At 39.9% G+C, this 138,221-nt stretch overlaps 2 protein-coding genes and 1 pseudogene across 4 annotated transcripts; 2 read left to right on the plus strand and 1 right to left on the minus strand.

Annotated features, from left to right (window-relative positions):
- The first annotated feature begins 774 nt into the window (after window positions 1–774).
- Window positions 775–19,112, plus strand: CBLL1 (Cbl proto-oncogene like 1). Of its 3 annotated transcripts, none has more exons than XM_030825925.1 (6): window positions 775–866; window positions 5,573–5,740; window positions 10,147–10,247; window positions 10,619–10,702; window positions 12,162–12,235; window positions 14,869–19,112. In XM_030825925.1, exons 1-6 carry the CDS (start codon window positions 854–856, stop codon window positions 15,902–15,904), a joined length of 1,476 nt encoding a protein of 491 aa, XP_030681785.1. In that variant the 5' UTR covers window positions 775–853; the 3' UTR covers window positions 15,905–19,112. The 3 variants fall into 3 exon arrangements, with proteins under 3 accessions (XP_030681785.1, XP_030681786.1, XP_030681787.1); XM_030825926.1 differs by having other exon boundaries at window positions 816–866; window positions 5,631–5,740; XM_030825927.1 differs by lacking the exon at window positions 775–866 and adding an exon at window positions 1,491–1,516.
- A 2,958-nt stretch (window positions 19,113–22,070) lies between these two features.
- SLC26A3 (solute carrier family 26 member 3) lies at window positions 22,071–60,348 on the minus strand. The gene is made up of 21 exons (XM_003268135.3): window positions 60,239–60,348; window positions 51,163–51,381; window positions 50,526–50,665; window positions 48,621–48,731; window positions 47,867–48,039; window positions 46,351–46,515; window positions 44,214–44,366; window positions 43,684–43,766; window positions 40,102–40,249; window positions 39,877–39,990; window positions 39,694–39,771; window positions 36,555–36,650; window positions 35,053–35,159; window positions 33,510–33,579; window positions 33,324–33,416; window positions 31,650–31,745; window positions 30,791–31,024; window positions 28,943–28,997; window positions 24,364–24,506; window positions 24,173–24,238; window positions 22,071–22,481 (listed from the first exon to the last, which is right to left on the minus strand). The coding sequence occupies exons 2-21, from the start codon at window positions 51,291–51,293 to the stop codon at window positions 22,458–22,460; spliced, it is 2,280 nt and encodes a 759-aa protein (XP_003268183.1). The 5' UTR covers window positions 51,294–51,381; window positions 60,239–60,348; the 3' UTR covers window positions 22,071–22,457.
- On the plus strand, window positions 52,401–66,678 carry LOC100596325 (annotated as a pseudogene).
- Window positions 66,679–138,221: the final 71,543 nt, after the last annotated feature.

The raw sequence follows: 138,221 nt of genomic DNA on the forward strand, positions 1-138,221 counted from the left end.
CCGCACTAGCTCTCCACCCTCCATCCGGCCCTGGCGCCCAGTCCTCAGGTGTTTTGAGATGTTCGTAGCGTCAGAAGCGCTCTCCGTAGAAAGTGAGTGGCAGTCAAGCATTATAAATGTGTTTCAACTGTTTAGAGACTTAAGAGATGGGAACCGGGGCATACACCAAGTCAGCTCTGCGTGGGTCTAGGTAGCTCGTCACGACAAAGCAAAATTTAGACAATAAGCGTTGAGACTTTCCTTCTAGCTCCGAGTTTCACAGCTCCGCCATCCCCTGAGCAACCTCCCACTGGAGGACGCCTTCCGGAGCGCGCGTGTTTACACTTTTCCTACACCAGGCGGAGGAAACAAGCGCTCGCTGACCCCGGGGGATTCCAAACCGTTACTCCGCCCGCCGGGGTGGGGCCAGCGCAACGGCCGAGCCTGCGCAGCCGACCGGCTCCGGGGCCCCCGCGCACTACAAGTTCCAGAAGGCAGCTCTCCGCGGGGGCGGGCGGGCAGTCGCCTTATCTACCTCAGGCTCATTTTTACCACCGCTCTCCCCTTCCCCAGCCCCCCTGGCGTCCTTTCCACAGTTAAAGTCTACTTTCTCTTGAAGCACATGAGGAGAAGCCTTAGCAACCTCGATACCGAAGTTCGTCGCGCGCTCGCTCTTTCTGCCTCTGCCCGAACTATGCCTGAGTCCCTCACTGGAGTTGGGTAGTGGAGGCGAGAAAAGGAAGTCTTTGCAGGCCAAAACTGGGACAACCTGCTCGGACTTCCGCCTCCCGGCCTCCGGAAGGCAGTGCGCACGCGCTCGCTGCGACTCCGGCGCGGTTGACTTCCGCTCCCACTGTGCTCTGCGAGCCGAATCATGGATCACACTGGTAAGGAGGCGGAGGCAGTGGGGGTCCCGGTTCCATGCCCCCTTGGCCGGCCTGGGGCTAGTCGCCCAGCAGGCAAAAGGGATTACGCTCGCCCCACAACACTAGGGTGTGGCAGTGAGAAGAAATCTCACAGATGCCTTCCTGTGCCTGGCAGGGGCCTGCCGTTTCCTGGCCTACCCTCTGGTCTGGTACCTATCTCCTCCGTGCCGGCAACAACCGCTCCTTCTCTGGTTCTGCGGAGCTCCGAGCCCGGACCGGTGGGCGATGTAGGCCTTTGGGAAGGGAGAGCGCCGGCTCTGTTTTATTTAGCCCAGCTGCTCTGGCCTACGTTATGGAGACTGGCGGGTAGATTGCGGTTTCCGAGTCGCGGAATCCTCTTTACGCTGGGAATGGACGGGCGAGAATGGGTTGGAGACTTCCTGCTGTCTCAGTCAGCTTTGGGCGGGTGCTGCAGTGTCGTCTCTCCGATCCTTTATGGACTAGAGAGTTGAAAGAAGGAAGTCTGATAGAGTTTTTGGAATCAAACTCGGAGCAGCTTTTCTACCTAAACCAAAAGCATGCCCCGCGCTTCGGCTGAGGTCCTTACTCATCATTTGAGGGTATTTACAAAGAGGAGCTTAAAATCAAGGCATTTTCATACTTTTCTCCAAGTAAGAGTAGCTCCACCCTTTGTTATGTATTTTCTGGCTTTTGCTTCTTTGTGGTTCTTGGATATTGAATGAGTGCTCTTGGAGTTAACATGTGCCCCATACATTTATAGCGACCATATCACAAATAGAGAAAAAAAGGCTTTTTCTTGAGTATTGAGTTGTCCTCACTCATCAGATATCTACTTGATTTATAATTAGGTGTGTATGTTTATTTATGTAGGTGTGTATGTTTATTTATGCCAGATATATACAGATATCTGTAGGTCGGGAGATGGAGGATGGAATGGTAAACGAGATGGACCAAGTCCGTGATAGAACTTCTGTTTTATGGAGGAACACAGACAAACGTTCTTTTTTTTTAAAATTTATTTTTATTTTTTTAATGTTTGCGAATTATAAGTATCTTGAAGAAAATAAACGAGTGCTGTGGAGAGATTCATAGGACGAAATTTCAGAGAGCGTTGTTAGGAATGGTCTTTGTGGAAGCTAAGATCTGATGGATGAGAAGAACCCAGCCCTGGAAAAAAAGCAAGAGGAAGAGCATTGTCCAGCAAGTGCAAAGGCACTGAGGTAGGAAGATATAGTGAAGTCAGCTGCAGCCTAGTAATAGCCAGAGGGTAAGAGTCCTGAAGTGAGATTGGAAAGGAGGGTGGCAGACACATCATTCAGGTCGTTGAAAGCCATGGTAAACGTTTGAATTTTAATTTAAGTGAATATGAAGCCATTGAACAGAAGTAGAGGAGGAACACAATCTCTTTAAAAAAATATAATAGGCTGTTCTATGGAGAATGGTGTAAGAGAGGGAGGTAAGAATGATGGAAAATAGCTGATTGCAGTAGACGGGAAGGGAAGGTTGGTTTGGTGAAAATGAAGGAGAATAGGCAGCTTCAGTAAATACTTTGGTGGTGTTTGAAGGAATGTGAGAGAAAGGAGAAATGCCTAGGTTTTTGGTTTGAGCAATTAGGTAGTGTCCATTATTCAGTTGAGGAAAACTTGGGGCAGAGAACAATCTTTTTTTTGTAGAGGTGAGACGGGAATTTGGGAACAAGTGTTTGGTCTTGGACTGCTAGTGTGAGATAACTATTGAGACACGGGAGAGATGCCAAGTGGAGATGAGAGGAAAGATCTGCACTGAAAATACGTATTTGGAAGTTAGTACCTTTATCTATAGCTGGTATTTTAAAGCATGAGGACAGATGAGACCATTTAAGAAGGGTGTGTTCAGAAGAAAAGCCGGCCTAGAACCAGGCTGTAAAGAATTCCAGTGTTTGGGAATTTATAGAGTTGAAACTGGGATTTTGATGTTAGAATAGCAAACATTCAACTTTAGGAAAATAATTCTTATTTGAGCCCACTACTGGAATTGTGAGTCAAGTTCCTGCCATAGTTTGGAGGCTGTTATGTTAGGAAATCATAATAGGGGTGGGTGTAAAGAGTGTTTATTATCTTAATTCTTGAAGTGTAGAGATGGCCTGAGGAAGTAAAACTCATCGTAACATGAAAATACTCACGAATGAGCTGACCACTTAAAAAATTAGTTCCCGCTCAGATGTCCCTTCTGCTTAACACTAGCTTCTTACGTATTTTATTTTTTTAATGAATCAATCTCTTTGATATTTAGTATCAGAAGACAGTATCAAATACTGTGTATTGATTGTGAAATAAAATTATAAACCTTGCAGAAGATTCTGGTTTTCATGAAATTCATAAACATGAATTTGATAATTGTTTAAATCACAGAGCCTTTGACAAAGAGGAAATGCCACTTAGCTAGATAATTGAAGAAACAGGATAGGCATCTCAAAAGAATAATTTCAATATTAAAGGATTAAGAGGTCCTTGGGGAAATTGATGAAACCCTTGAACATTATGCAAAAATGACCCATTTTATGATCATACTGAAACATTCAAATGTAAAAATGAAGGTGTTCTAATAGAACCTTGCCAGAAAAATTACTCCAAGCGGCTTCCAATTAACACTAGATTTATTCTTTGGTCATTCTAAGCATTAGCACTTCTGTAACTGTATCCCAGATTTTGTTGAAGATCCCAGATTTTGTAAAATATTTGTTGGTTCCTTTTATTCAAGATAAAAATCCCCAATCTTTTTTAAACTATATAATATGGAAGTGTTGTGCCTTTTTAAAGTGAATTTATCTTAAGTGGCCAGTAGTCCTTAGTCACTTTCTATGTAATATCTAAGAAATTTTTGTTGTTAAGGACTTTATAATTTATTACTGTATTCAAAAGGAAATAGTGCTTTATGTTCTGATTCTTAATTTAAAAACAACAAAAAGCAAAAAATTCCCAAAGAAACCCAGAATGTTACCACTATTAAATGCTGTACCTCATGAACTTGAATCTGAAGCAAAGTGGGAAGGGCCAGCCAGCTCTTGAAGGTGGTAGACTATGCAAGCAACAGTAGAGACCTCAAGTGTTCAGGATGGTGTGAAAAGGACTTGTAATGAAGTGTTGGTATTTTCATTATTCACAAAGGTAAAACGATTAAGCCATTTTGATATTTGAATATTTAATATTTGAGGGACAGCATTGAACTGATTATATGTCTACAACGACTTGCTTTTTAGTTCATTGGAATGTCAGGAATACTTTTTGAGCAAGGAAAAAAGTCATTCATATTTTGGCCAGTGCATTGCTTATAAGTACTTTTACATACATAAGCAACTACAATGAAAACAGATCAAATACATTAATCAGCTTGTGAGTCTATTTAATGGTGTTGAAAGCTGATCAAGTTGGGTTTACCCTAACTCAAGATTCTAGCTAACCATGTAATTCCGCCCCCACTTGTTTTAGGATTAGCTGTTATAAGAGTAGAAAGTAGACTGAAAGATAATTAAAATAATCGTTAAGGACCCATTTTTAATTTTGTTTGATATATTATTCAGAAAAACTGCAAATGAATGTGAACTTAGTGTGTGTCTGTAATCCTAGTAGCCTTGGAGGCCATCGGTACTAGCTTACTACTTCCAAATTTGGCTTTGCTGAATTTAATGTGGATGGTTTGGCTATCAATCTTGACTGTAATATTTTCTGCAGGGGCAGTTATACAACCTTGTTCAATAACTTGTCATGTTTAAAACACTACAGATTTAAAAATACGTTATTTGTATTTCCTATTTTAAATATTTTCCTTTTTGTCTTTAGTAGGTCAAGTTAAGTATTTTCTGTATTATATCTTTTCATCTACTTGAAAAAAGGTAACTCTTAAGCTTTAGATGGAGTCAGTTCTATGAAATAATAATACTGTTACTCATGGGACAAGAATTAATTTATTCTATAGACAATAACAAGCAAAGACTCCAGGGACTAGAAAGTGACAGTTGTTTAGACCTAGTTGTAGTACAGGAACTTTGCATCCTCTTAAATTATAATTTTCCATTGCAGTGCCGACTAAGAACTCAGTCACATGTTACAGCACAAATACATTATTGCATGTTTTTACTACTAAATGGTATAATGATTTTTACTATATTTCTGAATGATTTTTAGAATACTTATTTTACACTTAAGGAATAATCACATTTCTAAACTTCATTTTCAAATGCATTATTTAATTTTGCCTTCATCAGTGTTAGTAAGTTCAGTTTACTAAATTTATTTTCTGCTTTGCATGCTTGACGATCAGACATGGAGATAGGGATGGTTTTCTTTCTTTTTCTCCTTCTTACTCTTTTTCTTTCAAAAAATTCTATTGTAGTTCAAGACAGTGGTTCTTGGGTTCGTGAATGGTTTCATGTTTCTGTAAACTTCTCTGGAATTATATGAAAAATTTTATTCATTTTTCTAGGGAGAGGTCCTATAACTTTTATCAATTTCTTAAAGGATTCCATATCTCAAAAAGGGTTAAAAAGCATTGCCTTAAGTGTTGATCCAAAATAAATAAAATTAGCAGTTAAACTTAATGTAATATTGAAAATCAGAACCCAGATCTTTAACCTTGATGATGTTAGGTATGTTGTTTTAATACCTGTGGCAGAATAATCTTTAAAAAGAAAAACTAAAAGAAATTACAACTTTTTTTTCCTAACATAGACAATGAGTTACAAGGCACTAATAGTTCTGGATCCTTGGGTGGTCTTGATGTTCGCAGACGAATTCCTATAAAGCTCATCTCCAAACAAGCAAACAAAGCGAAACCTGCACCGCGAACTCAAAGGACTATAAGCAGGATGCCTGCAAAGGCTCCACCTGGTGATGAAGGTAATTTGTTTAACTAATAGGTCCAACACTCTCTGTTTTATCTGATTGCTCCGGACAGTCTGTGTGATCTTATAGCTACCTCTTTTTATCTTACATATTCTATTCATTCTTCAACCTTCTTGTTTGACTTCTCATTGTAGCACATTGTATTTTTATTTTCTTTTATAAATATTTTTGATTTGGTTCTTTTGTTGTTGAAAGCAATACTGCCCATTGTTCAATAATCTCAACAGTATTGCAGAAAGCATAACATTAAAAGTAAAATCCTTCTATCCAAAGATTATCCCTGTTGACTTTTTTTATATAGAAGTATTAATTTTTTATGTGTAGTTGCCATTTTTTCATGTAATATGCATTTTAGATTTTTTTCTTACCAGTACATACAGATGTACCTCATTAAAAAAATAGGTTTGGGTATTTATAGATATACCATAATTTATTTAACAGTTTCTCCAGATTTTTCTGTTACAAAAAACGTTGCACCAAATATTCTTGGGCATACAGTTTAGTATGTACACTTTGTAGAATTTGTTCTTTGCACAGATTTGGCCTTTTTTTTTTTTAATTCCAAAGACTTTAAAACTACAAATTTGGATATTTTAAAACTTGATAGATACTGTGGATTTTAGAGTTTGACAAATACTGTCAAATTGCTCTTCAAAAAAGGTATGTTAGTTTTTACTGCCATACACAAATAGTGAGTACTGGAAATCTTTTAAAATTTTTGTTTTGATGTAAATTTATTTTAATTATGAAAGAGCGTATATTTTTTCATAGTATTGGTCATTCTTGTTTAGATCCTTTCTTCTGAGTTCTTTGTAAATTAATAGAATTTTTGTTATATGTTATGTATGTGCGTGTGTGTATATTTAAATATTTTTTGTTTGTTTTTGTTTTTTTTTGAGACTGGGTCTTACTCTGTTGCCCGGGCTGGAGTGCAGTGGTGGCATCATGGCTCGATATTCCAGGCTCAAGTGATCTTTCTCCTCAGTCTCCTGAGTAGCTGGGTCTACAGGTGCATCCCACCTGCCTGGCTAATTTTTTATATTTAATTTTTGTAGTGATGGCGTCTTGCTATGTTGCCCAGGCTGGTTTTGAACTCCTGGGCTCAATAGTCCTTCTCCTTAGCCTCCCAAGGTGCTGGGATTACAGGCGTGAGCCACTGTGCCTGGTCTATATTGTATATATTCTTCATTTGTCTTTTGAATTTTGTATACAAAATATTTATTGGAGGGAATCTTTTTTTTGTTTGTTTGTTTGTTTTTTGTTTTGAGATGGAGTCTTGCACTGTCGCCCAGGCTGGAATGCAGTGGTGTGATCTCGGCTCACTGCAAGCTCTACCTCCCGGGTTCACGCCATTCTTCGGCCTCAGCCTCCTGAGTAGCTGGGACTATAGACGCCCGTCACCACGCCCGGCTAATTTTTGTATTTTTAGTAGAGACGGGGTTTCACTGTGTTAGCCAGGATGGTCTCGATCTCCTGACCTCACGATCTGCCCGCCTCGGCCCCCCAAAGTCTGGGATTACAGTTATTGCAGAAAATCTTGAAGATTCTATGTAGTCAGATATCCAGTTTTTGCTTTTATGACTTCTGGGTTTTGTGACATTATTTGAAAGGCCTTCCCCTATTTCACTAGTATAAAAGAGTTTTTCCATGTTACCCTTGATTACAGGTTAGCAAACTATGTCTGTGGGCCAAATTTAGCCCTGTTTTTGTAAACAATTTTATTGGAACACAGCTATGCTCATTCGTTTAAGTATTATCTATGGGGGCTTTCACACTATAATGGTAGAGTTGAGTAATTGTGATTGAGACCATATGGTCCACAAAGCCTAAATATTTACTATTTAGCCTTTCACAGAAAAAGTTCACTGATACTGCTTTAGAACATTTATGGATATGTATTTGGTTATTAAGGGGAAAAAAGGTGGGGTCTGGCTTTTTTTTTCCCCCTGAAACATTGTTGCAACTCTTTTCCTTGCTGAATAGGAATTTTACTGTTATCATATATATGTTAAAGCAGCAGTCCCCAATCTTTCTGGCACCAGGACTGGTTTCGTGGAAGACAGTTTTTCCACAGATGGAGAGTGACGGCAGGGTGCGGGGAGTGGTTTCGGGATGCAACTGTTACGTTAGTTAGATTCTGGTAAGGAGCACCAACCTAGATCCCTCTCTTGCATGGTTCACAATAGGGTTTGTGTTCCTATGAGAATCTAATGCAGCTGCTGATCTGACTGGAGGCAGAAGGAGAGGTCAAGTGGTAATGCTCCCTAGCCCTCCCCTCACCTCCTGCTGTGTGGCCGAGTTCCTAACAGGCCAAGGGTACTGGTCCAAGGCCTGGGAGTTGGGGACCCCTGTATTAAAAGTATTTTTTTGTATTTCTAGACTTTCTATTCTATTCCAGAACTAGAATATTCTATTCTAGTTATTGATATTGATAAATGCATTCTGTTCTATTGTCTGTATTTATTTTGTGGAATCAAACTGCTTTAGTTACAACATACATTATGGTTTATTTTATTGTAGGGTTCCTCTCCCATCTAAACAAGCATATTTGAAGTCAAAATGTTAGAAATCGTGTTAGTAATAACCTAGGGCCGCTGTTGCAGTACCTCTAATTTAGGGTCACTCCTGCTTTGGCTTTTTTTAAAAAAATAGTTTTTTAAAACAACACGGTAGTGTACAAATACATTCTTTAATAGTTCAAACAATGCAGAAAAGCCAAAATCCTTTTCTCCCCTTTCCCTCTCGGATTTTGGAGTAAAATAAATTTGTTTTTGATTGTTATTTTCCTAGGCATCAATCAAAATATATATAGTTTAATGATGGGAGTACAGGTGGAACTACTCTGAAAAATGATAATGTGCTCCTAATTTCCTTGGCTGTTATCTCAATAATTTTCTGGTTTGAAAAATTGAATTTCTGCCGGGCGTGGTGGCTCACGCCTGTAATCCCAGCACTTTGGGAGGCCGAGACAGGCGGATCATGAGGTCAGGAGATCGAGACCATCCTGGCTAACACGGTGAAACCTCGTCTCTACTAAAAATACAAAAAATTAGCTGGACGTGGTGGCGGGCGCCTGTAGTCCCAGCTACTCGGGAGGCTGAGGCAGGAGAATCGCTTGAACCTGGGAAGCGGAGCTTGCAGTGAGTGGAGATTGCGCCACTGCACTCCAACCTGGGCGACAGAGTGAGACTCTGTCTCAAAAAAAAAAAAAAAGAAAAATTGAGTTTCCTTATTTTGAATTTTATATCACACCATCTTTTCTAAGGTGTAAATGGGTGATATAGGAGCCTAGGAACACTCAGGTGTAACTTAAAAGAGCATTCTGACTTTGGATTATGCATTCGTATTGGCAGTAATTAAATAGTACACTGAAGTGTCTATCAGCTTCAAAAACTTCTTGCATCATTATTTGTGTGTTAATGTGAATGTGTCTCTGTGTGTGTGTGTGTCTATGTCTGTCTATAGGTGCTGTAATTTAGTCATGTGGGTAAAGTTAAAACTTGTGTGCTTGGCTACTCTGTTTACCAGTTCTAGGGCCAAAAGAGTCGTGAGAAGCCTGGCTCCTTGGAGGGATATATTTGTCTGCTCAGCTTTACTTTAGGTAATTGGATTCTACCTAGAATTCCCATCAGACTGTTGATTGGTTTTGTGTTCTTTTGTAGGAAATGAGAAGATTGCCATCAACTTTTTAATTAGGCCAGAGAAATTGAGCCCCTTTCATCTTCATATATCTTAAGTTTATTGATATTGATAAATGCATTGTAGGAAAGGATACATAAGATATGATATGGCTCCTGTTGTTTGGGTAATTAATCAGGGAGTGGTTTTAATTGACAGGATGAAATATGAATATGTTAAAGTGTCTAAATCACTCATTTGAGGGCTAAAGAAGAGGATAACTTGTTGGCGAATAAAATCCATAGAATGCTTTATGTTTTCATTATACTATTGGCAATAAAATCAGTCTCTTAGCATACCATTTTTGTAGCTAGACTAGAATAAATGGTGATCAATATCTTAAAAATTTGTGCAACAAGCATGATAATCAGTAAAGTTTTACATTAGAAATAGTTTCATGAATTGATAAGAGCATTTGAATGGGAGTCAAGAGTTCTGAGGTCTGTTCCTGGCTTTGCCACTTATCTTCTATATGTTGAGTTATTATGGGTCTCCATACAGTAATATTCTCAATAATGAAGTAAAAGAGTTGGACTAGATCACCAAGATCACTTCTAACTGATGTTTTTAACTAATCTTGATTGTCTTATTCTTAGAAAAGCTTTGAAAGGCATCACATGGGCTTTTTAGTGATGAAAAGGTCTATTTTGCCATGTATATGTGCTTCCAAAATGAAATTTGAGATTTGGAAAGTTAATGGGCAATACTTTTTTTTTTCTCAGAAGGATTTGATTATAATGAAGAAGAACGGTATGACTGTAAAGGGGGTGAGCTGTTTGGAAATCAGCGAAGATTTCCTGGACACCTTTTTTGGGACTTTCAGGTATAATTAAAAATGAAAAATTGTATTATAATAATAAAACATTTTAAGTATTAAATACTTAAAATGTTTTATTGGAGTAATGCACAATACATAAAGAATGTTATGAACTTGTTATAACTATGATTTTCAGCACATACAAATCATTTAATACTCCATTTGAAGTAATTTTCAGTAAAATCAATAGCTATTAACACTAAGAAGAAAAACTAATGGTATCACAGCTAATGGTGGGGAATAAATGGAGATTATACCAAGAAGCTTCTATTTCTAATTGTTTTTAACAACTTTTATAAAATATTGACCAATTCATTGTGTAGATACAATCTTTAGAATTGTGTAAGAAGGTAATTTTAATTATATCATTTCAACAGATAAACATCTTAGGTGAAAAGGATGATACACCGGTTCATTTCTGTGACAAGTGTGGATTGCCTATTAAAATCTATGGGAGAATGGTAAGTATAATTAAATATTGTTTTTGTAAGTAAGCATTTGCATAGAGGTGGGGTTCTGAAATTTAACTAGATAGGTTTATCACTGTTTAATGACTAAGTTTGCGAAATTTTAAATAAGTATGAAATAACTGAGGGAAGTATTGGAATACTATGAATTTAATATGATTATCTTGACAAATCGTTGAATTCTTGTAAAATATTAAATAAAACTGAAAATTAGAATAATTTCTGAAAACTAATTTCTTTGGAGTGTTTGATACCAGTTAGTTTACAGTTATTCTAGTTTATTAAGGAAAATTTTTTTTCTTAATAAATAGAACAAGACTGCTTATTTTTGAAGGCCACAATTTTTTCCATAAAACTGCATTAATAGTATTTATAATTTCTCTTTTTTTCCTGAGGCTCAGAGAGGTTTAATAGTAATTATTATTTCTGAAAATTGAATTCTAATCATTAAAAAATTTTACAATCCTAACTGTAATTTTATAGTAATTTTCACATTTCTTCCCTCCAAAAAAGATAGTTTTGCATTTGCCTTTAGAAAAAAAATTTGAATTCAGTAACATACCTGTGATGGTAGATGGCGTGGATTATGCAGTTGCTTTGCTCTACATCATAGTAAAGAAATAGTAACAGGCTGTGAATTTAAAAATGTGGTTCTAACATCATTTAATGTATCCTTCTGATTGATTTTTAGATTTTTATTAGTCAGTTAACTTAAAACTACCAGAGGAAGATGCTGCTTATGTTAAATATAGGACATACTTGTCCTATAATATTTTACTGCGTTGGAATAGTTTCAGGAGAAACAAGATTAAAAAAAAACACACACACATAATTAAAGTATTCTTCAGGAGCTTTTGACCTGCAGGGGGCTGGGTATGGTGGCTCACACCTATAATCCCAGGGCTTTGGGAGGCTCAGGTGGGAGGATTGCCAGAGGCCGGGAGTTTGGGACCAGCCTGGACAACTTAGCAAGACCCTGTCTCTACAATAAAATAAAATAATTAGCCTTGTGTGGTGGCACACACCTGTGTTCCTAGCTATTCTGGAGGCTGAGGTGGGAACATCAGCCAGGAGTTTGAGGTTACAGTGAGCTGTGATCACACCACTGGACTCCAGCCTGGGCAACAGAGCAAGATCTGTTTCTTAAAAAAAAAAAAAAAAAGGAAAAAAACGTGTGGGGACCATAGGTGAGATTTATAGGGTTTACACTTCCAGAAAGTATAAGCAAATGCGTATGTGTACATTTATTGGGAAAAGAGCCATAGTTTTTGTCATGTTCTCAAAAGGCTTTGTGATTGAAAAAGGTTATTATAATTAGTACTTAATAAATGTTCATTTTAACAGGTATTCTCAAGTGTCTTCTAAGCCTTATGTATAGGTCACTATATATATATTTTTTAAAAAAATATTTTAAGTTCTTATATGCTTAACTGTAATATGTCTTTGTTTACAGATTCCATGCAAGCATGTTTTTTGCTATGACTGTGCTATTTTACATGAAAAAAAGGGAGATAAGATGTGTCCAGGGTAAGAAAAGATTATCATTACCTTTTTTAAATAATAAAGTTTTAGTGCAATGATTTGTAAGTTGGATTGAAGGTTAGGGAGTGATATAAATCAGGCAGGAGATCAAACATACAGACATGGCTAATCTTTTTCTGTGAGCCCAGCTTGCTTTAAGTTTCTCTTTAATATAGGGCAAGGTAGCCACTGTCAGTCAACTCAGTTGGTCAAAATGAAATCTGTTTGCCATTATAGAAGTATTACTATAAACAAATAGTTACTTTTTTTGGTGGGACATTAAAGAAGTATTAAGATATATTGAGAGCAAAGACTCCAGAATTAGAATTCCTGGGTTCGAATCCTTGTTCTGCTATTTATTAGCTGTTCTACTGTCATAGGCTATTCTTTATTGATAAAATGAGCCTGATAATAGTACCTACCTCCTTGAGGTATTTTTAGGATTAAATGAGGTTATATATATATATATCATATGTACACACATACACACATCTAGTAGCTGGCATATAGTAAGCACTGTATATATAAGCTCTTGTTACTTTCAAATCTGATTATTTGGAGTATATCTTAGAACACCATCATTACATAGTCTCAAACAAGTTATAAAAAGCTAGATCCATTTTGGGATGGTCTTGAAGAAAACAGAATAAGAATTTTTATATCAGTTCAGAACCCTTGATAAGGAAGGCTTAAGAAAGAATGAGAGATACTTGCTTGGGTTAGCCATAGGCTTCTTAGATCACTTATAACCTGTGCTTAAAGCTACACCAAGATTTGTGGTATTGATTGATAACAAAGCTGTGGACACTTGTCAGCAATGATTCCCTTTTATGATGTAGGAAAATTTGACGTCACCAGGAGAGAAAGGGGTGATTTATTGACAGCTCAGTGACAACTAATTCGCTTGGCATGTTTTTATTAGCATTTTGAAGTAACAGATTATAACATTTGTTCTATGAGTTTAAAAAATATTTCGTTTATAGAATTATAATTCAGGAGAGTTAAGACATTAGAAATATATATCACTTGTTTTTTGGGTGTTTTCTCTCAGGTCTAATTTTTCAACATGGTATACATTCATTTTAAGTTACATAGTAAATTTGATTGCTTCATCGGGATAAAAGATTTCAGATGTGATAAAATATTATTTAGAGGACTTTTAAAGGTTTCCTCTTTTGTATAAGTATTAAAAGGAAATTAAAAGGTACTTATTGTTTAAAGAAATTAGTTCTCAAGGTACTAAATGTAACTAATGTACTGAATATGCTAATCCTTACTAATGGACTAAATGTAACAAAGTACTAAATGTCACACCTCACTTACATGGTCCTCAGTAGCAATTTTAGGACAGAGGCCTATCTGGATTAACAGACCCAGATCAGGAAGTGAAGAAATGGCAATCAGAGTTAAACAGTATATATTACTGTTTTTAAGCACCACCCAAGAGAAAGTGCTTCACATCTTGTTAAGGTGGAGACAGTTCGGTGTTTACAGTGAACTAGCAGCAAGAAGTGTGCCAGATGGCCACTAAAGGGAAGCATAATAACATCAGTAAGGAGTGCCAGCCTTATAGTAAGGATGGAAAGATAGACACAACTCAAAATCAAGAGTATAGAGCCATTTAATATAGTGTCAAATGATCTGACACACATATTCAATGATAATTGCTTATATATATATACACACACATTTTTATATAGTGCTTAATTGGGGATTAAATACTGTCACTCTCGTTTCATTTGATATTAAGAATATTCTTTTAAGTAATATGAAATAGATATAAAAACATTGTGAAGTAGGTAGATACTTTAACCTCATTGTACAAATGAAGAAACAAACTCAGAAATGGTTCAATGACTTCAAATTACTGAGCCAATACCAGATCCAAGATCTTCAGATTCCTATTTCAGTCCTCTTTCCCCACTGTGTCAAGAAAGCTGTAATGGCAAGTATGGATTAAATATGGTAAATGAAAAATAGTTATAATTTTTACCCTGAGTTTTTAAGAAAATGTTAAGTTAAATTTAGTGCTCACAAATTAGAAAGTTAGGAAAGTGTAAATTTGTCTGACGGTTCAGAAAAAACCCTTCTTTAAAGGACTTTTAATAGTCAAGGCTTGGATTGAAATTGTTTATGTTTAATGTTAAGAACCCTAATGATGAGGCTGATGTTACTTGTTGTAGTCCTTGCAATGTCTTCTACTTACTGTTTTCCACTTAGTATTATTTACTCAACAAACAGTTATCACTCAATAATACCATACAAGTTTGAATTCCGTGATTGTAAGTAATCAACCCGTTGGTTTTTTTCTTGCTGGTTTTTTTGGCAAATGGATGCAAAAAGTACAATTGTTTGAGAAAATTGGATAAATTCTAGGCCTTGGGAAGAATGAGGTCTCTTCTTGAAACATACTGTTTGATATTAGGAGTTCTGAAGTTGACAGAAATGCCTATGCTTAATGGCTAATAGATAACAAAGTAGGGAAGATTAAAGGTTCACATAGAATAACTAACTTCTAATTGTGGACTTTTGCTATGTTTATGTAACAGTCAAATTTTAAAAACAGGCATATTTTTGAAAATTACATACTTTTTTATATTCTCTTTTAGTAAATCACGTTTTTCTCCCTTCTAATTTAGCTGTAGTGATCCTGTGCAGCGAATTGAGCAGTGTACACGAGGTTCTCTCTTCATGTGTAGCATTGTTCAAGGGTGCAAGAGAACATATTTGTCTCAGAGAGACTTACAGGCTCATATCAACCATCGCCATATGAGAGCTGGAAAACCTGTTACCCGTGCTTCACTTGAAAATGTTCATCCTCCTATTGCCCCACCACCAACAGAAATCCCTGAGCGTTTTATAATGCCACCAGACAAGCACCATATGAGCCATATTCCGCCAAAGCAGCACATCATGATGCCACCACCTCCTTTGCAACATGTGCCACATGAGCACTATAATCAGCCACATGAGGATATTCGTGCTCCTCCAGCAGAATTGTCCATGGCTCCACCTCCACCTCGATCGGTCAGTCAGGAAACCTTTCGTATTTCAACAAGAAAACACAGCAATTTAATAACCGTCCCTATTCAGGATGACTCAAATTCAGGTGCTAGAGAACCACCACCTCCTGCCCCAGCACCTGCTCACCATCATCCTGAATATCAGGGTCAACCAGTGGTATCGCACCCTCATCATATTATGCCTCCACAGCAACATTATGCACCACCCCCACCTCCTCCACCACCAATAAGCCATCCAATGCCACATCCTCCCCAGGCTGCAGGTACTCCTCACTTGGTATATAGCCAAGCTCCACCTCCACCAATGACCTCTGCTCCACCACCAATAACCCCTCCCCCTGGACATATTATTGCCCAGATGCCACCTTATATGAATCATCCTCCTCCAGGACCTCCCCCACCTCAACATGGTGGTCCACCTGTAACTGCACCCCCTCCTCACCATTATAATCCTAACTCATTACCCCAGTTCACTGAAGATCAAGGAACTCTGAGCCCTCCATTTACACAACCAGGGGGAATGAGTCCTGGTATATGGCCTGCACCAAGAGGGCCACCTCCTCCTCCACGATTGCAGGGTCCGCCTTCTCAAACCCCACTTCCTGGACCACATCATCCAGATCAGACGAGATATAGACCGTATTACCAATGATAATAGTATTTTGAACTGAAGATATGAGGAGGAAAAAAACTTATATATAGTCAATCTTTTAATTAAGCTTTGACTGTTTTGGGAAGGAAAAGTACCTCTTACTGAGGTAGTATAAAACAATTAGGGTCTTGTTTCTTAAAATGGTTTTAAATCTTGACCTTAAGATTGATTTCAAGTACCATACTGTAGTACAGATAAGTGGCTCAGTTGAGCACAGCTATATTTTAACATCTCTTTGTTCCCCTAGTTTAGTAAATTGACCCAGAGGTGACCATTTGTAAAAAATTCGAAAAAATTTTTCATTGTTTTACTTCAAAAGTATTGTTTTGTTAAACCCAATGTTTAGTTTTTCTTGTGATACATTTTGTTAACCTGTGTAAAAGGATTAAATTTCAATATGGTTGTAAAAATGCGATTTTTATGTGAATTTAAGTGCAGCCACATACTGTTTTTTAAACCATATGTTTTACCACTAATTTCCCAAAGTTATAATAAAATCCTAAAAGTAAAAATCTACTAGAATTTGCTGTAAGGCAGACTGTTAAATGATAGAGAATTATTTCACATTTTAGGCACTGAAATATTGAGGTTTTGAGGTATAGTAAGTATACAATGCACTTCACTTGGATGCCTTTTCATTTTTAGGCAGCCTCAGGAGCACCAAAATACATGGGAATTCTAGTACTAAGATATATTTGTAATGTTAAAAGACATTACTAATTATTTGGAAAGAGATGGCCAAAGTAATCAACTCTACAGGCTTCAAGCTGGGGGGGAATGCTGTTACTCATTAATGCTTTTTTACTGAATGGTCGGAATCACATATGCACCACACATACTGATCTTAAGTAACATTATTTTATAGAACTGTTTAAATGGTGTTATTTAGATGAAATGTGGTCTGTTCATTGTATTAAACTGAATAGGGCTGAATAGGCTTTATGTAATTCTTCATTTCATGGTAGAGTTTGATGCTGTGTTTAAGTGGGTTCTTGTTTATAGGATTTTCAACTACAGTTTGAATGCCATGGAGGAATTTGAATAATGTATTAATGAAGGACATATTCTTGTAATCACAAATTTGCATTTGCTCAGGTTTCATTGCTGTGTGATAGGATTTTTCCTCTAACTTGAAATTTAAACACTTTTATTTCCTACTCCTTTTGTCGGTAAAGCAGTCTGAATTTGGAACATTTTAGCATGGAGTCAACAGTGAAGACTACCAGATAATTTTGTATTGGAGAAGAGGAAATAACAGCTAAATTGTGGATTTCAGTGCTTTACATGGTGCCTTTAGAGTCAGCTTTTACATTATAGGGGCTTGTTATAGTTCAGCTAGGATGACCACTTAACAATTTATACAGAACTCATACGTATAAATCAACATTCTTAGGATATTATTTATATCCTTTGAATAAATCCCTGTGAAGTTTTTCCTCCCCACTAAAATGGTGCATAATAAAACATGAAATGTGTAGTATGCAGATATCATTTATTAGATAGTTTGTAGTGTATACATTTAGAACATACTTCTTTTGACAAAGGGTGATCTGTGCTAATTTACCATTTTATTCTGTCAGGTACAGGTGAAACAGATTCTCATCTTGAATGATCAGATGCAAAATCATTTCTGAACCCTAGAGCAGAAGTTAGAAATAACAAAATGGCCGTTTCAAGCTTGACTGGCCAAAAATAAGTAATAAACTTTCTTGTTTTAAGTCAGGCAAGTGATTTTCTACACTTAGCAGTTTGAAAGTCCAGTGTTAATGCAATATTTCTAGTGAGAAATGCTTGTTATTAAAAGCATGGGAGTGAAATAGTGTGAAATGTTGGTGGTGAGTGCTTCTATCATATTACTGTAGGTACTTGGACTGGTGCAAACTTGATTCCTTTTCATGCCCCTGTTTAGGAGCTATTAAAATATTACTGTTAAAAATCCAAACCATTTGTTCCATATAATAAGAAAATAGCCAAGATCACATTAGAGCTTCTCAACTATTTATGAAGAGCTGTCCTGCTTTTATTGAAAGTCACTAGAGTTGAATGTGGTAAGAAACCACTTAGGCTATGTATTGGATGAGAAAATCAGTATCACGATAAAATTTTGAATTGAGAGAACTCTTGTAGAGTTTTAAAAAAATGATTTATTTTCAATTAGGTTTAAGAAATCTATGTTATGCAGGGAGGCATATCAGATGAATGTTGTAGCAGACAAGTTTTAAATCGTGTTAGACTTGAATTCATCAATTGTTTGAATGAGGGTGGGTGGGTAGAAGGATAACAAAATTACTGTTAGTGTTTCTTTCCTTACGGAAAAAGATGTGAATCCCAGCCTTATTTCAGGGAAGCCTTTGAAGCTATGATGGACATAAGTCTAAATTAAATGTATGTATGTTTCATTATATTGCTCTTAAGACTACTGAGGTGGCAGTTTAATTCTTAAAAACAATAAAATGGAAGCATAAATACTATTTTGCCTAGATGAATTTTTATGTATTGGCACATTTGGGAGAATGCAGAATTTTCCATGTTGATACAACTTACTACAGTAAAATTAAGTTCACTTCTAAAAGATTAAAACCATCAAGTTGAACGTTACATTTCTTCAGTGGCATGTTTATTCAGAGTATAATACAGTATTTTGGGAAATATCTGTTGCAAAGACTGTAAGAAACTATATTCATTTTGCCCTGTAAAAACTACTTGCTCAAAATTATCGTGTAAATACTAGTTAGATACCACTGAAATGTAAATAGAAGAGATATTTGAACATATCTTTAAACTCAGTAAGAGGCTGTATGAAGTATACAGAACTGCCAAAGGCTTTGTTCTGACTAATGTATTGGAAGAGTATCTTTTGTAATCTTTTTGGGAAGACTCTACAGTTCCGTCTTCCATTTTTTGAAAATGCCCCATATTATGAGTACATGAAAAAAGTGCATGAGTACTCAAAGATAGTTCTTCATTAGATTAGCCGTCAAATTAGTATGTGGTGTTAAACATATACTATATTCTGATTGAAGTGTACTTACTCTTCTTCACTGGTTTGTAATTTGCTACATTATGGCCTGGAAACCAATCAGTTTGCTTAATACAGTATATGTGTAATCAAAGCAATATCAGATATACTAGGCTTAACAAGAAGTGGAGATAAGCCAGGTAAAATACTTGGGTGTGATGCTAATAAAACCTAATTTGGATTTTTAAACATCTTGTTTTGATTCATGTCCCTTCAGTTTTCCATCACTGAGGGAAAAAGTTTTAAAGCAGAATTTTTAACACTTTAGTGCTTAATTTTCCCACATCCCCATCTTTAAAAATTTTGAATTTTTTGGCACTGTAGAAGCACAGGGTTGAAACGAACAATAATAAGTCATGGGTTTAGTTCTCACAATTGTGTAGGACTTCTTTAAAAAAATCTGTTCACTTAAAAATGTTAAAACTTTTTTTTTTTGTTTTTTTTGGTAAAAGGATTATTCTGGCTGTGTGATAAGACGAAGGAGTCTAAGATGGAATCGGAGGGACCAGTCAGAAGGGTGTTTTAATAATTTACACAGGAGATGATGGTGGTAACATTACAGGTATCAAGAAGTGGGAAGTGGGTGACTTGTGGAAGGATATACATAAAGATACATATATATGAATTATTTATAAAGTTAAATATCTATTATATATGTTAGATGTGGGTGTATGATAATGAACAAAATAGATGGTCTCTGCCCTTTAGGAGCTTACATTCTAACTTACCCAGGAATTGTTCTTGATAGTCGTCCTTAAATTTTCTTCAGAAATTTTCCTTATATTCAAAGTATTGTGGCCAGGACATAAATCTTAATGTTTAAAAATACATTACCAGAATACATACAAAACCATGAGAGAAAATGTATTTAATTCTGAACATTAGTATTTCCTAGCAGCTTTTCTGGATGTAATTGTACAATGCTAAATTAGTGACTTTGGAACAAATCTGTGGAATGCACCTATAATTATTCCTGAGTTTAGTCCTGTCTTGTAATCAGTTTTTAGTTAGGTTTTAATTTCTTTTGAGAAGTGATGTTTTCTAATATTTAAAAGCCTGGGTTGTGTAGAGTTAGACTGTCCAGACAGATTTCTGGCTTTACCACCTGTGACTATCTAATTTAGACTAGTTACTTGCTCTTTGAGTCTTCATTTACTTTGCTTTTTTAAAAATAGGGGAAATCATAGTACCGACATTATTGGGGCTGTTTTGACAGTTAAATGACTATATTTTAAAAGGAGAGTCAGTAGGATTTCCTGGTGGATTTTTTGGCTTGATCAGCTTAAGAAAAATGGAGTTGTCATTAACTGAGGTAGAAAAAATGCTGTTAGAGCAGATGAAGGGAAGATCAGATCAGCCTTGACATGTTGAAATCCAGATGAAGATGCTAGAAACATGAATTAAATATCCCTCTTTTATATTCTTGTTCATGCAGTGTAGGGTCAGCCATTTAAAAAATTTCATTTACATTTCTAAGTGGTAAGTTCCTGTGTGTAGACAAAAATATGTATCAAGTGCTTAAATAACTTATAAAATAATTTTAAAGATAAACTGCTCAACATGTATTACTTTCACACTTTCTGAATTTCTGTAATGTATTTGTCTCTTCACAAGTTGTTCTGTCTCCCAGTTGCATCCTCTCCCCTCCAATCTTGTTCTGGTTTATATAAGTTTATTTTTATCTTCCAACATGGTCTCTTGACTTCTTCCTAAATTAGGGATCAGATTTTGGTACTAGTCAATTTCCAATATGTGCTCTGAGGCAGGTAAGTAGAGGCTCAGCCCCATGTATTCCCATTACTAGAAGCATACCCAACCTTAGAGGCCTACAAGAAAAAAACATTTAAGGATAAGGATAAGTAAACCTCTAAGGTGTTAAGGTTGAATGTACTGTGATGTGGGCACAAGAGTTGGAGTGCTTGTGCTTGTTCCTTGAGTTTTTGTTTTTGTTTTTGTTTGGTTTGGTTGGCAAGAAGAGTGCAGAGGGCACCTTTGCTTAGGAAGATGGAGACCTCAGCGACAATCCTATATATAAGGCATTTGCCTCAACTTCAAACCAAATGATTGAGTAAATAGGCTCCTGTTTTCAATTTCGACTTCCTGCCCTCTTTAGAGAAGTTCTTAACTCAAGATTTGTGAGGCATTTTATATGTAAATTGTGTGTGTGTGTGTGTGTGTGTTTCCCCCAAAGTCCATAGGGTGTATGAGACTCTATAAGGAGTCCATGACTCAAAAAGTTAAACACTGTTATAAAGAGTGCTGTGGCCAGGCACAATGGCTCACCCCTGTAATCCCAATACTTTGGGAGTCCGAGGCAGGAGGATTGCTTGAGGCCAGGAGTTTGAGACAGCCTGGGCAACATAGATCCTATCTCTACAAAAAAATGGGAAAATTAAAGAGTGCTGATATTCTGCTTTTAAGATTGGCTGTGTAAATAACCTTTATCTTACCTTTGTGTATGTAGTTTTAAGTCCAATAGACAAGCCCTCTCAAAGACACTAACAGAATGTGGAAAGGTACTTTGACAACAATGTTCAGAGGTAAGATCTAAAACAGTTGGGGCAACTTTTCCCATTGACAAAGTTGTTTCATGTTTAATAAAGGGCATTGAATATTTTTCTGTTGGTGCTGATGTTTAATTTCTAACTATTACATAAATACAAATTTGCACCAAGAGCCACGCCAGTGGAAAAAGAGAAACAGGTGTGCTGAATCTCCTCCTCCAGATAAATTGAGCTCTACAGCTGTTATTCTGCCCTGTGAGTTACAAATAATAACCAGCAGTGAAAAAAGAAGAGAGTCGTATTACTTCCTGCCATCTGTTTTTCTTCTTCCCACTGAGACCCGGAAGAATTGGCTACCCATCTTTTCTTTTCACCTTCCTTGCTTTCTCATTTTTTAGCTTGTATAGTTTTCATACTAAATCTATATAGTTACAGATATTATATTAGAAGGATTGTGTTTAAAATCTGGATAGGAGGTTGGATGCTTTAAAAAACTTAATCATAAAATCTGAGCAAAGAAGCCTGATGACAGGGATTCTGTTAGAAGATTCTCATGTAGCAGGTTTCTAGCCAGACCACTATATAACAGGACCCACAGCAAGCATGTTTCAGAAAGCTAACAAATTTAACAAAACAAGACATCCACTGTACAACTGATTTTTTAATGGAAATATATTAGTATGACCTGTATAAATTATGAGATTCAAAACAGTGGCGCCACTATACTGCTAAACCTATGCATGAAGGTAGTGACTAGGATGGAAATCTGTCAGTGCTACAAAAATACGTATGAACAAAATAATTTTCGCCCTTTGATAAATCTACAAGATATAAAATTAGGAATATTTATATAATTTCATACTAGATACGTGAAAAATATGCCATGCTAGAACAATCTTGTTCCAAAGTTTGAAACATATTCTGCCAAAAATACTCTTCATACAATGTATGAACTTATCAATAACTTTCTGGGTATAAAGTTGTTTTTTATGTCATAGTCAGATGAAGATCCTTCTGAATTATATGTTGATTAGAATTTTGTTTCAATTGGCACCTGGAAGAAGACAGAAAGTTCTTGTTTTAAAATACTCATCAAGTTCTGTTACAATAATCACATCTTAGAAGCTAGAATTTACCAGAGTTATCAGGTTTTTTTTTTATCTTGAATTTTAATGATCAAGTACCTTCCATCACTGCTTGTTTAACATAGATCCATGTGATACCACATTGTAATTCAAAGGCCTAATTTAACTTAAAGTAATGGTACAGTGTGTTGTAGCAATATCTTTCTTCACATTTATTCCAAAGGACTATGTGTGTTGGCCTGGTACATTCAGCTTTTACCCCAGTCACCACTGGCGGCCTGTCCACAGCTGGTGATTTACCTTCCTTGAGGCCAAAGAGCTGGTGTTAAATGTTCCTTTTTTTTAATAGGAGGAAGCCAAGGTCCACCACTGTGCTAGTTACATTTGTTAGACAATTGGTTCTAGTGTTTGGGTCAGACGTGAGGTAAATGCTGTTCCTACCCTTTATCCTCCAATACTTGGTGACAATTCTGAATACAGTTACTGAGGAGAGGGTTTCTGGTGCGAGACTTTTCTTATAAGGTACTCAGGCAAGGTGCCAGTTTTATTGGGTTTCTCTGGAATCTAGTCCTGGGAGACACAATCATGGTGCTTATGTACATTCACCTCTTGCCTCAGGTCTATCAAATTTTCTGGAATGGCCTTTTCATCTGACCTTTGTTGCTGCTGTTCCGGATTTATCTTATGCTATACATTTCTTTTTCATTTCAACTAGAAATTCCTTTTTTGAGACCTTTCAACTAAGAGGAATACCACCAGCCGCCTGCCATGCTTGAAGACAATCATTAAATTCTTTCTCTGGTCCCTCAATCCATTAAGTCTTTCACTAGAGGATAGAGATGGTGTACTATAGTGAACAGAAGACAGTTCTTGTCATCAGAAAGATCTTAGTGCAATCCTGTTGGGGTCACTTGGTGTGTGACCTCAAGCAAATTAGTTAAGCTCTCTGAGCCTGTTTCCTATTTTTTTTTTTTCATTTGGAAAATGAAGATGTCTTCTTTGTATATTGTTATGAGGATTGAGATAATGAATGTAATACACCGGCCATCTACCTGGCCTACAGCAGAAACCCATTTTAATTTGTGATTCTACTTTTCCCAAACTAGAAACATTGCTTTAAAGGACTGAATGTTCTAGAAATGAACATCTACAATGAAATGGGACTCTCCAGTTAAATGCTGAATTGGCAACTCACTCTAGTAAGGAAGGATAGAAACTTGTTTCATTGCTTGACTGGGCACTGTGCTAGGGACTTCTCAAGCATCTGGCTATTGGGAGGTGTGTATTAGCTTATCATTTTCATCGCTAATTCACCTGTAAATGGAAAGAGCAATACCTTCCCTGCTACGTGGATTATTACAGGGCCAGAATAAGAGCATTGTTGTAAGTGGTTTGAAAAACAAAAGAAGATATGCTCAATATTGCATTAATGGAGATCTATTATCACTATTTTTTCATCCTGTTTTTGTACGGGTCTGAGTTTCTTTTCCTGAAAACTCCCTGTGAGATTGGTTAGCATTGCTTCAGTTTTCTAGGGATGAGGCACAGAGGCTCAAGCAAGTGCTGGACTTTCTGCCACATGCAGGAAGTGGTCTCACTACTTTGAAGGTTTTTTTTGTTGTGATGTCTGGGTGAAGATAAACCTGTTGAAGAATCTTACCTGATATACCCGATTACGTAATCCTCCATTTGTATTTATGGTAAAATCAATTTTTCCATATTTTTCCTGAGAAAAAGAGAATGGAAATATGGATTAGGGGCTGATTTTTTTTAATGTTGAAAAATAAAGAGAAATTTAAGGAGTGCAGATGGCTACTTATGCAATTGTGAAAGTCACCAAAGAGCTGGTACCTGACTGGGATTAAACTTTGAAGTACTGTAATCTTTCTTCATCAAAATATGCAAAACAGCATCATGGATTGTTAAGAAAAATATTGAGTTTTTCACTTCACCATCAAAAAATTCATACCGGTTAAGCTTCTCAATGAAGTCATCTGAAGAGAAAAAAACAGTAACTTTTAGGAAGAAACAATTGTTTGGCTACCGGTTTCCCCTTGAGGCTAGTAATTTTACCTTCTATTTGCAAATGTGCATTTCATTGACGTTTGGTTAAGTGTTTGTGGATTGCAGTGGTATAATACTGGTCTATCTTTAGTACAATGACTTTTGGAACTAACAAATACCTTTCTAATAAAAAAAAAAAAAAACTTTAATGCCCTCATGTAAAAAGGAGGAAGGCAAAGGAGCAAATGAAAAACAGTAGTTCCTAGAAGAAAATTCATTTAGGCAGGAGCCTAGTAAATTGATCTCCCTGCTTAATGATTAGAGTATCAAGTGTGGCTTCTTATTAAAGTTTGGGATTCTGCCAAAATGAAACATATGTTTATGGACCAGTGATATGCTGTGGTTCTTTATTGTAGCCCATTTTCCCAAAGCTGCTGGGTTTTATGAGAAAACATCTTCCTTACCACTTACCTCTAATCATCTTTGAGAAATCCCATTTTTGTAGGCACTAAACAGCATTCATTTACATAGATTACTCAACCAACTATTACGTTATGTCTGCCATGTACAAAACTCTGGCTGAGTAATAAGAAAGATCAAAAGATAAATTAGACCTGAATCTTTCCCTCAAGGAAGATAGAACATTTATATATTCCTGTGGTACTGACAGAAAACGTGTGGTATAATAATGAGGGAAAGGAGCAATCTAGTTTTTTTCCTTTATTGTTTTCTTAGTTTTAAAATAATTCCCAGCACATAGTATGTCTTCATATTTTTTGTTGAATATACAAGAGAGATAAAGATTATGTACTACGAAAATTCTGAGAAATTTTCCTCTTGGTAGGTATGTGGGAAAACTTGAGCAGATTCCATCTAAAAGTGCCTAGGATTTGGAGAAAAGTGGAGGAAGAGAAGGTACACAATTATGAAGATGGATTCTTCTGTTTACAGGAAGCTTTCAGTGACAGAGGGAGAGGGAATGTAGAGGGCATTGTGGCCACCAGGATCTGGGATGGAGTGAGTGGTGTGCAATGGGAAGGAAGGTGATAATCTTTGATAAAGACTGAAAAGAATGCCAGGCAGCAGAGACAGCAGGAACAGATACTTTCCAAAATATCTGGGATGATGAGGAAAGGGTAAAATTGTTAGTAAATTAAAAGTTTCTGGGATCAAGGGGATATTTTTAATTATAAGGAAGACTTGACAATGGTTGAACTAATTTTCACTCCCACCAACAGTGTATAAGCACAGTGTGGCGATTCCTCAGAGGGCTGAAGACAAAAATACCATTTGACCCAGCAATTCCATTACTGGGTATATACCCAACGGAATATAAATCATTCTGTTATAAAGACGCATGCATGCATACATTGATTGCTGCACTATTCACAATAGCAAAGACACGGACTCAAATGCCCATCAGTGATAGACTGGATAAAGAAAATGTGGTACATATACACCATGGAATACTATAAAAAAAAAACAAAAAAATCCTTTGCAGGTACATGGAGTTGGAGGCCATTATCCTTAGCAAACTAATGCAGGAACAGAAAACCAAATACTGCATATTCTCACTTACAAGTGGGAGCTAAATGATGAGAACATATGGACACATGGAGGGGAACAACCCACATTGGGGCCTATCGGAGGGTGAAGAGTGGGAGGAGGGAAAGGATCAGGAAAAATAACTAATGGGTACTAGGCTTAATATCTGGGTGACGAAATAATCTATACAATAAACCCCCATGACACGAGTTTACCTATGTAACAAACCTGCATGTGTATCCCTGAACTTAGAAGTTTTTTTTTTGTTTGTTTTGTTTTTTTTGTTTTTTTTTTTGAGACGGAGTCTCGCTCTGTCGCCCAGGCTGGAGTGCAGTGGCGCAATCTCGGCTCACTGCAAGCTCCGCCTCCCGGGTTCACGCCATTCTCCTGCCTCAGCCTCTCCGAGTAGCTGGGACTACAGGCGCCCGCCACCATGCCCGGCTAATTTTTTTTTGTATTTTTAGTAGAGATGGGGTTTCACCTTGGTCTCGATCTCCTGACATCGTGATCCGCCCGCCTCGGCCTCCCAAAGTGCTGGGATTACAAGCGTGAGCCACCGCGCCCGGCCTTAGAAGTTTTTTTAAAAAGTCTTGAAACTAGAATATGTCTGTATATTTTAGGGACAGGATCCAGTAGAAAGGGAGAGATTAAGGATGCCAATTTTATACTTTTCGAAGGACCTGTGTACCACTTGTCTCCTCTCCCTAAAAAGCTCCCCCTAAGTACTGTCAAGGTTGACTGCCTCACTTCGTTCTAGTCTCTACTCAAAATGTCATATTGCTAGACATCCCTGATCACCAGTTTTTCTTTCTCCCTCCCTCCCTCCCTCCTTCCTTTCTTTCTTTCTTTCTTTCTTTCTTTCTTTCTTTCTTTCTTTCTTTCTTTCTTTCTTTCTTTCTTTTTCTTTCTTTTCTTTCTTTCTTTCTTTTTCTTTCTTTCCTTTATTTCTTTCTCTTTTTTCTTTCTCTTTCTCTTTCTTTCTTTCTCTTTCCTTTCTTTTTCTTTCTCTTTCTCTCTCTTATTTCGTCTTCTTTCTTCTTTCTCTTTCTTTCTCTCTCTCTTTTCTTTCTTTCTTTTTTTTTTTTTTTTTGATTTGAGACGGGGTCTTGCTCTGTCACCCAGGCTGGTGTGCAGTGGCACGATCACAGCTCACCACAGCCTTGAATCCCCAGGCTCAAGCGATCCTTCCACCTCAACCTCCTGAGTAGCTGGGACTACAGGCACATGCCACCACACCCAGCTAATATTTTTTTTTTTTTTTTTTTTTAGTATACGGGGTTTCACCATGTTGCCCAGGCTAGTCTCAAACTCTGGGGCTTAAGTGATCTGCCTGCCTCAGCTTTCTGGAGTGCTAAGATTACAGGCGTGAGCCACCGCTCCCAGCCTCTGTTTCTTAACTCTGCTTTTTTCTTAGCACTTATCACTACCTGAAATATGCTTTTGTTTGTTTATTATGTGGCTTTCCTATGAGGCTATAAGCTTCATGAGGACAGGGGCTTGTCAGATTCACTGCTGTATTCCCAGCACCCAGAACAGTGCCTAATAAATAGTAGGTATCCAATAAGTCTTTACTGAATGCCCATCATGTCCTAGGATCTAGGGAAGAGACAGGGAGAAGGTAAGCAAGAACAATACCTGCCCTGGAAGAGATATAGTCTAGTAGGGACAGAAACTGAACTGCAAAATTATGTGATATGTGCGTATTCTGTAGATACAAACAGTCTGAAGACCCAGTGCTCTGCCTGGGGAAGCAAGGATGTTTTCAGTTATTGTCGGAAAAATTCTTGAAGAAGACTTCTTTCAGAAAATGGGATGGGAGAGCATTATAGGGATGGACAAGGATATTAGTTAGAAAGTCCTTCTAGAAGGCCTAGTTGAGAAATAAGAAGGGTCTAGATTAAAGTTCTGGAAATTGAGAGGAAGAGACTGATTTAAGAGGAAATATTTATAGGACCCGGTGACTCACTGACTAGAGCGAAGGAGAGGAGAAATTGGTGATGGTTTCAGGGTTTCTATCTGGAAAACTAGGTAAGCAGTGATGCAGTGATGGTGATAGGAAAGAAGTATTTTTGGGAGGGGGAATCATATACGTAGTTTTAAAAATGTGTATCTGAGGTGCCTGGGGGACGTCCACAGTCGAGTCCATTGGTCTGCAGCTCAGAAGAAAGGTCTGGGCTGGAGGTATAGTTTGGGGATTCATTAACAAGTAGATACACATGAAATCATAAACATGTAGGAAATTGACCAGAAAGAGTCTGTGGAATTAGAACTATGGTATAGAGTGTAAGGTTGAAGCTTGGGGGAGACTGAAAGTGGGAGAAGAACCAATGTCAGACCCTGAGGAGATGTTTGAGAGGTAGGAGGTGAATCAGAACTGTCCTGCCAGAGTTAGGGAGGGAGAGAGTTTCAAAGACAAATGCTAGAGAGAGTGCCAGATGCTCGAGTAAGCTGCTGCAGAGGGACCTGAGACGAAGGCAGTTAATCCTGACAATCTGGACATCGCTGATAACCTTGGCAAGGATGGTCTCATCAGCAGGTGAAGCTAAACCAAATTGTTATGGGCTGGAGAGTGCAAGGGAAGGAAGGAAGAGAGACAGAAAACAAGACTACCTTTTCAGGAAGTTTAGAGGGAAAAATAGTTAACATATTCCTCCTTTGTTGCCTATGAAATCAGGATTCAAATTGTAGAATGTATTTAATTACATATCAACATAACTAAAATACAAAGATGCTGTTTCCATAGGGATTTTTATTGGGTTGGCTGCATATTAGATTTTCATCATGATTATATAAAATACTCATTCTCTGGAGAGGCTGTCTAGATTGAGAGTTGGCAGTGAGCCTGAAGTGATTGTCAGAACATAAAAATAAAGCCACTTACCATCAGTTCCAACGATATACACGTCTACCTTGATCCTGATAAATTCTTGCAAAATCTGTTAAAAAGTATATCTTCCTTAGGGAACAGTTTCACTTGTCAGAAATATAAAGAAAACAATCAGAATTATACCTTATGGGTGATATATTGCTTTTAGAAGCTTTAACTTTTTGAAAAGAGATAATAGTGTCAGGAGATACTGAAGTTAAAAACAAGGCTCTATGACAGAAATAATCCCAAATAAAGGAGCCCTTCTCCTCAGTAAGAAGTTAAAAATGATCATTCTTGGAGGAAGTATTATGGGAAAGTGTTCTGTCTCAAATTCATAAGAACAACTCTGATTTAATTTTAAAATAGTGTCTTCTTTGGGATGATCTCAACTAGAGCTTTCTTGCTACATAAAAGTTTTAAAAAAGAACCTATGAACCATGAGTTGCTAATTATTCTTGTCCACAATGAATGGATGTATCTAGCACCAATGAATCTTTATACATTTTTCTGGCCTCTAGGCTAAGAATAAATACCAGTAGTGATATGAGTACAATCATGTAAGGTGAGAAAAGTAGCTTATGTTGTTTGATCAGGTTAGATGATCATTAATATCATTGCCATCATCAGTAAACACTTTCAGAACCTCTTCTAGGCACTTAACTAAGAATTAGAGCCCCTGTCCTTTGTGTTATACTGCTAGAACCAAAAAATAAATGTGTGTGAGAGTGAAAATGCAGAAACAAAAGCTAAAGTAATCAAAAGCTAAAATAAACAAAAACGAAAACCAAAAAAGAAAAGAAAATGCAAGTAGACTTGAGAGTTACATGATGTTAACATTTAAAAAAAATTCTTCCATTTTCTAATTTTGTATCCAGTTCACCCATGCTTAATAGGTCTTATCTTAGGTCAGCTCTCACTTGGGCAGATTTTTGTGAAAACCCAAGAAAAAGAGAGAAAGAGGTAGAATTTCTTAAATTTTCTTTTTATATGTTTCTGCATTTCTGTTAGAAACTAATTTATTTTAGAAATGTGATTAATCTGTGGAAAGAAAACAGACTGCAATCTGATTGTTTCAGTCGTGTTTTGAAATCACATCTGACATTTATTCTTTCATATATCTATTTGGGTTTTAGCCAAGTGAAATTTCATCAGCTTATAATGGATGAGGATAAAACAAAAGGATCCACTCTTACATTTTTTCCCAGGACCTTTCCAGATCTTCTCTGATTTCAGAATAATTTAGATACAATGCCCACAAAGATTTGAAAACACCACAGAATTGAAATTTGAAAGAAATGTGAGCATAGTTGTCCACCAGCAGATTCAGCATACATTAGAACTGTAGATTTGATTCTCTTCAATACAGTACCCAGTCTCATGGAAAATGCCCTTTTCAAGAGTCCACTGAACGCCACCTTTCCCTCCATGGAATAGTCTAAGATTATCGTTTGCTTCTAATGTACGTTACCTAAAGGAGCATCCTTCCACAAATACAGTTTTTTTTGTTGCTGTTTTTGAGACAGAGTCTCACTGTTGCTGGAGTGCAGTGGTGCAATTTCGGCTCACTGCAATTGCCACCTCCCAGGTTCAAGCCGTTCTCCTGCCTCAGCCTCCCGAGTAGCTGGGATTACAGGTGCACGCCACCACACCCAGCTGATTTTTGTATTTTTAGTAGAGACCGGGCTTCACCGTGTTGGCCAGGCTGGTCTCGAAGTCCTGACCTCAGGTGATCCCCCCACCTCGGCCTCCCAAAGTGCTGGGATTACAGGCATGAGCCACTGTGCCCAGCCCACAAATACAATTTTTTTTTTTACCTTTAGTCATTGATTGGTTGTTTCCATTAAGAACAAAAGAAATTACCGATTTAAGGCCCCTCATTGAAGAAACATCAAGAAAGGACACTGCCGAAAAGTCGAGAATGAGGCTGTGGAGGCTGATTTTGGGGACCTCAATGTTGAGAGGAAGATCATCATTCCAGTCAATCTGGAAAGGCAGGTCTGTGGTATTGATTGGCTGGTCTAGTACTTCTATCTGATTGTTGTCCAGCTCTTCATCGGAATCTTTTATGGTGTCAACAGTACATATAAATCCTTTCTGCAAGAGAGGATAACAAGCATGAAAACTGTGACCAAGAAAAACATTGTGTATGTCAGAGATAGCCAGTGAGTTTCAGAAGCACTGATTCTGAGTTGAGCCAAACGATGGGATTGGACTAGGTGTGGTGGCTCATGCCTGTAATCCCAGCACTTTAGGAAACTGAGGTGGGAGGATCGCTTGAGCCCAGGGGTTTGAGACCAGCCAGGGCAACATGGTGAGACTCCATCTCTGCAAAAAATAAAAAAGTTAGCCAGGCGTGGTGGCACATGTGCTTGTAGTTTCAGCTACTTGGGAGGCGGAGGTGGGAGGGTCACTTGAGTCTGGGAGGTCAAGGCTGCAATGAGCTGTGATCGCACCACTGCGCTCCAGCCTAGGCCACAGAGCGAGACACTGTCTCAAAACAACAACAAGATTGTAGACAGTTGTGTTTGGTACTTTTCCCAGGAGAATAAAAATTTTAGGGAGACCCTCAAAAGGATGTCATTTTAAAATTTAACACTCATTGACACATGAAATCCCTTGTTTATCTGGCATTTCATTTAAAGGAATGGAACTAACACCTTGAATCATCCTTTACTAAGCTTTTAGCTATAATGCATAGAAATGTGGTCAAGGAACTTACTGGTGTCACTTGTAGCAAGCCTTGCTTCTGCAGTTTTCGGATTTTCCTCAAAGCTTTGTTGCGTTTGCGTAGAATTCGAAGTGGACTAAAGCCAACCTGAGAAACCCATTGATGTGTTACAAGAGTACTGAATATTCTGTTATTTCTATAGCATAATTCTAACAACTTTAACTGGAGTGATTTGAGGGATTGGGACAGATAATAAAAATATTTGTGACAAAATTTAAAAGTGGTTTAAACAACATCAGCAACAATATTGGGTCAGACCCATGGTCTGCTCCACCTGTATGCAGTTATCAACAGTCAAAAGCTTTTGTATAACACAGTCCAGGATTCATCCATAAATTATCCATGAATGGACATAAACTCTATTTGAATCTGTTTGTGTTTGGAACCTACACAACTCTTAGGGAATTTTATTTTACTTATTTTCTATTTATTGAGTACGAGTGGCACCTACATAAGTATTCTGCTTGTATGTAATTTTTATCTTATTAAAATTTATAATTGTATGTTATTTATTATTGTATAATTTTATTTCATAATTTTAGTATTATATTTGAGGCTAATCTTTGTTTTTTCAACACTAATGAATTCTTATTGCTGTAATATTTAGTTACAGATAAATAAGAGAGGAGGATCAAATTATGTAATAAAAAATCCTTGGCCAGGCGTGGTGGCTCAAGCCTCTAATCCTAGCACTTTGGGAGGCCGAGGTGGGAGGATTGCGTGAGGCCACGAGTTCAAGGCCAGCCTGGGCAACAAAGCAAGCCCTCGTCTCTACAAAAAATTTAAAACTTAGCGGGGTGTAGTGGCACATGTCTGGAGTCTCATCTACTTGGGGGGCTGAGGTAGGGGAATTGCTCAAACCCAGGAGTTTGAGGTTGCAGTGAGCTGTGATCATGCCAGCCTGGGTGATAAAGCGAGACCTTGTCTGAAAGAAAAAAAAAAAAGTCCTTGACAAAAAATGTAGTTAGATGGACGTTTTCTAGAGTAATCGAAAAGGGCAGTACAGAAAACCAAATATACAATATAATCTCATTTTGCAAACAACAACAAAAAACTCGGTAGAAAAATATCTGATGCGTATCAAACTAATAATAATAGTTAAGGTTTAAGGCAGAGGCTCTATGCAAGGTACAGAGTAGACCAAAGGCGTGATTCAAGAGGGAGGACTGAGCTTTTTTTCTTAACTGTCAAGAATGCTTCCTTGTCATCATCTCTCCAGTTTGCCAGGGACACTCAGTATTTATTGTTATTCAGTATTAACTATTCATTTACAACTGTTATACTGAATCTCTTTGAGGATGCGGTCAAATATTAAATGCTCCTTCATCGTTTGTGAAGTTGATACCCAAAGAAAATCTGTAGGATGATACCTACTAAAAGCTAGCAGCCCACAACTTGGTAAATTTCTTTTACTCTACATCAGAATTTGAGAAAAGGATTCTTCTATATTAGATGTCATCTGAAGAGGCTTATTTCCCAACCTATTAACAAACTCCCCATAAGGTAGTTTCATCTGCTCTGGGACATGGGACAAAAAATACTGACACAACCCCACCTCAACATATGTGACACAACCCAGCCTCAACAATGACCTTACAGAACAATGACATTCCCAGATATTCAGTAAGATTACAAGGAAAAAAAATAAATAACCCCAAACCTTACAGCATCGATAAGTTTCTGCCTAAAGAAACCAATGTTTGCAAAGTAGATAGGAGATGGACATCTGAAAATTTTCACTCCTTCTGGCTCATACATCTATAAGGCAGAGAAGCATTTGTTAGGTGGTGCCCATTAGATCCATAGTTAATATCATTTAGCAAGTCAAAGAAAAAAATGAATCTCCCTTACATCGTAATAATCTTTTTTATTCTTATAGATGTTGCTTCTTCCAATATTAGCCAGCGTGCTGCATTTTGGACTGTAGGGAGAAAAACACCGAGTAAATCATTCATGTATGTTTGTTAAGCCTATAAGGCTAACACTGATTTTTTTCCAGCATATCAAAGCAGGCTCACTTTTCAAAATGTAAAAGGTTGGGGAATCATCATGCTGTCAGAGACTCTGGGAGGTGAACACCTTGTTTTACTTATCTTTGTGTCCTCTCACAGCACCTAAAAAGTGCCTCCCATTTGTCATGTTACAGTTTACAAAGCATTCCATATGCTTTTGCCATTTTGATTGTGAATATCACAGTTATTCCATGAGGTAAGGCAGATATGATTACCCAGTTGTATGGATGAGGACATGGAAAAGTAAAATGACTTGCTTATGACCATTCAGTTTGTCTCTGTGTTTGATGGGTTCCCAGTAAAAACTGGAATGAAATATAAATAAATGAAAGAGTTCAGGAGTATTTCAATATGGATGTATTCCATCAGTCAGGGATTGACTTTGTGATAACAATTTCTGTTCTAGAACTCCTTAGTTCCCAAGGAAGCCTCTTTTTCTGTCACACCATGTAATTCAAAATAGGCTCAGCAACCACATGGTAGTGATGTTACATGGCAGAGATTTTTAAAAATCAAGGCTGGTCACCATGGCTCATGACTGTAATCCCAGCACTTTGGCAGGCTAACGCGGGCGGATCACCCAAGGTCAGGAGTTCACGAACCAGCCTGGCCAACACGGTGAAACCCTGTCTCTAGTAAAAATACAAAAATTAGCCAGTGGCAGGCACCTATAGTCAGCTACTTGAGAGGCTGAGGCAGAAGAATTGCTTGAACCCAGGAGGCAGAGGTTGCAGTGAGCCGAGATTGCACCATTGCACTCCGGCCTGGGAGACAAGAGCAAAACTCTGTCTCAAAAACTAATAAATAAATATAAATAAATAAATAAAAATTAAAAAGATGCTTGGACGAATGATTATTAAAAATCAAGAATTCCAAATGGCTTTTGCGGAGTTTTAAGGTAAGAGGGGCCTTTGAGAAGTTCTCTAATCCAGCTCCATATTTTAAAGGTACGAGTGCAATCTAACAACCTATAAAGAGGAAATCCATCCACTAGATGGAAAGAATCTCACAATCTCAGTAACACATTTCCATGTTTAGCAAGTACAAGGCAAAGACATTAAACCTGCTTGGAATAGAATTACTTCTGGTTTATAGCTGGGCGAATAGACTCAGAGATTTATATGATTTATTTGAACTGGAGTCAAAGCCAGAAGCAGACCAACAGCAGGTCTCCTCCCTGGGCTGATGTTCTAAAGCTGGGCCATGCTATTGCCCTTCAGGCCTTGAGATGAGCAACTGGAGGGAGGATAAACTGCCCCATCCTGATAGAAATGCACACCTATCAACCAACTACTGTTCTCTTAGCCAGTGACATTTGTTTTTTCTCTTCTGATTTGGGCAGGTCCAAGCCTGCCAGGATGCAGAGCACTTTGAGCACTCACAATTGGGTCCTGAACACGATGGTTAGCAGTTGAAATGCCACACTAGCTGCCAGGCCTAACCCGAGTCCCAGGACAATGGTGAAGACGAAGGTCACGATCCAAATTAACTGTGAAAAGAAAGCAACACATACACTACAATTTACTTTGATTAAAGTACAATGTCAAGACGGGGTCTTTTAAAAAAACTTTTTTTTTTTTTTTTTTTTTTGGTAGAGACAGTGAGACCTTGTCCCTATTAAAAAAAAATTTAAAAATTTGCCAGACGTGGTGGAAGTTGAAAGTTGTCGTCTTGGGCCAGGGAGCAAAATGCACAGAAGACACTTTTCCCAAGAGGTCATTTCTGCTGACTCAGGTTCTGGGCCACAGAAACACACACAAATATAAGAGGATTCGAAGAAAGTATATTTATTTCTAATCCCATCTCCAACTCATTTAGGAAATGGAATTATCTGTCACAGTGATAATTATAATTGCAAAAACCACAATTACTTTTGCACCAACCTAATAGAACCAGCTGCTGTTCATTAAAATCAGCAAATTAGACTGGGCGTGAAGGCTCACACCTGTAATGCCAGCACTTTGGGAGGCTGAGGTGGGAGGATCACTTGAGGCCAGGAGTTCAAGACTAGCCTGGGCAACATAGTGAGAATCTGTTTCTACAAAAAATAAAAAAAAATAGCTGAGGATGGTGGTGTGCAGCTGTAGTCACAGCTACTCAGGAGGCTGGGGCAGGGGGATTGCCTGAGCCCAGGAGTTTGAGGTTATAGTGAGCTAGGATGGCACCATTGCACTCCAGCCTGGGTGACAGAGGGAGATCCTGTATCTTAAAAAAAAAAATCAGCAAATTACCCGGTAGAGCTTATACTAATGTTTTACTCTTGGTCTGCTGATTTAATTAATGGTTGCTATCTTTGTAAGAATTTTAGCATGCCAAAAGGGTGTTAAAACGCCCCACAAAAGTAAACCAAGTGTAGTTTACTAGTTATGATCTTTAAATACCTAAGGGTATGTTAACAGGCATTTTTACACCACAGACTTTGACCCTGTTAAAATAGCAAAGCATGTGAGAGCAAGGGGGAGCCTTTCCAAATGAGAGTATTTCCAAAAGGAATGTTCAGAAATTAAGTTCTTCACAGATTTGTGGAAACAAACACATTATGTAATGAACAGAAGCCATGTGTACCCTAAATTCAGAGAGTTTCTGTGGTATTTGAGATTACTGCAAGAACTTTTAGAATAGGCCTAAGGAAGTTCTAGACTAGTTTTTCATGGAGTCCATTCTTTTAAATTAAAAGTAGCCCATTTAAAAAAAAGTAAAGTCCCAGAAAATGATCATTAGAGTATGCAATTTAAAAATAGCAAATAAAACAAACTAAGGTTTTTTTGAACGGATATATAGAAACAATATTTCACTTAGTTTACAATATAAACATGTATTTCACATTAGCGTTAAAATGCTATTGTGATTTATCTCTCTTTCAAATACTATTGCCTCTACTTACACAATCATATTTATCCTTTCGCCACAATCTGCATATTTCAGCAAACTGCATCAGCATTCCCTTTAAGTTTCCCAGTGCTAAAGCTGCCAGGACGGACTGTGAAAAACACAAACATCAGATGTACTTTAAGTTAATGAAATAAACCGTATGGAAGCAAAGGTGAAGGCTCTAGATAAGTGTGTGCTTTAAAGGGCCTCAAAGCAAATCAAAGCATTACACCCTTTTCCGGTGTGCGATGCCACGCAAGACACACCAGAACTGGGACTCTGACCTGTTCCTATGAATGACTTTGTCCCCACAACAGTGACAAGGCCTAGGCTGCTCTTGTGATTATGAGATAGATGATCTGATGGCGTTTAGTAGCCTGCACCTTGGGACAGAGAAAGGCAGACCTTCAGACCTATGACAGATAAACACTTGGAATAAATTCCTCCCAAGCAGAGCCAGTCTAATGTGTGTTTGTTTATTGGAGTCAAGGAGATGGGGGTTGCTCTTTGTTAAAAAAAAAAAAAAAAATAGCTTGGGGAGCTTGAGGTCCTGGAATGAGATGACTTGAGAAGGGCTTTCTGGGACAGCATGAAACATACCTATCTAGTTCCTGCTATATCCCCAGAACCTACTATGTTAAATGCATACAGGAGGGGCTTTAAAATTAGTCAGTGAATGAGTGGCTGAGCCAATGAATGAATATTTCCCAGGCCAGTACTAATCCCTATAGCCTCGCTTCAGGCTTCCAATTCTTCCACAGCCAGAATGTGATCTTTTGTCTTGCAGGAATTGTGATAGTTAAGGTGAAAAATGCTGAATAGCTAAGTATATTCTCTTCATTCTTTGGATTTTAACATAACTGTAGGAACATGCCCCTCACCCTCTTGTTCCCCCTGCCAGTTTAAGTTATTTTATTCTGAATGGACTATGGAATTTGTATACTGCTATACCATGAAAACATAGTGTACAAAGAAAAGCCAAACACAGTTTTTATTTTTATATCTTAAGGACAGTTGAACTGATCTGCTTATTTCTCATTTTCACAGGTAATCCTTATAATATCATTTCTAAGCAACTAGTTTTACTAACTGTGAGAATAGAGGTCACAGTTTAGAAGAAATATGGTCTTAAGTGACTTTTAAAAAATTTGGCACACAAGTGAATGCCAGTTAAAAAATGGTGAAAATTGAATAAAGTCTGTAATCTACTTAACATACTATACTGATGTATAGTACTGATGTTGTATGACAGCTATGTAAGATGTCACCATTGTGGTAGCTAGGCGAAGAAGTCAGAGGACTGTACAACAGGCCTCTCCATTTTGCAGGACTTTTAATTCTCTAAGTATAAAATATGTCAAGAGAAACCTGTGCGAAGAGACATTTTTTTTTCACTGGGCATTATTTCCCCCCAGTCAGTATTCTACAGAAAAACAATTTGAAATAATTTACGATGACATACATATACAACAGAGTACTTTTAAAGTAAAGATTACAGAGCATTAAGAAATCATAGAAAGGAAAGGGGGATAATTTCCGCAGGAACCTGGTATCTGTACTGCATTTGATATAAAGGATTAAATGAAGAGAAAATGCTTAGAGCTCTGCTGACATGCAGTGAGCACTCAACAAATATCTATTATGAGCTTTTATTATGGGTTATTTTGCCTTCATATGATAAAAAGAAGCAAAATAGTTATTTGGGTGTTTGAAACAAAGACATTCCTGACCACAATGGCCTAAAAAGAACATATCACAGGACCCTTTATAAAACGGGCTTTGATTAAATCTTAGACAAGATTTGGTAATTATTTCTTTAGTGTCTCCAAATTGATGTGAGCTAGGTAGAACTCAAGTTTACACCTGGGGAGAAGCATGAGAGGGTGGAGTTCTCTCTGTAAGGGTGAGTGTGTGTGCGTTTATTTTTATTGAGATACATTCTTCTATTTCTTTAGTGGTGACTTTTTCATTCCTTTTATGCCACTTATTTTGAAATCAGAAGTATAGCCTATGGAGAATGCATATTTTTGGCAAATTGTTCTCTGCCCTGCTTGAAGATGGATTTGGCCAGTGAGCTTTTTGAGATGACCACACTGGGAGTCCAGAAACCTGGGACCAAAGTCACCGCTCGGCTACCAACCAACAAGGAAAAAAGGCCTAGGTAACAGCCAATAGACATTGGTGGGCTGTATCATATCTCTATGTCCTTTGTAGCCAGGAGTGTAATACAATGTAGAATAACAATAATATTAACAATAATGACTATCATTTATCAAGTATTTATCATATGCCAAACCCTCAGCTAAGTAGTTCACATACATGATCTTATTTATTTTTATAGTCACTCTGTGTAGTGGGTATTATTTCCCTTTCTATTTTACAAATGTGACACTTGAGGTTCAGCAAGGTTAAGTAACTTGCCCCAAATCACACAGATAATAAGTAGCAGAGCCAGGATTAGAAGGAGGTCAACAGGGCTCCATGTACCACCTCAAAATTATATTAAAACCACAAGGAACAATATATTTACTGTCATCTTGTTTCCTAGAGGGCCTTTGCTTTCCAGGGTCTGATGGTACGTTTTATATCTGAGTGCTGCAGCAGTTTACAAAGTATTAAACTAAACCCTCAAGCTTATAGGTGGAGGAGCATGACAGTAGGGCTGGGAGGTCTGTGCTGGCTGTTCACTCCCATCCCACAATCCAACAGTGTTGGTCTTGGAGTTAAACCAAAGTTCTAGAAGCTTCAGGGTGTGTTCCTAAGAACGAGTTGTGTGGCTGGTAGCGCCATTCTCTGAATTAGATAGAGGGCCTAATTACCTTAACCTTTAAGAAAACCTCTACTCAGTCCATGCATGTTGAAGGTGCGGTGCCAGGGTGCCCTCCTATTTCAACATTAATTCTACTTGGGACTATGCACATGCAAAGTGTAGAGGAGATAAGGCAGGTTGGGCATCTGTGTTCCTAACATTCAGAACACGTTGCCAGGGGAAAATAAATATTTCTGGCTCACACAGAGTATTGGCTAAGAAGAGTACTTGAGAGTTTGTCATTACCTCATTTCCCCTAGTTTAGTTTGTGCTTTCAGAATTTAAGAACCAGGGTCCTTGACTTACCACCAAAAGTAGAGATGCTATCCAAAGACAGTGTTACCTTTTGTAGAGGCGCCAGGAGAAATCCAATGGCTAGAATGACAATCAGCACGATGATGGCACCAATAAGCCCAGCAATCTGTGAGGATAAAAAAATTATCATCACCAACTCAACTTTTCCCCTGGCTTGAATTTCCTAGTTACTAACGCTAGGACAGTGCTTGCAGCAAAGATCTTGACATACCTGTGTTTTGCCTCCTGTGCTCTCCTGAACTGCTGATCTGGAGAGGGCAGTACTCCCAGCAAATCCTCTGAAAACTCCACAGACTATGTTACCCAATCCCAAGGCTATTAACTCCTGACAGAAAAACAAGAAGGAACCTTTTTCAGAAGTGGCACCATTGATATTATGTGTGCAAAATGTTATTTAAAGTTGCCCAATGAGACCCAGTGTAGTTTGTGTACTTACCTGATTACCATCAAGTGGATAATCGTATTTGAGGGAATAGACGCTGGCAACTGAAAAGGCCACTGCAAATGCAACCAATGCGATGCCAAAGCAATCTCCTATGGTTTCTTTGAAAATCGTCACGTTAGGTGTAAGAGGGGGCTGAAATCTAAAATTGAAATTAAGCAAGTCTGAATGTCACCAACCAATTTATAAACTGATATAACCATTGGGCAAATCAATGAATGAATGCAATCTAGGCTGAGTTGTGTCTCACTTTGGAGTATGATTAACGAGAATTTAGCTCCACTGACAACTTTGGAATCTGCTTTCTTAATGCTGAAAAGCAACACTGCCTGAATTTGGTAAAAGATTGCAAATTCAATCCAAGGATAGTGGTAAATCAGGTATGATCTTGCCAGTAAAACCACACTATAATGTGTGTGTGTATTCTTATAAGCTTCCAGCAAAATGTCTTCTATTCCACTTGTATTGTTACACTGGGTTGCAAAGCATCACTCATAATGCTCCCAATAGTTATCCATACATGAAGTCCTTTGAGCAAACACAATTGTGAGACAAGGAAAGCAAAAAAGTCTTCTTTCCATTGATGATAATAACCTTTCATGGAAAACTCCTAGCAAATAGATGGGCCTTGGACTCTGCCCTGCACTTCACAGAAATGCTACAGCCAACCATGACCCTAATGGAGAGTGGGTTTCTCTTTAAGGTGATATATGTCAGAGGAACCTTCAACTCACAGGGCATACTTCTGTGCTTAAGCCTCATGAACGTAGACCAGTTCAGTTATATTTACTAATTGTATCATAAAAGGTGCATGTATCTCAAACTCAACATCAATTTACTAAAATGTTCCACTCCTGTAAGCATCTATTTCTGACATCAGACTTATTGGAAGTAGGTTAATTAGGTCCAATCAACTCTTTCTGAATTGCTGTTCCACATTTTTAGTACTAATTTTGAAGAAGTACTATTATACCATAATTTTGAAGAAGTACTATTATATCTGATGCCATTATAAATCCAAAAGTTAGCTTGGAATGTTTTTGTTTTTTAATAACCAGGACCTTATTATTCTTTTGTTCTGGTCTCTGAACACCATAGACAGAGTGACGTGATGAAGATTTACAGTCTAAAGACTTAGGTTCATTTCCTGGCTCTGCCACTTGCCCTTCCCGAGTCACAATTTCCTCATTTGTAGAGCGAGGATAATAACGCTTGTTCTCTGTTTTTTTGAGATGGGGTCTCCTCTTTCCTAGGCTGGAGTGCACAGCTCACTGCAACCTCCACCTTCCAGGCTCCAGAGATCTCCCCACCTCAGCCTCCCAAGTAGCTGGGACTACAGGTGTGTGCCACCACGCCCAGCTAATTTTTGTATTTTTAGTAGAGACAGAGTTTTGCCATGTTGGCCAGGATGGTCTCGAACTCCTGACCGCAAGTGATTCACCCGCCTCGACCTCCCAAAGTGCTGGGATTACAGACGTGAGCCATGGCGCCCGTCCTTGTTCTCTTTTCTTCACAGTTTAGTGGGAGGGTCAAATAATAAATGCAAATACTATTTACACACTGTAAAACACAAAGTGCCTGTTAGCTATTATTATAGGATCCCTCTGGAATCTGAATATACTCCTTGTGTTTCCTTTACTGTTTCAATGAGCACTTTTCTTCAGCCAAATTATTTGTATTTAGTGTATGAGACTTTGCAAAATAACTTCTAAGGTGGCATACTCATGAACAGTAGGTTAGCAATAATTAATAATCACTACCTTCCAGTTATAGTCTATTTGCAATCAACAAAAACTTAAAATACCTACTCAATCGTCACCCAGAAAAAAAATGGAGCGTAAAAAGCTCAAGTGCTTGCTACCTAATTTGGGTGTTAAACTAGTAACAATAGTAGTGTAATTTGAACATTTATTGTAAGTCAGGCACTTAAGCATGTTACATGTATTAACTCACTCAACTCTTAAAAGAATCCTACTTGATAGCTATTATTTTTAGCCTCATTTTTACAGCCAAGAACATTGAGGCACAGTTTTTGGTAATGTGCTCAAGCTCAAAAAGTGAGTCAGAATCAAATCTCAGGTACTTTGCCTCTAGAACACTGGAGCTTACCTACTAGGTTACACTGCCACTCTGTTGAATGTAATGGTTACCCATTGCCACACCCCACACACTGTGGAGAGGTACACTGGCATTGAAAATATACTCACTAAATAAGACCGTTGTTGAGGTATTTAAGGTGTAACTCAGTGATCTTAAGTTTATCTTTTATTTTCCAAGCCCTTCTGACAAGATCCTGTTTGGTTTTGCAAGTATTAATTTTTTCTGTTTGGTTTATGTCTCCCAAGACATTTAAGTAAAGTGAAATCACTTCAAAGTGGCAGAATAGAAGGAAACCCTAAAAACAGTCTTTCAGTTTCAGCCTAATTTCCACTTTAAAACTTTAAAAATTAAAAGTGATGCTTGAGATTCATGAAATGTAACACACGAAGATCTGGTAATAAACAAATTTTTTTTCTTTAAAAAAATAAAAAGTACATAGATTTGCCTTTAAAAGAATTTGGCTGTTTTAAAGTAAAAAAAATACATATAAATGTTGATTTCTCGAATTCTCAAATATTTGTTAAGCATAGAGAGGGAGAGAAGTCTTTTAAAAAAACAAAACAAAGCAAAACAGGAAAACAACTTTTCCTTGGTAAGTTGGAGGAAACTGATGCTGTGGTTAGAAGAAACAACACAAAATGATCTTCCTTCTCAATCCACTGAATGTAATGAAATACATTTTAAAATTCCTGTGCAAACTGGACTTCTCATCCTTTTGCAGTGGGAAAAGTTGCTCTGCCCTTGTTTTGAATCTGATCGGGAGAAAGGACAGAGTGTGCCTATCTGGACTGCTCACGTGGAGTGCCTGTGTTCCTTCAGTGTCTTCTTTGAACTTTCAGAACTTGGCTCCAGTAACTTCAAACAAAGCATTACATATTGTTTATAGTAATTTATGGACAAGGAAATCTGGTTTCACTTGATGTTTCTTTATGAGGAGAAGCAGTTTACTTTGCCTATTTTTCTTTATTGTATTATTTATATAGTTTAAAAGAAACAAGAGATGGGGGTCTTGCTGTGTTGCCCAGACTGGTCTTGAACTCCCGGGCTCAAGTGATCCTCCCACCTTGGCCTCTCAAATTGCTGGGATTTCAGGCAGGAGCCACCGCATCTGGCCTTACTTTGCTTATTTTTATACTTTCACTAGTTTGCTAACTTTTACTTTCATGTGAGTTTCTACTGGTCTGTGTCCCTGCTTGTCTTGTTTGTGAGTTCTTCCACAAGCAGAAGCCTTCTGATATTAAGAACTGCATTCACTGTGGGGAGGCTGAAAAAAAAAAAGAACTGCACACCCTGCCTTTCTTTGTAGCTCCTTCCTAGAAGGAAAGCAGTGAGCCTTCCTTAGGGATGCAGGGTGCAGGGAGGATTCTGATGAAGGTTACCTGCAGGGTGACCTGCAGTTCGGATTGTACCTCTCCTGTCACTACTGCTAACTCTCTGCTTAGTGCATGGTGATGCCATCATCGAAGACACACTTACCCAGGATTCATGTCCCCAACCACAGTCACATTAAACCTGTTTTTAAAGTCAAAGCCATAGGATACACCTGCTGCGATCACGGTCTGCAAAGTTGCAAATGGCCCAAGTTAGAAATGTGAGATGCAAGTAAGAGTCTTGCTTTGAAAAAAAATAAATTGCCAAAACCCACTTCTGTACCTGTTAAGTAAGAACTCCAGCCCAGGCTTTGTTACTTTTTAAGAAATTCGGAGGCAATTCTAACATGCCGCCAGGATTGAGAACCACAGCTAAATTCAAATGGCTCTAACACAACATTTTGTCAAAGGTCTTGCTTTCTGCACTCTCCTTGTCTCACATGGAAAAAATTAACTCAAAATCATAAGAGGAAGTTATTAAATTCTGAATGAAAATAAAACCATGCTAAACATAATGCCCAAAAACTGCAGAGATGGCCTCTGCCCCACTAAAACCTTCTGAGCTACAGATGGTGAAGGACTTACAACATATAAACAGTAGAGTAACTATGACAGAGTCTGAAAATTATCAATTACCATAATGAATTCGATTGGAATAGGCACTGGAAGTTTGTCTTTGAAGCGCTGATTTATTTCTTTAACAATGGATACAACCAAAAGGATAATCAGAGCTGTCACCATGTCTGCAATATTAGTCTTCTCTATTTGTGAGAATACAGACACTAGTACCTACAATTACAAAAACAAAAACCACCAAAACACTATATTAATGCATAATTTGGATACAACACATCTCCAAACAAATAAAAATAAACATGGAAGCAAAAAGACTGATAGAGACTGATAGTGATTTCCTGTTCTGCCCCGGTTTAATCGTGAATGTGAAATTGTAGAGAGTAGCGATGGAGATACGAGAAGAGTAAAGTTAGCATAGTGTAGGTGGCACACTAGTTTAAGAATGCTTCTGGCATTTTTCTGGGAATCTCTTTGGCTAGTGTCAAGTTTTGTTGGATACTTTTCACATTTTTACCACTGGTCTTCTGCCTTTATTAGGTCTCTTTGGTCATCATTTTTTATTTCACAGCCATCACTACACTATCCAGGGAATAACTTCTGATCTTTGATAGTTTTGCTTAGTATGCTCAATTCCTGGCCCTTTTTTGGGGGGCTTATACCCCCTCACATTTCTTAGCTGACTCTCTATGTCACTTTTGGAAAATAGTTTTCTGGTTAACTGTGCACTATGCATGGTCTTACTTCTTGAAGCTAGTTGGGTTCCACATCCACGTACCCCCAAAAGCCCAAGCAGGCCAAAACTGGATCCCAAATTGCTTCTAGAACACTCCACTTCTGGAATGCCTCTGGATGGAAGTGAGAGAGTGTTGGTTCCAATTGGGAGCAAGCTCTGTCTCAACTCCCAAAAACTGTTGAGAGTTGTTAAAAATCAAACACATCTACCATCGAGCTAATGTTAACAACAAAAATTAAGTAACACCTCTCCTATATTTGACTCAAGTATTTTCAAAAAAATAATTTATGTTATTAAAAGCTTTACCATTTTGTCCCAAGTTTTAAAACTAAGAACACTATCTGTTCTGCTTTGCATCCTCTGGAGGAGGGGAGAACTGCTGTCCTATCTACATACTGGTAAATTTTCTTTTGTTTTCTAAACAGGATGCAAAAAGGACCCAAGAACTTCAATTCTAAAAGAATGAGACATGCTTTTCAAGAAACAGGAAAACATCATAACTCAATTAGCAAATTTCTTTCAAAATAAGATTTTAAGAAACATTTTAAAACTTGGAAAAAACTGGTAAAGCTTTTAAAACATAGACTTTTTTTTTTCCTTTTGGAAAATACTTGAGTCAAATCTAAGGTAAGCGTTACTTAATTGTGTTAACATTAGCTGTATGGTAGATGTGGTTGATTTTCAGTATTGTTCCCTTGCTACTTTTTCTTTTCTTTCCTTTCCTTTTTCTTTTCTTTTTCTTTTTCTTTTTTTTTTTTTTTTTGAGACTATGTCTTGCTCTGTTGCCCAGGCTGGAGTGCAGTGGTACAATCACAGCTCACTGCTGCCTCTAACTCTCTGGCTCAAGAGAGCCTCTGCCTCAGCCTTCCAAAAAGCTGGGACTACAGACATGCACCACCATGCCCAGCTAATTATTTTATTTTTTGTAAAGGTGAGGTTTCACTTTGTTGCACAGGCTGGTCTTGAACTCCTGGGTTCAAGTGTCAAGTGATCCTCCTGCCTCAGGCCCCCAAAGTGCTGGGATTACAGGTATGAGCCATCATGCCTGGCTTTACTTTCTTTTTCTTTTCTTTTTTTTTGAGACAGAGTCTCGCTGTGTTGCCCAGGCTGGAGTGCAGTGGCGCAATCTCGACTCACTGCAAGATCCGCCTCCCGGGTTCACACCATTCTACTGCCTCAGCCTCCAGAGTAGCTGGGACTACAGGTGCCCGCCACCATGCCCGCTATTTTTTTTTTTTTAATTTTTAGTAGAGATGGGGTTTCACTGTGTTAGCCAGGATGGTCTCGATCTCCTGACCTCATGATCCACCTGCCTTGGCCTCCCAAAGTGCTGCTTTTTTAATATGAATAAATTTTACAACCTGTAGGTAAACCCCATGGCAAAGGCATTAAAGGAAAGCTCTCTAAAAACACAGTAGTGAGTTTCATGTATTTCAGTATTTTTTAGGTGAAAGAAATACTTACTTTGAAAATTGAAAGTGGATCAGTGTGTGACGGGACTGTCAGCTGAAAAATGAATTTCAGTTGGGAAACCAAAACATGAACAGCAGCAGCAGTAGTGAAGCCACTGATGAGGGACTCAGATAGGTATATCACTACAAATCCAATCCGCAGAATCCCAAAAGCCAACTGGAAAGAGAACAAAAGCCTTTGTCAGCATAGATTAGGAGTATACCTCAGCAAACTCAAGGATCCGCAACTGAAATAATATTACACAAAACGTAAAGGCTTAACCTGTATGTACATGCCTTGAAGAAGCAAATGTCCCTGCCTCCTGGGACACCTCCCATCCAGGGCTCCTCACTCTCCTTCCCTTCCGCCGCATCATCCAGGTGGAACGGTACATGGTATTCACATAGGACATAAGTCTAGTTTGCCCCCAAGAAGTAACAGGCTTATTCGCACTTAATTTATTTTTAAGTGTGCTGTCTTTGGAAGACTCATAGGCCTTTTCTAGTAAAAACTTACCTAGCATCAGCCCTCATACATTTGCTGATGTAATTTTAAGTTGTACTTTCTAGCTGCTGGAGCATGCATGAGCGAGTGTCTATCCTATTTCCTCAAAGTTGCTCAACTTGTGTAAGAAATACATAACTGCATATTGGACATCAGAAGTGCTTGGGGGAAAAGGATGGTTAATTCACCCCTAAAGCATCATTGTTCTGCAATAAAGTGAATTGGATGGATTCTCCTTCCCTTGGATATTTGGCCTGTCTTTCTGCTCATGTCTCCAGAATGCAGCCAGAGCTGTGGCTGCCCAAAGCCCAGTTGGGTTCCATTTCTATACCAGGTTCAGAAATGTATTAGAAATAACTAACCAAATTGTCAATAAGACACATGCTTATGTCCTTGTAGAAATTGACTTTTTCTTTCTTTAAGAAATGGTCTTAACCAATAATATCATTATCCATAAATTTAGGCAACATCTCAAAAAGTCCATGACATTTTCACTATTCGGCAGGGGTGTCAGCATATGGCTTGGGAGCGAGACTTTAGGCTCCACCATAATCCTCTTCGGTTTTCCCCAAAATTGACATGAACAGTTCAAAGCCCCTGTCCCTTCCAACTAGATTATAGTTGCTGAAGAATTAAAGAAAAAAATTCCAAAGCCACCAGTATGATGATTTCTTGTATACAGTTATGTTTCTTGACTCTATCAATTCCCAGATATGCTGTTTCTTGACCCTATTAATTCCCAGATATATGCTGAAGCATTTCACTTGTCACTGTTTGTGCCTCTCCATTCCCCTTCTTCCCTCTGTCTAGACCCACATTCATTTGTTTTTGTACTGTTGACCCACTCCTCTCCCTCTGGTTGTGGTGAGTGACCCTTCTTACAGTATTTCCTATGGGCCATGAGGGAGAGACACAAACCAAAGGGAAGATAGAGGAGGAGTGGCAGGGGGAGGAAAAATAGAGAGATGTGTAACAGTCAAGATGAACAGATTGAGGTGGGCAAGTTACATGAGAAGGTGCTCACCTGGATGATTCCAGAAAGTACTGTGACTGCTACCGCAGCATTCACCCTCTCGTCATCCGGTGATAAAGAATTATCACTCCAGCTGTTAGACGATCCCGAAGTAGTTTCATTGCGAGCTGTGACTGCTCCTGAAACTGCTAGTCCCACCATCATACTCAGAATCGGAAACGGACCTAATTAACAGTGGGTGAATCGTGGTCAGTATCTGCCTCTCTAAAGCATATTGTCTTTCAACCACAGAATAAGAGCATATAAAATGACTGGTGAGGCTGGGCATGGTGGCTCACGCCTGTAATCCCAGCACTTTGGGAGGCCGAGGTGGGCGGATCACCTGAGGTCGGGAGTTTGAGACCAGCCTGACCAACATGGAGAAGCCTTGTCTCTACCAATAATACAAAAATTAATCAGGCGTGATGGCACATGCCTGTAATCCCAGCTACTTGGGAGGCTGAGGCAGGAGAATCACTTGAACATGGGAGGCGGAGGTTGCAGTGAGCCAAGATCGTGCCATTGCACTCCAACCTGGGCCACAAGAGCAAAACTCCGTCTCAAAAAATAAAAATAAATAAATAAATAAATAAAATGGCCACCATCTGTGACCCTGACCTCCTTCTCAAACCCTGGTCCTAATTCTCACAGGAGACCATGACTCTTCTCCTGGATTATGTGAAATTTGGAATTGATACAATGTATGGCTAATAAAATTCATTAAAAAAAACAATGTGAGCATTAATCAGCTCAGTAACTGACTTACCCACGGATATGTGTCTGGAAGTGCCGAAGAAAAAGTAGATTATGGCTGGGAAAAAGGATGCATACAACCCATAGACTGGGGGGATGTCGACCAGCAGAGCAAATGCTAAACCTGTAAACACACAAGCAGCAGAGTCCTTACTTTGTGCAGGAGGAATCAAAGACGTTCTCTGGTTCTTATGGTATTTAGAATTGGATCCCAAAAATAAGTTACCTCATTAATTCAAAATGTATTAAAGATGTAAATGCAAGAACTAAAACTACAAAACTTTTAGAAGAAAGCATAGGTATAAATTTTTGTGACCTGGATTTGTCAATGGTTTCTTAGAAATGACACCTATGGCATAAGCCAGCAGTCCCCAACCTTTTTGGCACCAGAGACTGGTTTTGTGGGAGGTAATTTTTCCACTGGCTAGGGAAGGAGAGATGGTTTGGGGATGACTCAAGTGTATTACATTTTTTGTGCACTTTATTTCTATTATTATTACATTGTAATAGATAATGAAATAATTATACAATTCACCATAATGTAGAATCAGTAGGAGCCCTGAGCTCGTTTTCCTGCAACTAGATGGTTCCCTCTGGGGGTGATGGGAGACCGTGACAGATCATTAGGCATTAGATTCTCATAAGGAGCACGCAACCTAGATCCCTTGCATGCACAGTTCACGATAGGGTTTGCACTCCTATAAGAATATAATGCTGTCGCTGATCTAACAGGAGGTGGAGCTCAGGAGGTAAAGAGAGCAATGAGGAGCGGCTGTAAATACAGATGAGGCTTCATTTGCTCACCTGCCACTCACTTCCTGCTGTGTGGCCCAGTTCTTAACAGGCCACGGACCTGTACTGGTCTGTGGCCCAGGAATTGGGGACCCCTGGCATAAGCAACCAATGAAAAAAACAGATACACTGGACTTAATCACAATTTAAAATGCGTATTTCAAAGGATACTATCAAGAAAGTTAACCAATAATTCACAGAATAAAAAAGTTATTTGCAAATTGTATATCTGACAAGGGTCTGGTATCCAGAATATAGAAACAACCTTTGCAACTCCACGACAAAAAGACAACCCAATTTAAAAATGGGTAAAAAATTTGAATAGACGTTTTTCAAAAGATATACAAATGGCCAATAAACACCTGGAAAAAATATTCAGTATTGTTAGCCATTAGATAAATGCAAATGAAAACCACAATGAGATACCACTTCACACTCACTGGGATAGCTAAAAGAAAAAAGATGGACAATAACAAGTGTTGATGATATGGAGAAATTTGAACCCTCATACACTGCTAGTGGAAATGTAAAATGGTGTAGCTACTTTAGAAAATAAGTTAGCAGTTCCACAAATGATTAAATATAGAGTTACCATGTGATCCAACAATTACAATCCTAGTGATATACCCAAGAAAATTGAAGCATGTTCACACAAATATTTGTACACAAATGTTCAAAATAGCATTACTCATAACTCATAATAGCCCCCAAGTGGAAACAACTCAAATGTTCATCAACCGATGAGCGGATAAAAAAATTGTGATATGTCCATACAATAGAATACTTATTTGTCCATAAAATGGAATGAAGTACTAATACATGCTACAATATGGATCAACCTTGAAAACATTACAGTGAGTGAAAGAAACCAGACACAAAGTGCCATGTATTGTATTATTTCATTCGCATGAAATATCCAGAATAGGCAAATCCATAGAGAAAGGGTAGGGGGGGATGTGAAGTTAATGGGTAAGGAATTTTTAGGGGTTGGTGGTGGTGAAAATGTTCCAGAATTAGATAGTGGTGACAGATGCACAACCTAGTGAATATACGAAAAGCCTCTGAGCTCTACACATTCAAAGGATGAATTTTATGGTGTATAAATTATACTTAAAAAAGATTTTACCTTGTAGTACGGCCACAATCCCTGTGCTGATACCAGAAACAATATCACTGAGCAACCATTCTTTAAGCCGGTATGCTGGCAACCAAGATGCTATGGGGAACAAAGAGAGGACAATTCTCTTGGCCTTTTGTGTGGAACAGCTGAAAATGTGGAAAGCCACAGGTCAGTCAATTAATATCAAATTTTAAGTTTAGTACCTGTCGGTGGGAAATTGGTAAAGATGGTAATATGCTAAAGATTAAACTAGTAATTTCACTCCCAGTAACATTCTTTACCCATAATCAGCTGCCCTCTGGTCACCAACAAAGGATTTTTTAAAATGGTTGCTTTTCTTTAACCATAATAGACCTATTTGTCATCCTCAGCTCGAATCATGCAATATTTCAAATGAGAATTTTCCTCTGTCCCCATCTGTTAGTTGTCTGATTTGGAAAGACCGTGTTGATAAGCCGAGATAGGGTTCGTTTTAGACACTACCTTTCCAACTCTGGCAGGGAGTAGGAGGTTTGGAAACTAAAGAGGAAAGGACTGTAGGCTGTGGACTAGAGCCAGAAAGGAGAGTTGGAAAGTTAGAAAATTTAAGGGAAAGTGCTTCAAAAATGTATTCCTAATGCCAATACCTTAAAAAATATCTTACCTACAACACGCTTTGGCATGATCCAGAAATCCCTTATGATGTCTGTCTCTCTTTTTATGATTTTCCTCAAAAGCATTTGTAGAATACACTGGTCTGGCCACAATATACTGATTCCCAAAGGGTTCAATCATTTTGATTTTTCTGTTGGCTGTGGCAAGTTGAAGACCTTTGGAACTATGTGGTGAACACTTCCTCTTGCCTTTAGCAGGTTGAAAATGCCTGGAACCAAACAGAGCTTGCTTCTTAAATAACTCAGAGATAATGTGACGCAATTTACAGATGAGTGAGCTCCGAACTGAATGTTACCACCTTTTAAGATCAAAAAAGGCAGGATTAAGGGACCTAGATTGTGTTTTGCGACAGCGATATTTTATTCCAGTGAGCTGGACATGGCTGTTTTAGGTAAGTAAACAAGAGCTTTATTTTATTTTTTAATTTGCCAAAAAGTAACAAAATTGATTCAGTTTATGAATTAGTCAATTTTTTTACTTACAAGGCAAGATACTCTCATCAACTTTTTTTCCCAGAAATATTTCCGAAGTTAAGACATTGAAGTGTTGGGACAGATTAGATTTAAAGTTTATTTATTGCCCCTAACTCCAGTCCAGACTGTTCCAATTTACTCAACAGAATTTTAAAATTTGATTTTTTTACCTTGTAAAATTAAAAAATTGTGAAATTCAAAGGTATTGCCTATTTCAGTTATTTCCTTATTGTTTCTGGGAGTTAGAGTTTTACAATTTATAGTTAAGGAAACTATGAAACAAACTAAATATTATTTGTTTACTTCATTTGTGAGTAATAAGGTCTTTTTAAAGGAATGATCCTCAGCAAGTTCCTTAACCTCTCTGAGCCTTGCCTGCATAATGGGGATAAAGATATTCAAATTTCAGGTGATTGTGAAGATTAAATAAGGTTTCCAAAGCATCTAGTTTACATCCAACACACTATAGGCATTTACTAAATGGTAGTTATTATTTTAATTATTAGCATTTTCTACACAAAATGTTTAAGTTTTTAATTCTTATCTCAATCCTGTTTCTATTATGCTTAAAAGATCAATTTTACAAAATGTTTAAATGCACATTATCAAGTTAGCCTTCACAACTCTTTGGGGGCAATTACTCTTATTATTTTATTATTATTATTTTATTCTTACAAATGATAAAATAATCACACACACCCCAAACCCACACTAAAATGGAAATACTTTTTCTTGGGACATACAGCTTGTAAAAATGGCAGAAATGGTACCTGCATTTTGAGACTTCTTTGCTATCTTTTCTATGTCATGGCAGCTTCTCTATTGTTCAATATGAACATAATTGAAGAACATTCCAACTAACTGCTAGCATTTTTTCCCTCTAATCTTGTTCTGTATTACTACTCATAATGCCCAAGTTGTGTTCCTCAACTTCAATCACAGTGATTAATTGAATTATCTCACACTAGATAGTGTCTCGTTACACCGTGCCCTCATATACATAATGAGATTTTCAGCATGTTTACAGAGCTCAAGTTATAACCAGGAATCAGATGCTGGCCTCTATTGCTGGCCCCACTTGACCTCTCTTTGATCACCCATTTTTCTCTCCCACCCCATTTTCTAGTTTCCTCTAAAGTCCTCTGTACTCACTTTTGACCACAATGTACTGCTTTTGCCCCACATCTCTGGTTTGACCTACAGAATTTGAGCTCCTTTGAGCTCAGTTATGACTCCCTTGTTATTATTATTATTATTAGAGACAGGATCTCACTGTCGCTTGAGGTAGAGTTCAGTGGTGCAATCGTAGCTCACTATGGCCTCTTAACTCCTAGGCTCAAGCGGTCCTCCTGTCTCCTGAGTAGCTGGGACTACAGGTGTGGGCCACCATGCCCTGCTAATTTTTAAACTATTTCAGCAGAGGCAGGGATCTTTCATATGTTGCCCAGGCTGGCCTCAAACTCCTAGGCTTAAGCAATCCTTCAGCCTCAGCCTCCCAAGTAGCTGATAGGTGCACCACCAGGGCCTCGGTTATGACATTCAGATCCTCCTTTGCTATTCTTTCTGGGCCTCTCCTCCCCTGCCACTCCCAAGTGCTTGTTTTCTCTTTTGTTTCCATTCCTTCTTCCATCTCTCCACCCACACTTCAGGGGTCAAATCCCACTGACTAGACAGTACTTCCCATTGTCAGAAGAACTTGCTCACAAAGTGGAGGTGACTTGTGCATTGCTGTGCAGAGCATGGATTTTTGTCTTTTTTTTGCTGATTACCAACAACATGGTTGGAGCATTAATAATTAAGATCTAATCCATGGTCAATTACTTCTGACACCTTGGATTTCTCACAAAGTGTATCTGGAATATCTTAAAAGAACAGCTTTAATCCTTTGAAGGAACCAACCTAGACAACCTTAGGATGAAGAAGACTTCGGCACTGGGTATTTGTATTTCTGTCAGATGCTGCTATGGACAGGAAAAAAAAAATGATTCTGCTCTTTGCTTGCTTTACTCATGCTTTCCTCAAGGAGTTCATAGAAATTTATTAGTTATCTTCCCTAAAAAAGATCTTGAAGGTACTTATATTCTTCTGGCTGTTGTATTTGTTTTATTTTTTATTTTATTTTATTTTTTTTGCCGATGACAGTGATGGGAGAAACACAACTTCATTTCTAATCAGCTTCCTTCTCTGAGGATGGCTATGGCTGTCTCTTTAGTGGGCTTTCTTATACCTCCAGCTGGATCAACAGGCTGAACTCTGGCTGTCCTGCCAGTAAAAGCCTCCTCCTCACACCCAAGCACTGCCTGCAAGGGGACTGCTCAGGGTAGGAATGAGGAGAGCTTAAGAAATCTTTCCTGGCCGGGCACGGTGGCTCACACCTGTAATCCCAGCACTTTGGGAGGCCGAGGCAGGTGGATCACGAGGTCAGGAGATCGAGACCATCCTGGCTAATACGGTGAAACCCCGTCTCTACTAAAAATACAAAAAATTAGCCAGGTGAGGTGGCAGGCACCTGTAGTCCCAGCTACCGGGGAGGCTGAGGCAGGAGAATGGCGTGAACCCGGGAAGCAGAGCTTGCAGTGAGCAGAGATCGCGCCACTGCACTCCAACCGGGTGACAGAGAGACTCTGTCTCGAAAAAAAAAAAAAAAAAGAAATATTTCCTGCCAGGCACGGTGGCTCACGCCTATAATCCCAGCACTTTGGGAGGCTGAGGCAGGAGGATCACTTGAGGTCAGGGGTTCAAGACCAACCTGGCCAACACAGTGAAACCTTGTCTCTACTAAGAATACAAAAATTAGCCAGGCGTGGTGGCTAATCCCAGCTACTCGGGAGGCTGAGACAGGAGAATTGCTTGAACTCGGGAAGCAGAGGTTGCAGTGAGCTGAGATCATGCCCCTGCGCTCCAGCCTGGGCGACACAGCAAGACTCCGTCTCAAAAAAAAAAGAAAAGAAATCTTTCCAGACTTTAGAGAGAAATCTTGAGGGCCACATTCCAGCCTTTCTGTTTTCCCCTTGCACCCATCCCTGCTTCCAAAAGCTATGCCTCCATGTGTAACATACAATGTGGGCCTCTAAACCATCTACCCCAATGGTGCCTCTGCTGAAGACATGTTCCAGATAGTCATAAATTAATGACATTCTCCATGTCATCATTTCTGAGATTCTTGACCATGACCTTTTTTTTTTTTTTTTTTTTTGAGATGGAGTCTTGCTCTGTTGCCTAGGCTGTAGTGTAGTGGCGCGATCTCAGCTCATCTTTAATTAGGAATTCAAAAGAGATTTTTTAAACTTTTTTTTCACCTGAACAAGTTACATTTTTGCCAGAAATTCTTGGAAAACACTTTTTTCTGGTTCCTGGAATCACAATTCCAATTTCAAATATTACGCCCATATTAATGTAAAATCCTTTTCATGTTCTATCTTCATGGATCTCTGAGTTCCTTAGGGTGTCAGTGGATTTGGGGATGAAAATTCATTCGCAGAGTCCCTTCCTCTTACTAATTGTAGAATCCCAAGCCTTGTTTGTATATATTTCCACTTTTATTTGCTTCCGTATGATGTGCTTTTTATTATTTTTTTGGCCTTTATGATATATATATTACATACATAGACACACATATGTAGACATTCATATACCTACATATCTTGGTGCTGTGGCTTAGTCATACACATTGTTCTCTGCTTTTTTTTTTTCTTTTTGAGCAGAAATTTAATCCTGGGATTAATTTCTGAAGTTCAGTTTCTCAGTTTAACTATTCCCATGTATTAACAACTTTTTGATGTTTCTAGGGATTGTCATGTACATACCTCCCCACCACTCCAAGTTCCGCCCATTTCCAACCTGCAGATTGGCCTCCAGTTACGAGAACCTCCACTCTGCCTGCCCCGCTCTGCTGAGAAGTGTCTTATGGCCCTGACCTTTCCACTTAGTGTTTATCTATTCTGTGTTTTAGTCTTTCAGAGGTCTGCCCTTTTTGCTGGGAAACAACTAATTTGAACCAAGATGCTGATGAGCGGTCCTAGGATTTGTCTTTAATTAGTGGTCATTTGAAACCAGTAGACAAGCAAGGGTGCAGAACACTTCCTAGCCCCTCTGCAGTCACATTTGATGCCTCCACTCTTGGACAAGGCAGCTCCTAGTAGCATCACCCCTCCATAGCTGTTCAAGCTGAGGAAGGCCTTCAATGGAGACATCACTGAAAATGCCATACTGTGCCTGAAATCTGCTGAAAACACGACTCACCTCATGGATCTCAAAATATCTCTGAGCCAGTCAGTGCAAAACCAGAGGTAAGCCAGCCCTATTTCATGAATTAGTCCTTGGTCAATGGGAAATACAGCAGCGTCCTGATAACTATACTTGGGGGAGTGGGTGAGAGATGGGGGAACGAGCAGAATAATTGCTCCAATGAGCACCTTCAGAGGGATCTCCATCAGCAGCCAGAGGAATCAGAAATCAAGCGCACAAGAAGCTCCACATTCTGGTTAGCGCAAGGCTGGATAGAAGCAGGGAGATGATGGCATCAGAATGGGAGAGGGCTGGAGTGGTGAATGGAGGGGAGGGGTCTCAGCACGGAGGTTGGTTAAGAGAGCTCAGAAGGGGTCAGAGGCTGAGGTGGGCAATAACTGTTACTATTATTTTTCATCAATTCTATTACTACATTGCCCAAGATGCTGAAGAAGGAAGTCAAACCTAATTTAATTGGGAGGTACAACAGAAAATAGTGAGACTTTGGCACCTAAGCACACCAGGTTTCAAATCCTTGCCTTGCCATATCTTAACTATGTTTGCTATGAGCCAGTGATTCAAGCCATCAATTTTCTTTTCTTTTCTTTTTCTTTTTTTTTGTTTTTTTTTTTGAGACAGAGTCTTGCTCTGTCACACAGGCTGGAGGCTGGAGTGCAGTGGCGCGATTTCGGCTCACTGCAAACTCCACCTCCTGGGTTCAAGTGATTCTCCTGCTTCAGCCTCCTGAGTAGCTGAGACTACAGGCACCTGTTACCGTGCCCAGCTAATTTTTTGTATTTTTAGTAGAGATGGAGTTTCGCCATGTTGGCCAGGCTTGTCTCGAACTCCTGGCCTCAAGTGGTCTGCCTGCCTCAGCCTCCCAAAATGCTGGGATTACAGGCGTGAGCATCCGGCCCAAGCCTTCAATTTCCTAATAGCAAAAGGAAGAGACCATTATTTTCCTTCTAGGGCTGTTCTTAAAACTGAAAGCAGGGTATACAAAGGGAGACTTCTTAGCCTTAAGTTCACAGGTAGCAGTCTCAGAAGTGAGTTTAATATTGACTGTTTAGACTGAATTTACAACTGGTCCACATGACAAAAGTCAGCTGGAACCTGTTGGAAAATGCTAGTGCTGCCAACTTTTCTATGACTTTATGTTTACTCTGAGCTTATCTTTAGAAGTAGCAGTTTTCCATTTTTATCCCAGTTTGTTTTAACATAGTTTTAAAATAATCTATCTATCCGAGCTTCCTAGAATGGCATACAAGGTCCTTCATGTTTTGGCTCTGGTCTATCTCACAAGCTTCTTCACTCCTCCTTCACAATTGCAGCAGGTTCCTAACACACTATATTTAACAGTTCCGTATCTTTGTACACATGATTTCCTTTGTGTTTTTCTTCTCCAATACCTGGTAGATTCCAATTCATTCTTAAAAATACTCAGCACAGCTGGGCGCAGTGGCTCATGCCTGTAATCTTGGCATGTTGGGAGACTGAAGTGGGAAGATTGCTTGAGGCCAGGAGTTCAAGACCAGCCTGGCCAATATAAAGACACCCTGTCTCTAAAAAAAAAAAAACAACTCAGCTGACCATTGATTCATTTCTTCATTCCTTCAACAAACATGTATCAGCCTATTATTTGTCAGGAACTCAGTTCCTAACACAGTTGTAGAAGATAAGAAAATGATGTAAAGCCTTCATGGAATCCCTAGATAGAGTTAATAATTTCCTTCTTGTAAGTACCTTGTATATATGTCTATTCCATGTCATACATTATTTGTTTATGTTTTCTTCCCTTTAAGACTGAGTTTCCCAAGGGCAAGGCCCAAATCTTAACCATTTTTCCCTCTTTTGCTAGGTCCTATGATGTAGTAAGTATACAAGAAAGTTCGTTGAAATAAACTGAACTATGAGCAAGAGATATATAAATGATGTAGACCTAAACTCCAAAGTTTACATACACAGGAGAAGTGCCCAAAATAATTGGTGCAGACAATAAATTGGAAGAAGGGATGTAAATGTGGGTTGGAGTTAGGAAGGTTTTGTGAAGGAACTGTGAGTCTTGGGTTAGACTTTAAAGAACAGATAGGTTTGGCAGGGGTGATGACAAAGCAGTGGGCAATAAGCAAATCATGTCAAGGATATTGAGAGTTCCAAACACTGAAACAGAAGGCTTTGTTGGCCCATAGGCTAAACCACTAGAGAAATGTTGGGATGCACCATAGCAAGGGGTTTCATACCCAGTAGGCTCACAGAAGGCGAAAGAGAATCCCTGGCCATTTCTATAAGGCTTTGAGATTTTCTGAGCACTTTCACTTTTCTTCCTTGAGTATTGCTGTGTGATGGAGGCAGACAAAATAGGCTGTATTGTCGCTAATTTACAGATGAAGAAATGGAGATGAGAGAAGATAAATGACTTTCTCAACTTCCCAGGGCCAGGATGAGAAGCCACATCTTGTGAATAACTGATTCTCTCTGCTACATCTTCTTCTCTACTACCTATTGAATGTCAGGGGGCTCAGCCTCTACCCCCAAGAGAGACAAGGCAAAAGAACAAGGTGAGGCACCTTCAGGGTCCTTGCTTTTGAGCATGAAAGCCTCACACTCCTACACTCAATATCCACAACACAAACCATGAGCCTGGTGGCCTGGGAACCAATCTCCTTGAGGTGACTTGTTTTATTCTTCCCCTTGCTTCTCAACAAAGTGACACAGAGGCTAGAGGAGCCTCTTCTTTTCTCTTTGGAGAATCAAAGACCTTTATTGTAGAGAAGAGTTAGACTGTGTTATTATATATTTATTCTTGTAATTGAAAAATACTCATTCTCATTTTCTGAACGATTTTGTTTCTTAGTCGAATATGAGCTGTTTAGGAGGTATTAAACATTTGTTCATTTCTTTATATACTCAGTTATTCCCTTATCCAGAGGGAGAAGGCAAAGTATGTATTGTGTTACTCCATTTTACTTGTTTCTGAAATCAAATTAGTTGCTTCCTAACTTTTCATTAGGAATAATCCTTGGCTGGTAAGGGGTGGCACACGCCTGTAATCCCAGTACTTTGGGAGACTGAGGTGGGTGGATCACCTGAGGTCAGGAGTTCGAGACCAGCCTGGCCAACATGGCGAAACCCCGTCTCTACTAAAAATACAAAAAAAAAAAAAAAAAAAAAAAAGCAGGCACAGTGGAGCATGCCTGTAGTATCAGCTACCTGGGAGGCTGAGGCAGGAGAATCACTTGAACCTGGGAGGCGGAGGTTGCAGTGAGCAGAGATTGTGCCACTGCACTTCAGCCTGGGTGACAGAGTGAGAATCCGTCTCAGAAAAAAAAAAAAAAAAGGAATGTTCTTTATGCAGTTAAATTTCATGACACAGTTTTTCCAAATGACTAACTTACTTCAGAAAAGAGAATTATTTAGTCCAATAATTTGATAAATTGTTCCTCACTTGCATATATAAAGAAAGTTGTGTAATCTTTTCCTGACATTTTAAAGAATAAAATAGATTTTATCTTGATAGAGTTAGTAATGTATGGGATAAGTACCCATACATTACTAATATATTATATTATATTATATTATATTATATTATATTATATTATATTATACTATTTGTGGCATAGGGCATTCTGCTACTTTCCAGTGACCATTTTCTCCCCATCTCTCTTCTCTTGCCATTCTCTATCCTTCTTACTCCCATTGACTTTCCTTCTCTCCCTGTTTCCCTTAGTCTTGGACTTTCTAGGATGTCTAGCAGATAAATCTCTCACTTCTAGACCATATGTCCCCCACCCCCACCTTTTTTTTTAAGAGACAAGGTCTTTCCATATTGCCTAAGCTGACCTCAAACTCTTGGGCTAAGCTATCTTCCTGCCTTAGCCTCTTGACTGGCTAGGACTATAGGTACATACCCCTATGCCTGGCTGGGACCAGATGGCCTTTCTGAATCCTTTCTAGTAAGTGATTCTGTCTCCTGGAGAAACTGTTTCCTTAAAGTTTGCTTTTTTTTTTTTTTTTTGCCAACCCTCAGAGCAGACAATCTATCTATAAAGTCAGATTTGAGTGGAGAATTGAAGGAATTATCTGAATAATTAAAACAAGAACACTAATACCTTTGAAAAGGCTATTTAAGACTTAATGATGCCTACGACCATTTACTTGTTAAATTAAAGTCTACTTAAATATTTATTCCACATTGCTAGTGCTCCAGACATACATGCATAGCTTATTAGTGGATTCATTCAAAATATTCACACACATGGAATAAACTCAAGAACATAATAACTCCTAAACAGGCTTTGATCAGAAAAAATACCATTTTCAAGGAACAGAAAACCCGTTTGAATATATCATAAATTTGGTTCCTACCTGACACATACTCTGTGAGGAGCTTCTGCAACAGTGGTACATTTTCAAGATAAAGTTCTAAGTTCTAGTTCTAAGAGGCAGTGTCCATCCACTCAGGTCTACAGGCCCTGCATGCATCCATATGCATAGGGATGTCTATATATAGGCTATGTAACACAGTGGACAAATTACCTTTCTGTCAGCTTTAATAATTAACTTTCATTAACTTTTACAACAATGAAAAGACTGCAATGTGGTCTTGACCTTTGAGACTTTGATCAGCAGAAGTGATGATGAAAATTGCTTCCTCAAGTTCCTTGTGAGATTAAACCACCCATTGCACTTGTGTGTATGTAATTTCATTGGTTTGCAGAGATTTGCACAGCAGATGCGCACATGGACTTAAAAAAAAAAGAATCTTCTCAAGGGTTATCTCCTTGACATTTTACCAGCCTGTTTAGATGAGAGTTTAGTGGTGGTGTTTTTTGGCTGGATGACTCCATGGAATCTGTCATGAGCTACGAAAGTGTGGTGTATAGGTTAACTCCTGGTATGATAAAGGCCCTCATTAGGAACACTCACCCAACTCTCAGCCACAGGCCATATCTGCATTCCAATTTCTGCCCCCACCACAGCTCTTCCTAAGAGCAATAAACCCTATGTTGCTAAACATAATGAATACTTTCAACTCTCATCTTACTTAAAAGCATTGGCCTTGCTGACTACTCTTTAATGAACTCCTCTTCTTATTTTAAAAATTATTTAACTAATTAGTTAATTTTAGAGATGGGGTATTGCTGTGTTGCCCAAGCTGGTCTCAAACTCCTGGCCTGAAGTGATCCTCCTGCTTTAACCTCCTGAGTAGCCGGGATTACAGGCCTCAGCCATCATACTGGGCTAAAATCTTCTCTTCTTAAAATGCTAAAAAAAAATTTTAACACACTTGTTTTTTACCTCATCCTTTTTGCCAATTTCTCCTTTAACTCTTTCTTTGGCATTTCCTAAGATTCTGTTCTGAATTTCCTTCTCCTCTCTTGCTACCCTCTTGCCCTAAATAAGAGTCCCATGGCTCCCAGCAACATTCAGATTTCTAACCCCAGCTCTCTGGGTCCACATATTTAACTGCCTATTCCACATCTTTGCTTGGATGCCTCACAGGCATCTCAAACATGACACATATCGAGATTAAGACCTCTTGATCTTTCCTCCAAAATGTGCTCCATCTCTAGTCTTCCCCATTTCAGAAAAGAATATTCCCATGTCAGAGACCTGGGAACCATCTCTGACACTTCCTCTTGCAGACCTTCTCCCCACCCGCAGCCAATCCATCCTTAAGCCCTATTGAGCATGCCTCTAAAATACATCCCAAAGCCATCACTTTTCTTCATCTTCACTCTTACCTTTTGCTGCGCTTCTTGCTTCGTCTCGCAGCCCTCCCCGTCTCTTTACCACTCATTAATCAGAATGATCTTTTCACACTAGTCCTCTTTGTGGGGCTGATGATTATATGGAGGAAAACAGGCCTCCAAAGTCTTTGCATGATCTCCCCCTGCACAACTCTCCAACCTCATCTGACTCTGCTCTTACTTTTGTTTTCTCCACTCCCACCATGGTGGCCTCTTGTAGTCCCAAATTTGCCCACTCTTTGCAGACATCATTTTCTCTGCTTAAATGCACTTCTCTCTCTCTCTCTCGGGTTGGCTGTTACTTAGCTTCAACATCACTTTCTCAAAGAGAACCACTTTGACTTCCTAATCTCAATTAGCCCCTCTTGTGGCATTCTCTCAGAGTATTCTTTTTAAGTCCCTTGGTTAATTTGCATGTACTTTTTAAAACATAGAATCATAATTTAAAAATATACAATTATTTACTTGGCTAATGTTTGGCTTTCTCATTAGAATGAAAGTCCCACGCAGGCAGGGACTTTGGTGAATTCACTGCTGTATGCCCAGTACCTAGAATGAATCTACCACAGAATAATGACTCAATAAATAGTGGTTCAATGACAGTTCAACCAATGAATTATGTTTGATATGAAACAATTCCTAAAAGAATGTGGACAGGTCACTAGCATTTGTTAGAAATTAATCTAACCTGTGTTTTTAGATCTGGCTCACACCTGTGCTAACTGCATAATTGAATGAGCTGTGGTGCCACTTATCATGCTTTTATCAATATTAGCTAACTTTAATTAGTGTTTAGTATGGGCTAGGAACTTTGCAATGTGTTTTATTGGGTTTATCCCATTTAATCCTCATAACAACCATCGATAGCTTAGTATTTTTATTCCTATTTTACAAATGAATAGATTGAGATTTCATTTGTGGTGAAATCTCAATTTTTAATTTTTACTGGCTTTTATTGAAGCCAACTAGAATCCAGAAAACCTAACTTTGTTGTGTCTTTAACTACTGTATAATACTGCTTTTTATAATTTTAACAGATGTATGGCACATTTATTCAGAACCACTATACACGGATTAAATTTTGTATTTATGTATGGTTGATGGAAGAACTGGAAAATATTGCACTTAAAGGTAGAGGCTCAGAATTATTGATCAGCACAAAAATGATTTATTTTAGAACAAATAAGAGAGTTTTGCAAGATTGATGGATACAAGCTGAGCAAAGGCAAATTATTACACTATATATATTACATAGTTTATAGCCTTCTTATATACTAATAATATGTAGTAAATGTAATAAAAAGAAAGATATCATTGTTAATAGCAACAAAAGCTACAAAGATTAGTAGAAATAAATCCTTTTTGTTTTTTATTTTGAAGAGACACGGTCTGGCTTTGTGACTGAGGCTGGAGTATAGTGGCTCAATCATAGCTTCCTGAAACCTTGAACTCCTGGGCTCAAGTGATCCTCCTGTCTCAGCCTCCCAAGTAGCTTAGACTACAGGCACAGGCCACCACACCTGGCCAATTTTATTTATTTATTTGTTTTGAGATGGAATCTCACTCTGTCGCCCAGGCTGGGGTGCAGTGGTGCGATCTCAGCTCACTGCAACCTCTGCCTCCCGGGTTCAAGCAATTCTCCTGCCTCAGCCTCCTGAGTAGCTGGGATTACAGGCGCCCACCACCACACCTGGCTAATTTTTGTATTTTTAGTAGAAACGGGGTTTCATCATGTTGGTCAGGCTGGTCTTGAACTCTTGACCTTGTGATCTGCCTGCCTCGGCCTCCCAAAGTGCTGGGATTACAGGAGTAAATTTTTTAATTTTAATTTTATTTTGTAGAGATGGGTTCTTTCTGTGTTGTCTAGGCTGGTCTCCAACACCTGGCCTCAAGCTATCCTGCTACCTCGACCTCCCAAAGTGCTGGGATTACAGGCGCAAGCCACTGTGCCTGGCTGAAGTAAATCTTATGTAAAGCTATATAATGATGAACTTTATAGAGAGAATTACAAAACATTATTAAAGGACAATAACAAAACCTAAGAAAAATATAGCCGGGCGCAGTGGCTCACGCCTGTAGTCCCAGCACTTTGGGAGGACAAGGCAGGCGGATCACAAGGTCAGGAGATCGAGACCATCCTTGCTAACATGGTGAAAGCCCGTTTCTACTAAAAATACAAAAAATTAGCTGGGTGTGGTGGCAGGTGCCTGTAGTCCCAGCTACTCGGGAGGCTGAGGCAGGAGAATGGCGTGAACCTGGGAGGTGGAGCTTGCAGTGAGCTGAGAGAGAGCCGCAGCACTCCAGCCTGGGTGACACAGCGAGACTCCGTCTCAAAAAAAAAAAAAAAAAGAAAAATATAAAGCCATAAATCTTCATGAATGTGAAAGTTCAATATCATATAGATATTTTCTTCAAATTAATCTATTACATAAATGCTATTACAATGAAAAAGCTTTTCTTTTTTTTTCATAGAACTGGACAAACTTGTCCTAAAACTTGTATGGAAGGACAAAAGGCCAAGAAAAGTCAAGACAATTTTTGAAATTGATGCATAATAGTTGTACATATTTATGGGATATATGTGATATTTTGATATATGCATACAATGTGTAATCATCAAATCAGGGTAATAATGATATCTATCACCTCAAACTTTTATCATTTCTCTGTGTTGGGAACATTCCAAATTTTCTCTTCTAGCTATTTTGAACTATACAATAATTTATTGTTAACTATAGCCACCCTACCGTGTTATCAAATACTAGAACTTATTCCTTCTATCTAACTGTACGTTTGTATCCATCAATCAACAGCTCTCCATCCCCCCTCCCTGCTACTTTTCCCAGCCTGTGGGAATTCTACTTTCTCTCTCATTCTACTTTCTCTCTCCATGAGATCCACTTTTTTGGCTCCCACATATTAGTGAGAACATGCAACATTTGTTGACAACTTTGAAGAAGAAAAAATGGGGAAACTTATTTTGCAGATATAAAGCCTTATTATCAAGCTATAGTAATTATGGCAGTTATGTGTTTGTGCTGTGGGAAATAAACATACCAATGGAACAGGACAGAAGGCCTAGAAACATGTATTGAAACTTGATATATAATAGAGGTTACATGGCATTAGAGAAAAGATGGACTATTCAATAAATGGTACTGAGACAACTGGCTATCCATGTGGAACAAATAAAATTTAGATTTCTATTTCACAGCAATCACACACACATTTTTTCAATTGACTAAAGGCCTAAGCAGAAAAGGTAAAATTTTAAACTTTTAGAAGAAAAAGTATGCTGTTATAACCTTGGAATAAAAGTATTTCTTCAACAAGTCACATAAATGTGCATATCATAAAGGAAACGATTGACAAATCCAACTTTATTAAAATTAAAACATGGAAGACACTACAACAAAAGTGAAGACAAGCTCTAGACTGAACAAGGTATTTGCCCAGTTAAGTCTTTAAAAAGATTAATATCCAGAAGATATCAAGAACTACAAATCAATAAAGAAAAGGCAAAATTCACAGAAAACTTGAAGTGACAATTAACATATGAAAATATGTTCAAGTTCACTAGTAATCAGGGAAAAGTAAGTACAACCATATACATTTCACATCCATCATTAGCAGGGCTGTAACTAGCTTCACTGGAGCTTGAAGATTATGCAATCTGTGGATCTCATTTTAAGAAAAAGATTACAAAATTTCACATATAAAATTAACTACAGGGCCTTTGAAGGGGCCCATGCGAATGAAACGTCTTGAAGCCTAAACCTCATTTGCTTTATGGTAAATCTGCTTTTGTCTATCAGATGGTAAAAATGAAATGCCTGAAAATACCCAGTGTCACAGAGGCTGTGGAGCAATAGGAACCCTTATACTATCGTTGTGAGTTGTAAATTGGGGCAGTCATTTCTGATAGCAGCGTGTGACTGTCTTGTCAAATTGAAGATATATATCTTCTAAGACCTGGCAATTCCACTAGTATGTATCCTTAACAAATGTTGACTCATGTTAATGAATATTTCTAGCATATATAAATATGCAATATTTATAATAGCAAAAAAAAAGAAAATAAATATCCTCAATCCACTAGATAGTCTGGTTGATAGTCTACTCACCTTATAAATAGCCTAATATCCTTTATCTGCTATCTACTCTTCATTAATAGGACAGTAGACAGTGCATAAAGAAATCATGCCAACCTGTAACTAACACTAAGGAGGCCAAGTGGCAGAAGGCCTTATGTGAGTGACAGCCCTTCCCTGATAAATATGTGGACCTGAAAGAGCTGTGCTCAGAAATGCCAATATTGGACTGGGGTATTTGAGTTGAGTGTGGTGATCCATCAGCTGGGTGGTGTCTATGTTTTTGTGGTTATCTGATGTTACATGGACAAAGGGTTTCTGGTCTCCCACTGGCCTTCTGGGACTAGCCTGGCTTCTTCACTGACTGCGTATGTTTTATTTGATCTTGATTAGAGGTGAAGGGTGGAAGTAGAGTGGGCATGTCCGGTGGGCTGACTTGAAGAGCCTGTAGTCTTCATTACTTTCATCTATGGCTATTTGCTAGTGTCGAAGACCCTGACAGTCTGTCAGCACTGACACCATCTGTGCTGTGTCAGTCTTCACGCTGTTAGGCCACCTCATCTGCTTTCACTGTGGCACCAATGCTGCCGTTGTATCCATCACATTGTCCTTGAACACGGCCATCATTGCTTCTGTCTGCCTGTCCTCATGCCTTCCCTGGTCCCTGTATGCCTTCATCATGGTGACATTTGCCATCCAAATTTTTGCCCCATGGCCCATGTTACAGGAGAAACTGAAGGCATGTGCTCTCCCCAGCTGTGTGGGTGTCACACTGTTCTTTGAGTTTTCAGCCTTGAGAGGCCTGTGGTCCTATAGCGCTTGGAGTCATCCTCTTCGTCCTTCTCTAGTTTCCATCTTATGTCTCTGTCCTTTCTACCTCATTCACCTGCAGCTTTTTAAAGAAACCAGTCATGGGCCTTAGGATGAAGTTGAAATCAAATTCTTGTCCAGGTGCCTCAGCTAAGTCAAGTACCTCCATTACATTATGAAGGCAAGTTGATGGAGTAGCATCTTAGCTCGTGTAAAAGTTGAAGGCAAAGTTCTATTTTGGAAGCAGCATGCCAATGTGGGTGAGAGAACAGGGATCAAAGGAAAAAATTAACCAAAGGCTTGGGTGCTTATCTTTTCTGTTATTTTGTGGGATGAGAAAGCTTTTTGGATCCCTTTTGAATTATTGTGTCTCATTTATTATTTGCTGTAACAAATGAAGTGATGTGGTTTCTATTAAAAAATAACAGTACAGGCCAGGCGTGGTGGCTCACACCTGTAATCCCAGCACTTTGGGAGGCCAAGGCGGGTGGATTGCTTCAGCACAGGAGTTTGAGACCAGTCCAGTTTGAGACCCCATCTCTACAAAAAATTTTAAAAATTAGCTGGGTGTGGTGGCACATGCCTGTCATCCCAGCCACTCAGGAGGCTGAGGTGGGAGGATGGTTTGAGCCTAAGAGATGGAGGTTGTAATACATTAAAACAAAAACAAAAACAAAACAAAGTTTGAATTCATAAAAACAGAGAATAAAGTGGTGGTTTCCAGAGGCTGGGAGTATAAACTTTCAGTTATAAGATGAATGAATTGTTGTGATCTGTTGTATAGCACAGTGACTGCAGTTAATTATACTGTATTGTATGCTTGAAATTTGCTGAGACAGTAGCTCTTAAGTGTTCTCACCATATATGTACACAGAAAAGGTAACTGTGAGGTGATAGAGGTGTTCATTAGCTTCATTGTGGTAGTTATTTCATAATGTGTACACGTATCAAATCATTGTACCCATACACTTATCAAAAAAAGAAAGAAATGAGGAGTTTCTATTTTTGTTCCAATAAATGAAAAAATAAAAACATGCAAAAATGCTTGATTCATAGGTATATAGCAAATGTATACAAATAAGCAATGGAATGATAGATAAGAAATTAAGGATAGTGGTTACCTCCATGGAGAGAGGGAAGAAGTTTACTGGCAGGACTATGAAAGGGGCTTCAACTGTATCTGTAATATTGTATTTCTTTTTGTTACTCCAGATTTAAACAAACTTTTGAGATATATATTAATTTCCTAGGGTTGCCATAACAAAGTGTCACAAACTGGGTGACTTCAAACAATAGACATTTATTCTATAGTTGCAGAGACTAGAACTCCAAAATCAAGGTGTCGGCAAGGCCACGCCCCCAGCAGACACCGAGTGGAATCCCTGATTGGCTGTTTCTAGTTCCTGGTGATCACTTCTTAGCATTTCTTGCAGCTGCGTCACTTGAGTCTCTGCCCCTGTCATCGCATGGCATTCTCATGGTATATCTTTGTCTTTCCACTTCTAGTAAGGACATTAGTCATTTTGGGTTAAGGGCCTATCCCACTCTCTGGTATAACCTCATCTTTACTAATTATATCTGCAATGACCCTATTTCCAAATAAAGGCTTTCTGAGGTACTGGGGATTAGAACTTCATCATATCTTTTTGGGGAACACAGTTCAATCCATAGCAAGGTATAATTTACATGCAGTGATATATATAGATCTTGAATGTACCTTTTGATGAGTTTTGACAAACGCATATACCTAGGTGTGTTAGTTCTCTATTGATCCTGTAACAAATTATCACAAATGTAATAACTTAAAACATCACAAATTTATTATCTGACACTTCTGTAGGTCAGAAGCTTGATATGGATCTCACTGGACTAAAATCAAGGTGTTGACAGGGCTGTGTTCCTTTCTGGGGGCTCTGAAGGAGAATCTATTTCCTGGTCTCTTCTAATTTCTAGAGACCGCCCACATTCCTTGGCTCATGACCTCTTCCTGCATCTTCAACACCAGCAATATTGTATCTTTTTGCCCTTTTTGTCCGATACCATTCTCTCTGCCCACAGCCAGGGAAAGGTCTGTACTTTTAAGGGCTCATATGGTTAGATTAGACCCACCCAGATAATCTCCCCATCTTAAAGTGCTTAATTTTTTTTTTTTTTTTTGAGACAGAGTCTTGCTCTGTCGCCGAGGCTGGAGTGCAGTGGCACGATCTCGGCTCACTGCAACTTCCACTTCCTGGGTTCAAGCAATTCTTCTGCCTCAGCCTCCCGAGTAGCTAGGACTACAGGCATGCACCACCATGCCTGACTAATTTTTGTATTTTTAGTAGAAACGGGGTTTCACCATATTGGTCAGGCTGGTCTCGAACTCCTGACCTCATGATCTGTCTGCCTCGGCCTCCCAAAGTGCTGGGATTACAGGCGTGAGCCACTGTGCCCGGCGAAGTCCTTAACCTTTATCACATCTGCAAAGTCCTTTTTGCCATATAAGGTATCATATTCTCAGGTTTGGGGTATTAGGATGTGGGCATCTTTGGGAGCCATTATTCTGCCTACCACATCACGTAACACTCACCCTCCCGAAGTGGAGAATGTTCCTCTCTCTGAAAATTCCTTCATGCTTCTTCTCAGTTCATCACAGCCAACTGCCAGAGGCAACTTCTGTTCTGATTTCTATCATCTTTCATTAGTTTGGCCTGTTCTAGAACTTCATACAAATGGGACGTACAGTACATTCTCTTTTGTGCCTGGCTGCTATCTCACAGCACAGTGTTTTTGAGGTGCATCTATATTGTTATGTGTACTAGTTGCCCATTCTTTTTATTGTTGAATAGTATTCCATTAGTATGAATACGACAAACTCTGTTTATACAATCTCTTGTTAATGAACGTTTGGATTGTTTCCAATTTGCAGCTATTATAAACTTTCTTATAAAAGTCTTTTGTGAACATATTTTTATTTCTCTTGGGTCCTGGGAGGATTGCTGAGTCATGGCATAGAAATATGTTTAACTTTATATGAAACTGCTAAATAATTTTTGAAAAGTGCTTTTACCGATTTAAATTCCTACACTCAACATATGAGATTTCCAGTTGCTCCTGTCCTTGCCACCGTTTAGCACTATCAGTCTTTTCAGTTTTAGCCGTTATGATGGGTGTTCATTTTATTTCTTTAAAAAAAAAAAAGCAAAAACTTTTCCTCAAACACCAAAATAAGGAATATCCTTTAAAAGTTTAGCCCAAGTTAAAGCTTTGGTAGTATATGTTACTAAACTATATTTAAAGCCATTGTATTATTATAACTTAGAAGCACACTTAATAATTTAATATTTAAGGCTTAATACAACAAATGTATTGACTTACCCTTATATTCTAGAAAACAGTTCTTTTTTTAGCTTGTCACACTTTATCCCTGTAATTGACATTATACCTTGCATTAAATACTCTTGCTTTCTCACCATTCTCCCACTTCTTGGAGATGGACTGTGTTTATTTATATATCTTTCTGTCCCACGTGCCTAGCATAGTGCTGGGCACATAGCCAGTGCTCAATAAGGTTATTGAGTCAATAAACAAATAAGCAAGCATATTAATTTAAAGCATAAATATGATAGACTAGAATCACCAATCTTTCTTTTAAAAGATTTCAAATTTATACTGAAATCTTAATGTGACCCCATTTACAAATTTGGATTGAGGTAAAAAATCCTGTTTCATTCTGTTCTTCATTTATGGTGGAAGGAAGTGTACTTAATTTTTTCTTCTCCTTTTTTTTTTTTTTTGAGACTGAGTCTTGCTCTGTCACTCAGGCTGGAGTGCAGTGGCGTGATCTCGGCTCACTGCAACCTCTGCCTGCATGGTTCAAGCGATTCTACTGCCTAAGCATCTCCGAGTAGCTAGGATTACAGGCATGTGCCACCATGCCTGGATAATTTTTTGTATTTTCAGTAGAGACAGGGTTTCACCATGTTGGCCAGGCTCGTCCCGAATCCTGACCTCAGATGATCCTCTTGCCTTGGCCTCCCAAAGTACTGGAATTACAGGTGTAAGCCACTGCTCCTAGGCTAATTTTTGTATTTTTAGTGGAGATGGGGTATTGCCGTGTTGGCCAGGCTGGTCTTGAACTCCTGACCTCAGGTAATCTGCCTACCTGGGTTCCCAAAATGCTGGGATTATAGGCGTGAGCCACCATGCCCGGCCTGGACGTGTACTCGATTTAAGAAGAAAATTAGCACTTGTTTAAAAAAAGGGATTTTGGAGGTCCATCCATGTTCTCCCAAGCCATCAAGTTTTCCACCCACAGGGTTGTTCCAGATGTGATAGCACATTACTCATATCACTTTTGAGAGGGATATTTTTATATTTAGTAGTGTGGTATCACCCTACTCTATAGCCTGAAAGGCATGGCCTCTTGGCTGTGCTGAATTTTACTAGAAGAATCTCTGGATAAAATTTTCCTGACTCAAACTCAGTTAAAGGTAACAGAAGTGCCTATCTGGACACCCCCAGGGATATGTGGTTAGAATTCAGGGTATCTATTAAGGCTCTACAAAAGACATGTGTGTGCATGTTTGTGTGTCGGAGGGTGGGGTGGGTATGCTAATGTGAATTTTTCAGGGGAAAGTGTCCATAGTTTTCATCAGACTTGCATATGTGAAGAAATATGAAAAGTTATAAAGTTAAGAGACTTAATATTGTGGCTAGACTGACTGGCCAATTATGACAATTTGTGTGTAACAATTAGTGGACTACATTTAAATAATGAGCTTGGTTTTCCTTCTCCTGAGTTGACCAGTCAGTGTTTGACTGCAGGTGCATCCCCAAACATCATTGACAAAATGGGCAGAAATTACACTGGGAGGCAAATCTCTTGGTCATGGAGGGAACAAAACTTCACCTCCCCTAGACTTACTATTATGCCTTGACTTCAAATCACACTGATTTTTTTAAATAGACTCCAGGCTTCATTTTCAAGGACCCAGTGTGTCCATTCAGAGCATCTCTTTCTGTTTCCCTGAGAAGTTGGAAGTGAGACAGTTATTCTTTTGTTTGTTTGTTTGTTTTTGTTTTGAGACAGAGTCCAGCTCTGTCACCCAGGCTGGAGTGCAATGGAGCCATCTTGGCTCACTGCAACCTCCAACTCTTGGGTTCAAGCGATTCTCTTGCCTCAGCCTCCCGAGTAGCTGGGATTACAGGTGACTGCCATCACACCCGGCTAATTTTTTTGTATTTTTAGTAGAAATGAAGTTTCACCATGTTGGCCAGGCTGGCCTCGAACTCCTGACCTCAGGTGATCCACCTGCCTCGGCCTCCCAAAGTGCTGGAATTACAGGCATGAGCCACTGCACCCCGCCAAGACAGTTATTATTATACACTTCATAAAGATTGACCCCAAAAGGAGTCTAACGCAGCAAATATATAATTCCTAAATTTAATATGAATTTCTACTAATCCCTCTCAGTTTCAAGATGAGTCCAGAGTCAGCCACTATGGTGTGTGCCTGTAGCCCCAACTGTTTGGAAGTTGAGCATCACTTGAGCGCAGAGGGTTTGAAGATGTAGTGCACTATAATTGCACCTTTGAATAGCCACTGCACTCCAGCCTGGGCATCATAGCAAGACCCTATCTCTTAAAAAACTAAAACAGCAGCAGTAACAATACCACCACCACAAAGATGAGTCCAGAGACATCAGATGAAAACTCATATTTCAGAATAGAGAGCAAAAAGTAAAATCAGCGAGTAATCACCAGTCGGAAACAAATTATATTTTCTGATGTCTTTTATCTTGGTCAAACTTGAGTCTTGAGAGTACAAAAGGGAGACAAGAAATAATCCTGTAGAATACAATTATAAGGCATTCTTCTTCCATTGGAAGAGCTTGGATTAGAGTGGCATAGTGGAGTTGAAGTCATCTTCACATATATATGGAGGGTGTGGGTGGTTGAGGAAGGGAGTGGGAGGTGATGCCAAGACACTGGCAGGAAGTACACTTTGCACAGTCTTGACATTAGTCACCTAGGGTTCATGATTCTCATGCCAAGAATAAGTCATGATTTCTTTATTGCTTCTTATTTCAGTTCATTTTATCACGTGTAGCAGTATGAATAGACTTCTTATAGCAATATTGGAATAAAGATTACATTTTATATGTTTGAATATAACACGATAACCTTTATTCTCAACCTTTCAGGCCTCCCATGCATTGCTAGAGTCTTCATTTTAGAGGTGCAACTGCTAGTAAAACAATGGGTGTGCAGGGTACATTGGGATGGGATGGCGAGAATGGTCATTTCAAAACTACCCTCCATTTTATTGCCAGCATTATTTAACATTCTGGAAATGGGCCAACTTCATCTCTGGAAAAATTTAAAGAGCTGGCTGGGTTTCTCGTCGTCATGTTATGGTGGAATTTTCTAATAAATAGTAAAGGTTTCAACCATAGATGTGGCTCACGTGAGTTCCAACATATGGATAATAAAACTGAATAAACCTGTTTTCATTTATCTGACAAAGCAAATAACTTCTTTTTTGGTTATTTTCCTAGTTCTTGATGCGACATGTGACATGTCTCACTTCCTGGACTCTCCTCTTTTGCCTTCTGTAATCTTAAATTTCTTCAAATTTTCCTAGGCCTTATAGTTTCCTTATAGCTGATTCATCTTCCTCTTTCTGTCATCACTTGTCCCCAGAGCTTAGTTTTGTTCCTCTGCTCTTTTCACCGTACACTTACTCTTTTAGAACACTTTAGTTTTTCATGGACATGATTCCAAAATCAACATCTATACTCCTCCTTGTTCATTCAAATGTAGATCCTATACTTCTAACTACCTACAATAAATATATATATATATATTTTTTTTTTCTAATAAAAGTGTGGAGAATCAGGCCCCCCTGTGTTCTGTAGGTATGGCTGTTTGTTAGTATGTTTATTTGGTAATATTTATCAACATTTAAAAGACATTTATTAAAACTTAAAAGAAATTATTTGACCTAGCTCTTCCATTTCTTTTCTTTTTTTTTTTTTGAGCTGGAGTTTCACTCTCATTACCCAGGCTGAAGTACAGCGGCACAATCTTGGCTCACCACAACCTCTGCCTCCTGGGTTCAAGTGATTCTCCTGCCTCAGCCTCCCAAGTAGCTGGGACTACAGGCGTCTGCCACCAAGCCTGGCTAATTTTTTGTATTTTTAGTAGAGACAAGGTTTCATTATGTTGACCAGGCTGCTATCTAGAACTCCTGACCTCGGGGATCTGCCCACCTCGGCCTCCCAAAGTGCTGGGATTACAGGCATGAGCCACCGCACCTGGCCAGCTCTGCCATTAATATGAATTTCTCTTAGAAATACATGTTCATAGGCTAGGCACGGTGGCTCATGCCTGTAATCCCAGCACTTTGGGAGTCCAAGGCGGGCACATCACGAGATCAGGAGTTCGAGACCAGTGTGGCCAACATAGTCAAACCCTGTCTCTACTAAAAATACAAAAAATTAGCCCGGTGTGGTGGTGTGTGTCTGTAATCCCAGCTACTTGGGAGGCTGAGGCAGGAGAATTGCTTGAACCCAGGAGGCAGAGGTTGCAGTGAACTGAGATCGCACCATTGCACTCCAGCCCGGGGGACAGTGGAAGCGAGACTTCATCTCAAAAAAAAAAAAAAAAAAACATGTTCATAAATATGTTTTAAAATTGCATACAATACTACCCAAATAAATTGACAGATTCAGTGCAATCTTGATCAAAATACCAATGACATTCTTCACAGAAATAGAAAAAAAACTTAAAATTTGTATAGAACCCAAAAAGATCCCAAACAGCCAAAGAAATCCTGAGAAAAAAAAAGAACAAACCTGAAGGTGTGACACTACTAGACTTCAAAATATACTACAAACCTATAATAACCAAAACAGCATGGTACTGGCATAAAAACAGACACATAGTCCAATGGAACAGAATAGACAACCTATAAGTGAATCCATACAGCCAACTGATTTTTGATAAAGGCACCAAGAACACTCATTGGAGGAAAGGACAGTCTCTTCAATAAATGGTGCTGGGAAAACTGGATATTCATATGCAGAAGGATGAAACTAAGCCCTCATCTCTCATCATATACAAAAATCAACTAAAAAGGATCAAATGCCTAAATGTAAGAGCTGAAGCCATAAAAATACTAGGAGAAAATACAGGGGAGATGCCTGAGGATATTGGTTTGGGAAAAGATTTTATGAGTAAGACCTCAAAAGCACAGGCAACAAAAGCAAAAATAAACAAATGGGATTATATAAAATGAAAAAGCTTCTGCACAGCAAAGGAAATAATCAACAGAATAAAAAGCCTACAGGATGAGAGAAAATATTTGCAAACTATTCATCAAACATGGGATTAATATGCAAATATACAAGGAGCTCAAACATCTTAACAGCAAAAAACCCAAACAATCTGATTTTTAAATGGTCAAATGATCTGAACGGGCATTTCTCAAAAGAAGACATATAAAAGGCCAACAAATATATGAAAAAATGCTCAACATCACTAATAATCAGAATCAAAACCACAATGATCCATTTAGGATGGCCATTATCAAAAAGACAAAAAATAAATCTTGGTAAGGTTGCAGAGAAATGAGAACACATACATTGTTGGTGGGAATGTAAATTAGCACAGCCACTATGGAGAACAGTATGGAGGTTCTGGAAAAAACTACAAAGAGAACTACCTAAAGATCCAGCAATCCCACTACTGGGCATTTATTTAAAGGAAAGGAAACCAGTATATCAAAGAGCCATCTGCACCCCCAAGTTTATTGCAACACTATTCACAACAGCCAAGATATGAGATCAACATAGGTGGCCCAAAACAGATGAACGAACCGTAAAGAGCCATAAAGAAAATGTTTACATACACAGTTGAATATTATTCAGCCATAAAAAGAAATCCTGTCATTTGCAGCAACATGGATGGAACTGGAGGTCATTATGTTAAGTGAAATAAGGAGGAACAGTGAGGTAAACACTGCATGTTCTCATTCATATGTAGAAGTTAAAAAAGAAGTTGATCTCATAGAAGTAAAAAGTAGAACAGGAGATACTAGAGGCTGTGAAAGGTAGAAGGAAGACGGGTATAGGGAAAGACTTGCTAGAGGATACAAAATTACAGCTAGATAGAATAAGTAAGTTCTTGTGTTCTATGCCACTGTAGAATGGCTATAGTTAACAATAATATACAGTTTCAAACAACTAGAAGGAAGATATTGAATGTTCCCAACACAAAGAAATGATAAATGTTCAAGATGATAGATATGTTAATTACCCTGATCTGATCATTTTACATTATTATTATGTAATCCACCAATATGTAAAATTGTTATATGTCAGTTAAAAATGAAGCTGGGAGAGCGGCACACACATGAAGTCCCAGTACTCAGGAAGCTGAGAAGGGAGGATTGCTTGAACCCAGGAGTTTGAGGCTGTAGGGCACTATAATTGTGCCTGAATAGCCACTACACTCCAACCTGGCAACATAAGGAGAGACCATCTCAAACATAAAAATTAAAATTAAAAAAAGAAAAAGAAAAAATTTCATACAAGAATTTGCATTGTAGCAATGTTTTGTAGTTGTAAGCAATAATAGTGGCAGAAACAACACCACAAACAATCCTACTAAATACAGCCAAAATACTTATCAGTACAGAATTGGTTGAGTATAAATGAGTACAGAAATTGGTTAAGGATAAGTGAGTACAGTGAAAAACTATGCAGCTTTTAAAAAGAATGAGGCATACCTGGAAAGCTCTAGCTTAAAAATATACTATTAATGGCAATGTAAATAAAAGTTGGTAGTGTATGATCATTATTTGTGTAAAAGAAACTTTTAAGGAAGAATACACAAGAAGCAGTGAATAGTCACTAAGATTTGAGAGTGGGAATGGGAAAAGGAAGAAGATTTTTACTTTTCAATGTAAATCATATTGTATTGCTGAATTTTAAAAAATACTTATAGTTTTATTGTTAACATTAGAAAAAAACTACTCCTTTCTTTCCTACAAATTTATCTCCTGGTTTCCCCAATTTCATTCGCATTACTCTTTTAACACCATGGCTTAGGAGTTTGAAATCAGCCTTGATTCCTCTTTCATTTTTGACTTTCTTGTGGAGTCACCAAATCCCCTTCCTCCTCCACAGTGTCTCTTAAGCATCATCCTTCCATCTCCATTAAGGTTGCCTCTGCCCTGATTCTGAACTTATTTGCAGTGAGAACGTGGGTAAGCCACTTAATCACCCTTTAATTTGCTCATATGTAAAATAGGAATAATAACTTCTACATAGTGAAGAGGGGTTATTTTAGGATTAAATTATGTAAGAAAACCAAATTTATGGCATAGAGTGTGTGCTCAATAAACACCATTTTCTACTTTCTCTCTAGGGTTTTTTCCTATTGCTACTATATCCTCTAATTCATACTACATGCTGCTATCAAGTTTAATTTTCTGAAATACTGTTTTCATCATTGAATTCCTTTGCTAACTCCCTTTTGTGCTATGACCCTACTCTGGAATCACAGATTGACAAGATTGGCATCATGACAGCTGGTGAGCTGGTGAGGGTCTTGGAGAATTTCTTCTGAAGGAGAAGAGATGATTGTTGCTGTCACCATGGATCTGGACTAGCAGAGTTAGGGGCTACCCCTGGAACAAGTTTTCCCACAGTCAAACCCCTTAACTTCCATCCTTGAGACCCTTTTGTAAACTCTCCTTGCTGTAATTTGAGTAGAAAGTAACCAGTAAGCAGGGGAAGCCTCAACTGCTCTACTCATTACCCAAGATCTTGCATCAATCAGCTTTACCGTATCTATTTTGTTTTCTTTTCCACTTTTCTTTAATTTGATTCAAGTCAATCCATTTCTCTACGGTCTTTCCCATGCTCATTTTCAAAACAGAAAACATTTTTGGTGCAAAAGTTACACATGGTCATTGTAAAAAAAAGTCTTTTTTTCAGGGTAAAATGGAAAGTTCCCTTCTATCACGCCAATTTTACTTGTTAACAAAAAAGCTAACCGAGAGTTAGTGAAGATAGAAATTTTGGTAGTGTTAGTACGCTTAGATGAGAAGAGAAACTGTAATTGTTCACCTTTTGTACCTGTTTCAATAGCACTGATCTTTTATTTTTTTTTTAAAGTTTTGGTAAATGTGAGGCAAAAATGCCATTCTCTGGATGTGCTCATAGGACAGATTAAATACTACTATTCCAATTGCTGAACAGAGAAGCTAGAAACAAAGAACATCTAAATTGAGCAAAACAGATAGCTTTGTACAGGAGATCCCCAGAGCCAACCAAAGCTTGGGTAAAAGGAGATACGATATTCAATATTTAAGTTCTCAGACTCTCTCTTCTCTGCTCATAGACCACCCTCAGTTTCTCCCAATTGAAGTGTGTAAGAATGAACTGGGGCCTACCTTGCCTCCATTGGCCTTGAACCTTCAGGGCCCCGGTTTCTTCTGTATGTAGATCATTTCCTAGGAACTGCTCTGCCTCCTGAGCCCCAGATACAATATTTCTTGGGATCATCAACGATCTTACAGATCAGCACTGCTCCTGCCACCAAAATTCTCCATAGGTGCCCTTAAATAAATACAATTCTTACACTTGGTTATGCAACTGAACTGGTCATTGATTTATATACACATTAAAAAGTGTATTACTGTGTGGCATATAATTTAGAATTGATTAAATGTGATAGTATGGTCATTAAAACAATACATGGCATCAGACATTTGGTTACAAACATAACCCTGTTATTGCAGCATTGTTCCTATGCGAAAATCACAATATTTTAATTTATTATACCTCTTTGACTAACGCAACCCATTGTAAGTTCAAGTACTTCTTGTCCTTGTGTTGCTATTTATAGTCATTGAAAGTCTGTTGAATTCATTATGAAGAGATTGAATATGCAAATATTGCCAACTTTAATATATTCTTTGTCAGGTAATCAAAATTTTAAAAACAGAGAGAGGCCGGGTGCAGTGGCTCACGCCTGTAATCCCGGCACTTTGGGCGGCTGAGGCAGACGATCACGAGGTCAAGAGTTTGAGACCAGCCTGGCCAATATGGCGAAACCCTGTCTCTACTCAAAAATTAGCCAGGCGTGGTGGCACGTGCCTGTAGTCCCAGCTACTCAGGAGGCTGAGGCAGGAGAATTGCTTGAAACTGAGAGGCGGAAGTTGCAGTGAGCCGAGATTGCACCACTGCACTCCGGCCTAGGCGAGAGAGTGAGACTCTGTCTCAAACAAAACAAAACAAACAAACAAACAAAAACAAAAAACAGAGAGAGACGAACAGATACATTATGGGCAGTAGGGTATGAAAAGGAAGGAAAAATGACTCCCTTTATTGAAAAGAGAGAAGTTTTTCCTGACCATATTAATAAATACTAATTAATAAATGACTTTTATGTACTTGCAGTCAGTACTACATTGCCCTGTTTTAAAAAATAGAAAACAGTATTCCCAATGGCTTTTCTCTTTTGTTCTGTAACATTAAAAATATTTTACTTTGACACCCTGCTGATCCAATCTAATCCAGCAAGGAAAGGCAGGCAAAGTCAGAGGACAGACCATTGTGAATTCTATAGCCCTTTCTAGACACACAACTGTAAGCTCAAAAATTCATTCTCTTATACATTTTACTTGAATTAATTATCAACTCCAAATTTCATGTTCCACCTGTTTGCATATTTATAGAGCCCTTAAAAGTCTTCAAAACAGGTTCAGTCCTATTGGCTTGTCCTTTCATTTTCCAACACTATGTTGTCACATACGAAGGTCTGACTCTACAGTGTGTCTTCCAGAGCATATTATTAAGATGCTAAGTGATACCAGGCTCAGCAGTGAAGGCTAAGACCACTTTGGTAACCCTTTCCTGATGGCAAATATTCCTTTTTGTCTTTCCTGTTGGTTTGGAAAAACTCATTTCCTTATGTTCAAGTTTTTAGACACTTTTTCTCTGAGTCTGTAAGAGGAAAATTTTTGACAGCAGAAAAAATGAATTGAAGATTCTCACATCTATTTTGAGTTTGGGGGTACCAACTTAAGATCTCTGGTTTATATAAAAGAAATAAGCATCCCTTTTGACGCAATTTTCTTAGCAAGTTTGCTGTGATTGGTCTTTTATCATCCATTCATTCAACATCGATTGATAACCTAAAATGTGCCTTTACCTCAACATTTTCCTAAATCCTATTGTGTCCGGAATTGGTGGGTTCTTGGTCTCACTGACTTCAAGAATGAAGCCGTGGACCCTCGCGGTGAGTGTTACAGCTCTTAAGGTGGCGCGTCTGGAGTTGTTCATTCCTTCTGATGTTCGGATGTGTTTGGAGTTTCTTCTGGTGGGTTCATGGTCTTGCTGGCTCAGGAGTGAAGCTGCAGACCTTCGCGGTGAGTGTTACGGCTCTTAAGGCGGTGCATCTGGATTGTTCGTTCCTCCCTGTGGGCTCGTGGTCTCGCTGGCTTCAGGAGTGAAGCTGCAGACCTTGGCGGTGAGTGTTACAGCTCGTAAAAGCAGCATGGACCCAAAGAGTGAGCAGTAGCAAGATTTATTGCAAAGAGTGAAAGAACAAAGCTTCCACAGTGTGGAAGGTGACCTGAGCGGGTTGCCACTGCCAGCTCGGGCAGCCTGCTTTTATTCTCTTATCTGGCCCCACCGACGTCCTGCTGATTGGTAGAGCCAAGTGGTCTGTTTTGACAGGACGCTGATTGGTGCATTTACAATCCCTGAGCTAGACATAAAGGTTCTCCACGTCCCCATCAGATCAGTTAGATACAGAGTATCGACATAAGGGTTCTCCAAGGCCCCACCAGAGTAGCTAGATACAGAGTGTCGATTGGTGCATTCACAGACCCTGAGCTAGACACAGGGTGCTGAATGGTGTGTTTACAAACCTTGAGCTAGTTACAGAGTGCCGATTGGTGTATTTACAATCCTTGAGCTAGACATAAAGGTTTTCCAAGGCCCCACCAGTGTAGCTAGATATGGAGTGTCGATTGGTGCATTCACAGACCCTGAGCTAGACACAGGGTGCTGATTGGTGTATTTACAATCCCTGAGCTAGACATAAAGGTTCTCCACATCTCCACCAGACTCAGGAGCCCAGCTGGCTTCACCTGGTGGATCCTGCACTGGGGCTGCTGGTGGAGCTGCCTGCCAGTCCCGCGCCGTGCGCTCGCACTCCTCAGCCCTTGGGTGGTCGATGGGACTGGGTGCTGTGGAGCAGGGGATGGCGCTTGTCGGGGAGGCTCGGGCCACACAGGAGCCAACGGAGGGGGTGGGAGGCTCAGGCATGGCGGGCTGCAGTCCCGAGGCCTGCCCCGTGGGAAGGCAGCTAAAGCCCGGCGAGAAATCAAGCGCAGCACTGGTGAGCTGGCACTGCTGGGGGACCCAGTACACCCTCCGCAGCCGCTGGCCAGGGTGCTAAGTCCCTCATTGCCCAGGGCCGGCAGGGCCGGCCAGCTGCTCCCAGTGCGGGGCCTGCCAAGCCCATGCCCACCCGGAACTCCAGCTGGCCTGCAAGTGCTGCGAGCAGCCCCGGTTCCCACTCACGCCTCTCCCTCCACACCACCCTGCAAGCTGAGGGAGTGGGCTCCGGCCTTGGCCAGCCCAGAAAGGGGCTCCCACAGTGCAGCAGTGGGCTGAGGGGCTCCTCAAGGCTGCCAAAGTGGGAGCCCAGGCAGAGGAGGCGCCGAGAGCAAGCGAGGGCTGTGAGGACTGCCAGCACGCTGTCACCTCTCACTATGATAATTTGGTGTTTTGTTTTATTTTACAGCTTTGGGAATAAAACATTGTTTTAAAATTCAAAATAAATTATGTAAATGATAACCCTTATTTATGTTCTTTTTTTGGTAAAACCTAAAGGATTATTGATAGATGATTTCTCTCAATAAAAATTTATAAATACCCCTCAGTGGGCTTTGGAATGACCTTCCTTTCACTTTTCCTGCTGATGAGACTTCAGATGTGATGGTGCTATTTGAGGTCATATGCACACATGTAACCACTCTAAGGGGATATAGAACAAGATGGAAGGAGCCAGAGTCCATGAATCATGAAGACCCCATATTAGCCCCAATAAGATATTCTTAGTTTTGTGTTGAATGATACTACCTTCGATTGTAGCCTTGCAACTTGTGCAATAAAGAAGTTAGACTCATTAATCCACGGTGTTCAAGACTTCTCAAAAAAATTATGGTTGAATTTTTAGCTAATGAGGAATGTGACTCAATATTAAAACTACATAGTGACTATTTTTCCCCCAAATGTTCTGGGTGGTTCCAACTTTAATTAATTTATGCTATTGTCCCTGTATTACATATAAATGGGTAAGACCCTGTAAGATGTTTTGATTGGAAAAATACTATACAGTTACTGAAGCAGATAGCTTCAGTTGCAAATAACTGAAACTGCAAATCCAATAGGTTTTTTTTGTTTGTTTGTTTGAGACAAAGTTTCGCTCTTGTTGCCCAGGCTGGAGTGCAATAGCATGATCTCTGCTCATCGCAGCCTCTGCCTCTTGGATTCAAGCGATTCTCCTGCCTCAGCCTCCTGAGTAGCTGGAATTACAGGCATGCGCCACCATGCCTGGCTAATTTTGTACTTTTAGTAGAGACGGGGTTTTTCCATGTTGGTCAGGCTAGTCTCAAACTCCTGACCTCAGGTGATCCACCCGCCTCGGCCTCCCAAAGTGTTGGGATTACAGGTGTGAGCCACTGCGCCCGGCTCAAATAGGTTTTAAAATAAAGAAAGTGTTAAGTCTCAGGCAACTGAAAAGTTCAGAGATAGGCCTCAGGGAAGGCTTGGTCTGGCTTCATTGCTTTGAGAAATGTCTTGGCTCTGTTATTCTCAGTAATCTCCATCACCAGGTTGGATTTTCCTCATGAGAACCAAGGTAGGGACTTCTATTGCTTCCAATAGAATTTTTAGCTAGATCCATGATTGCCCAGTTAAAGGCTACCTTTCCAAATCCCATTGCAGTTGGGTGTGAACACATGCCCAGGTCTGGCTGACAGGATATGTGCAGAAATAAAGTATGTAGTTTCTGAGTCTTTCCCTAAAGAAAAAGAGCGTGCCCTCTTTTCACCATTTTCCTCCTTCTCATTGGATAGAATTTAACCATGGGTAATGTGTCACCTTGAATCACACAGATGAAGGTGATACCTTTTAAGGCAAAACCATCCAAATCCTACAGATTAAGGCAGAGGAAGAGGAAAGGATCCTGGGTCCCTGACACTGTAGAACTGTCATGACAGCCATTCTACAGTTTATGCCTTAACAGTAATGTGTGAAAGAAATATGCATTTTGTTTAAACCACAATTATTTTGGGTGTGTAGAGTAGCCAGCCTGGACCCTGGGAGTCTCTGAGACTTTTTTAGTGTTCCCTGAGGTCAAGACTATGTTTACAATAGTACTGTGATTGGCTGAATAATGCTGCCCTGCAAAGATGTCCATGTTCTAATTCAGGGGACCAGTGGATGGATATGTTACTTTACTTGGCAAAAGGGAGTTTGCAAATGTGTTTAAGTTAAGGATCTTGAAATGGGGAGATAACCTTTGGATTATCTGGGTGGGCCCAGGGTAATCACAGGGTCTTTATAAGAGAGAAGCAGGAGCATAGAGTCAAAGAAGAAGCTGTGATGACATTACGTTGCTGACTTTGAACATGGAGGACGGGGCCACAAGTTAAGGAATGTGGGCAGCTTCTAGAAGCTGGCAAAAGCAAAGGAATGGATTCTCCCCTAAAGCCCCCTGAAGGAACCCTTCATGCTGACACCTTGATTTTAGCCTAGTGAGACTGATTTTGGACTTCTGACCTCAGAAGTGTAAGATAATAAATTTGTATTGTTTTAAGCCACTAAATTTGTGTCAATTTGTTACAGCAACAATAGGAAGCTAATGCAGATATTTGAATGCTGTTTGTCTTTTTCTCTCTCATTTTCTCCCAAGCATAAAGGGTAGTATTCCAAGGGCTAGATGATATATTCTAACAACGCGATGAGTGTATCAGATGTTAGAATCTAGCTGTCTTCTATTACACTAGGTATTAAAGGGATTTACAAAAATATGAAACAATGCCACTCTTCTCACTAATTTTTGGGGGAGAGAAGACCATTCAGCTGCAGACACCAGCAAAATATCTGCGGACTGGTCCAGTTACCCTTAGCAGTCATCAGTCCAGAATAAAACATTTGAAGGAGAGGATAGGGCTGGGAATGTCATTGTTTTTTCATTTAAAACTATGTTGTTTATATTAACCTGTAAGGGGTTTATTATTGTTATTTGTTTTTTAGAAACAGATTCTCATTCTGTTGCCTATGCTGGAGTGCAGTGGTGCAATCACAGCTGCAGCCTCAAACTCCTGGACTCAAATGATCCTCCTACGTTAGCCTCCGGGGTAGCTAGGACTACAGAGATGCATCACTATGTCCAACTAATATATATATTTTTTGTAGAGATGGGATCTCACTATGTTGCCCAGGCTGGTCTCAGACTCCTGGCCTCATGGGATCCTTCCACCTTGGCCTCCCCAAAATGCTGGAATTATAGGCATAAGCCACCATACCTGGCCTAATATTATATTAAATGAAGTAATAGTTTCACAATTCCCAGTGTTAATTTAAATAAAGTAGATATTTATAACTATAACACACATAAATAAAAGTTCTTCGTGGTCCTCAATAATTTTTTTTTTTAGACAGAGTCTCATTCTGTCACCCAGACTGGAGTACAGTGGCACAATCTCAGCTCACTGCAACCTCTGCCTCCCAGGTTCAAGCGATTCTCCTGCCTCAGCCTACTCAGTAGCTGGGACTACAGGCACACACCACCAGGCCCAGCTAATTTTTGTTATTTTAGGTAGAGGTAGGGTCTTGCCATGTTGGCCAGGCTGGTCTCGAACTACTGACCTCAAGTGATCCACCCTCCTTGACCTCTCAAAGTGCTGAGATTACAGGTGTGAGCCACTGCACCTGGCTTCAGTCCTCAATAATTTTTAAGGGTATAAAATGAGCCTCAGATCAGAAAATTTGAGAATTGCTAATACAGCCTAAACAATATAGTGGCAAAATTGGCTACAGTAATTTTAGATAACAAATTCACTCACCAAATCCTATAAAAGAGAGAGCTTTCTCCCAAAATGTCAAATAGAAGTAACAGCTTTCACTCTGGTTGAACCAGTTTAGGATCTGTGCCCACTCTTTGCACCAATCATTGTGACAAGGGGCTGGATTACTCAGATGAGTAATCACACCTGGAGCTGGGGGTGGCTCAGTCCCGCTTACAATACGTAGCTGCTACCTGGTGGGAGAAGAATTATATGAATGCCAGGGAGTTGGCCATGTTCATTACAGTTACTAGGAAAATAATAATAATGACGACAGTAAGGACACAGCACTTATTGTCAGGCTCTATTCTAAGCTCAATTTTCACAACCACCCAGTGAGAAAAGCAGTATTATTATTTATTGTAGCATGTGAGATACCTTCTGCCACCGCTTTGAATATATGCTTGAGGAACATCAAAATGTTTAACCTCCCTAAGGTTTTGACTGCAGCCTTACCATTAGCATATGCTAGTAGTAGAATGCAGTGGTTAGAGCACAGGATCTGGGTTCAGACAAATTTACTGACACTGCCCAGATTTTGGCTGAAGACTTTCGCTGAGAAAATGAAGTGGTTCTATAACTGCACAGTACCCTTTATAATCTCCCATGGTATTTGTTAGTGAGGATAAATTGGATTTTAATTTAATAGTCTAATTTAAGTCAGTAGTTAAGTTGTCTCTTTAGACTTAAATTTCCGTTTCTTTGGAGGCAGTGCTCACTCTGTCAGATTTCTGGCCCCTCTGGTCCTGATGGTGCCAAGTGTTTTGGGGGACAGGTAGGGAGGTGAGTGATGTGAACATCTGTGGTGAAGGATGGTGAAGTCCTAAGAGTGACATCCTGAGCTGGTGACCACTAAATGTGTCTGAACCAGTCCCCAGGTATTTTGCTGGTGTCTGCAGCTGAGTAAGGGGAATGGTTTTTTCTCTTGGCTTGGTTAGGTTGCCCTTCTCTTCCCTAACACCTCAACCCTGCCTTGGCCTTCACTGGGCCTGAGGGCACCTTGGACATGAATACTTTTGGCAAATTTTCCAGCCAGACCCTATACTCACGTCCACGTCATGCTCCTCCAACCTCAAATATCCCATGTGGAAATTGATATCCCCCTAGTGCAACTAAAATGAGGCCCCTCCCCTGCCTAACCATGCTGCGTTCTGAATTTACTTCAACATGGCTGCCTCCATGTTGGCACAAGACAGTTCATGCGGGTGATTCCTTCCCAGAGTCCTCAGCAGAAAGGGGAACAGAAGCCCCTTTAATTTAGACTTCCTCTCACCTTATCTATAACTCCCCTTCTCTCAGGGGTATTGGCACAGAGAGGGAAGATTGGGACACATATCTCATCCTGTCAATCTAACTCTGCTCTTCTCTTCACAGACCATTGAGAGAGGAGAGAGGAGGCTTTTTCATGTTATCTAGACCTCTCCTCTATGAAAGTCTCTGATCAAGTCTTCCATGTATGCTTCTTGATATGGTAGAGGAGGAGATAAGAAAATTTAGAAAAATCCTTTTCTTTATTGACAAAGCCTGGTGATTTCAAGTCTATTGCTCTGCTAAGGCATTAAAAATCTCAGTTTGGATGTCAAAAGCTGAATATTAACTCTCTCTTTTTCTTTCTTGTTTTCTTTTCCGCTGTAACAATCCTAAACTCACACACTTACCTGCTCCCCAGCTCATCCAAGTCCCTCAGTATGCCCCAGGCTCTGTAGGGAGAAGGTTGTATACATATGACAGAAAAGTATAAAACATGAAAATACATATGTGTAAGAAAAGGGCACATTGATACATTTTATAAGGTTTTCCTGTGACGTGGATAAACTAGCTTAGAATCCTGGCTTTGTTACCTATTAGTTGTATGCCCCTGGGCAGGGTAACATCTCTAAGCTTTCTTTAGCTTCTTTGCATGTAACACAAAGAAAACAAAAAAGTATCTACCTTATAGATTTGTGGTGAGAGTAATATAAATGTATATAGATTACTTAGCAGAGTTCTTGGTTCTTGGTCAGTGTTCCATAAATGTTATTTATTATTAACACATATGTTTTATCACATGCCTGCCAATATCAGTTACATACACACTGGATATAACACTTGCAATGTGAAAATACATGCTGATGATTCTATATGTATTGTTCTTGAATTAGCAATTTAGTCTATGCTTGGGATTAAGTTGAACTAAGTTTGTATTGTGAGAAAATGTTACTCAATGGCTTGTTAAACCACTTTATCAGCATTTTGCTTTCTACCAGTGCCTTCCAGTTTTTATAAACTATGCAAAATAAGATTTCAAAATGTGCTCTCCATCTCTGGATTTACTTATTCTGGATATTTCATATAATTGGAATCATGCAATATATGACTTTTTTGGTCTGGCTTCTTTCACTTAGAATAATGTTTTCAAGATTTATCCATTCTTCTGTTGATGGACAGTTGGGTGTTTCCACCTTTTGGCTACTGTAAATAGTGCTGCTGTAAATATTTCTGCACCAGTATTTGTTTGAATATGTGTTTTCAGTTCTTTGGGGTCTATGCCTAGGAGTGGACATACTGGGTTATATGGTAATTCTATGTTTAACTTTTTCAGGAACTGCCAAATTGTTTTGTATAGTAGCTGGACCATTTTACATTGTATAGTAGTTGGACAATTTTACAATGCACAATAATTCTAATTTCTCCATATCCTCATCACCACTTGTTATTTTCCATTTTTTTATTACAGCCATCCTAGTGGGTATGATGTGGTATGTCATTGTGGTTTTGATTTATCTTTCCCTAATGACTAATGATGTTGGTCATCTTTTCTTTTCATATGCTTTTTGGCCATTTTTATATCCTCTTTGGAGAAATATCAAGTCATTTACCCTTTTTTTTAACTGAGTTGCCTTTTGTTATTGAATTATAAGAGTTCTTTATATATTCTGTATACTAAGTCCTTACCAGATAAGCTTTCTCCCATTATGTGGGTTCGCTTTTAACTTTATTAATAGTATACTCTGATACACAGAAGTTTTTAATTTTGATGAAGTCCAACTTATCTAAATTTTTGCTGTTTATGCCTTCTATTTTTAAGAATCCGTTGCCAAATCCAAGGTTATAAAGATTTACCCTTACGTTTTCTCCCAAGAGTTTTACGGTTTTCTCTCTTCAATTTCAGATATTTGATATATTTTCAGTAAATTTTTGTATATGGTGTAAGGTAGGGGTCCAGCTTCATTCTCTTGCCTGTGGATATCTAGTTGTCCCAGCACCATTTGTTAAAAAGACTATTCTTTCCCCATTGGATGGTCTTGATACTCTTGTCAAAAGTCAAATAACTATAGGTATCTACTTCATTGACTTTTGCACTTTCTCTACCCAGACCAGACCAGATGGACATGTGAACTTAATCATTTTTTTAAAGGCATTTCTGATTTAGCATGTGGAATCTATCCATTCTACTTCCCAAATACATCTCATGTATGCACTTTTCCCCATATTAACTGCTACCACTGCAGTCCAAGTCTCCATCAACTCTTATCTGGACTCCTGTATTGACTTTCCACGAGGTCTCCCCTTTCCTCTCTTTACCATTCCAATTAGTGCTCAAATGAGCAGCCAGAGACATAATGTACCATTAAAATCTCATAATGTCATGTCACTCACTGGTCTTAAATCCTGAATGTTTCCAGAATAAAATTCAAAATCTGTAATGATCCCAAGCCTGCATGATTTGCCCTGACAGTACTTCCTCATTTCTCATTTAGAAAAATTAGACTCCAGCCTCTCCAGACTTCTTTCTGTTTCTTGGACTCACAAAGCTCTTTATTGCCTTAAAGCCTGGAGTAATGATCTCTCCTGGAATATGTACTTCTCTCCACTCTTCACTTAGCAATAATGCATGCTTTAGCTCTGGGCTTACAAAGTTACTTCCATGAAGAGGCTTTTGCCGACTTCCACACTTTTATTCTCGCTCATTGATCTTTGCACTTTTATTTTCTAACCCTTATTATATCATGTACTTATATATTTGTTTGTGTGTGCTCCTTTTAAATGTCTGGTTTCCCCACTAGAATGTAGGCTCCCTGAAGACAGAGCCATGTGTGTTTTGTGTTGTTACTGTATGTTCTATGCCTAAGGCAGTATCTGGTACATTTAAAAACGATCAATAAATGACTGTTGAACAAATACATAGTCAATACCTGCAAAATAAGTGTTTAGTTTATTTGTTCTCCAACTCTTCATTAAACATTTGTTGAATCCCTATTAGTCCTAAATGCTGGGAATAAAAATATGAACAAAACCCTGTCCCTGCCCTTTAGGAGGTCCCAGTTTATTGGGACAGTGTAGTGGACTGAATGGTGGCCAAAATATCAGGCCCTAATCCTCCCTAGAACCTGTAAATGTTACAATATTTGGAAAATGGGTCTTTGCAGATATGATTGCAGATCTTGAGATGGAGAGATTATCCCTGATTATCCAGGTGGGCCATAAATGCCAATCCTTATAAGAAGGAGGTGGAAGGAGAATTTGCACACACACACACACAGAGAGAGAGAGAGAGAGAGAGAGAGACAAGGTGATGTGAAGATGGAGACGGAGATTAGACTGAAGCAGCCACAAGTCAAAGAATGCCAGCAGCCACAAGTCAAGGAATGCCAGCAGCCACCAAAGGCTGAAAGAGACGAGGAACTGTTTCTTACCGTAGAATCTCTGGAGGGAGTACGGCCCTGTTGATACCTTGATTTTAACACACTAATATTGATTTCAGACTTCTGGCCTCCAGGACTGCAAGAGAATAAGTTCCTGTTCTTTTAAGTCACCCAGACTCCAGTAATTATTACAGCAGCCATAGGAATTGAATGCAGACAGTGACGCAAGTAAATCCTTGCAGAACAACATTAAATATGGAGATAAGAATCAAGGTGGTGGATGGTTGCAGAGGAAGGAACTGTCTGGTAGGTGTCTGGGAGGGGTCCCAGAGGCAGAGACACTGAGCTGGTTTTCAAAAGGTAAGCCATCATTTTCCAGGCAGCGTTGGGGTCAGTGCACAAGGAGGTGATTCCTGGCAGGTGCCACAGCATGTGTAAAGTCATGGGGACACATAGAGCATGGCCTCTTCAGAGAAACAGAACATCTGGGTTCAGTTGGAGAGTCAGGAAGACAGAAAAAGTATTAGGCTGTTTTCACATTGCTATAGAGAAATACCTGAGACTGGGTAATTTATTTAAAAAAAAAAAAAAAAAAGAAAGAGGTTAAATTGGCTCATGGTTCTGCAGGCTGTACAGGAAGCATGATGCCGGCATCTGCTTGGCTTCTGTGGAGGCCTCAGGAAAATTGCAATCATGGCAGAAGGCAAAGGGGAGAAGGCATCTGACATGGCAGGAGTGGGAGCAAGAGAGAGAGTGACGGGGGAAGTACAGCACACTTTTAAACAACCGGATCTCGGGATAACTCTGTCACAAGAATAGAACCAAGAGGATGGTGCTAAGCCATTCATGAAGGATCCACCCACATGATCCAATTACCTCCCACTAGGCTCCAACTCCAACACTAGGGTTTACAATTGGACCTGAAATTTGGGTGGAGTCACAGATCCAAACCATATCTGAGAAGAATGGTGGGAAATGAGGGAGAGAATTAAGTTGTGACCACACTGTGAAGGGCCTTGTGTGCCATGGCAATGTGCTTAACCTTTCTTCTGTAAGTAATAGGAAACTGATGGAAATAAAGGGATGACTGATTTGTGGAAAGTGAAGCTCTGCAGCAATATAAATAGTGGACTAAAGTGAGGTGAGTGCATCTCAGTTCTGCTAGGAGTTAGATCTAAAGATAAATAAGACATAGTTCTTGCCTTTGAGTAGCTTAGAGACTGTGAAGGAAAACAAATAAGGAAGCAAACACGTATTCTATCCCAGATACTCCTTATAAGCCTGCAGCAATCGTCTTGTAAGAGATAAGGGACTAAGGCAGTCATAGTAGGGATAGAGAAATGAAGGTATTTGGAAGTCATCTCCATGGTATAAACTAATAGAACTTGGACACCTACTGAATATGGGGTGTAAGAGAAGGAGAACTCAAGGATGAATCAAAGATTTTAGCTTATGAGGCTGAAAAATACCATTAACAGAATTGCATGGGGAAAGGTCGAGGAACTCTGGTTGAATTTAAGATGGCTGAGGGATAGCCAAGTGGAGGCTTCAGGAAGATTGTTGGAAACATCAGCTGAGAGTCTAGTCATCAGCAAGAGAAAAGGGAATGAGTAGGCAGACAAGTAAAAGAAAAAGATCTGGGTCAGAGTCCCGGACAGGACTAGAACTTGAATAGAAAATGTATAGACGATATCATGTACCAAAAGAATTGTACAAATGAATGAATGTTCAGGTTGTTGAGGCATTGATGACTTTTTGTTGTTTTTGGAGACATGTTCTTGCTCTGTCACCCAGGCTGGAGTGAAGTGGTGTAATCATGGCTCACTGCAGCCTCAAACTCCTGGGCTCAAGTGATCCTCCCACCTCAGCCTCCAGAGTTCCTGGGACTACGGGCGTGCACCACCATGCCCGGCTAATTTTTAAATTTTTTTTTATTTTGTACAGATGGGTTCTCGCTGTGTTGCTCAGGCTGGTCTCAACTCATGGCCTCAAGCAATCCTCCCATCTCGACCTCCCAAAGCTCTGGGATTACAAGCATGAGCCACCATGCCCAACAACATTGATGACTTAATCGCTTTATTTGAAAAAATGTGTGGTCTCTTATAAATCCATATTGTCCCCAGGCCAATAAACTGGGAAGTTTGTTGGCAGCCTATACTTTCGTGCCTGCTGGCCTCTCTAGGACCCAGCTAAGGGTAAGGTTATGTAATTTGGTGAACCTGAACACTCACGTCAATAACCAAACCCTTGATCAAATTATTAAACAATTAATCCAGTGAGCACTTAATGATCCGATCTAATTGGTCAATAGGCTGACCATGATGAAAATCGAAATGCTCCTTTGTCACAACAATTGGACCAATTCATCATGTCAGTGTTTGTTGAGATAAGCATTCACTGTTTCAGGTATTAACAGGCTTCTGGGAAGATTGGCAGTTACTCTGAAGCTAAATGAGTCTGCTTAAATTAATGAGTGCCAGAACTCATTAACCTTTTCAGCCCTCATTGCCTATTCTGGGTGTCACTGGCAGACTTGAGGCATGAGCAAGGGAGGGAAAAAGAAGGAAGTGAAACAAAGAAAAGAAAGAAGTTAGGAGAAAAGGAAGAGAAATTGAGACAGGAAAGAATGAAGGGGAGAATTAAGGAGAGAGGAGAAAACAGAGAATCAGAAAAGGAAAAGATTTATCTGAATTTGTTCCTAAAGGGTAGGATGAAGTAGTTCAGCCACCGCAAGAGGAAGGCAGTAGTAAAGTGCAGTGGGAAGCAAGACTGTTTTTTTTTTTTTTTTTTTTTTTTGAGACAGGATCTACCCCTGTTGCCTAGGCTGGAGTGCAGTGGCATGATCACAGCTCACTGTAGCCTTGACCTCCCCAGCTCGAGCAATCTTCCCGCCTCAGCCTCCTGAGTAGATGGGACCACACACAGGTGCACACCACAACTCCCAGCTAATTTTAAAATTTTTTTTGTAGAGACAATATCTCCCTATGTTGCCTAGGCTGGTCTCAAACTCCTGGGCTCAATCAATCCTCCTGCCTTGGTCTCTCAAAGTGCTGGGATTATAGATATGAGCTACTGCACCTGGTTGAAAGCAAGAATTTTGATGTCAGACAAAGCAAGGCTCTGAGCCCTGGCTCTGCGCACTCTAATTGTGTGACCTTGGACCAGATAACCTCTCTGAGTTTCATTTTCCTCCTCCTGAGATGTAGTATGGTGCAGAGGTAGAGGTCAGTGTTTATGGAGCTGGGCTGAAATCTTGATTCTGCAATATACCAGCTGCATGACCTTGGGCAAATTATTCTTAACCTCTCTCTGACTCAGTTTCTTCATGTATTAAAGAGGGGATAATAAATAGAATCTGCTTTACGCAGTTGTGACTCTTAAATGAATTAATACTTGTAAATCACACAGCACATTGTGCTTGATAATGTTAGCTATCAACTATAAAATTGAAACAATTAGATTGTAAAGTATTTGTGAAAGCTCCTAGCACAGTGCCTGGCCTATGGAAGGTGCCCATAAATTGTGAATCCCCTTCCCTTTTCTCAATTTCTCACATGCCCTAAATGGAGCTGATGGTAGAAGAATGACTGTTCTTTAACTCTTCTTTCCTCATCAAGTACATCTGAGCCCACTTGGACCAGGCTATTCTGACCCCCATCTGTGTTTCGGTCTCACTTAGCTCTGGGCCAAACAGAGCACAAGCGAGAGAAGGGTTATATAATAGGTTGCTTTTTTTCCAAAGCAATCTTAGGAGTAATTACAAATGGTCTGATAAGTTCGTAGTTAACTTTGCAGCAGCTTCAAAAGCTCAAGACTTTTTGGACAGTAAACTTGGTACACGCGTGGAATGTTGACTAAAACAGTAACCCAGACGAGAGATCTAAGAAAACAGAAATTAAAATCAATACTGGTAAAACTCAGTAACTAGAAAACCACTGCAATGTTCATCCCTTTGTGTGTGATTTGAGAGCAGAATGTGGAGGGAAAGAGTGAAGCAAATATTTGTGACCCTTTTCTTACTAATGGAAGTATACACCTTTACAGCGCGCGCACACGCCCCCCCCCACACACACACACTTCTTTTTCACACAATTCATTAGCTATGTGAAACCAAACTGTATGTTTTTTTAAAAGTCATTCTTTCCATATTTAGCACAATCTTTTCATCCAAAACCTGGGCAGGTATAATAAATGCTAAAGAGACACATCCATGAATGAGTATGGAGAAGTGTGCATGGCGATTTTACTCCCACAATGAGGGGAGCACAGAAACCACTCTCTCCACTTCCCCTGGCCTCCAGATCACATCTAGTCTCCAGTGGTTTCCATTTACTTTCTTTTCCAAAAAATGTGATTGACACATAATAATTGTACATACTTAAGGGATACAGCGCAATAGTTCCATATATGTATACAATGTGTAATGATCAAATCAGGGTAATTAGCATATCCATCGCTTCTCACCTTTATCATTTTTTTTGTACTGGGAATATACAAAATTGTCTCTTCTATCTATTTGAAAATATAGAATAAATTATTAATGATAATCACTCTACAATGCTAAAGAACACTCGAACTTATTTCTCCAGTTTAGCTATAATTTTACCCTGATCAGGGGACTATAAGAAACCATGGTACCTGACAGGTACCCTGTGGTGCCAGCAAATATAGACAATACTAAATGGTTTACAGGAGTATCTGGAGTCAAACTACTTGAGTAGGATCCCCACCTCCAGCACTTATTAGGGGTATGAATTGTCCAAATTTCATACCTTCTTCTTGTCTATTTTCCCCCATCTCTAAAACAGAGATTTTCCCCGTCTCTAGTACCTACCTCATAGCCTGCTGTGGAGACTAGAGAGATGAGTAAACTCAATAAATGGTTAGCCCAGGTTCTGCCTCATGATAAGCAGTCAAAAAACAGTTGCTATTCTTTTCAATAGCTCAGGAGGAAGCCCAAATACCAGGCGGACTGTGGAGAAAATCTTTTGCCCGTTGGCAACAGATGAACTATTTTCCCAATGTGTGGGAGATATTGAGTTAGTCATAAACGCAGCAATGTGTTAATCATGTTGACATTATCAGGATACGGCTATCTTTTTAAGTGTTTGCTGTGTGCTGGGTTATCTGTCATGAACTGCTGTCAAGGTCACATGTCAGTTGGCTTGGAAATACTGATAAATGTTATTATTAAGTATCTGCTTCTTCCACATACTATGTGGAAGCCTGAGCAGCCTAAGGGATGTGAGGCAATGTGACAAATATTTTCTGGAGAGAAACTTCAGGGAGAAGGATTGTTAACACTTGCCAAGCTCGAATTAGGGTGTGGGCAACGGTGGAGCCATTATGCAGTTGCTCCTACATTTCTGCCACCTGGATGGTCTCTGAAGGATTTAGCTAGGGGAGCATCTCCTCTTTCTTAAATTTGGCCTCTGCTTCTCACCTGGTGATATCCTTCAGCAAGGTCAGCTAGAAGGGGAATAAGGATTTTTATGTATTCAGGGCTGACCTCAGCAGGGCCCACCAACTTTTACATGACACGGCATTTAGAGATAAGATATAGTTAGTGGGGGGAGAAAAGAAAAAGATATTTGTTGGGAGTGTGGAAAGCGCCTGCAGGTGCAGAAAGGGAGAAATTCAGGTGATAGGTAGTGGCACCATGGCAGATCACTAGTTCCCTGGAGCCAACAGAGTTTTTTTGTTTGTTGGTTGGTTTTGTCTAAACAGGTTTAAATTGGTTTTAACTGGAATTGAAGTGATGCTTCAACTTTATACATCAAAAATGCCTCTTGCGCATTTCTCATCATTCTGTACTCCTTTGTCCTCACCAAATTAATAAGTCATCATGGGAACTTCATTTGCAGGGAAAAGATCAACGTTGCCCCCCAAAAAACCAGGGTGGTGCAGAGCTCAGTGTCCCGCCATACTCTCCATCCCCTAAAGGTGCTGGGGGGACATCAGTTGGCTTGGGAGGAACTTTGGGGAGTCTGCCTACATCCTTGCCTGATCCCACCTCTTCCTGTCCAGCCAGGACTCTACCCCTCTGCCCCACTTCCAGGGCTTCAGTCTCACTGGCCCCAACTCCCATCCTAGAGCCTTCATAACAATACTCTAAGTCTGAAGCTTAACACCTGTTCCCTTCACCTAGATGACTCCACTTACTCTTCCCCTGAGGCCTTGTCTCATTCCCCCTCCCCAACTTTAAATAAGCTCCTCCTGCATTTATTTTTCACTGCCCCATGCTTTTCCCCTTCTCAGCACTTAACATAATTTAGGTTTGTTTGTTTGTTTTCTTTATCTATTGCCAGACTCCTGCACTGAAAGTTCCCGGAGGGCAGGTACTATGTCTGTCTTAGTCACTCTTTTATCTTCAAGTGCATGGAAGACTTCAATTAGTTTTCGTTGAAAGAACGAAATAACTTGGGTTTTAAGACTCTATGTATCAAGATTACACTTTGTTGGTACCAGTCGGAAAGTCTGGATGGAGGATGAGGTTCAAAAAAAATTTTTTTTAATTCTTTTCTCCCATAAGCAAAGTCTTAGAGGCCCAGAGAGGAGATAATACATTTTTTTCCCCGAAACCTTTCTCTCAGGGGAAGTCTTAGAAGATTTTGGCCCTAACTATTCTGTGAAAGATTAATAAAGGACAAAGATGCACATCACAGACCCACATCAGATATGTTCCTTATGAAGCACAGACTGAACTGGCCAAGAATGCAATAAGCCCAGCCCCAAACCTTAACACCACACACAGTCTATGAGTGTTTTTTTTTTTTTTTTTTTTTTTTTTTTTTAGAGGCAGGGTCTTGCTATGTTGCCCAGGCTGGAGTGCAGTGGCTATTCACAGGCTCCATCACAGCACACTACAGCCTTGAACTCCTGGGCTCAAATGATCCTCCTGCCTCAGCGTCCCAAGTAACTGGGACTATAGGTATGTGCCACTGTGCCTAGCTGATTCTATGAGATTTTAACAGACATGCGGTTTGACAATGCATAACGAGTTTAACTGCACCCACCACCACCACCACCACACCATACTCCTCCCAGTATAAATCAACTGCCAACCTAGATATAAACATGAGGGAAGGAGAAAAATGGCCAAAAAGAAAGGGGAATCTGATATGACACAAAGGACAGGAATGCAGAAGCTAGTAGGTAAATTTTAACCTAAGTATTTTCAGATGTGTAAGGACAGTAGTAGTGTTCCTTGGGATTGGAGACAGGATGGCTATCAATCTAGAACAAGCTTGTGTGGCTGCATGCAGCCCAGGATGGCTTTGAAAGCAGCCCAGCACAAATTCTTAAACTTTCTTAAAAAATTATGAAATTTTTTTGCCATTTTTTTTTAGCTCATCGGCTATCATTAGTGTTAGTGTATTTTATGTGTGGGCCAAGACCATTCTTCTTCTTCTAATGTGGCCCAGGGAAGCCAAAAGATTGCACATCCCTGATCTAGAGACAACAATGAGGGTTTGTTGAGGAGGGGGGAAGGGGTTCCTCTCCTAGGTGCCTTGTGTTTTGCTACTTTGTATCAAGACAGTGATGGAAGTGGCACATCAGAGAACATGCACATGTAGCTGACGTAAGGTAACTGGCTGGAGCCACCAGTTCACCGAGTACCAGGTACATAGCAGGTGCTCAGGACATTTCCTGAATTGCAAAATCCAATCAATAATTCTCCAGAGCCTGTAGCTATTTTTCCCTGGATCAGTCTGAAGTCCTATTTAGTGCATGTCAAAAGGAACATCACCCCCTAAAAAATGAACTGCCACCTCCATACTCTGCTTCATACTTTGGCTGAAATTCTTACCTTCATAGTTTGTCTGAAATTGTTCTTTCAGCATAAGTCCAAGAGCTCCCTAAAATCTCCGTTAATTTTTTTAAACCCATGTACATCAGCCCATTAATACCCATTAGCTCTGGTGAGTTGATAAGACTTCTGCAACAGAGTAGGACCCAGAAGGTAGGGTAAGCAGTGAGTAATAGGGAAGTGGAGAAAGACTTCTCATTTCACCCACACTTCAGCCTGATAAGGGAGGGAGGGCAAATACTGCCTCCATTTTACAGTTGAGGCAATTGAGGCTCAGAGAGTTAAGTGACTGGGCTGACACCACAGAGATATAGAGTCCTGAAGCCCAGAACAGTGGTATTTCCATCATGTTGCCTCCACCTGATACTTGCTTGGTTTGTGCTGAGAATTTCAGAGAAATACTTAGTGATTGTCCATAGCTCAAGAGCACCCAAGAAATGTTAGTTCCCCCTGAAACCTTTGCAGCTCCTGAGCTCTGAATGGCCACCTGCCAACAAGAGCTAACTGAGAAACAAATGAATATTGTCCAGGCGGGATTGGACACAGGATATGATGATTGCCATTAATTTTGTATTAAGTGATTGATATAATAAATTGCATCAATCTGTTAAATATTCATCCAGCACATATTTAGTGATCTCCTACTGTGTGCCAGGCACTGTTCTAGGCCCTAGAGATATAATAGTAAATAAAAGAGTTAAAAAAACCATCTTTGATCTCCTTAAGTTTATATTCCAGTGAGAGCAGACATCAGGTAAACAAAACAAATAAGTTACATTTAAAAATGGCAGATGGAGATAAGTGCTATGGATATAAGTGAAGCAGGAAAGAGGAATGCAGAGTATGGGGAGGGGAGGATGATGGAAGTGATTTTATATTGCATGATCAGTGATGGGTCTTTAATATGGTGATCTTTGAACCAAGTCTGGTGGGAAGTGAAGGAGTAAGCCACGAAGAGATGTGGGAAGAGTGTTCCAGGCAGAGAAAATAGGAGATACAAAGACTGCACTCCAAAAAAATTAATGACGGCCGGGTGCGGTGGCTCATGCCTGTAATCCCACACTTTGGGAGGCCAAGGCAGGTGGATCACAAGGTCAGGAGATCGAGACCATCCTGGCTAACAATTAGCTAGGCGTGGTGGCAGTTGCCTGTAGTCCCAGCTACTCGGGAGGCTGAGGCAGAAGAATGGCGGGAACCTGGGAGGTGGAGCTTGCAGTGAGCCAAGATCGAGCCACTGGACTCCAGCCTGGGTGACAGAGGGAGATTCTGTCTCAAAAAAAAAAAAAAAATCACAGGCATTCTTATACACCAATAACAGACAGAGAGCCAAATCATGAGTGAACTCCCAATCACAATTGCTTCAAAGAGAATAAAATACCTAGGAATCCAACTTACAAAGGAAGCGAAGGACCTCTTCAAGGAGAACTACAAGCCACTGCTCAATGAAGTAAAAGAGGGCACAAACAAATGGAAGAACATTCCATGCTCATGGATAGGAAGAATCAATATCGTGAAAATGGCCATACCGCCCAAGATAATTTATAGATTCAATGCCATCCCCATCAAGCTACCAATGACTTTCTTTACAGAATTGGAAAAAACTACTTTAAAGTTCATATGGAACCAAAAAAGAGCCCACAATCCCAAGTCAATCCTAAGCCAAAAGAACAAAGCTGGAGGCATCACGCTACCTGACTTCAAACTATACTACAAGGCTGCAGTAACCAAAACAGCATGGTACTGGTACCAAAACAGAGATATAGACCAATGGAACAGAACAGATCCCTCAGAAATAACACCACACATCCACAACCATCTGATCTTTGACAAACCTGACAAAAACAAGAAATGGGGAAAGGATTCCCTATTTAATAAATGGTGCTAGGAAAACTGGCTAGCCATATGTAGAAAGCTGAAACTGGATCCCTTCCTTACACCTTATACAAAAATTAATTCAAGATGGATTAAAGACTTAAATGTTAGACCTAAAGCCATAAAAAACCCTAGAATAAAACCTAGGCAATACCATTCAGGACATAGGCATGGGCAAAGACTTCATGACTAAAACACCAAAAGCAATGGCAACAAAAGCCAAAATTGACAAATGGGATCTCATTAAACTAAAGAGCTTCTGCACAGCAAAAGAAACTACCATCAGAGTGAACAGGCAACCTACAGAATGGGAGAAAATTTTTGCAATCTACTCGTCTGACAAAGGACTAATATCCAGAATCTACAATGAACTCAAACAAATTTACAAGAAAAAAACAAACAACCCCATCAAAAAGTGGGTGAAGGATATGAACAGACACTTCTCAAAAGAAGACGTGTATGCAGCCAACAGACACATGAAAAAATGCTCATCATCACTGGCCATCAGAGAAATGCAAATCAAAACCACAGTGAGATACCATCTCACACCAGTTAGAATGGCCATCATTAAAAAGCCAGAAAACAACAGGTGCTGGAGAGGATGTGGAGAAATAGGAACACTTTTACATTGTTGGTGGGACTATAAACTAGTTTAACCATTGTGGAAGACAGTGTGGCAATTCCTCAAGGATCTAGAACTAGAAATACCATTTGACCCAGCCATCCCATTACTGGGTATATACCCAAAGGATTATAAATCATGCTGCTATAAAGACACATGCACACGTATGTTTTTTTCTGGCACTATTCACAATAGCAAAGACCTGGAACCAACCCAAATGTCCATCAATGATAAAATGGATTAAGAAAATGTGGCACATATACACCATGGAATACTATGCAGCCATAAAAAAGGATGAGTTCATGTCCTTTGTAGGGACATGGATGAAACTGGAAAACATCATTCTCAGCAAACTATTGGAAGGACAAAAAACAAAACACCACATGTTCTCAGTCATAGGTGGGAATTGAACAATGAGAACACTTGGACACAGAAAGGGGAACATCACACACTGGGGCCTGTTGTGGGATGGGGGGAGTGGGGAGGGATAGCATTAGGAGATATACCTAATGTAAATGACGAGTTAATGGGTGCAGCACACCAACATGGCACATGTATACATATGAAACAAACATGCATGTTGTGCACATGTACCCTAGAATTTAAAGTACAATAAAAAAAAAGAAAAAACTTGATATATCTTGAAGAGAATCCTGAGTAAGAAATGTTCAGTTTGGTGGTTCCTATGGATGTAGTTTTTGATGAAGAGGAAAAAAAATACTTAGTTCACAGATAAGACTACAATTTAAACATTTGGCCTACAATTACCAGAGAAGAAATAAATATGTGAGTCTTGGACTATGATTTAAATAGGAAATTATCTTTTTAAATCACATTTTCATTAGGAAAAGCTTTAACTTACTAATTAATAATTTACTGACTGAGAAGGTGTTGCATAATGTATTGATCAAACCAATTCTTTCATATTTTAGAGGTGTTTGCATTCATCCTGCAGTATTACATAGGGCAAAGGTATTGTGAACATACACAGATTTTGTGATATGATTGTTTATGTCTCAGTGTATGATGGACATGATTTAGTTCCATCCAAACCCCAAGGAACTCACCCCAGCAGTCTTCCAACTTGGAGAAGAAATGCATCTGCGAATATTATTTCACACATCTTGGGTTTCAGTGCAGCTCAACAAGGTACAGACACCACTGTGTCTTAACGGCTGGGGGATAGCGACTGCAGGTTTTAAAGATAACCTCAATGCTTGGTCAACTTAGGCTGCTGTAGATTCGGTCTGCTTGCTCTAGACAAGGCCTCCTGTCTCCTTGGTTTAACAAACATTTACTGAGCACCTACTCTGTCTAGCAACTGTGCTGAGTGTTAGGGATACAACCAGAGACAAGGCAAAAATGGTGCTTGCTTTTACAGGGCTTCCATCTCCAGGAAAATATAGGCAATAAACAAGTCTATCAATGAACACACGAGAAAAAGCTGAAGACCATGATCAGTGAAGCAGACAAACGGGGCATGGTGATAGAGAAAAACAGTGGGCACGCAATCTAGCTTGGGAAAATGAGGTAGCACCTCTTTCAGGAGGTGATTTCAGCAGAGACCCGCAGGTACAAGGACACTACCCAAACGAGGAGCCAGAAAGAGCAGCCGCAGCAGGTGGGGAGCGCATGCGCAGAGGGGCGGTGGTGGGACGCGACTGTGTCTGGGATTGAGCGAGGCCACCTAAGCAGATTGCGGTGAGCGAGCGCGGAATGACGTCACTGACCTCCAATCAACTGTTACATGAAAATACCAAAAGCAGCAGTGTTCCTTTAGTCATGTGGATCACACGGATCCAAAATGATTTTACAAGAGCTAAGAATGGGGTTTGCCTTTATCTTATGAAGATCATAAGATACTTATGATCACAGATTGCTTAGGGATGTAATTTACACACAATAAAACTGAGGTATTTTATTGTACAGTTCTATGAGTTTCGACAGTCATATACAGTGTTGTAGTTACCACCACAATCGAGATTCAGAATGTTTGCCTCACCCAGAAAAATTCCATTTTGTAGTTGCAAACTCTGTCCTCTGCCCCCAACTTCTGGCAACCACTGATCTGTTTTCTGTCCCTAGAGCTTTTGCTTTTTCCAAGAATCTCATATAAATGAAATCATATATTACAGAGTGCTTTTTGAGTCTAACTTCTTTCACTTAGAGATTTATCTATGCCCTGTGTGTATCAGTTTTTTTTTTATTTGCTGACCTTTTTATTTGCTGACTAATTAATATTTCAGTGTATGGATGTATCATATCAGCCTCCTGTTGAAGGACATTGGGTTGTTTTTGTTTTTTGGCAATGATGAGTAAAGTCAGTATCAGTATTTGTATTGTGTGTGTGTGTGTGTGTGTGTGTGTGCATATACATTTTTGTTTTTCTAGGCTAAATATTTCGGAGTGGGATTGCTGGGTCATATGGTAACATATGTATAACTTTATTTAAAAAGTGCCAAACTGTTTTCCAAAATGGCTGTATCAATTTGCATTCCCACCATTAATGTATAAAGTTCAGATTAGCACTGGAACGAATCCAGTTAGCACAAATCTTTTTTGTTTGGCTTGTTTTAAAGGTAATTAAGATTTCCTTTCTTTTCTGTATCTCTTATTTATTAAATTTGCAACATTCACTTCTCTCTTTCTTTCTTTTCTTTTTTTTTTTTTTTTGAGATGGAGTCTTGCTCTGTTGCCCAGGCTGGAGTGCAGTGGCGTGACCTCGGCTCACTGCAACCTCCACCTCCCTGGTTCAAGGGATTCTCCTGCCTCAGTCTCCCTCGTAGATGAGATTACAGGCTCCTATCACCACACCTGGCTAATTTTTGTATTTTTAGTAGAGATGGGGTTTCACCATGTTGGCCAGGCTGGTCTCGAACTCCTGACCTCAAGCAATCTGCCAGCTTCGGCCTCCCAAAGTGCTGGGATTACAGGCGTGAACCACTGTGCCTGATCTGCAACTTTTGCTTCTGGATTGGCAGAAGCAAGGGACCTTCAGCTGGTACCATCTGCTTTCAGTTTATGATGCCATTTTAATTTCTTCTACTGTTATTCACACAATGTGTTACCTTCTTTACCCGTTTCCTGAGAGCATAGACTCCAGTCCAGAAGTGAATATTGCATTGAATTCTATGCTGTCTGGAGATGGGTAGAGAATGCAAAATATTGTGTGAATAACAGTAGAAGAAATGGAAACGGGATCACAAACTGAAAGCAGACAGTAGGAGCCGAAGGTCCCCTGCTTCTAGCTCGGCCACCCCTGAGTCCTGGCCTGGTTTGCAGTAGGCGTAGGGTGCCAGCCTGGCAGGTGGTACTTTGGGCTGCTCCAGCCACAGGGTTCAGGGTCAGACTAAGACAGATGAGTAGCGCAGCCCAGGAGACTGGAATTTGATGGCCCAGGCCTTGCATAAGTACCTGTAATTGGAGAGCAGATCTTGGCCGCTTGAGGACTCAGCTATGCTGTTTGGGAGTCTCTAGGACGACAATTGTGTGGCTTTAAACATATATCTTGAATGCCTGTGCACTGAAATGTCCTATGCTGGGGAACTAGCTCCTAAACTGTGTATCTGGAGTTGCCATCCAGTTTGAGGTGCCCTACTGATCACATGAACTGGATTATTGCTCAACCTACCCTTCACTTTATGCTACATAAATTAGCCTCCCTAGGAGGGTGGAATTTAATGGATACAATAGACATCAAATCACCATGACATGTCTAAGGGACTAAATGACATAGCGGTATTTGGGTCAGATTATCTGAATCACAAATAAGGAAACATGATTTGAAAATGATTTTATGTATTTTATGATTTGAAAATGTATATTTTATTACAATGTTTATTCACTTACCATTTTGAGGAAACATTTGAATTTCTAGGACATTGTGGTGACTTTTTGAGAACAAAGAGACAATATTTTAAATTAGCAAGACAGTTCTGGAAAAATCTAAGGTGTATGCTTGTCCTACAGGACAGGTCTAGAGCTGCTTGTCCTGCTACCTTTATGGCAATGGTAGGGCTAGAGGAAATACACGAAGCTCTGGGGTAAACTGGATTAACCAAAGTTATGGTCATTGTTAACTTTATAGGCTTTGGAGTCACAGGAACTTGGATCCCAGTCTTGGTTCTGCCCATCTCTACTAGTCATGTTGGGTAATTTTCTTTACTTTTAAAGGCTCAGTTTCTTCATGGAAGTTAATGTGAGGATATAATGTGACAAGAGTTGTAGTACTTAGTACAGTGCATGGTAAAAGCAAGAGCTCAGTTAATGATAGCTATGATAATGATTTTTTTCCTTCTGTAGATACTACACCCCCAAGTAATTCTGTGAGTTTTGACAGTCATACACAGCGGTGTAGTTACCACCACAATCAAGATACAGAATGGTTCCATCACCTGGAAAAATTCCATTTTGTAGTTGCAAACTTTCTCCTTCACCCCTAGCTTCTGGCAACCACTGATCTATTTTCTGTCCCTAGAGCTTTTGCCTTTTCCAAGAATCTGTAGATATAGGGAGAAGGGAATATGAAATTTAAAACTAGCTGATTTAGATGACAAGGATACAGAGGATTTCTTTTTTCGGACCATAAAAATCTTTTATATTTTGCACTTGTTCCTGCAATTTGACAGATGAAGATACTTGGAATGCCATTATTGAAATTGCTAGCTTTATTAATTTTCTTTCTGAAGTGTGAATTACCACAACTAGTGGTTTAAAACAACACAGATATATTATCTTACAGCTTTGTATGTCAGAAGTTTGACATAGTTCTCACTAGGCTAAAATCAAGGTGCTGACATGGCTCTGTTCCTCTCTGAAGGCTCTAGGAACAATCTGTTTCCTTCCCCTTTCCAGTTTCTAGAAGCTGCCCATTTTTCTTGATTTGTGGTCTTTTCCTTCATCTTCAAGGCCAACCATGGCAGATCAGGTCCTTCTCATATTGCTTCTCTCTGACCTACTTTTTTCTGTTTTCTAATTTTAAGAACTCCCGTAATTAAATTGGGTTAGCCTAGGTAATCCAAGATAATCTCCTCATCTCAAGGTCCTTAACCCTAATCACCCCGGAAAGTCCCTTTGCAATAAACGGTTATATGTATACAGATACATTATCCATACCTATGTATTAATCCAAAAATGAGAATGATACCCAAGTAACCATAAAGGCTGACATTTTTTTAACTCAGCAACTCTTATTAGAGAAATCTCAAATAAGAGTGATTTTATTATGTTTCCCATTTAAATAACCCAATCATTGAAACACTTAAATAGCCACTTTAAATTATGCTTGAAAGACAAACTAACTGACCACTCCGAACTACATTAAGATCAAAAATTCATTGTCTTGGAGTTCAAGACCACCCTGGGCAACATGGCGAGACCCCATCTCTACAAAAAAATACAAAATTTAGTGAGGCATGGTGGTGTGCACCTGTAGTCCCAGCTACTTGTGGGGCAGGGGTGGGAGGATGGCTTGAACCTGGGAGGTAGAGGCTGCGGTGAGCTGAGACTGTACCACTGTACTCCAGCCTGGGCAACCAGAGTGAGACCTGTCTCAAACAAACAAACACACACACACAGAAACCTACTCATTCACATGTACAACTTCTGCACACATCTGTCACTGTACACATACTTGTGCTATTTTTCAAAACTGTGAAAAGAAGAGTGGGCTGTTCCCATGGTGTTGCACTTGAGGAGTCTTGCTCAACTGCAGCTGGAGAGCATAATCCTCCAGTTGATAGAATTGGAGAAGGCTCAGTTGGAGTTGTCGAGGAGGTATAAACAACACTTTTTAATTTAATTTAATTTTATTTTATTTTATTATTTTTTGAGACAGAGTCTTGCTCTGTCACCCAGGCTGGAGAGCAGTGGTGTGATCTCAGCTCACTACAGCCTTGACTTCCTGGGATCAAGCTATCCTTCCACCTCAGCCTCCCAAGCAGTCGAGACTACAGGCTCACACCACCATGCCCAGTTAATTTTTTAATTTTCTGTAGAGACCGGGGTTTTGCCATGTTGCCCAGGCTGGTCTTGAACTCCTAGACTCAAGGGATCTACTTGCTTCGGCCTCCCAAACTGCTAGGATCACAGGTGTGAGCCACCGCACCTGGCCTACTTTTATTTTTGAATATTAGACTTCTTTTCTCTCTTCGGCTACTTTATCAAAACTTCAAAGGAGTTCCAACTTCTTTTGATAGTCACAGCAACTTGATTCATGGAGAAAACAAAAAAGATTAAGGGAGGTGAAGTGGGTGATTATGGGAAGGGGCACATGTGAATAAACTTATTGAGTAATCCCACTTCTTAGGACGAAATCATCCAAAATGCATATTCTTTTCCTTGTGTACCATTCTTTACTATGCTAATAAATACATACATAAATAAATAAATGTGTTGTCAACTACTTTCTCTAATCTGCATCTTGAATAGTTTTTCCAAGACTGATATATTTGAACTCATATCTTTCCCAATACTCCATGTGTCACAGAACCTGTATTTGTATCATGGCTGGCCAGAGGGGATTTGTAGTCTACAGCTGAAGAATGGAGTGAAGATTACAGGTAAATTAAATGAGGTCAAGTAAAGCCCCTATATTAGAAAAAGGTATACTGTAATAAATATGTTATTTTGCAGCTGGGTGCAGTGGCTCACGCCTGTAATCCTAGCACTTTGGGAGGCCAAGATGGGCAGATTGCCTGAGCTCAGGAGTTCGAAACCAGCCTGGGCAACATGGTGAAACCCCGTCTCTACTAAAAATACAAAAAAATTAGCCAGGCGTGGCAGCGTGTGCCTGTAGTCCCAGCTACTTGGGAGGCTGAGGCTGGAGAATTGCTTGAACCCTGGAGGCGGAGGTTGCAGTTAGCCAAGATCGTGCCACTGCACTCCAGCCTGGGTGACAGAGCAAGACTCCATCTCCAAAAAAATATATATATATATATATGTGTGTGTGTGTGTGTGTGTGTGTGTGTATACATATATATGTATGTGTATATATATGTTATTTTGCACTCCTGTTGCCCACCATTTATCACCCACGGCAGATCAGATCTGGCCTTACATAGGGTGCTTGGGGATTGTGGTCCTTGGATTTACAGCTGCTGGCAGAAGATAAATGCAACTTCCTTCCATTAACATCTGAATGGCCAGACCTGGGCTCACTTGACACAAACATTTCCCAGTAACATAGAGGTTTTTGGATCACCCCAGGTCTTCCACAGCCAGCCCCCAGATCTTGGGTGCATCCTTGGGCAGTGGAGCCCCATGCTTGGAAATGTACTGCTCTGGGGGATGTGAGCATGTCAGCATCGAAGACATCATTGCTGTGAGAGTAGAAGCTGGAATGGAGACCAGTTCAGATGGCTCCTGGTTTTTCCTACTCGTATTTTTCCTTCCTGGGCCTATCACATCGAGAAGTGAGCCTTACTCCAGCTGATGACTGTAATAAAATGTAACTATACAGGAAAACTTGCCATTTCATCATTCCCCTCTGGAATCTTTCCATGAGGCCCCATGGTCTGGGATGTTTGACTTTTTCACCTTTCAAATCACTTCCCCCCTCTAAAACCCCAACCTCTCCAGTATGGGTAGGGCAGTATGGTGGGTGTGGACCAAATGAACTTTAACATGGGTGAGGTCCGTGTCTAGAAGCTTAGTATTACTCACTTAAATGATGTTAAACTGGAATTAGGGCTGGGAAAATTGAAAGGTGAGGATGAGGAGGAGAGAGTATAAGGATGCATCTTTATACTCAAGAAAACAGAGGCATAGTCCTGAGTTTTTGCACTGGACATCAATAAGGTTGGTTTATGGAGAGCATGCAGCTCTAAGTGCCAGTCATTCAATAACTATTTATTGGGTACTGACTTAGGGTCAGACTGTTCTATGTACTAGGGAATAAAACAGATGGAACTTTCAAGTTTACATGCTAGTGAGGGGCGCCAATGAAGCATAAATAAGTTATGAACAGAGTAAAGTGATTCAGACTGTAGAAAGAGAAACTCAAGCTGACATCTGCCTGTTAAGAAGGAGCCATTTATGTGAAGTGCTGGTAAATAGTATTCCAGGAAGACAGAAGAGCAAGCAAAGGCCCTGGACTAAGAGAAAGCCAGGTGGACTTCAGCAACAGGAAAGGGCCAGTGAACTGGAAACCTTTACACCTGAGACTCTGTTTTGTTTTGTTTTTAAATTGTGGTAAAATATACATAAGATTTACCATTTTAGGCTGGGTGCAGTGGCTTATGCCGGTAATCCCAGCACTTTGGGAGGCTGAGTCGGGCAGATCATCTGAGGTCGGGAGTTGGAGACCAGCCTGGCCAACATGGTGAAACCCCATTTCTACTAAAAATACAAAAAAAAAAAAAAAAAAACCAAAAAATTAGCCAGGTGTGGTGGTGGGCGCCTGTAATCTCAGCTACTTGGCAGGCTGAGGCACAAGAATTGATTGAACCTGGGAGGCGGAGGTTGCAGTGAGCCAAGATCATGTCACTGCACTCCAGCCTGGGTGACAGAGCAAGACTGTCTCAAACAAAACAAAACAACAACAACAAAAAAAAGATTTACCATTTTAATCATTGTTAAGTATATATTAATTATATATTTTCAGTGGCATTAAATACATTCACATCATTGTGAACCACTATCTGCCTCCAGAACTTTTCCACCATCCTAAACAAAAACCACCCATTAAATGGTAACTCCCCAGTCTTCCCTCTCCCCAGCTCCTGGCAACCACTATTCTACTTTCTGTCTCTGTGAATTTGACTACTCAAGGTAGGTGGAATCATACAAATTTGTCCTTTTGTGTCTTGCTTATTTTATTTAGCATAATGTTTTCAAGGTTTGACCATGTTGTAGCATGTGTCAGAATTGGATTCCTTTTTAAGGCTGAATAATGTTCCATTGTATGTTTATTCCACATTTAATTTATCTATTAATGGACATCTGGGTTGTTCCTACCTTTTGGTTTTGTGAATAATGCTGCTATGAACATTAGTGTTGAGACTCAGGTTTACATTGTTAGACTCAGTAGTCTCATTTAACTCTTGCAATGAATGTATGGAATTGAAACACAAGTGAATCATGTTTTTTTATTATTATTATGCTTCAAGTTTTAGGGTACATGTGCACAATGTGCAGGTTTGTTACATATGTATCCATGTGCCATGTTGGTGTGCTGCACCCATTAACTCGTCATTTAGCATTAGGTATATCTCCTAATGCTATCCCTCCCCACTCCCCCCATCCCACAACCGTCCCCGGAGTATGATGTTCCCCTTCCTGTGTCCATGTGTTCTCATTGTTCAATTCCCATCTATGAGTGAGAACATGCGGTGTTTGGTTTTTTGTCCTTGCGATAGTTTACTGAGAATGATGATTTCCAGTTTCATCCATGTCCCTACAAAGGACATGAACTCATCATTTTTTAATGGCTGCATAGTATTCCATGGTGTATATGTGCCACATTTTCTTAATCCAGTCTATCATTGTTGGACATTTGGGTTGGTCCAAGTCTTTGCTATTGTGAATAGTGCCGCAATAAACATACGTGTGCATGTGTCTTTATAGCAGCATAATTTATAGTCCTTTGTGTATATACCCAGTAATGGGATGGCTGGGTCAAATGGTATTTCTAGTTCTAGATCCCTGAGGAATTGCCACACTGACTTCCACAATGGTTGAACTAGTTTATAGTCCCACCAACAGTGTAAAAGTGTTCCTATTTCTCCACATTCTCTCCAGCACCTGTTGTTTCCTGACTTTTTAATGATGGCCATTCTAACTGGTGTGAGATGGTATCTCATTGTGGTTTTGATTTGCATTTCTCTGATGGTCAGTGATGATGAGCATTTTTTCATGTGTTTTTTGGCTGCATAAATGTCTTCTTTTGAGAAGTGTCTGTTCATGTCCTTCGTCCACTTTTTGATGGGGTTGTTTGTTTTTTTCTTGTAAATTTGTTTGAGTTCATTGTAGATTCTGGATATTAGCCCTTTGTCAGATGAGCAGGTTGTGAAAATTTTCTCCCATTCTGTAGGTTGCCTGTTCACTCTGATGGTAGTTTCTTTTGCTGTGCAGAAGCTCTTTAGTTTAATTAGATCCCATTTGTCAATTTTGGCTTTTGTTGCCATTGCTTTTGGTGTTTTAGACATGAAGTCCTTGCCCATGCCTATGTCCTGAATGGTATTGCCTAGGTTTTCTTCTAGGGTTTTTATGGTTTTAGGCCTAACATTTAAGTCTTTAATCCATCTTGAATTAATTTTTGTACAAGGTGTAAGGAAGGGATCCAGTTTCAGCTTTCTACATATGGCTAGCCAGTTTTCCAAGCACCATTTATTAAATAGGGAATCCTTTCCCCATTTCTTGTTTTTGTCAGGTTTCTCAAAGATCAGATAGTTGTAAAATCCTAGTTTAAATTTTAAAAAAATCCTTTAAAATTCATAAGTTCTAAATCTGCATAGAAACATGTACAGATATAGCTATCCAAAGCATTCTCACTGTAAACTTTTGTGAGATCTCACAAAGAAATTATAGAGTTTTCTAGACTCAAAATCACAAAACGTCTGGCATCCTTTGCTGTCAAGAACTGTACAAGAATCACCCTCACTTACTGAGATGCTGTTATCTGTTCCAACCAAGGAATTCCAGACGTTAACAAACGCAGTGAAGGACCTGGGAAGCAGAGGCAGCTGGGGTGGGGCTCACTGAGAAGATGTCTTAGGGTTTGGGGGTGTTCCTAGCCTTGCACTCATCAACCATGTACCCCTGAACAGCACCTCTTCCTGAACTAGGGGACTGGGGATGATTTTACAGAGATGCTGTAATGGTTCATTCTGCGGGCAGGTGTGATTGGGCAGGTAGGGGAGAGATGGTGAATTGGAAGGACATGTTGAACTGAGTCTGAATTAGTTTCTTTCTTTTGCCCCCTATGAAGATGGAAATGGGTTTCCTCTTTGCCTTTTCACACAAGTGCTGCAGACAACAACTTCTGTGACTGCACCAACTCCTGGTGCCTCACCCAGAGCATGGCCTCCCCAGATGTTATTCATCCTCGTGTTTTCTCCTGGCTTGAAAGCCAGACAGCTTTCACTCTCCAGGAGATGGGAAACTAGTTTTCTACTAAATTCCCATTCTAGCCTACAAATTCCTATCAGAACAACAGCCCCCAACTAACCGGATTGTTGTTACTCCTCCACTTTACTGTGTGACACCTGCAGACATCTCTATATTGTACTTTTTCCCGATGAATTAGGATCACAAGAGGATATCTGCTTTTCACAATTTGCCTCTGTGTCTTAGTGCAGTGTATATACTATTGTGAAAATATAGATGTAGCTGAGAGTTTGTGTTGGCTCAAAACAAATACAATTCTTGCAATCCTGGCCAGTTTCCACCTGTGTCTACATATCCCTCAAATATAAGAACAATGCATAGCCCAAAATCAGCCTGTGTGATAGATGCAATCTGGGGAAGGTGAAATTAACTTATGACACAAAAAGGCAGAATGGAAAGCCATGGTTGGCAAGATGATGACAAAAGCTAAATAAATGTCCTTGACCTAGAACTACAGAGAAGATATTCTCTGGGAAGACTTGTGAGTGCACATCTCAAATTTCAAAACTCTGATCTTCCTTGCCAACCCCTACCCCACCTCTATTCCCCTCCAAAGCCCTAAACATAAATCACTATGTCTTCATTCACAAAATAAAGACCAAACTCCTCGTCAGGCACAGAATATACAAGGCTTTCCTTTGGTCTAGACTCTCTACCTTTCCAGCTTCCTCTTCGGTTACCTCCCTGTCATACTCCATGCTCCAGTCAAAGTGAGTTATTGTCCTCATCCTGCATTATGCTGTGTCTTACCCCCAACACCCCCAGGTCATGTTCCCTCTCCACTAGACCCTTTCCTCCCTGCTTCACCAGGTGGAGAGTCATTGGCATGTGTTGACTCATGGCCTCTGAATCCTCTCCAAATGTGTGAGGACATTCCTCACCTGTGAGCCTTGTTGGGAGACAGTGCTTGTCTTCCTTTACAGAAGTTGAAAAGACCCAGCACTCAATCTGCTGCTACCTTGGCAGCTAAATGTGGGGAGGTAGCCTTGGCTTGGTCCATCAGCTGCACCTATTAGCAATATTGAATCTGGAAGTAATGATACAAACAAGCAGGGCAAGGAAGACTCCCTTTGGCCGTGGTGGTTGGCAGGAGTGAAAGGGCAGCAGCATGTGATTTCCAGCGGCCAGTCTGTGATGCCACACCACCAATGGTATCCTCACCTCACTGACGCCACTTTCCCAAATCTTGTTCTCCAAGTTTCCTAGAAATTGTGTGAACATCTGATAGCCTCTCTATACATTCTCTGCTTAAAATGGCCAGTCTGTTTCTGTCACTTGCAATGAAGACTCTGACTGGCTGGGCACAGTGGCTCATGCCTGTAATCCCAGCACCTTTGGAAGGCCAAGGTGGAAGGATCACTTGAGGCCAGGAATTCAAGATCAGCCTGGGCAACATAGCAGATCCCATCTCTACCAAAATCAGCTGGGCATGATGGTGCATGCCTGTAGTCACAGCTACTAGGGAGGCTGAGGCAGGAGGATCGCTTGAGCCCAGGAGTTTGAGGCTGCAGAACAAGACCCTGTTTCTTAACAAAAAGAAAGTCTCTGATATACCTGGCCAGTTTCTATTTGTCTTTTGAGACTCCTCTCAGTGACTATTTTCTTGGAAAGCAGTGCTCATCCCTGCCCCACTCCTAGCCAGTGTTTCTCCTGTAGACTCCCATAAAAGTCTGGTCCATTCTGGCTCAGCGTTTACGCTGACATTAATAGCATTAGTCATATTATTAATGCTGACATTAATCACAGCATTTATTAACACTGTGTCAGGACCTGCCACTAACTCACTTGTCCCCCTTCTGGGCTGTAAGTTCTTGAGGACACAGACTAGGTTTTGCCCCTCTCTATCCCTAGAACCCAGAACAGTATGTTAACATGGCATGCAGTAATAGTATTACAGCAACAGTATTAATACCAGTAATAACAATAACTTTTATTGAGCACCTATTATGTGCCAAGGTGCAAAAAAAAATGCTTATTTGGTAAATAATGTACACTGAAAGTTATTTTTGAATACTTTCGTATTCACAGAGTGTTTTTGTATTTTGAATACAGGCAACCCTGAGGAAAAATTGGTACATCCCACTTCACCAATTAATTCCCTTTTCATTCTCTCTCTCTTTTCTCCTTCCGCATATGTCTCTTGTGTTCCACTCTTGCCCTCAACTAGATGTTATTTAATACCTAGAAAGATGAATAGCAGTGGCTACAGTGTTAGTTCCCAGTGACTGTGCTTGCCTTTCAGAAGAAGCTTCTTACAGTGTGAAAAGTTTTCAGAAGGAATGAGGTCTTTATTGTGGAATGCCTTACAGTAGGCCATACTTATTTTTATGGCTTGGGTGCAGGAGCTGGGAATAGAGGGAGAATGCCTATGTACAAGTGTGCGAAGGAGAGGGAGAAGCTGCTCTCACCCCGCTCTTGACTTCTCGTCTGCTCTCGTCTCAGCAAAGTCCTCTTCTGGGGTCTTCCTAGGCCTCACAGAGCTGCTCCCCAGGCCTTGGCCAACCACCTTCCCTGGAGAGGGCTCACGGTGAGAAAACCCCATGGAGAGAAGAGGCTAGGAGTCCATGGCCACTCCTGTTTACTTTCCCATTCCCATCCTGCATGTTCCTGCCTCCTGCCTGAGTGAGCACAGATTGACATGCTCTCTGTGAATGGCTGCAGACCCTTGTTCCAGTTCAACTCTGTCCAGCACCTGTCATATATATTACCTTTAAGAAAAACCTGAGATGAGCAGAAGATCCTCAGAGCAGACAAAAATTTTTCTTAAAAACAACAAGACAAGTGAAAAACAGGACAAGGGTGGGGACAGTACAACAGCAAGCTGCACCCAGAGAGTGCACCCAGATCATCGGCTATTCTTCATTTCTGACTTCCTGCTGGCTGTCCTGTGAGGTTGAGGTTATGTGGTTAGAGAAAGCCGGTTACTTGTTTCAAAACAAACAAGGTCCTCAAATCCTTTGAACAGCTAAAGGAATACAGCACTCCTTGAATATGTATTCTTTCATATCCTCTGAACAGATCTTTATTTACAAGGAAGGCTGGTCTTGGCTGGAAAAATGGTAGTCAGATGTAGATCAAAATGATAATCTCAGAACACAGCACCAAGTGTCTTTTGCATGGGCCATGGGCCTTAATGTCTTGATAGAACAGAGGATGTCAAGGAGAAAAAACTGAAGGCCACAAGAAAATGTGAATTTTTAAATAGCTTACTCTGGTTGGAGTTTTGCCATATTCCTGACTCAGCTTTATAATGTTTCCCATTTCTAAGCCAAATGGCTCAGAAGTGTGGCTGGGGTGTGACCTTGACCAAGTACAACCACGGCAATGAGTCTCTATTCTTTTTACTTTGGAATCCAACCAACACATTAAAGCTCTTTGAATGTGGGTGTCATGTGAGTCAGTGCATGTGTGCTGACTGCCCGCTGTCCTCATAACACAAAGTGGAGTGGGGGCTATGGAGGCTACTGGATTATTTCCGTCAGTGTATACAGCAAAACTAAATGAATCCCCAAGTTTAGGCTTGTTGACCTCGAGTATCAAGACTAGCTTACCTGCATTGTGCAAATTAGTCAACAACCTACTTTGTATTATAGAGAGTTTTAAACTTTTGTGTATTTCTGCAGATTTGCATCAATGAGATTTTTAAAGTCAGCTTTTAAAATAAATACTAAAATGTAACTGCTTTTGGGATTCTTTTTCTTTATCCACCATACCATGAAAGTAGTAAGTTCTAACACTTCTCACCATTTGCAGTGCCACAATCTGGTTCAAGTCACCGTCAGCTCCCCCTTCAACACTGAGGAAGCCTCCAGGCCCATCTCCCTGACTCCAGTCTTATCCCACCCTCCTCCCTGTCAAGCACAGTCCATCCAACACGCAGCAGGCAGAGGTATCTTTACCAAGTGTAAATCAGGTTACATAACTCTCTGGTTTAAAACTCTCCGAGGCTTCCTCTTACAACTAGAACAAAACTTACCCTCCAGCCTTGGCCTACCAAACCCGCCCGATCGGGCTCCTTCCTGGCTCTCCCAAGTGACCAACAACTCGCTTCCTGGTCCTCAGCACTCCAGTTCCTTCGGCTTTCTGTCTCTTGAACGAATGCACCAAGCTCAGCCCTGCTCTGGGCCTTTGCACTTGTTCTTCTGCTGCGTGCCTCTTGCCTAGATCTTTGCACGGCTGTCCCCCTCTCATTATCTGGGTCTCAGTTCACATCCACTCATTAGAGAGTTCTCAACAAACCACTCTAGATAAATCAGCACTCTCTGCCCACATTTTTTTTTTTTTTTTTTTTTTTTGAGATGGAGCCTTGCGTGTCACCCAGGCTGGAGTGCGGTGGCGCAATCTCAGCTTACTGCAACCTCTGCCTCCCGGGTTCAGGTGATTCTCCTGCCTCAGCCTCCCGAGCAGCTGGGAATACAGGCGTGCACCACCATGCCCAGCTAATTTTTTCTGTTTTTAGTAGAGATGGGGTTTCACCGTGTTGGCCAGGATGGTCCCGATCTCCTGACCTCGTGATCTGCCTGCCTCAGCCTCCCAAAGTGCTGGGATTACAGGCGTGACCCACTGCACTTGGCCTCTCTGCCCATTTCAACTACTCTCTCATTATCCTATTAGAACCGCGTCTGGCACTTAGCAGGACGTGAAATTAAATTATTTTAAAGGCCTGTTTATGTGTTTTTTGCTTGTTTTCCCCCAACTCACAACCCAGCCCAATATGAGAACATGAGCTCATTGAAGGCAGGAACTCAGATCCTTGCAGTCCCTGCTGTTCCCACTCCTGTCCCCCCATACCTGGAGCAGTACCCAACCTCATACATATTTATTGACTGTCTGCTAACTTAACAAATTTAACATTCAGTAAAATTTACCCAGTAAATGAACTAATGATCAGTGAACCACATGCATGACTCTCAACTACATAGTGTAAAATTCCACCTACATGGCATTCTGGAAAAGACAAAACCATAGGGATAAAAAATAGATCAGTGGTTACCAGAAACTGGGGTTTGGGATGTCAGGGGCTGACTATAAAGGGACATAAGGGAACTTTTTTGGATGATGGAAACCTTCTATATTTTGTTTTTGACGGCAGTTTCATGTTAAAAATCATAGAATTGGTTGGCTAAATAGGATAAATTGTGTGTATGCAAGTTATTCCTCAACAAACTGGATTTTATTTAATTGCCTGACAGATTTTTCACTTACCCTGGAATAAGCACTGAATGGTTTGTAGAAAAGCTCTCATATTGGCCCTTTGTGAACAATCTCCATGTACACATATTCTGAGTGCAGAAACCCTGGGAGCAGCATGGTGGAGTAGAAAAGTACGAGGTGGGCATTAGACAGTCTGGGGTTTGAGTTTTGGCTTTGTTGCTTGTGTACTTCAGTTAGGATTTCTTAGTTGCAAGCAGCCCAAAACAGCTCTGGCCAGCCTCACCATGCCTTGACTATAATAAAAGCCATAAAGAGGAATGGCATGGCTCCTTGATGCTTGTTGGCAGCAGGTACCTGGAATTATGCTTCCACCAAGACTGCATGCATGGGAGGGATGGGATTCCCCCAAACAAAACCAGGGTGGTCTTAGGATGCTAGGCAGCCCAAATCAACAAACATCTAATGTATTGTGTGACCTTACATAACCTCTCTGAATCTCAATTTCCTCATATTTAATACCTACCTCTTAGAGTTTTAAGAATTTAACAAGATAACTATGTAGAAGGCCTAGAATGTAAATGTTGCTTTATAAATGTTATTTCTCTTTTCTTCTTTCTTTTGGTCTACATGTCTGAAACATCTACCTCTAAGCACTTCTAAATTCAGTTAAAAGCTTAGTAATTTACCTACCTCTCCAAGCTAGAAGTCAGGAGTGAGTGTCAGTCAATTTTCTCATTGTTTTCACCTCCTAAATATAGCATATCCATCTCTCCTGGACTATTACATAAGTTTTATGACTGATCCACCTGCCTCTCCTCTCTGACTCTCTCTGCTGCTCTCCCTGAGGCAGTATAATATAATGACAAAGTGCATGGACCCTGTAGCCAAACCAACTGCATCTAAATCTTGGCTTTGCTCCTTAACTACCGTACAACCTCAATCAAGTTGCACAATCTCAGTGTGCCTCATGTGTAAATTGGGAATAATAGTTCCTACCTCAAGGAGTTGTTCAGGGATCAAATGATTTGCTATACGTAGGCACTTAGAACAGTGCTTGGGTCATGGCAAGCGCTATCCACGCGTTTGTTCAGTAAATCCACCTTTTTACTGCTTCCAGAATTACCTTGCTAAAATGTAAATGTGAACCTTCCGCATAGAGAAGCCATGTCCTCCTGTCTAACCCCTTTTACTTTTTCCAGCAACCTTCTCCAACTACCTGCCTCAAGTTGGCACTGGGTCCTTATCTGTGCACTTTGTGCTAAACCCTTTTATTGCACCCGGCTCATTGTGCTGTGACTATTTCTATCAGTTTTCTTCACTATCTGTGAATTCTTGGAAACATAGATATGTATCTGATTTACCTACGTATGGCCAGTACCTATCTGTCCAAAGGAGGTGTTTAGTAAATGATTGCTGATTGAATAAAATGAGCAAAATGGTTGATACTGTCCACTGAGCAAAAGGCAAGCTATTGATTTCAAATATAGTTTTACTTAAAATCAGAGGGCTGATATTTCTGTGACTACTCCTTTTACTAACTCGCCGTAAAAATCCAAAGCCATAATACTAAAGGTTACCATTGTGGTGACATAAAAATAGAATCTAAAGTACTAGCACAGGTGTGGCACTATCTGGCTAGCTCCATGCAGAGGGATGGAGCATGGAATTGAGCCAAGAGGATGATTCTCGTGGACCTTGAAATTTGATTATGATTTCAACCAGATTTTATTTGGCACTGAAGAGCAGAGAGTTCCAGGCTGTATTGCTTAGCAGGCCCTGAAATGTAGAAATTCTGTTATTAATTGAAAATAGACTCATCTGGTTTAAATTCCAGGCATGCCAGTGGGCAAAGTTTTTACCTTGTTGTGAAATATAGAGATCTGAATTCTTGCCTAGATCTGGAGTCTTCTCACATCATACAGAGGGCACAACAGGAAGCCAGAGCCAGGGCTGGTGTTTTATAAAGAGGATCTCTGGAATTGGCTCAAATGTCTGAGCAAGTTCTCAGCTGGAGGCCCAGAGTTCAGCATCATTGAGCGTGGGAGAGATGGCACTGGCCAAGACCACTGAGGGCCATGAAAGTACTTTGATAAGGGGGGAGGGGGTAATGTTTGCTTCGGGGAATAATTGTGTCCTGTAGACCCAAAAGAAGTTGGTTGCCTAATGCAGCTCCAGACAGTTTGAATTTATTAATATTGCATCGCCTGCAGAGTCTGAAAAAATATCAATATCCAGGTGCCAGCTGAGACAATTTAACTCAAAAAATCTCTGCGGGTTGGGCCCAGGCATCAATATTTTTTTAGAAACCTCTCTAGGTGATTTTAATGTGCATACAGGACTGAAAACCCTTGGTGAGGAGGGAAGGAAGAGGGCCCTTTCCTATTTGTTGTGGCGGGGGTGTATCTATCCAGTTCATCAGAAAGCTCCGTCAGGTTACTTAGACTAACATGGGAGAGGAGAACTCTGGAACCCCCTACCTCCATTTTATATTACTAGGATTGAAATTCAATCTGTCCAGAGTTCATTATTGCTGCTCTGATACTAGCAGGGCTATGGTAAAACTCACCAGACGTAGCAATTGTCCGGGATCAATATCAGGATCATGCACCTCAGCTCACAGAAAGTTCCTGCCAACAAAATCAAAAGTTGATAACAGATCAATACATACTAGAGGGGAATAAAGTGTTAAATTACTCATATTTTCTCTAATAAAACAGAGGATAGCATAAATTAAAAATAGAATAACCTTTATTCAAGATGTTCAATGCATGCAAGAAACCTACAATTTAATAATAGAATTTTAAAGGGATAGCCAACACTCCAATAACATGTTTACAATAATTACCATACACTCCAATCGTCTATATAATATACATAACATATGTATATAATCTGAAGTTAAGGTAGAAAGTTGTCATTTTGGAAATGATTTGGTGAGCAGAAGAGCAGTTGGGTTTAGAGAGAGGACCAGCATCTGATGTTCATAGACCTCTCATAAGCCCTGAATCCATGATTTAAAGTTTACCTTGAAGGTGTTTCTTCCTTTATGAAATGTGGTTACTCAGCTGGGCACGGTGGCTCACACTTGTAATCCCAGCACTTTGGGAGGCTGAGGTGGGTGGATCACCTGAGGTCAGGAGTTCGAGACCAGGCTGGCCAACATGATGAAACCCCGTCTCTACTAAAAAAAACAAAAAAACAAAAAATTAGCCAGGCGTGGTGATGGGCGCCTCTTGAACCTGGGAGGCGGAGGTTGCAGTGAGCCGAGATTGTGCCATTGCCTGGGCAATAAGAGCAAAACTCCATCTCAAAATAAATAAAATAAAATGTGGTTACTACTACAACTAATATATTCATCACTAGGTTGTAATTGGATAATGTATGTGGAAGTGCTTTGGAAACGAAAAAGTACTATGCTAATGTTAATTATTATTTTAATTCATCATGAGGGAATAACACCTGTGTTAATTACTCTAGCTTCCTAAGAATTGAAGTCTATAATCCATAAGGGGATACGTAAAGGGACATTTATTAACAATAAATTAACTAGTATTTTTTTTGAAAATAAGTAACATACGGCTGATGGCAAAGAAAGTTAAATAACGTGAGAGGATATTTATTAAAATGTAGATTTCCCTTCCAGTCTCTATCTTCTTCCCTGAGAAACAATCATTAATAGGTCATGAGTATACTGAAATTTTCTATACATCTATATAAATGCAACTTCTACATTATAGGAATAGGAACACAATCTACTACACTTCTTCACCTTGCTGTTTTCATTTAGTAGCACGGTTTGGTGGCCATCAGATTAGCAGAGTCTTCCCAGAGTGCTTATAACATACCACCAAATAGTGCCCAGGATGGACAAGACCAACGCAAGCGTCTTCCCAGCAATAAGTGGTGGTGGTGCCCTCCACTTTCTTCTCTCCCCTCCATCTTTCTAGTTCAGTTCCATTACCATCAGTCTAGATTCTTGCCATAGTCACATAATTGGTCTCCTATATTTTATTTTAATTCAGCAATATCTATGGAATATTCACTGTGTGCCAGGGACAGTGCTAGGCTCTGCAGTTGGAAGTGTTGATCACAAGATAGATGTGCCACCCACACAGAGTTTGCAGTCTCCTGGGGTGGAGGTGGGGGTGGGGTGCAGAGAAGTAAGCAGGTATTCCTTCATTCATCCATTCAACACATATTTAATGAGTGCTTTCTAAATGCCAGGCCCCATGCTAGGAATTAGAGACAAAAAGATAAACAAGATATTCAAGGTCCTCAACTTCCCGGGGCTTACAATTTAGTGAGCAAGACAAAGATAAAATAGGAAACCCATAAATAAAATAATTACAAATGGTCACAGATGCTACAAAGGAAACATGTTGCTGACATAGGATGTAATGTGTCATCATACTTTTAAAATGGTAGTCAGGAAAGTCTCCCTGAGAAAGTGCCATTTAAGCCAACACTGAAGATGAGAAGGAGCCAGCCACTGGAATAGTGGCAGGAAAAATAGTTCCAAGCACAGGGCTCAGCCTGTGCAAAGATCCTGAACTGGAAAGAGCTGGGCATGCTGAGAAAGTGAAGAGTTGGGGAGTAAACAATAGACAGGCTTAAATTAAGTTTGGGGAGTTGGTGGTAACATAATTCAGGATCAGAGTAAATAGTTTGACATTGACTTTATTCTAAGCAGAGTGAGAAGCCAGGGAAGGATTTTGGTGCAGAGAAATAACCTGTTCTAATTTGTGTTTGAAGAAATCACTCTTGGTGCTTGCTTGTGAATGAACTGGAGAGGGGCATAGAATGGAATGAAAGCAGAGAGAACATTTAGGAAACTTTTACAGTACAACCGGTAAGAGGTGAAATGGTATGGCTTGAAGTGGGGCTGGCAAAGGACAGAAGTGGGTGAATTTGAGATACAGTTGGAGCTAGGTTTACCAGTGCTTTCTGAAGGATTGAAAGTAGAGGGGAAATGAGGGATCGAGAATGTCTTCTGGGTGTTGGGCTCAAGCAATCTCGGAAGGCTGGTATTGCCATTTTCTGAGATGAGTGAGATTTGCAGGAGGAGCCCGAGGGCCAAGGCGAAGATGAGGGTGTATAAGTCATATTTGAGACATTTTTGGGACACTTTGTTGGAGTTGCTAGGTACAAATATTTTGTAGTTAAATATATTTTGTAGTTAAATATATTTTGAAGGGATGATGGTAGATATACTTTGAGAATTGCCTAGCCTTTGTTTTTTTAAATGTATTTATGTAGAGACGTCCAACAGGCAATGAAGGATCTGAGCTGGGAGCTTGGGAGACAGGCTAGAGCGACAGATGATGCCAGGCACATGAAGAATTCAACAGAAGGGCATGAGGAGTTTCCTTGGTCGGCTATACCTCTGCATAGCTCATGCTGACCACAACCAACCACCAGCCTCCTCTTTTCCTCCCCGTATCACAGTGCGCAGCCCATGTTGACATGTCTTCTAAATCTCTCCAAAAGTCTTAACTCTCAGTGTTAAAGTTGAATATGGTATTAATGAGAATCCTGTCATTTAGAAAATGCCTTCAAGTTACTTAGCAGGATGGTGACACATGAAGTTTCAGAGTGAAATACAGAGCTTTCCTGAGATGTGGTATATTTGCCATTGTAAAGTTTCCTTATGCTGATTCCCCAATTCAAGGTAGCAATGCTACCTATATGCTCATCTGAAATGATAGGGTAAGTTCTTTTTTTTTTTTTTTTTTTGAGATGGAGTCTTGTTTTTTGAGATGGAGTCTTGCTCTGTCACCCAGGCTGGAGTGTGCAGTGGCGTGATCTCAGTGCACTGCAACTTCCGCCTCCAGGGTTCAAGCAATCCTCCCACCTCTGCTTCCCTAGTAGCTAGGATTACAGGCATGCACCACCATGCCTCGCTGATTTTTTATTTTTATTTTTAATAGAGATGGGGTTTCACCATGTTGGCCAGGCTGGTCTCAAACTCCTGCCCTCAAGTGACCCTCCCACCTCAGCCTCCCAAAGTGCTGGGATTACAGGCGTGAGCCACTGCACCCGGCCTAGGGTAAGTTCTTTAACTGACTTATAGCCAGTAATTGACTGGCTATAAGATCTCATAAGCAAGTCACTTTATGTTTCTGAGGCTCAATTTCCTCAATTGTAAAAGAAATAGAGCAGATTAAACAACCTATAAAGGCTCTTACCACCTATAATGTTCCATGATTCAATTATTCCACCCATTTACCATGGGCCCCAAACACTCACACGGAATCATTGTTTACATCCTTTTCCAAGGCAGAGAAACAGGAAAAAGAGAGTTCAGATGTCCACTGAGGGCCAGGCAGTAAACAGGCAGAGGTCTAAGACCCCAGCGGCCACAAATACCACTTTCAGGGTCACTCATCACCAGTCCCACTTTGTAAAAAAGCAGATTACCCAAACATCTTAGGGCAGCTGGGGCTGCCAAAGAAGTGAGACAAAATGGAAGGGGATGGCTTAATGTTCTTTTGTGTGATTTTATTTGAAATCTGTTTTATGGGATTTGCTCTAAAGGCTTTTCTGTGATCATAGTGAATCCCACTCACAGTGCTGAGAATACCCGTGTCTTCAGAATCAACTAATTCAGCAAAGACATGGGCTATAACTCATCTGTCAACTCATTTAGTAAAGACATGGGACAAAGGTACACATTTATTGATTATGAAAAGAGTTTTACCATAATAATGAAACCCAGCCAAGGTGAATCTACTGTGTATCACTGCAAATATTTTGTGGTCATATTTGAGATGTTTTGGGGATATTTCATTGGAGTTGTTAAATAGGTAGTTAAATATATAATTTCAAGACTGAATTATACCCGAAACCATAATACTTTTAGTACTTTGTAAACAGGATTAACCTAAATAATTACTAAAGAATGCTGGAGGATATTTTCTTCTACTCTATAAACATTTCTACTCATCCACGGCTTGCTTCGTTTTAGGCTAAATCTAACATGGTTTAAATTCTTTACTTATTGGTCTAATTTCTTCACCTTCATTCTATAATAAAGTTTTTTATTTATTTGAATATCCATAATACAAACTCAAACAACTGTCAACTTAAGAATATGACTAGAAGAATTTTAGGCAAGAATTATATTTATGGGCTAGGGAAGAAGCAGTGGGATGAATAGGCAAAGCACAGAGGATTTGTAGGGCAATGAAAATAATTTGTATGGTACTGTCATGATGGATACATGTCATTACACCGTTTTTTTTAAGACAGGTTATTGCTCTGTCACCCAGGTTGGAGTGCAGTGGCACGATCTTGGCTCACTGCAGCCTCGACCTCCCAGCCTCAAGCAATTCTCCCACCTCAGCCTCCTGAATAGCTGGGACGACAGGCATGTGCCACCATACCCAGCTAATTTTTGTGTTCTTTTTTTTTTTTTTTTTTTTTTTTGAGACGAAGTTTCGCTCTTGTTGCCCAGGCTGGAGTGCTGCGGCGCCATCTCAGCTCACTGCAACCTCCGCCTCCCGGGTTCAAGTGATTCTCCTGCCTCAGCCTCCTAATAGCTGGAATTAAGGCATGTGCCACCATGCCTGGCAAATTTTTTCTATTTTTAGTAGAGACAGGGTTTCACCATATTGGCCAAGCTGGTCTCGAACTCCTGATCTCAGGTGATCCACCCACCTCAGCCTCCCAAAGTGCTGGGATTGCAGGCATGAGCCACCAACCTGGCGTCGTTATACATTTGTTCAAGCCCATAGAATGTACAACTCCAATAGTGAACCCTACTGTAAACTATTGACGTAGGCTGATAATAATATCAATGTAGGTTCACCAATTGTAAAACATGTACCACTCTGGTGGGGGATGTTGATAATGGGAGAGGCTGTTCATGCGTGGGGGCAGCGGATATATGGAAAATCTCCATAACTTCGTCTCAATTTTGCTGCAAACCTGAAACTCCTCTAAAAAATAAAGTCTTAAAAAAATTCAAAATATTTAACAACCAGTACAATATGGTGCTAACCAATCAGAATGATCATTGAGCTTAAACAAGAGATGCTGCTGCACCACTGTGTATGGGCCGAATAGCGACCTGACTTCAGTATGGTATTAAATTAATACATTTTGATTTCTGTTTTAAGATAGCTACTTCAAACTTGAAAATTTTCAGAGACCAAGCAAGTGATGTAAACAAGGAAAGGAAGCTAGGGGTCAGCAAAATACAGATTATTGAGATTGGGTCAGCTGTTAAAGCTCAGCAATGTCAGTACTTAATGAGCCCCAGCTGGTTGTTGCTATTGGCAATGTAGATTGAAAATGATTTTTCAAAACAATTTCAAATTTGAATTTTTGGCAAAACAACTGTATGGGCTGGGGCTGACCCAAAGAATACCTGTTTGCTCACCTGTATTCTAAGCCAAGCCCATTCCTAAGCTTTTGCTGGACAAAGTACAGAAATTTCTAATTTGTTTTGAATACTCTTTGCCAAGATTGACTCAGAAGAAGTCAGTAAACTCAGAACTCTTGCTTCTTTTGAAAACGTAATTACATTTCTATAATAAGTGTTTGTTTATTTAAGTGTGCAATAAGCAAATGACTTTTTTGGATGAATGTTTATCAATCCTATTTTAAGGAAATGAACTCTTCAGTAAACATAAACCTGCATTATACTATACCTTATATAATTTTTAATCTTTGGCCTTTTCCTGACTCTCAACTTTTATTCTCTTTCTGCAGAATTTGAATTTTTTCCTAATTAAATAAAAGGCAAATGTAAATGTAAAGCGGTACAAGTCATCCTGGATGTCACCTGCATGCATTTCCTTCTGCATTCCCGCTGGAACCATTCCGAATTAATTGGATTTATTTTTTTTTTTCTGCGAAAGTAGAAGAGGAAGAAATGGAGAAGGGAGGAAAGTGGAAGGAAGCAGTGAAATTAGGGGAGAGTCTGCAATATATAAAGCTAAAAAGGTATTTCTGGAAAAACCAGAGATGCAAGATATTTAGCTCTTATCTCTCATTGTCTATTTATTCAATAAATATTTATCAAGTATCTACTCTTTGACAGGTACTATTCTAGACTCTGGAAGTAGAACAGACCAGGTCCCTGCTTTCTTAAAGCTTCAATTCTAGTGAAGCTAATAAAGTAAAGGAGAAATAAAAATAAATAAGCAAGAGCCTGGCACTGTGGTGCCCACGTGTAGTCCCAGCTGCTTGGGAGGCTGAGGTGGGAGGATCGCTTGGGCAGGGGAGGTCAAGGCTACAGTAAGCTGTGATTGTACCACTGCACTCCAGCCTGGGTGATAGAGTGAGATCCTGTCTCTAAAAAAAAAGCTTCCTAGTTTTACATTTGCCTTTCAATATTGTTTATGACATTTATCCCATACAGAAATTTCAAAGGTTTATGTATTTGATCTATTCCTGTATGATTTTAGTTGTTTAGTCTTACAAGGCAGAAGAATACTTTTACATACGTACACCTATATTTTTTCTAATACTTTTTATATTATGTTATCCAAATCTTTGCTTCAAATAGTACCTTTTTTTTTTTTTTTTTTTTTTTTTTTTTTTTTTAAAGAGACAGGGTCTTGCTCTGTCACAGAGACTGGAGTGCAACGGTGTAATCGAAGCTCACTGCAGCCTCAAACTCCTGGGCTCAAGCGATCCTTCCACTTCAGCCTCCAGGTAGCTAGGAATATTGTCATGCCACCACTATGCCTGGCTATTTTGTTTTTAAGTTTTTGTAGAGATTAGGTCACGTTATGTTGACCAGGGTAGTCTCTGACTCTTGGCCTCAAGCAGTCTGTCTACACTGGCCTCCCACAGTGCAAAGATTATATGTGTGAGCCACTGTGCCAGGCCCCAAATGGTAATTTTTTTATAGGAGCACTTTGATAAATAACCTTTCAAATATCTTTTGATACATAAATATATACTTATAAATATGTTTATAATTTTATACAAATGAGATAATAGTATGCATGATTTTCTGTAACTTGATTTTTTCATTTAGTGATACCGTAAACCTATTTTCATGTACATAAATATAAATGTATTCCTCATCTTAATGTTTCCATAAAATTGTATCTTTATTCCCTACTTTACTTATTAATTGATGGACACTTACTTTATCTTCCCAATTTTCCTATTTTGTTACAATGAATATCCTTATTTATAAATCTTTTCGCACCTGCAAAAAATAACTTGTTAGTATAAATAACTGGAAATTCAATTGCTGGATAATTTACATGATGATAAACATGTTGAAAAACTCTTCTCCAGAAAGGTCATATCAATTTAACCACACCAATAGTGTGAGAAAACGGAGTAGTGCCATTTTTCAAATATTTTGTCGACCTTTTAAATATTTGGTAATCTTACACATGAAAAAAAGTCAAAATTGTTTTATTTGCATTTTTGTGATTATTAGTGAACTAAAATATTTCTTCATATGTAGGTTCACTGACTCAAACAGGGATGGCCATGAAATTAGACAAGCCTCCTAAACCAGACAGACACTAGAAGGGTAGAGCCAGGGAACAAAAGCTGGTATTCACAGAGAGCCAAAACTCAAGATCTGGGGGCTGTTGACAAGTAATGTGTCAACTGAGAACAGGGTAACTTCAAGAAGACACAGCAAGTGATAACTGGATGGGTTGGAGACTATATGCGACAAATTAAAGCAGTGAGTTAAGGTACAGTAAATATTTGAAAACTCAGGGAGGAATGGAAACAAGGGTAATCATTCCAGCCGCAGGGCTGGAGTTCAGAAGCAACAGTGCCTCCAATAAGGCTTGTGTGAAGAACAGATGATCAGCTGGGTGCAGTGGCTCAAACCTGTAATCCCAACACTTTGAGAGGCCGAGGCAGGTGGAACACTTGAGCTCATGAGTTTGGATCAACTTAGGTGATATAGGGAGGCCCCCGTCTCCACAAAAACACAACAATTAGCTCTACAAAACAACAGGTGTGGTGGCACATACCTGTGGTCCCCGCTGCTCAGGAAGCTGAGGCGGGAGGATCACATGAGCCTAGGAGTTCAAGGCTGCAGCGAGCTATGATTGCACTACTGCACTCCAGCCTGAGTGACAAAATAAGACCCTGTCTCAAAAAACAAAACAGAAAACAGATTATCAACACAGAGACAGAAAATGCGGGAGGACGGTAGGATGCAATGGACATTGTGCTATACCACCCAGATACCCCTTCAAAATTAACATACTAATTCCTCCAGCTGCCAGGGCTGCCAGCCCTCTCCAGAAATTGCCCTAGACTGAAGAGAGCTGCCATGCCCAAGGTCATTGCCTGTATCTGATGACTGGTCACTGTGGAGGTTTAAGAAACTTGCAAAGTAATTTAGTAAGGTAACTAATAAAGATAATAGGAAGGGAAAGGAAAAAGCCAGTCCAGATAGAAGTAATTCTATGTTCAAAGACACACGTAATGAAGCAGCATGGTGTTCAAAAAATAAAAATGTAAATTGATTTTGCCAGAGTATGGCAGTTTAAAGATGACCACAATTCTTTCTCGATTCTTCCCATCCAGACTTGGGATATTGACTCTGGGCTGGTCATGTGACTTGACTTATTAGTAGAATGCAATGGAAGTGATCTTGTGAAATTTCCAAGGCTAGGAAATTTAGTTATCACCTTTGTGGAAGCCAGTTGCCATGTAAAGTACTTGGGTCAGACTATTGACCAATGAAAGACTGTGTGGAGATAAAGGCCATGGGCAGAAGCACCAAGACAACAGAATTGTCAACAACCAAGCCCCAGACATGTGAATGAGGCCATCTGAGACATTTCAGCCTCAGCTAAGCTTCCAGATGAATGAAGCTATTCACATAACTGCACACCTATGTGAATAACTACATGGCACACATGAGCCACCTAGCTGAGTCCAGTCAACCCCAGACTCATGAGATATAATCATTGTTGTTGCAAGCCAGTGTGTTTTGGGGCAGCCTGCTATGTAGCAATAGAAAACTGGTGCTCAGAAGGTAGGGTGGAAAATGCATTGATGGACAAGGGCAAAGACAAGCAGATGCAATTTCCTCAAGATCCTTATAGGTTGTGCTAAGGATCTTGGGATGTGTGCCTTCTTCTGATCTTTAAACATGCTGAGACATTTTCCACCTTGGGGTCTTTGCATTGTTGGTCCTTCTGCCTGGAATCTTCTTTCCCCAGCTCCACCGGGTTTGCCTCATTCATTCCTTCTAGCACTCTGGTGATTGGAACCCAAGAAAAAAACAAAAAAAGCTCTGATTGCCAGCATTCTGAAGAAAACCACTAAAAAATATGGTAAGATTCTTCCCCCATACGCAGAAGTAGCCATAAACAGCCCTACTGCCATCTACTACCTCCCCTACACTACTTGCCCTCTAAATAAGGAGAGGCCTGGCGAAGGGGATGTGATTTGTGGTGGAGTAGGAGTCGAGAGTTCTTGAGCTTTCATCCACCGGGAAGTGTCTTCCCCACCCCACCCCCATGAAATGTGCTGTGGGTCTCTGAGGGAATCACTCACAAAGACCGGAGGTCCTACAAGAAGGGGAGACTGGCTTCTTGATCCCAGGCTGGATACTAGCTGGGCAGCCAAATGTGCGGCTGTGGGTGGAAAGTTAGCTGAGCGTATTTAGGAGAGATTGATGAGAGTCCCCGAGGGTGAGGGATTTTCTGTATCCATGAAGACTGCTGTCCAGTTCTTGTCTGGAGATCTGTAGAAAGTGAGGATTTCTTGGAATACCCCTTGAATAAAGAGAAATGAAAGAAAAGGTTAGGGGGCATCCTCAGGCCAGTTCCAGTGGCCCTAGGAGAGCAAAGAGATGAACTGGCATGTATAAAAAAACATACTCCGCACCTCCATCATACCTGCTCCTGCTCCTGTACTCCATTGTGGGTGAAAGGCATCCCCAGAAACCAAGTATCCTAAGTCAGGAAACTGAGGGTCATTTTTGTCTTTCTCTTTCTCTCTCTCTCTCTGTCACCAAGGCTGGAGTGCAGTGGTATGATCATAGCCCACTACAGCCTTGGCCTCCTGGGCTCCATCAGTCCTCCCATTTCAGCCTCCCGAGTAGCTGAGATCACAGGCATCTATCACTACACCCAGCTAATTTTTAAAAAAATTATTTTGTAGAGATGGGTGTAGTGGGGCGACAGGGGCAGGGGGGTCTCCCTATGTTGCCCAGACTGGTCTTGAATGCCTGGGCTCAAGTGATCCTCCTGCCTTGGCCTCCAAGTGTGCTGGGATTACAGGCATGAGCCACTGTGCCCAGCCATCTTTCTTTTTTATATCCCCTACCTCTAGTAGACCACTAGCCTTTTAACTGTGCATTCTTTACTGCCTCCTCAATTTCTTTTCTTCCCTCCACCTCTATGAACACAGTTCAGGAATGTATCACTTGTTGCTTGGGTTACTTCAAGAAGTCTGTCTTCTAAGATAAGGAAAGCCTAGACTTTAATGCTACACTTTTGAGAGGGTGATGAGAAGACATTCCTTGTTTCTTTTTTACCCCAAACGAGGGAAAACTGGGCATTGAGGATATTCCATATCTCCCCAAACCAACAAACAGAAAACCTGCTTCGTTTGTACCAATACTCCTTTGAGCAGACCCTGACTTAGCTATCTCTATTTATTTTTGGAGACAGAGTCTCACTCTGTCACCCAGGCTGGAGTGCAATAGTGCAGTCCCAGCTCACTGCAAGCTCCGCCTCTTGGGTTCAAGCGATTCTCCTGCCTCAGCCTCCTGAGTAGCTGGGACTACAGGCGTGCACCACCACACCTGTCTAATTTTTGTATTTTTAGTAGAGATGGGGTTTCACCATGTTGGTCAGGCTGGTCTTGAACTCCTGACCTCGTGATCCACCCACCTGGGCCTCCCAAAGTGCTGGGATTACAGGCCTGAGCCACCGTGCCCGGTCTATCTTTCCTTTTACCACCAAACATCATGTTTACATTTTCTGCCTATATTTCCGTATCACTCTGTTTTCAATCCCTTAAATTATGGCTTCTTTTTAACTGAAATTTGTTCACAAAGCTCACTCACTAATGCCAACGTACTGATTTAGGCATCTTTCTGTTACAGGCAATAGAAATTCTAACCAAAATTATATTAAGCAAAAAGGAGAATGTATCAGCTCATATAACTGGGGAGTCCAGAAATAGAATTAAGGACAGGCACAGCTTCATCCAGGACTCAGTATCACTGTGATGCCATTTCTCTCCTTGATTACCTCTAATTCCTTAGAGTTTGCTCCATCATAGGACCACGCATGGGGGCAAGGCAGTTGCAATGGCTTCAGTTTCTATATCCACTCAGATGGACATCTCAAAGGAACAAGGGTGTGTTTCGTTCTTTCTTATTCTGTCCTAAGTCCCTAAACCAATTCCTGTGGCCATGGGAATGTGTTGCTCTGATTGGCTAGGCTTGAGTCACATCTCTACAGAGCAGAGATGTCCAACAGAAATATAAGGGGAGCCATAAATGTGAGGCACAGATGTAAGCCACATATGTAATCTTACATTTTCTGGTAGCCACACTTTAAAAAGTGGAAAAAAAAAAAAGGTGAAATTAAATATAATGATACCTTCTATTTAACCTAGTATATCCAAAATATGATTCTTTCAGCATGTAATCAACATACTGATGATTAAGATGTTTTATATCATTTCTTGTACCAAGTCATCAAAACCCATCACTTTAACAAGGCTTACAACTGATGATAATGTGTGTGGGGGGGGTGGAGGGCCTATGAGACATACTTTGAGAAACACTAACCTACAGGCGCACTTTTATTTTTTCTGTGTTCCCAAAATTACCTTTAGAGTGCTCAGAGTACTGAGACATCTGCTGAAATATGCTGGAGCAATCCAGAGTGAAGCAGGGTTGTTTCTGGATAGAGCAAGACAGGAGCAGAGACGTTTAATATTGCTGCCATGTTGCCGCCATCTATTGGTTGTGTCACATATTACAGCTTCATAACCAAAAAAATGAAGCTGGTCATTTGTGGGCCCCTTTATATTTCTGGCAAGACACCTCCTCAACTGCATCTTGAAATGACTTTTCTTTAGAATTCTTATTTATCACAGAATACAGAAAAATCTTAATAGTTGTGCATTATGGATTATCAGGCCTACATCTAACAGAATGTTGTTTTGTCAGCTACAGAACAGATAGATTTCCTTTAAACATAACCCTATTATTCTAAGTCAGCAATCCACTGTAAGTGACTCTGGTTTCTGTTTCTGCAGATTTTCTTCACCTTCTGAAGGCACTGACCAGAGAAAATTTCTTAACGTCTCTGAGCCTTAGTTCCTTCAGCTATAAAATGTAGGATAATAATGTTACCTTCTTCATAGCGTTATTGTGAAGATTAAATTGCATAGTGTTTATAAATTATTTGGCACAGTGCCTGATGTATATAAAGAATGCTGTCAATGTTATTGTTAAGAATAACAAGTCTTAATGGAAATTTGAACAGCGTCTGGAAATTTGATAACATTATGGAATTAAATTTTATTTTTTTAATCCTTATATTTAAAAAAATCCTTATCCTTTGCAGATACACACTGAACTAGTTATAGGTGAAATTATATGACTACTGGGATTTGTCTCAAAATAAAATGGAAGGGAAGCGAGCAGTAAAGCAATATTGGCCATAATCTGATCATGGTTGAAACTGAGTGATGGATTTATGAAGGCTTATTATGCTACTTTGCTTTGTGTATGTTTGAAATTTTCCATAAAATTTAAACAAACAAACAAAATTGCCAGGTGCGGTGGCTCATGCCTGTAATCCCAGCACTTTGGAAGGCCGAGGAGGGCGGATCGCCTGAGGTCAGGAGTTCAAGACCAGCCTGGCCATCATAGTGCAATCCCGTCTCTACCAAAAATACAAAAATTAGCCGGGTGTGGTGGTGCTTGCCTGCTGTAGTCCCAGCTACTTGGGAGGCCGAGGCAGGAAATTGCTTAAACCCAGGAGGCGGAAGTTGCAGTGAGCCGAGATTGTATCACTGCACTCCAGCCTGGGTGACAGAGAGAGACTCCATCTCAGGAAAAAAAAAAAAAAAAATTAAACAAAGAACAACATGTTTTTATATTCTTCACAGCAGCATGTATAGTGCTGGACATACTGTGGGTACTACATGTTGATTTGTTGATTAATTGCTACCATGGGATAGAATTTTGTCATCTTAGGGAGAAGAACTTAAAAGATGAACTTAAAAGAATTGACTTCACATGCCTACAGAAAAAAATTCGTTGGGAACATGTTTTAGCTTAACATGCCAAAGGTGATTTTGTCAGAAAAATCATGATAAAGTGTATCACTGTTGGCGTAGCGAAAATTTGCAATTCTTTAAGAGATGCAGAAAGGAGGAACTGTAGAGATTATGTCTTCGAGCATCTCTCTTCTTGACTTAAGTAAATAAATAAGAAATACCTACTTAGTTTGTGGGTAGGAATCAAAGAAATATCCAATCTGTGGCAGATAATAACTATGTTCTTTGTTATAGCACATCAGAGAACCCACCTGTAATAGTATTGGTAGGGATAGCTATATTTGTATGGTAGTTACAGCTCTTGCATTCAAACTTCATCTAATCCCATTACATCTAGTTGATTCTTTTTTTTTTTTTTTTTTTTTTTTTGAGACGGAGTCTTGCTCTGTCACCCAGGCTGGAGTGCAGTGGTGCAATCTCAGCTCACTGTAACCTCCGCCTCCCGGATTCAAGCAATTCTCCTGTCTCGGCCTCCCGAGTAGCTGGGATTACAGGTGCACACCACCACACCCAGCTAATCTTTGTGTTTTTAATAGAGATGGGGTTTCACCATGTTGGCCTGGCTGGTCTTGAACTCCTGACCTAGTGATCCACCTGCCTCGGCCTCCCAAAGTACTGGAATTACAAGCGTGAGCCACCGTGCCTGGCCACATCTAGTTCATTCTTAAACCCACCCGTATGTACCTCTTTATACCCTGTCATGTGAAGGGCAAACTCCAGTTCCTCTCTGCCTAATAGATTTTCTAACGCCCTACCACAATTTTCTCCTACATTATTTCATGCTCTTTTCATCCTTGGATATAGCAATAACTTTTCCACTTCAGTGTGGATTTATTCACAGATCTTGAATGTTTGGGTCATTTAACTTCTTGTTTTGTTTGTTTCTTAATTCTTTCTTAACTGGAAATATTAAATGAAATATGTTGAAAGAGATAAGTATTTTCCCTCAAGTACCATTTCCACCTGAAGGGGTTTAAATTCTGTGAGAACAAAGATCATGAAGAGGAAATCCTTCATAAGCTGGCAGAAAGTGGCCTTTAAGAGATACACTCCAGTTCTCCCATTTCTCTTATCTCGGTCTCAGTTAGAGAGAGAAAGGAAGCGAGAAGGCATCTATGGGTTTCAGAGGCATTTAGATTTTTTTCAATTGATTGAACAGATCAACAGTATAATTGTGTTGGTTCAAATCCCATAAAAATGGTTAGAGGCAGAGAGTCATTTTATAAAAAGAGTGAGGGACTTGGGATCAGAAATTCTGAATATGAGTTCTGTCTTAATCACTTGTCAGACTTGTAAGCTTCGACCAGCAACTCAATCAGATTAAAGCAGTAGTTTCATGCTTTATTATCAGAAGTAATGATAATAATAATATCGATGTCAGGATCACTACTATGTAGACCAGTACTGGTAATGTCTGTGACAGAATTCTATAAAATGTAAAGTGCAATTAATACTTACACTTAGAGCTCATTAAAGACTCATATTTCATGGCAACTACTTTAATCCATTGTATGGAAGGTTCACTATAGAATACCTGTGGAGACTCAAGTTAAGTGACTCAAAATGTACTCTGAAAGTGAATTCCTTTGGGAGGCTGAGGCAGGCAGATAGCTTGAGCCCAGGAGTTTGAGACCAACCCGGGCAACATGGTGAAACCCAGGCTTTACTAAAAATACAAAAAATTAGCCGGGCAAGGTGGTGCATACCTGTAGTCCCAGCTACCAGCTACTCAAGAGGCTGAGGTGGGAGAATCACCTGGGCCTGGGAAGTCAAGGCTGCCGTGAGCTGTGATTACACCACTGTACTTCAGCCTGGGCAATGGGCGTGAGACCAGGCTCAAAAAAAAAAAAAAAAAAAAAAAAAAAAAAGTTAATTCAACAAACCTGCTTGATAAGTGTTCAGTGTGTTACAGCAGTATAATAATTTACCTTTTTAAGGACATACTGTGAACCAGGTGGATTATTTACAAGTTTTCTCTAATTCTCCTAATGGTCTTCGATGAAAGTATTATCTCAGTTTCAAAGATGAGGAAATAATTGAGAGGTCAGCAAATTTGTCCAAGGACACAAAGGAATTGCAGAATGAGATTCAAACCTCTAGGCATTACCCTACGGCCCTTTTCCCTCTACTACTTGGAAAATCATTATGCCTTTGTCCTTTATTCCTCTTTGCCCAGATGTCTCTAGGCCTCAGGAGTCACATTCTCCCTGACTTTTCATCTCCCTCTATCAAAATCCTACCCACCTTTCAAAATCCAATTTAAATAATTACGTCTTGCACAAAGATATCGCCCACGTCCCTGGCCCCTTACCATCTCCCCATCACCAAATTCCTGTAGCACTTATCTTTCCTACTGACTTTCATTCATTGAACAATTTTTTTTGAGTCCCTGTTACATGCAAGGCATTGTTCCAGGCCCCAGGGATGTATCTGAACAAAACAGATGGAAATCTTAGTACTTGTGGAGCTTAGATTCTAGTGGCAGGAGAAAATGTTATAAAACAAACACAACAAAGTAATTATATAGAATGTTAGAAGATGATAAATGCTGTGGAAAAAAAAAAAAAAAAAGCCAGGTCAGGGAGAATGACAGTGCAGGGCAGAGATGGGTTGTGTTGCGATTTTCATTAGAGTGGTAAGGGCAGATTTCACTGAGAAAGTAACTTTTGAATAAGGACTTCAAGGAGGCAAAGGAGTGAGTCATATGCCTACTGCTGGTTTGAGGAGAAAGGTGGAAACGGGTGTGTGTGAACAGAAATCCAACCCAGGATGGCATGTTGTCTGATATTTCTTTTCTTTTCTTTTCTTTTTCTTGCTCTATCACCCAGGCTGGAGTGCAGTGGCATGATCTTGGCTCACTGCAACCTCTGCCTCCTGGGTTTGAGCAATTCTCCTGCGTCAGCCTCCTAAGTAGCTGGGATTACAGGCGTGTGCCACCATGCCCGGCTAATTTTTGTATTTTTAATAGAGATGGGGTTTTACCATGTTGGTCAGGCTGGTCTTGAACCCCTGACATGGTGATCCACCCTCCTCGGCCTCCCAAAGTGCTGGGATTACAGGTGTGAGCCACCATGCCCAGCCGATATTTCTTTACTGCTTGCGTAGATGCCTGATTTCCTCAACTAAATCACGAGCTTTATAAAATCAGGGAGATGTGCTGATAACTTTTTTGTGTTTCCTTCAGTGTCCTATGTAATATTTTATATCCAGTAAATGCTCAACAAACACTTGGCAATTGTTGATTTATTGATTATGGCACATCATGGCCTAATAACTTTGTATTTAGAATGATTTTGAAGCATTGATGGTAAATCCTTCAGTTCCTACCACAGTATACACATTTCCTTTTTGGAGTTCCCAGCTTTTGCAGATAGCATAATGAGAGAACATTGCCCTCTTCTGGGCAGAAGGTGCTGGTGTCTTTTGACTCTAAAACTCTCTGCTCACTTATATACTGTTAACACTATGACTCATTATTATCTACGCAATCAACCACAATTGATTAGATTAGCATTTTGATACAATTTTGTTGTTGTTTAAGCACCATCTAAGAAAATGAAATTTCTCAGGAAAAAGATGATTAGGAAGTGAATTACAGTTATTCCCTAAACAAAACCCAGAGCTGTGAGTTGTATGGCAATAATTCTGAAATCCATTTGGGCTGATTTTTTTCCATAATGAAGAGGAGAATTCAACTCCAGGAAACCTGGGTTGAATAATCAGGACAGGGGAATGCCAGGGATGAAGTCTTCCACGGTAAGAATATGAGGTGGTAAAAAGGAAGAGTCAGGGACACTATTCTCTGCCAATTAGTACTGTGTCTGGTGATGTAGTGTACAACTGAGGAAAGACTGGGGCGGATGAAGTGGAGTTGGTCACCTTTTGGCTACGTGACCTTAGATATGCTATTTAAATTCTCTGAGCTTCTGTTTCCTTGCCTATAAAATAGGTGTAATCATACCGGTTTTGCAGTGTGATGAGACTTCTAATAATACTTCACTTCAAGTGTCTGGTGTGTGGTGGCTTTTCAATAAATGGTAATGTACCAGTCAGAATTCTGGGTTGCAAATAGCCTGAGAAAAATCTCTTTTGCTTATGCAGAAAAGGAACTTATTGGCAGGCTATCCAATAGTAACAGAATCAACATGAAGTTTTGAGAAATGAGCTTGGCAAATTGGCAGAAAGCTAAATGGCCCCGGCTGAGATTTTCCACAGGAAGGGTATGAGTAGGACACTACCTTGCCACCACTGCCCACTGACACTAGAGTCACTGCTGCTGCCAGTAGGGTGCATTCTAAGTTGTCACTGTTTCTTTGTGCCGCCCATTTTGATTCGGGTCCTGGTGAATGCATCTGATTGGCAGAGCTTAGGTTCCGTGCCTGCTCTAGCTGCTAGAGGCCGGGAGAGCCAGGGGCGGCCAGTTGGGCTTGCTAATGGAGTCTGGTCTCAAACTGTAGTGGATTCCTCAAACATGGAAAGGGAGATCCCATAAAGCAGCGGTCCCCAAACTTTTCAGCACCAGGGATTGGTTTCGTAGAAAAGGGGGATGGTTTCGGGATGAAACTTCTACCTCAGATTATCAGGCATTTAGCTAGATTCTCATAAGGAACAGGCAACCTAGATCTCTTGCATGTGAGTTCGCAGTAGGGTTCATGCTCCTATGAGAATCTAATGCCTTGGCTGATGTGACAGGAGGCGGAGCTCAGGCGGTAATGTTCACTCGCCCTCCACTCACTTCCTGTGTGCAGCCCAGTTCCTAACAGGCCAAGGACCAGTACTGGTGTGTGTGTGTGTGCGCGTGTGTGTGTGTGTGTGTGTGTGTGTGTGAAGAACACTTAAGATTTACTCTCGGCCGGGCGTGGTGGCTCACGCCTGTAATCCTAGCACTTTGGGAGGCCGAGGCAGGCGGATCACGAGGTCAGGAGATCGAGACCATCCTGGCTAACACTGTGAAACCTCGTCTCTACTAAAAATAAAAAGATTAGCCAGGCGTGGTGGGCACATGTAGTCCCAGCTACTCGGGAGGCTGAGGCAGGAGAATGGCATGAACCCGGGAGGCAGAGCTTGCAGTGAGCCCAGATAGCACCCCTGCACTCCAGCCTGGGTGACAGAGCGAGACTCTGTCTCAAAAAAAAAAAAAATAGATTTACTCATTTAGTATACAATACAGTATTATTAATTATAGCCACCCTGCTGAACATTAGATCCCCAGAACTTATTCATCCTATAACTAAAAGTTTGTTTCTTCTGACCAGCATCTCACCATTCCCCCCACCCCACCCTCTAGCCCCTGGCAACCACCATTCTCCTCTCTGCTTCTATGAATTTGACTTGTTTAGATTCCACATATAAGTAAGATCATATACTATTTAGCTTTCTGTGTCTGTCTTATTTCACTTAGCATAATGTCATCCAGGTTCATTCATATTGTTACAAATGACAGGATTTCCTTCTTTTTAAATTATTGTTATTATTATTTATTAATATTATTAATGATAATATAATATATAATTTAACACATATGTACATATATAAAATGGAATATTATCATCCCTTCATCTATTAGTGGACACTTAGTTGTTTGTATATTGACTACTGTGAATAAGGCTGTGATGTGGGAGTGCAGCTATCTCTTAAGATACTTATTTCACTTCCTTCAGGTATATACCCAGAAGAAGGATTGCTGGGTCACATGGTAGTTCTATTTTTAATGTTTTGAGAAAGCTCTATACTGTTTTCCGTAATGGCTATACCGATTTTCATTTCCATTGTGCAAGAGTTCCTTCTTCTCCATAACCTTGCCAACACTTGTTATCTCTTGTCTTTTTGATAATTAGCCATCCTAACAGGTGTGAGGCTACTATGACCATTACGTAGTTCTTCATAAGCCAGCTTTTTGCAGCTCAGTTAAATAGGACTGTAGGCTTTAGAGCTAGAAGGGAGATTGGAGCCCCTTAATTTAAGGTTTGGGAAGCCAAGAGATGACGTATGCTATATCTGTGTAGTGCAGGTAATAAATAAAATAAAATAAATAAAAAGAAGAGATGACTTATGCTAGATTACACACACTGAAAGTAAAGGAGCAGTTAGGTCTAGAACTTGAGTCTCCTGATTGTCA

The sequence above is a fragment of the Nomascus leucogenys genome, chromosome 13 (assembly GCF_006542625.1).
Source record: "Nomascus leucogenys isolate Asia chromosome 13, Asia_NLE_v1, whole genome shotgun sequence".
Taxonomy (NCBI): domain Eukaryota; kingdom Metazoa; phylum Chordata; class Mammalia; order Primates; family Hylobatidae; genus Nomascus; species Nomascus leucogenys.

What these genes read in the sequence shown, in the direction of transcription:
- CBLL1 (XM_030825925.1), top strand. An exon ending in ACCTTTTTTGGGACTTTCAG is followed by an intron (nt 10,248 to 10,618) that starts GTATAATTAAAA and finishes TCATTTCAACAG; the next exon opens with ATAAACATCTTAGGTGAAAA. An exon ending in GGAGATAAGATGTGTCCAGG is followed by an intron (nt 12,236 to 14,868) that starts GTAAGAAAAGAT and finishes CTTCTAATTTAG; the next exon opens with CTGTAGTGATCCTGTGCAGC.
- SLC26A3 (XM_003268135.3), bottom strand. Translation starts at nt 51,293, where the DNA reads ATGATTGAACCCTTTGGGAATCAGTATATTGTGGCCAGACCAGTGTAT. An exon ending in TTCCAGACACATATCCGTGG is followed by an intron (nt 48,040 to 48,620) that starts GTAAGTCAGTTA and finishes ACTGTTAATTAG; the next exon opens with GTCCGTTTCCGATTCTGAGT. An exon ending in CAAAGTTTAATCCCAGTCAG is followed by an intron (nt 24,239 to 24,363) that starts GTACCAGCTCTT and finishes TCTTTTTCTCAG; the next exon opens with GAAAAATATGGAAAAATTGA.